At 41.9% G+C, this 143,589-nt stretch overlaps 5 protein-coding genes across 11 annotated transcripts; 4 read left to right on the top strand and 1 right to left on the bottom strand.

Annotated features, from left to right (window-relative positions):
• Positions 1-2,052: 2,052 nt before the first annotated feature.
• LOC306964720 (translocating chain-associated membrane protein 1-like 1) lies at positions 2,053-11,697 on the bottom strand. The gene is made up of 11 exons (XM_079558834.1): positions 11,229-11,697; positions 9,372-9,432; positions 9,168-9,286; positions 8,974-9,090; positions 8,839-8,897; positions 7,317-7,401; positions 7,164-7,234; positions 6,983-7,087; positions 6,759-6,902; positions 4,482-4,642; positions 2,053-4,399 (listed from the first exon to the last, which is right to left on the bottom strand). The coding sequence occupies exons 1-11, from the start codon at positions 11,346-11,348 to the stop codon at positions 4,326-4,328; spliced, it is 1,116 nt and encodes a 371-aa protein (XP_079414960.1). The 5' UTR covers positions 11,349-11,697; the 3' UTR covers positions 2,053-4,325.
• Positions 11,698-17,487: 5,790 nt separating this feature from the next.
• On the top strand, positions 17,488-50,239 carry LOC306964745 (MYND-type zinc finger-containing chromatin reader ZMYND8-like). Of its 2 annotated transcripts, XM_079558865.1 has the most exons (22): positions 17,488-17,607; positions 18,766-18,885; positions 18,982-19,218; positions 25,310-25,380; positions 29,308-29,456; positions 30,556-30,699; positions 32,430-32,543; positions 32,645-32,737; positions 32,812-32,899; positions 32,982-33,037; positions 33,113-33,190; positions 33,275-33,390; positions 33,536-34,005; positions 36,967-37,086; positions 37,168-37,320; positions 42,123-42,596; positions 43,191-43,607; positions 44,758-44,882; positions 44,968-45,048; positions 45,125-45,203; positions 47,294-47,533; positions 49,193-50,237. In XM_079558865.1, exons 3-22 carry the CDS (start codon positions 19,205-19,207, stop codon positions 49,378-49,380), a joined length of 3,270 nt encoding a protein of 1,089 aa, XP_079414991.1. In that variant the 5' UTR covers positions 17,488-17,607; positions 18,766-18,885; positions 18,982-19,204; the 3' UTR covers positions 49,381-50,237. The 2 variants fall into 2 exon arrangements, with proteins under 2 accessions (XP_079414991.1, XP_079414990.1); XM_079558864.1 differs by having other exon boundaries at positions 30,478-30,699; positions 36,967-37,320; positions 49,193-50,239.
• Positions 50,240-69,398: 19,159 nt separating this feature from the next.
• On the top strand, positions 69,399-84,171 carry LOC306964684 (uncharacterized protein). Of its 4 annotated transcripts, none has more exons than XM_079558780.1 (13): positions 69,399-69,740; positions 72,044-72,203; positions 72,285-72,392; positions 73,521-73,616; positions 73,712-73,834; positions 73,923-74,088; positions 75,620-76,202; positions 76,748-76,898; positions 76,980-77,069; positions 77,698-77,893; positions 77,983-81,285; positions 82,024-82,335; positions 82,432-84,171. In XM_079558780.1, the coding sequence occupies exons 1-13, from the start codon at positions 69,499-69,501 to the stop codon at positions 83,943-83,945; spliced, it is 7,044 nt and encodes a 2,347-aa protein (XP_079414906.1). In that variant the 5' UTR covers positions 69,399-69,498; the 3' UTR covers positions 83,946-84,171. The 4 variants fall into 4 exon arrangements, with proteins under 4 accessions (XP_079414906.1, XP_079414905.1, XP_079414904.1 ...); XM_079558779.1 differs by having other exon boundaries at positions 69,400-69,740; positions 77,983-81,279; positions 81,766-82,335; XM_079558778.1 differs by having other exon boundaries at positions 69,400-69,740; positions 77,983-82,335.
• A 7,560-nt stretch (positions 84,172-91,731) lies between these two features.
• LOC306965035 (oxysterol-binding protein-related protein 2-like) lies at positions 91,732-103,091 on the top strand. Of its 2 annotated transcripts, none has more exons than XM_079559251.1 (14): positions 91,732-91,817; positions 92,041-92,218; positions 94,851-94,941; positions 95,348-95,423; positions 95,589-95,723; positions 95,958-96,055; positions 96,219-96,401; positions 96,484-96,591; positions 97,695-97,784; positions 97,870-97,996; positions 99,255-99,374; positions 101,261-101,384; positions 101,485-101,575; positions 102,887-103,091. In XM_079559251.1, exons 2-14 carry the CDS (start codon positions 92,182-92,184, stop codon positions 102,987-102,989), a joined length of 1,383 nt encoding a protein of 460 aa, XP_079415377.1. In that variant the 5' UTR covers positions 91,732-91,817; positions 92,041-92,181; the 3' UTR covers positions 102,990-103,091. The 2 variants fall into 2 exon arrangements, with proteins under 2 accessions (XP_079415377.1, XP_079415376.1); XM_079559250.1 differs by having other exon boundaries at positions 91,733-91,817; positions 92,061-92,218.
• A 13,787-nt stretch (positions 103,092-116,878) lies between these two features.
• On the top strand, positions 116,879-134,545 carry LOC306964717 (proteasomal ubiquitin receptor ADRM1-like). 2 transcript variants are annotated; one of them, XM_079558831.1, is made up of 10 exons: positions 116,879-117,021; positions 118,738-118,951; positions 119,056-119,172; positions 120,793-120,916; positions 121,166-121,252; positions 122,601-122,685; positions 127,313-127,551; positions 129,339-129,493; positions 133,060-133,162; positions 134,290-134,545. In XM_079558831.1, exons 2-10 carry the CDS (start codon positions 118,742-118,744, stop codon positions 134,391-134,393), a joined length of 1,224 nt encoding a protein of 407 aa, XP_079414957.1. In that variant the 5' UTR covers positions 116,879-117,021; positions 118,738-118,741; the 3' UTR covers positions 134,394-134,545. The 2 variants fall into 2 exon arrangements, with proteins under 2 accessions (XP_079414957.1, XP_079414956.1); XM_079558830.1 differs by having other exon boundaries at positions 129,336-129,493.
• The last annotated feature ends 9,044 nt before the right edge of the window (positions 134,546-143,589 follow it).

The raw sequence follows: 143,589 nt of genomic DNA, 5'->3' as shown, positions 1-143,589 counted from the left end.
TTAAAAACATGAACGTTCTCTGCAGCCCTGAGCTCCTCCTCAGCCCTGAGCTCCTCCTCAGGTCTGAGCTCCTCCTCAGGTCTGAGCTCCTCCTCAGGTGGTTCCAGAGGCGAGGGCCGTAATATTGGAAAGACGCCTCACCATGGGTCTTTTTGTTGACTTTAGGAATAACTAGGAGACCCCTGAGGAGGAGCGAAGGGGCCGTGAAGGTTCGTAAGGTAAAAGCAGTTCTGAAAGATAAGAAGGACCAAGACCATTAAGACATTTGAAAACCATTAAAAGAACTTTAAAATCGATCCTGAAACACACGGGGGCCAATGCAGCGATTCTAACACCGGTGTGATGTGGTCCCGCCTCCTGGTCTTCGTCAGGACACGAGCTGCTGAGTTTTGTAAAAGTTTTAGACCTGAGATCCTCTTTTTGGGAAGACCAGAAAGCAGGACATTATAGTAGTGGATACAACTGGTGATAAAAGCATGCATGAGCGTCTCCGCGTTGGCCCGAGAGAGAATGGGGCGGACTCTGGCCATGTTCTTTAGATGGTAAAAACCTGAAACATGAGAGAAGTAACGATTGTGCAAGGGGTGAAGGCGCAGTAATCACTCTCATTTGTTTTTATTCGTCAGGCAATAAATGAAATAAATGCTCAGTTGCTTTTGAGTTTCAACGCATTTGTGGGACTTGGAGGAAGGAAAGTAAGAAGCGGCGTTAAGGTAACTAAGGTAACTAACTTAAAGGAACTATACCTGATTTAGTTAAGGGGTTAAATGAGCTGTCCTTGATTTTCTTGATTTTCTGTTATTGGAATAAAATTTGTTTGGTCCTTTAGTATATGGTAAAAGCAGACATTTATCCCAAAAATGTCAGGCTCGTAGGCATTTTCTACAGTGAAGTGACAGTTTTCCACCTGAAAGTTGTGAAACCTGGTTTAAACTCAGTCCCTGTGACGAATTTTGATGTTGTAAAAGCATTAGGAAAGTTTGAGATGAGTTTGGACCAGAAAATAGCAATTTGAAACTTGAGTGACCCTGTTTCTTTGTACAATCAGGTATAGCTCCTTTAACCCCTTAACTCCCACCTGAACCGAGCACATTTTCTCCAGTTTGGCTTTACCCCAATCCAAAAGCTTCTGGAAAAAAGGTGAGAAAATAGCAACAAAACTGAGACGAAAACAATGATGAAAATGGGACAAAAAAAGTGACGAAAAAGTGACAAAAATTACAAAAATGTACAAAAAATTGACCAAAAAATGATAAAAAGTGATGAAAAAGTGCCAAAAATGTCACAAAAAAAATTAAAAAAATGTGACAAAAAGTGAAAAGAAAAAAGAAAAAAAAAAATACCAAAAAAGTTACAAAAATGAGTTGAATATCCCAAAAAAATGATGGAAAAAAAATCTGATGACGTGAGGAAAAAGATCCATTTAGATGAGTTTTGTAGATCTTAGCTTTCAAATGAGGCGTTAAACTGGCCTACAGGATTTGGGTAAAGCTGAACTGGAGAAAAGGCTCTCAGTTCAGGCGGGAGTTCAGAGGTTAAAGGCCTTGTACCCAATATTTTTTACTATAGTGAACTGACATATGCTTGTCCTCCTGACAATTAAATATGCAGGTAATATGCAAGTAATTCTAAAACATTTTCTATCAGCCGCACTGTGGCAGTGACTCTGACGAGTGACTGAAAGAAGTAAAAGTAATACGTAATAGTAATGAGTTTGGGTCACAACTACAAATGTTCAAACTCTCCTTCATTGTCGGCATAAAGCCTTCAAGTTTACATAAAACAACACATTAAAGCGACAGTCCTATGATTAATTACTTTTCAACAATTGCACAAACGAACCTTTAAGTAGTAATTATTACCTACTTCATTGCACTGAAGTGAATTCTGTGTTGCAGGCAATGACAGGTGAATTTATCTCTTCCACTGATTTATTTTGGCCTCTCGCCTTCAGGCTGAAAGCTGCCGGCTGCCCTCTGGTGGCCAGTACCTGTAACTGTGTCTATCGTCTTGAGTCGGGAAATGCTGAATAATAAGTGTCAAGAAGCTGGGTAATGAATAAAGGCTTTATTTGAAACATAAAATTAAAAAAAGTGACAAGAACATAATGAACATAAATTGCATAAATAAACTGAACGTGGACAGATGAACAGAGAAGCAGCACAGTCACAAACTCACCCAGAGCAGACGACACAGGTGACGCTGAGACAGTCAATCTTTGCTGTGAACAGTAGCTTATTTTATCAGAAACTTAACATTTTTAAGTTATTTTAATCAGTGATCAATGTCGTCCAGAAGCTGAGTGCGACAGTGCTCTGATAGATGCAGAATGCTAAAAGTGCATGTTGTGTCGACATTAAAACTGATTTTCCTCTTAAGTGGTGGACACTGAACTTTAGTGAATACGCAGCAGCGTAACTATGCATTCAACAGAGCACTGTAATGGAGTCCCAATAATTTAATAAGGCAATGAAGGAAGTGAAGAAACTCACATTACAATGTTTACCCACACTAACAGTCCAGCAAGCTTCAATCTTTTATAAAAAGACAATTCATATCAACATGGATGCAAAACAACCATCACAGGTTTACAGAACAAGAGTGAAGTACATCTCCTCTTTATAAAAATAGCTTAAAAATCTGACAGAGTGTAGGATAAGTCTTTTTTTCTCTTACGTAGGAGACGGTTTAATGACAGGCTTGTACATTAGCCCTCCCACCTTGTCTCCTCTGACACTGCTACACAGAGCCCAATAAGGAGCGATAAAGGGCAAACCAGTGGCATCTCCATCCTCCCTGCTCTACAGCGCCCTCTGCTGCACCATCCAGACCACACACCCTCTGCACGGAGGGACGGAGGGTCAGGAACATAAGGACAATCGTGTCAGAATCATTGAGAAGGTGAAGCAAACAGGACGCATGCCAAATTCGGCAAAAGGAAACAAGAAAATGTCTGTCTCAGCCAAGGGCATTTGTAGGTCAGAGACAAGTAACACATAAGCATTTAGTAACCCAAAGAGCGCAGCTATCCACAAAACCTGTCTGCAGCCGAGGTCCCACCGGAGTGAACTGAATACAGCGAGTCATTGAACAAACGGGGCGTCAGAGATTGTCACATTTTATGCAATAGGTTCAAGTTCTAAAACTTAAACGCGTTGAACACTGTAGTCATCATCATATTTAGTTTCCCGCGCTGGTTAAAACACAAACACTGACAGCAGGCAGAACCAGACTCTACAGAACAAGCATACAACAGTCACACTTAAACACGACCCCAATGTTTTAAGCAACAGCTCGTCCTCTGATGCACCACAGGCTTCACAAAGAAGGCAAACACAATCAACAGATGTTACAAACGACTGACGATTTAAGGACACTTGAATAAAGATTGGATTAAACTGACCGCATTTGTACCACTGTGTTGCTGGTTATAGTTCTCAAAGCATACAAAACAATTTGTAAATGAACAAAACTAATTTAAAAAAAATCCTCTTGCAGCAAATTGAAAAAGGCCACTGAATGCTTGTGTGAGTATAGTTGTTTATCTGTGTCCCGAACGTGAGAGATGCAAACTCAACACCACAAATGTAGGATTCAGCCACGTTTTCAGCCTCAAACCATCATGCATCATTATCAGGAAAGGCTCTTGCTCGAGAACCAGTCATGCCGTTACAAAGGGTCGGCTGTATGCATTCAGTACAGCGCCGCGGAGACCGAGCTCATATAAAGCTTACCTGGGGCAGACCCCTGTGCTAGGTCTGAGCAAAACCAGGCCAGTAATGAAAACCAAAGTGAGCAGTAAAGTGCCTCCATCCTGCGCGGTGAGGATTTCAAAGGCTCTGTCAAACAATGGCAGTTCACCGTGAAGTTTCAGCTTTCCCACTGCAGCGTCACCAAACGTCACAACACGCTTAACTTTGGTTTAACGCCCGGTGTGTGATTTAAAACTAAGGCCTTTTACTCAGAATCAAGGCCTGTACAGTTAACCCTGTACATCGTCTCTATCTGTTACAATACTCCTCAGTCCAATCAAAGTCCAATCACTGAGTCACTTCAGCTGAAAGTACCTGACAAGTGATCTAAGTTTAACGTCAAGGACACTTCAAAAGCTAAATCTACTGGTTAAAGCATCAAAACCAATGCTGCCCTGCCATCTCTCATCGACACAGACCAACATTTAATCATCTTTATCTGCTGACAGTAACAACTGCTCAAGAGTCTCACCAGAGAGTAGCCCAAGGTCTTGTTAGGGAGGAATTTTAAAAAATAAACTTTTATAGCAAGACGTCATCACTCGACACTCAGTTTCTTTTTGATTCCTCCGACTATGAGGCTTTGGCTTTTCTGGCCCGCGGTGACATTTTATCGTCTGATTTCACAACTCCATTGGCTGAGCCTCCTGAAAAGAAACACGTACAGTCATTAATCTTCTGTATACACGCCGTCACGCTCGATTTCTGAATCACAGTTTGAAAGCAGACCTCGAGTCGGCTCTCTTTTCGGAGGCTTGGTCTTGGGGCTGACCGTCTTCTTCTTCGACGCCTGATTCTGACTGTGCTCCCGCCATTTCTTCAACTGAAAGTTAATGAATTTCCACATCATCCAAGCCTGAGTCAGACATATGGCTGCCAGACAAGTCATCCTACACAATGAGGGACGGAAAGAATTAGATCTTCCATGTAGCGCCAGGTCGAGATGAAGGTCAAATCAAGGCTACGTAGATCTTGATTAATTATGTGAAGGTGTACGCCATCTCTAAGCAAGAAAAAACACCCAACTTAAATGCATAACTAAAGAAAAACATTTAAATATATTCAATTAAAAGTACCTCATGAAGAAGTCCAAGTATCACCAGTTTAGTACATTTAAAGGGATATTTCAGGATTTTTCACATAGGGCCTCATTTCCCAGTTATCCAGACTGTTGCTGATTTCTGGAGATTTTTGTTGTTGTAATTCTTATATTTGAAGAGTTACGTGGCGCTAGGCTAGTGCAAGGCTAGCGCATTTCTACGGTATCAGCTAGCCTGCATTAAAAACAGTCTGACGATATAAATGTCTGTGTCGATAGAATAATCTTTGGAATATAACTGACAATGCATCACATCAGTGTTAATTTTGACAACATAAAATTAGTTTTAGTTTTAGTCTTTTGACTAAAATGTAATTTAATTTTAGTCGAGATTTAGTCAAAAATAGCTTTTCAATTTTAGTCTAGTTTTAGTCGCCTAAAATTTCATGTCAATAGGTAGCGTTCACGTGACATCACAACATTCTAAAGAGCCTATAGTTTAACATTGAGGTGGAGGTCAACTGACGGTAACTATGGTAACGGTGGTAACTGACAAAATGCATATTTTTATGTCTTTGTTTTTTGGCTCATATCTCAGTCATTACTGAGGAATCCACATAAAACAAAAACTGTCACAAAGTTCATCGTCTCCTCTGTCGGCACATATGAACTAATGTCCAATTATTATCTCTGAAAAATGTCAAAAAGTGGTGACGAAATGCGAAAACATGACCATGATGTTGTCCAATAGAAAAGACTTTCAGACATAAAAATAATATCACAGGTTTGTGAATCCAATCACGATCAAACACTGAAGAGGAAAAACATTTGTCAATTTTTGTTTTGGAGATTTCTTCCAAAAACTGCATTTCTCCCATAGAGTTGTATTGGCCCTGCCCTCCATCTGACATTATGACATCATCACATTGTAAATCGTGAACGCTACCTATTTAGTCGACTAAAATTAAGACTAATTTGGTCGACTTTGCATTTATAATATTCATTAGAATCATATTTAATCTTGTTCCTCTGCTTCATAGAGCTGCTCCACATGAACAAAGCTCAGAGCTGTTCCTTTGGCAGAGAATTTACATCAGGGGTGTTCAAAGTGGCCCTCAGACCAATTTTTGGTGGCCCTCGGGCTTCTTGCTGAATCGGTTGACATCATCAGAGATGGTCCTTTTTATTTAATATGTAATGATTCTACACAATTCTAACCTGACAACTGGCATTTTATTGTGAGACAGAGCTGGCATGAAGGTTTTAAGCATAAATAAAGACATGAGGCACAATTTAAACCTCTGCTACTCGAAGGTTTCGTGGAACTAACCACCGACACATGGCCCTTTACCCCGTGTACGCTCCAATATGTGGCCCCCCATGAAAAAAGTTTGGACACCCCTGATTTACATGATATGAAGCTTTTTCAGACGGTCAATAGAAGTTTGGATGATTTTAGTTTCATTTTTATTTAGTCTTATTTTAGTCGACTAAAACATCTGGACATTTTAGTCATAGTTTTAGTCTCACGAAAAACTTTTAATTTAGTTTTAGTCCAATTTTAGTCGTCAAAAATATCACTTTGACTAAAATTAAGACTAAATATTTTAGTCGACGAAATTAACATTGCATCACATGAATGATCACATTTTGAGGGACTATTTTCTAGCAGATCACTCCGCCGCTACGTAGCTTATACAACCACAAAGCTGATGCTGCTCAAATATAACTTCTTTTAAATGAAAAAGGTTAAAATTATTCTATCGATACAGACATTTATTGATACCATAGAAATGTGCTAGCCTTGCATTAGCCTAGCGCCACGAAACTCTTCAAATACAACAACTGCTTGAATTACAAAAAAAAATATCTCCAGAAATCAGCAACACTCTGGATAACTCGCAAATGAGGCCCTGTGTCCAAAATCCTGAAATATCCCTTTAAGCTATAACAGTGGTGGGACTTACCTAATGGTGAGCACATTAAAATTGCCATCTGCTAAGGAGAAGCCCTGATTTTCTGTACGAGGCAGCCCAAAGCCAAACGTCAGGACAGACAGTGTCAGAGTGAGCAGACGAGCGATGACAAAGAGCAGGGCCCACAGTGTAAAGCTGCAAAAACAAAACAATACTTAAAAACACTGACTGGAATAAACCTGTACGGCGCAAGAAGTTCATTAACCGTAAATTACCCTTTTTGTTTGTTTTCGTCGCTGAAGTAAAAGAGGCGCGAGGCGTGGAACAGCAGCTCCACCAGATAATGAGGGACGAGCAACACCAAGCCCAGTCTGTGGAGGCTGAACACAAAGAAGCAGTTTTAAGCATTTCTCTTGTCGTGTAAAGAGTGATCCTCAAACTCAGAGCTGGACTCACTTGAGAACATAGGCACCAGTGATGTGGACGACGTAAAGGCAAATGTAATAGAGCTGACGTGGTATGTCCTCCTGTTGACAGAGCGAACACAGGCACAGCTTTACAGGATATTCTTCTGCCCATACAGAGAAATTAAAAGCAAATAAACATTACCTTTCGAACCTTTTGAAAATACAGCTCTGGAAGTGCGTGGAGCCAGTATGCGATTTGGCAAATGTAGAAGAACTTGACCTGAAAACTAGACAGACAGAAGCTGATTTGAGCTGCAGTATTTTCAATGATGATATTCTGTGTAATTATTTATTATCTTTGAATGCGCTTGACTTGACAATAAAGTAGAAGAATCTCAAACGTGGCTTAAATGGGGTTGGGCAAAATAAGTTTAACTTCAGCCTAAACCCCTCAGTCCCAAATGATAAGGATGTTGATATTCTAGTCTATGGCAGGGGTAGGCAACGTCAGGCCCGGGGGCCAAATCCGGCCTTTCAGCACAGAACCTCTGGCCCCCAATATGATTTTGCGAAACGTTATTATGCAAATAAGGGATCAGACACCTGTTAAAGTACTCTAATATGTGAGAAATAGTGTCTTTTTATAGTGTGAGTTTTAAATGTCTTTGGAGAACATCCCACTTGGTCATATATAATGTAAAACAGTGATTCTCAACTGGTGGGTCGGGACCATAGACTGTAAAAATAATGGACGTCTTCTGCTCACTCCTCCCCGTTTACCATAATGACCACGGCCGTGGGGGAATTCATGGCGGATTTACAGACTCCCCCTCCCCATCTCTGACGAAGCATGTTCCTAAAAAGGGCATATGGGCGGGATCTTCACCGTAGACTCGGCCCTTGCGTGACGTGTAGCTCGCGCTGCTCCAATGCTAACAGTCCGAGCCTCATTAAGGACGAGATTTCAAAAATTCTTATTACGAAAACCAGCCTGGTTTCATAAATTGTGACTAACGTTATCTCAGGAGGAATGTCGAGCCTAGTCTAGTGTTGAAAAAATTCAAACCAGGCGTTAAAGTTGTTTTTAACGTGTCTAAACTCCAATGCTTTTCAATGGGGGCCTAGTGGCGATATGGAGGTACTACAGCAATGGCGGAGCAATGGCGGCCCCCACGTTTGTGGTCAAAAAGCAGGGCAGCCAGCGCCCATTGGTCGGGACTCCAAAGTGGGTCGCGAGCCTACAGGGAACTTTTTTTTCCAATATTTTCCATCTGAAATTACTCGGAAACACATTGGAGTCTGTTAAAATTAATGTTATTGGGTTGTTTTGATCATAAATTCAGTCTTCAAAGCAAATCTACGGCTTGTGCAATAAAGACATGCGTGGTAAATAAAATGTTTTATGCGATTTACGACAAATTTGTTTTATTTGGGTCACAGTGGGTCTTTGAACCGGACCACTTTAGAACCACTGATGTAAAACATTGGCATTTGCAGAAAATGGTTCTTAACTTTAGGCTACAATAGTGAGGTTCTGCCCTTGGTGTTTTGGCTGTGATGGAAATGGGCCCTCCATGATGCACACACGCCTACCCCTGGTGTTTACTATTTTGTATTTTGTATTTGTTTGGACCGAAAATAAATTACAACTACTACTACTAATGCATTGGTAATTATTGTGTAAATCAAGGTGCGTTATGCCATTACATTTAGGTCTGACTTACACCATGCGTGTGTGAGGATAACCTTCCCACAGAAAAGTGGGGTTTGTGGCAAAATCCTCCTGTGAAGCAACAACATAATAAAAATGAAAATAAAGAAATCAGCGCAACAGTTTTCAGAATAGATATAGCTCGTACCGCTGTGAGGATGCTGCAGCCCCAGATGAACGAGAAGAGATAAAATGCAGCAAGCTGTCCGGACTCATTGAACTTACTGTGTTTCGTTTTCGATAAGTGCAACCTCCTGTTTATTTTCTGGAAAACACCGAACAAAAAAAGTTCACAGAACAAAAACAAAAAACAACTGAAAGGTCAGCGTCTTCTCTACTCACGTCGAGGACATATTCCTGTATCAAGGCATGAAGAATGACTGCAATTAGAAGGTAAAAGAACACCGTCGCCACGTCTTTAGGTCCATACTGGTAAAGGTTCACTGCTTCTTGTTTTTCATCTGAAACAAAAACACGCGACACTTTAAAGCCACAAATCGCTGCGTTAGAAATTATCCCAAGTTTCAACCCAGGAGATAATCGTACCTAGAACTTGTGTAACATTGTACTGGACTGTGATGAACATTATGGCAAACTTTGCAGTCACCTGTATAAAATAGAATCAGACAAAAAAAGAAGATTAGAAATGACTTACTTACTTGGAATGGGGACGACTGAGACACAGATCTGGGACACGGAAGCGCTACAGGTGCTTTGACGGCAGAATGAGCCTAAAATGTAATTAGAATTACATCGTACATTGCCGTCACTCTTGTAGGTTCATTGTATAATTGGAGTCTAAGAAAAACTTTAGATTGCATCCCTTGAGTATAATAACATTAGGACAGCGATTCTCAAACTGTAGAACAATACTCCCGATGGCACTCAGGCTCCTCGGTTAGTTTAGACTTTTATTTCAACTCGACAGAAGGTTTTTGGGACAATTCAAAGGCACAAAACCTGATTCTCTTTTGTCTGTAAACGACAGACAGAAAACAACTTGTCCTTGAGGGTCAACAAGGCTTCAATAAAGGGTTTCCACATACAACTATCTGCCTTTACAACATATTTAAAAACAAATCCCACTACTGGAAAATAAAAAAGGTTGATGAGCCTTCGACTTTACCGGGTTTAGATCTGGTTCAGGTACTTTGGCACGGTCTGGACTATTGTATATGAACAGACTAGACTAGTGACAGGTCCTTTGATAAAAGACACGAGTCTCTCTTATCTACACAGAGCTGCTGTCATGTCAGCTGAAAGACTGTTTGGGATCGTTTTACCTATTTTACATGCTGTCATGTATGATTGATTATTGCTGAACTTCTGGAGAGCACTTGAGTCAACAGTACTTGTTTTAAAAGTGTTATTTGAATGATTTGAATGATATGAATCAGTGTTAATTTCGTCGACTGAAATATTAAGTCTTAATTTTAGTCAAAGTGATATTTTTGACGACTAAAATTGGAATAAAACTAAATTAAAAGTTTCTCATGAGACTAAAACTATGACTAAAATGTCCAGATATTTCAGTCGACTAAAATAAGACTAAATAAAAATGAAAGGGAGAGACTAAAATCATCCAAACTTCTATTGAGCGTCTGAAAGAGCCTCAGATCATTTAAATTCTCTGCCAAATGATCAACTCTGAGCTTTGTTCATGTGGAGAAGCTCCATGAAGCAGAGAACAAGATTGAATATGATTATAATGAATATTATCAATGCAAAGTCGACAAAATTAGTCTTAATTTTAGTCGACTAAATTGACATGCAATTTTAGTCGACTAAAACTAGACTATTGAAATTGACCATTGACATTTTTTTTTGACTAAATCTCGACTAAAATTAAATTACATTTTAGTCAAAAGAATAAAACTAAAATAAAATATGTTGTCAAAATTAACACTGATATGAATAAGCTTGAATTAAAAAATGTAATCGGTCAAGTAGCCTAGTACTGTCAGTGTCACCATAAAAACTTAAACGATAATAAAACTAGCAATAAAACCTTTTGCTTATCTTTACATTTTAATGTTGTTTCTGAAGGTAGAAGAGTGTCTTCAAACCCACTTGAGCTGTTTTGCTGCTATAACACATTCATAACCCCAAAACTTATGACAGCAATTTGGGGGTTATGATGAGTGTCTGCGATGCCTTTAAACCATCCCCTAACCTTCACCTTAACCAGTTTAACAACACAACCTTATTTAATGTCATGATTTGCATTTAAATATGAGAAAAAGCCCCACAGCACATCAGAAGAATCCATCTTTGCTAAAGCATCTCCAGTTGGACGTGAGCTAACGGCGGTTAGCATCACGCGGCTAACCCTGCACAGCTAGCCCTGCACAGCTAACCCTGCACAGCTAACCCTGCACAGCTAACAGCCGCTCTCACTCGTACCTCAAACATCAGGCCCAGGAGGATGATCATGGCCAAACACGACACCATATCCGCGTGGTTCTGGATGACAAATTCATGGCTCAGCACCGGCGGGCTCTTGTTCTTCTTACGGAAACCCATGGCCCTACACAGCCGCAGCAGCAGGACCACAGCGCGGCGGCTCTCCCTTCACAGACCACGGGCTTCCGTCACTGTCACTAGCGGGACTGGGGCTAGCTCTCCCCGGCTGCTGCCTGCTGCTGATGCCCCTCCTGCGCTGTGGAAGTCGGCCTTCGTGTCGTCCCAGCTGATGGTGGATGTTTCCCCGGTTCAGTTCAGCGGCAGCTCTACTCGTGTGTTTCAAAACAGTCATGAAGAGACCAAACAGAGGAGTTCAACAACACCCACTTTTTTCCTGTAGGCTAAAAGTCCGAGGAGAAGAGTAGAGTGAGTCTGCAGACCGGAGCAGCCGCAGATCTACGGCCCTCAGGGGTTCCCGAAGTAAGTGGGGGCCGGGACTAGGGCTAAACGACATGGGCAAAATTTCATATCTCGATACTCATGCCAGATATCCCAATGTCGATACGATACGATATAACTATGAGTTAGGTGAAAACTAAGCATTTTTCAGAAAAATAAAATCACAATACAAAAGAGTGCAGTTTTATTGATGAAAATCCTTCTCGTTTTATATCTTGCTTTTTCGATTTTAATATTTTGAATGTTCATATCTCGATATCGATACAATGACGATATATTTTTCTTTTGCGATATTGATATCTTGAATGTTCATATCTCGATATCGATACGATAATGATGTATCTTATTAGTCGGGGGGTTGCGAGACATTGAGGTGGAGGTCCAGAGATGTGTTCAAGACATTTTTTATAACAATGAATTTGATGTATTTTTTTTATTTAAAACAGAATATTTTAGTGAAATCAAGCCAAACATAGAATTATGCCATCAAAACAAACGAGATTTTGAATGTTGTGCACCTGACTAGGGCTGAAACAACTAATCGATTAATCGACAACTAATCGATTACTAAAATAGTTGTCAACTATTTCAGTAATCGATTAATCGTTTTCTAACAAACACAGACTAAAATAGAGCAAAAAAGACATGAAAATTATGTATTTTGAATGAAAACCTACTTTGTTTTTAAAGTTAGGGTCTGTAGTGTTTTGTACATTGTAAATTTCATAAATATCTGTCTTTGTCTCATCCAATCAGAGAGCAGAATTTGTACAAAGAGCCTCCTACAAACATTTACTTTAAGTTTACTCCATCAACATGTCCTCAAGCGGCGCCACTTTAGCTTTATGTGATAAAAAAATTGAGAAAAATACCATTTCCACGCACCTTTCACAGCCAAGCGATTAATCGATTAATCGTAAAAATAATCGGTAGATTAATCGATTACCAAAATAATCGTTAGTTGCAGCCCAACACCTGACTTTATTATAAATACTAATTATGTTTTACAGTGCGGTTGTCCTGAGTGGTCTTGTGATTTTGGGGGTCGGGAACACTTCTGTACATGTAAGTATGTTTATTTATAAAGCGCTTGGATAAATGGATAAATTAAAACAACAGAAGAAACAACATAAAATAGATAACAAAAGTAAAAAATCTATCAGCCTAAAGCTTTTCTAAATAATGAAGTCTTTAAATGCTTTTTAAAACAGGGGGACTGGGGCAAGCCTTTCCAGAGTCTGTGAGCTACAGCTTGAAACGCCAGATTTTTAAATTAGTTTATGGGACCTTCTGGAGACCCTGGCCTGAAGACCGAAGGGTGCGCCTCTGCGGGACACAAGACGTAAGTGCTACTGAGGGTACAATTTTATAATGCCAAATTTGACTGGAAGCCAATGAAGGCTCACTAGAAAGGGGGTGATGTGGGCTGTCCTGGGTGCACCTGTCAAAAGTCGAGCAGCAGCATTTTGTACAATCTGAAGTCTCTTGTTGAAACAAGTGAAAACATAATTACAATAATCAATACGAGACAAGATGAAAGCGTGGTGCATGGATGATCAATAAGAACATTTGTATTTGTAACTCCGAGTTGTTATTATGTGATTTGTCCATTAATTTGAGCTTCCATATAAAAAGGCACAGTTCCAAACAGATGATTGCAAACCAAATGTCACATGGCTTACTGTAGAACGGTGTCCTCAAGAGCCTATTTTGACAACATTTTCCTCACTATAGCGATCTTTCTCAAGTGATCAAAACAGTTTTTGATCAGCTGACGAGAGTGACCCTCCGAAGACAGACTGATCAAACACAAGCCCGAGGTTTCTGAGGCTGGTTTTAACGGAAAAGCCCAGAGCACCACGGACGTTCTTGATCAGGGGAATCGTTTTATCATGAGCAATGATCAGAGCTTCCCGTTTGTTCGAATTTATCTGAAAGTAATTCAAAGACAACCAGGTTTTTAGACACACATTCCAAGAACACAGATAGAAAGTGAAACTCTGGGTCATTGAAGGAGCATCAGGTACAACAAGAACAAAACAGGCCCCAAAACTGAGCCCTGGGCAACTCCACATAACAGGCTGGACACATTGGACATTACATTGTTGATAGTAACTTTAGAAGTTCTCCCACTGGGGAACAGCCTCAGAAAACCCCATCTCCGAGTCTCTGAGTCAGTCAATCAGTATTCTCTACTAATCTACAGTATCAAAAGCCGATGTCATGTCAGGTATGACCAAAACTGTGTAGCTCTCGACCATCATAGCGTCACTGGAATGTTTCTCAAGAGCAGTTTCAGTGCATTTCCCTAAAGCCAGATTGATATTTATTTCACTACGATCGGCTGGGAATGATTTCTGAGATCATTCAACCGCAAAAGCCTCTGCATATTAGACCATGAGACCAGGTCAATTAAATGAAAAATAAAAATGATCATTACCAAGCTATGACTATGTCTATGTGACTGACTCCCAAATATCATTAATTCATGAATAATATATGTTTTATTCAATTTATTCAATTATTTAACCAGGTTAGTCCCATTGAGAGACCTGGCCAAGATGGGCAGCAACACTTGGTTTCCATGCATTTAAAAACATACACAACATTAGGTAAAACATTCACACACCGATGATCTGGACTGGACTGACATCACAAGAGACTTGAAACTATTCAAAGAAATAAGTTCCGTGATTTTGAAGTCCTTCTGCAGGAGGTTCCATGTAAATGGAGCCAAATAACTGAAAGCATCTTTCCCAGTTCAGTCGCACAACAGGCACAACATACTGAAGGTGTCATTAGAACGAAGACTACGCTGACTCTGCTTCACTTTTAAAGGACAAGATAAATAAGAAGGCAGCCGTCCAAGAAGCGCCTTGTAAATAAAAACATACCAATGAGAAAGTCGACGAGCCTGAAGTCCAACCCAATTTACTTTAGAGTAAAACAAACAGTGGTGAGTTAGAGGTGGACAGTTGGTTATGAAGCGCAGAGCCCCATGATACACACTGTCCAACAACCCAAGACACTGTACAGGAGCTTCATATACAACACATCGCCATCGTCAAGAACAGGCAGAAATGTGGCTTCCACCAACCTCTTCTTCACAGTAAAAGCAAAGCAAGACTTATTTCTATAGTAAAACTCCAGTAACACTCTCAACTTTTTGGTTACATTTCGAATATACAATTTAAAAGACAATTTATCATCAATTATTAAATCCAAATACTTAAAACTCGATACCAATTCAATTTTCTGTCCAGATTTTGTGCAGATTGATTCAGACAAACAAATTTTCTTTTTTAGCAAGGAGAAAAACATCAGTTTTGTTTTTTCTGCATTCAGAACAAGTCCGAGATGGCACAACTGATCCTGCACTTGATTAAAAGCTGATTGAAGATACTCAAAGGCCTTTGCAGGACTGGGAGCTGAACAATAGATCACTGTATCATCTGCGTAAAAGTGAAATTTAGCATTTGGGATATTTCTTCCAATGCCATTAATATACAGTCTAATAATACTGTACTAGTTAGGCCTACCTGATTTATTATTACTAGTAGCGAAATGAAATGACCCGACTCCTCTTTGCTCCATGAAAGCTGTGAAACGTGCTTATAAATGAAAAACTGTAATGTTAGTAATGCATTAGGAAAGCTGAGAATGACTTCATAACTAACAGTTTAAACTTGATCTCCTTCAGGGTTCAGGACCTTTAAAGTAATAGTCTGTAAGATTGCAAAATGAGGAGATATAGAGAGACATTTCAAAAGTAAACAACCAAGTTCCCTCCCTTCCCTAAGTGGACTTGAAAGCCACTTCTAGTTTGCAATATGAGGAGAGAGGGAAAGACATTTCAAAAGTAAAGATCAAGCTCTCCCCCTTCCCTCCTGATTGGACCTGACATGTCGGCTCACAGGATTATCGCCTCATTGGTCAAAATTATGGCAGCGAGGATTCTAATTAGTTGCTGAGATCAGCAAAGGGAGGGACTTATGATTATTTAATATTACTTACATGTAATTGCGGGCCCCAGGTCATTTATATATTATCTATTCAATCTGACATCAAAACTAACAGACTTTAAAGGCGCATAATGTAACTTTTATGCAGAAAAAAAGTTGACATTAGAGCATATTTGATCTTTCAGTGACCCAGCAGCTGTATGGGTGGTTATCATGGCGCCTTTATTTTCCATCACAGTGGCCTTTGGAAAGCTACAGGATCAATTGTTTTTAGTGTTTGTGGTATGTTTTCTCTGCTGATTGAACCATCTCCATGGTTGCGCATAGGCCATCAGAGGTGGGTAGTACTCAGTTACAGTCACTCAAGTAGGGCTGAAACGACTAATCGATTAATCGACGACTAATCGATTATTGAAATAGTCGACAACTGTTTTAGTAATCGATGAATCGTTTTCTGGTTCACACAGACTCAAATACAGCAAAAATGACATGAAAATGTAGTATTTTTGATGAAAACCTACTTTGTTTTTCATAGTAAGGGTCTGTAATGTTTTGTACATTGTAAATTTCATAAATATCCGTCTGTGTCTCATCCAATCAGAAGTAGAATTAGCGCCAAGAGCCTCCAACAAACATTCACTTTAAGTTTCCTCCATCAACACGTCCTAAAGCGGCGCCACTTTAGCTTTATGTGATAATTTTTTGGGGAAAAAAATCAAATTTTCCTACACCATTCACAGCCAAGCGATTAATCGATTAATCTTAAAAATATTTGATAGATTTATCGATGACAAAATAATCGTTAGTTGCAGCTCTACACTCAAGTACATGAATCTTTAAAGGAATAGTTCACCGTTTTTCCATACTGAGATATGTTCTTGCCTGAGCTCTTGCTTTAGTAAATTCACTTAAGTAAAATTATTTTAAAGTAACGTTACTCTTACTTCAGTAAATATTGTGGCTGGCCTACCCACCTCTGCATTCCATACAGAAAACCTACCAGAAACCCTAAAAACATTTGATCCTGGAGCGTCTGAGGGAAAGTAAAGACACCATGCTGACCCATACAGCCGCAGGGTCACTGAAAGGTCAAATACACAAAAATATCAAGATTTTTATCCTCATAAAAAGTTACATAATGCGCCTTTAAGTTATAAAGAATTAAGAATATAATAAACAATGAGGCAATTACATGTAATAATAATAACAACAACAAAATATGCCTTTGAAATATCAACAAACTGTGGAAGTAAATATAGCCGTGGGATCTGCAGTCCAGTGTTAATTTTGTCGACTAAAATATTTAGTCGTAATTTTAGTGAAAGTGATATTTTTGTGACTAAAATTGGACTAAAACTAAATTAAAAGTTTCTCATGAGACTAAAACTATGACTAAAATGTCCAGATATTTTAGTCGACTAAAATAAGACTAAATAAAAATGAAAAGGAGAGACTAAAATCATCCAAACTTCTACTGACCGTCTGAAAGAGCCTCAGATCATTTACAATCACGGCTAAAGGATCAGCTCTGAGCTTTGTTCATGTGGAGCAGCTCCATGAAGCAGAGGAGCTGATTAAACATGACTATCATGAATATTATAAATGCAAAGTCGACTAAATTAGTCTTAAATTTAGTCGACTAAATTGATATGCAATTTTAGTCGACTAAAACTAGACTAAATTAAAATATGTTGTCAAAATGAACACTGCTGCAGTCCAAAATGTGAAGGTCCTGAATCCGCTGCTGCTCCAGTCTGCGGGCCTGCACGTCTGCACGTTCATAACGTTGGGCCCTCCCACTTATATATATAAAAAAAAAAGAAAGTCCATTCATGAACCGCCCAGTGGCTTTGACGTACAAGGAAAAGGAGCGAGACCCGCAAAGGAAGGTAAAACCCACCGCTGCCTTTATGCTCTCCCGCCCCACTCAAGTGCATTCGCCCCGGCGCTTTGTGCAGGTAAATCTCCCCTCATATTATTTCCGAGCAGTCAGCAATGTAGCGTGTTGAACCTCGTAGCTACACCGGCATGAAAAATATCTATACTAGCGTGTGTGTGTTTCCAATGATGCCCACCCCCGTGCACTGTGCTCCAATGTGCAGCTGCAAAAAAACAACATTTCAACAATTCAGCTTCTCTTTCCTTTCGTTCGATGATGTGGCTGAAAGCACCACTTGTTCGTTCCCACTGTCAAAGTTAACAATGCCTGGCGTTTTTGATCTCTGTGTGGACCACTGAGAGATTATATTGTACCCGTTTTCAGCCAGCAGAGGGCAGTACAAGTCTAAACTGTGCTCATTTTGTTTTGTTTCAGATAAGATAGCATAAAAATAGGGTAGAAGACGTGATGCAGGCAATACTACATTATCTTTAAAGGATGTACAGATAGTAATTTCAAGTCTTTTTTTTTAATATACTGTATCATAATGTATTTAAGCCCATTTGGACTCTCTGTAGTTGGAGAAGGCCTTCATTGGCACATGCAAAAGCAATATTGGATCTGATGGTTCACTGTGTTGGTTGGAAATAACTCTTAATCTGAAGTGTTAATCTGGGGGGAAACTCGCATATTACATATCAACAGCGGTGTCATTACAGTGTGATCGCGTCAACGAGATTAGTCTGACCTTTTGTGTGGGTGAAACTATCTTTTAGGCAAATTAACACCTTCGGTTCAGCTCGCAACTTCTCGCTTTGCTGGTTCAGATTTCTCTAGATGTCTGAAATTCAGTAGGTGGCATTATCAGATATCAGCCGTGGAATATCAGAGTGGAAATCCCAAATAACCTGCTTGGCCCCTTTTTTTTGTGGATCGCTCTAGGCTCCGTGTCACACATATCCCAACAAATCTCTCCTAAAACACAAAAAATGTCCCAGATTTTCCATTTCAACCGAAAACCCCAAGCTGAAAACCCACAGGAAATTGAAACCACGGCCGTGTAGAGTCTCATTACTGCGTTTTGCATTCACTATTATACATTAAATGACACGGTTTGTAAAGTGAATGCCAGTTTGGGGGTTTAGAAATCTCGCCACTTTGCATAAGAGTAAAAAAAAAACGTCTAGGCCTGAGTGGTGCAGGATTGTGAAGTATGAACTCTCTTGCCTCTGCACAGCTGAGCGGGAGGAGGAGCTTCACTAAGGCCCACAGTGAAAATGGAGGCTTGAGCAGAGCAGTCAAGCCATTTCCTCGTCCCCGTGACACGCTGCTCCTGCGCCGTGTTTCGGTGATCGTGGTATGTATACAGAAACTACCCAGTCTGGGCGAGTATTTTTCCATCTCGTGCTCTTTTTGGACTCATTTTCTTACTCCTGTGTCCTGACTCCTACAGTGCCTCTGCCCCAGTCTGCACTGAACAAAGATAATTACTCAGGAAATCTTTGCACCAATCGGGAGCCACCTTGTATCCTGCCTGTCACCGGACCGGCCAATCAGGGTCCGGCTTGCGTCTGCGGGCCCGATCGCCTTGCCTGAAGAGTCGAGCCTTCCTGCTGAGGGCTGAGAGTGCCCTCCATGTTTTATAAGTGTTGATATAACAAGTGTGTCAGGCAGCCATGCATCCTCAGAGGTAAGCCTTGACTTTTTAATCTCTCAGCATAACAACACGGCTCCTGTGTATTGTGACATTGCCTGTTTGCAAATGACTATGTTGCACACCTTAAAATGAGTTTATAGAGTGGAGTATGGAGGAGGAGGAGCTGGTTGGAGGAGGCCTCAGTCGCTAGGCCTCTTGTGCCCCAGTGTTGCAGTGGGGGGGATGGGCAACAACTCTCACCCTTGCCCCCTGCTCTCTCCCTCTCTCTCTCTTTGCCACAGGGTCGTATGGGTGCCCTTCAAAACAACCAGACTGCCACACAGGAAGCAAAGAGTGGACCATTGCAAATCCTTTTTTTGTATAGCAAAGGATATTGAGAATTAGGATTGGTACCCACTCTTCTTTCTGTTGTTGCGGCCGGCTGGCAGAGAATGAATGGGGGATGGGCAGTGGACACAGAGGAGGGGTATTGGGTGTCCATTGTAAGTAGTTTGGGAGGTTTTCAGAGCTGTGGAAGACAGCAGTGTTCACCATAGCTGATCAATATGGTGTCATTTTCCTTTTTACTAAATAAAAAACGATGATTTGCTTTTGAAAAGCAAACAGAAATCCACTGCTGAGAGAGAACTGTAGTCTTGTCCTGAGGCACAGGTCAAAAGCAGACAACAGTGTTGTGAAACTGCTTCCTCCACACTCAGTCAGTGGCCATTTTGTTTACAGTACATAACCACACACCAAACAGATGCACAAATGAGCTGAACTACGACAGTGTGCTCTGCTGTTACCATGTTTGGTGTTAATTAGACAATTCACTTGATATCACTGATCCAAATAACATTATTTGGAGGCAGACTTTAGTATCCCTTTTTTGCTTTTCATAAACATGTTCATTTCTAGCATGTCAGTTGTAACTATTGTACTCTAATTGTACACGGCTGACCTCTTTCTGTTACCAGCATGAGCCTAGAGGGAGGAATAATTTGCTGGGTAATATACATTGTCATTTCAAGGAAAGCCAAGGTTGAATGACACGATTACACCACAACTTTACAGTCTCCCACTAGAGGTCAACTCTGTTTATCAAAACCAAAACTAACATATGCCAAAGTGAAGTCGAATGCAGCTGTAATGCAGGGGAAATCTCTGCATTGCAGCAAAAATGTTTTTAAGAGGAAGAGGGGAGCTCTCGTACTGAGATCCATGTGGCACAGCGCGGCCGACCAATCCAGTTCCACCCTGATGGCCCTGTAACCAATGGCAGCTGCACTCGGCGAGGTTAAAGATTGACAATCAGAGGGAGAGCAGGCCTTCTGGAAAATTCCACAGCCATATTTGATTCAGCCTGTAGGACAGCGAAACCACAATCCTGCTCAAACCTGCACTCGGATTTAGACTAAGAAAGGCTTTTAGGATCCACAAAGGAAATGACTGTGTCGCAGTCGCTCGGTTGCACAACACCGCACGTGTAGTGTTTGTGAAAGAGCAGATAATGAGACGGCATTGTAATAAAGTAATGTGAAGACTGACTTGAACCTGGACAGTTTAGTAGATGTGCGGTATGAATGATGTAATCTATGCTGAGTGATAGTTCAGGGATGTGACTAAAAAAAGATGATTATTTTATTATGTTTGTCTTACCATCCATACTATTTATAACAAGTATGCTGCAACATCGACCTATCCAAGGTGGAAACTAGCATTCTTGCTTAAACCTGGCACATTACTTCTTTGTTTTTGTGTAGACTAATCCTGTTTGTTCACTGTCCCTGATAAAATAAAACTAATTCCAGTTCATTTCCAGAAACTGATAGGTGCCTATTAGCGGTGGCTCGTGCTTTTCTCTTTGTGCACTCAGTGTTTTAATAGACACAATGTCGCTGGTCAGTTTCTACATTGCTGAAAGATTAAATATGCTTTACAGTCAGTGCAAATGTCTGTCAAAGAAGGACTAGTGCATGAAAATTAGCTTCTGCGTGATGAAGTAATGATGTGATTGTGAGGTGTTTTTCAGACAAGGGCACAATCAACCAGTCGAGTGTTTGCCGACAGTGCGCAGTGTTGCCGGCCGCTCCTGAAGTGTGTCGTTTGGGTATTTTGAGGTATCGGATCTGGCCTTTCCCTGTGGTTTCATGTGTTGGAAACGGTAGTAGCCCACGATGGATTATTTATAATGGAAGGACGGGCGTTTTGCATTTTTCTCCCGAGTCAAATCTCTCGTTGCTTTTAGTTTAAAACGCAAAACTGCAATCTCATGACACTACGTTCTGTGCACCGTGCCTGAAAACACCGAGCAGTGAAGGAGACTTTTTTTTTTTTTTACCGTAGATGTGAGGATCGAAACGGGCTGCTTGATGACCTAAACGTTTAGCAATCGCTCCTTAATGTGCCTTTCTCATGATTTCTGCTTTTTTAATGCAGGGTTGTCATGTCCACAGATGTCTTTGGTCCCTCCGATGTGCCTGTGAGTGAGCTGCAGTGGGGGATGGGGGATGGGGGGAGGGGAGCGCGCTGTGGCCTCCATTTTCCTCGCGGAGAGAAGCCTTGCTCCTCTCTCTTCTCAGGAGGAGTGGTGTTGTTTCCTTTTTGCCCATCAGGTACTTGCTTCTGCCGCCAGAGAGGAACGCTGACTGTGTTTTCCTGAATCTGTGCCACTCTGGATACGTCTCACAATTTCCCGAGGATATATTTGCCTGTCCTTCCTTATGACATGGGACACAGCTTCAGATCTTGACATGGGAAGAAAATCACTGCTGGTCATCCTGGCTTCTTGTTAGCAGTTAGCAGTGTCTTAACTTTAGGTACGAGTGCATCCGTGCTTGCTCCACTGCAGTGTGCGTTCTTTGAGTGTCCTCTCGCACACGGCTAAGCAACTTGCCTGATATCTTTTTCATGTGGGCCATGTTTTTTTGCTCTGTGTCTGGGACAGGAAGGCCCTGAAGGGGCGGTGGTGTGTTTGAATTCGATAGCTGGCAGGCTGTAACAAAATAGCCTTTTGTCTTTTTTCTTCTTCTTTTTTTTTTGCATTGGAGCCATTTTGTAGATAATTATACTTTTAAGCCAAAGAGGTTTCATATTTTACAATCTCTGCAAAGGCAAAGTAGATTAGGTTTTGTCTGGTTTCCCAATGACCTTACAGCTTTCTATAGGCCTGTGTTTGAGATGGGAGCATGTAAAGTGACTTGTAAAGTTGTGGTATGGTTGGCAAAGTACGTCACTAATCTAAATGATCCTGTCGACCTTTGTGGATTTTTATTGGATTTCGATACATAATATGAAATGACGGGGCGATACTGGCTTCTGTCGCCGTTTGAAAGAAGGACATCACATTCTTCAATCTGAAACCTCCTGTTTCTGCTGGTACGCGGGTTCATCTCTGAGTCATCACCCGTGATATCAGTCTGGTAGCCTTGGTTTTTTGCTTATCAGCGAGCCAGCATTTGATCATGTTTGAGTGGAATGTCTGTGTGGAGGGGCCATGGCGCGGCTTTCACAAGAGAGGAGGGGGGAAAAGGCTTATCCCACAAATGCGGCTGACCTTTGATTAGGGGCCTGTAAAACCATCTTCCTGGGTGGATACGACGGCAGCAGCCAAAGCTTTGACCAGGCCAAGAGTGTGACCTGTCAGGGGTCCTTGGTGGGGTTTCGGCTCGGGTGTGGGGGAATAAAGGCTACAAGCTTGAAAATGAGGCCCAGTGCAGCTCTGACAAAGGAGGGAGTCACTGCTTCAAAAGGGCTTCTGTAATCGGCAAACTTGCTTCATTATTCATTCTCTTTCCGAAAGGGGAAAGCCTGTAGGGAGGTTGTGTTTTGTTTTTCTATTTATTTAGTTTGGAAGATGGTGTTCAGCTTTTACTTAAACAATGGCACAGGAAGTTGATTATTACATTTTATGTTGGCCCTTTATTGGAAAATTCTGTTAAAAGGAGATCAGCGAAAGACATTTGGCAACGTGTCGTAATCTGGAATTGAACCACCATCATAGGGCTGCACAGTTTAAATATAGATATTGCAATAGGTGATGCAGTGTCAACAGCAGGGGTAGGCAAGACTGTTCTGTCAAAATATGGAGGGCCGAGCCTCACAAAGGTGACCCAAACTCAACTTGCTGTATTCATGTGTTTTCCCTATAGATTAAAAGGGGGGTTGGGGTCCTCCACCAGGAATATTTTGAGGAATTGACTCAATTTTTGGAACTGAGGTGATATTCTGGAGGGCCTGATTTGGCCCACAGGCCTGACGTTGCCTGTACCACAAGAATAACATCTCTAATAGACATCTAAATATATATAGCCTTAATATTTAGCTAAATCGCAGAAACCTGACTGAGTTTTACATATTTTTGCTGTGTCTTCATTAATGCAATAATCACCTATCCAGGGACTGCGGATGGAAAATAGCTGCTGAGCTAAATCTGGTACAAACCATCTCCTCTTGTAAAGACTAATGGTTCTGTACATTGTCCCTGTTTCAATAAATAATGATAATAATAATAATAAGACAGTTTTTTTCCTCCTCTCATCGTGCTGCACTAGTAGCCAGTGTAGTGTTTGTGCATCACATCTCTATCGACTGACTTACTGTACGTGGCAGAGCTGGAGATAAAGAATCTAGTAATGTTTCAGTGTGATTTGTAGGTGACAGTTTGAAACAATATCTAACTGCAGACTACATTAGCTCACCGACAGATACTGCAGTTTTGATGAGATTTTTTTTTTAATCAACGTTTCGTCAAGGGACATTAACACTCGAGAGGAGACTGTGATTTTGATTAACATACAGCCCCAGCCTTTACAGCGCAAGTTAATAGATTGGTTTTATAGCTCGTGTTGGTGAGAACAACCAACTAACCATAACCACGGCTTTACCTTTGGGGTTTCCCTGTTGCCAGAGAAGGGGCGTTAGAGCTGCCAGAACTATATCTGCCAATTCCCACCGGCTTTCCATGTCACGGACGGACCTAATATCTTTTACTTAGAAACGACAACATGGTTCACAGCGCGGGCCGCTCGCGTGATCGCAATTTCAGTGGTTGCAATTAAATAAATCACAGAGATTGCAATAACACGTCGCCATGTGGTCTTAAAAACCCTGTCGACCCTGTAGCTCAGAGCTCTGTGATTCTTGTATTTTAGTTCAGCAGTTCATATTGCTGCCTTTCCTCCATTGTTAATGCCCCTGAACGTGTGAAGTCTTGTTTTGTAAGCTCGATGGCTCGCTGTACTGTTCGGCGTGTACTTTCCAGCGAGGCACGTTGCCATGGTGATTTGTAGTACCGTTGTCTTGTCTCCAGCCCAATCATATCATCTGTCTGTTTCAATGCTCTGAGAAAACATTTATATAACAACGCTTTGGTTTGGTTTAGCTTGGATTTTTTTATTCCTTTGACAAGAAACCCTTTGTAAACTTACACAAAAACAGACAGTACCTTTTATACTCTATTATCTGCTATTATCTGAGTTTCCATCTGCAGTCACTGGGCAGGTGGACGACTGTAGCCAAACACAGAATGCTCAGAGTTGGAAATGAGCTGTTTAAATGAAATTGTCTACTCGAAAAAATGTCTGACGCGCATTGCGATTAGACTGGCAGTGTGTGTTTCAGGAGCACAGTTTTAAACACATCTCGCTGCAGCAACACATGAGAGAACAATGAAACATGAGCCCAACAAACAAATAACATCACATCCACTTCAGAACACGTTTGTAGAGGTGTGAACAATGCAGATCGTGGTCTGTAGATGATTCCACCGGATACTGAAGACGACATATGACCTAAATAACTGCAGCCTTTGCGATTTTACTAATTGCGACCTTAGAATAGAGATGTGTATTCGATCGCACATCAAAAAGAATAGAATCACGTACTGCCTTTTAACCTCAGCAACTAAACCACAGCGCTTCATTTGACCGTTTTGAGACTGAAATGAAAACAACGTATAGACACACGGCCGGCTCGCTCCCTGTCGGCGTGTCCGGGGGGAGCTGAGCCGGGTGCCTGGGGTGATGTTTCCCAGTTGTTTATGCCTCGCCGTAGTTTTATGAGCACCTTTTCCCTGACTGTTGTGTTGCCTCTCTTTTTCTGCTGTTCGCCTGTTTCGCGTGTGCGGCTGTTCGGCGCTCTGCAGTCTGGCTGAGGAGGAGGTGAAGACAGAGGCTGATGTGGTAGAGGGGATGGATGCATCAGCGCGACCAAAAGGTAAGTCTGTAGCGCGGTGTAAAGGCCTGCAAGTCAAGGGGCTGATGTGCTTTTTATTGGTGCGGCTGGGGTTCAGGTGACTTCCTCGCGACACTCGAGGCCCGCAGTGTTTCAGACGGGGGGGCTGGCTGCTGGGTTTTTATTGTGTGGTTTGTTGATAGCTGTAATACATGCAATTCAGCTCAAATCTGCTGATCAAACGCTCAAATCGAGTGTCATCAGGGCGGCACAATCTCGCACTTTCTTGTTTTGAATGCAAATCATTATCTTTTGTTGGGTGGTTTCAGGTGAAATTTCTGCAACACTCGAGGCCTGCAGCGTTTAATTAGGATGGGGGTTGGTGGAAGCACTGCCGTCGATGTGCTTGTTCTGTGCTGTGGCAAATTCTCAGTCGTCCAGGCGATTAATTCTATCTTCTTGGTTTAGAAACAATTCAGCTGGACTTTCTTTTTTAGGCAGATGCCAGCGTTTCGCTCGTTGCCGTGTGGATGGGTAGACACAGCAGCATAATTGACCTAAATACTGACTAATCAGGTTCAACATTCGTTCAAAATAATCTTCCTACTTAGGTGGATTTGTGTCGCCTTTCTTGGTTGAAATACAAATCGTTTTCTATTGTGGGGTGAGATTTCAGCAACACTCGTAGGCCTTCAGTGTTTGAATGAGGTGGGGGTTGATGCCTGGGCGCTTATTATATGGTGTGGATCAGTAGTTCAGTTTTAGTCAAGATTTAGTCAAAAAAAACCTTTTCAATTTTAGTCTAGTTTTAGTCGACTAAAATTAAGACTAATTTAGTCGACTTATATTGATAATATTCATTATAATCATATTAAATCGTGGTCCTCGACTTCATGGAGCTGCTTCCACATGAATAAAGCTCAGACCTGTTCATTTGACAGTGAATTTACATGATATGAGGCTCTTTCAGACGGTCAATAGAAATTTGGATGATTTTAGTCTCTCCTTTTCATTTTTATTTAGTCTTATTTTAGTCAACTAAAATATCTGGACATTTTAGTCAGAGTTTTAGCCTCATGAGAAACTTTTAATTTAGTTTTAGTCCAATTTTAGTCGTCAAAAATATCACTTTGACTAAAATTAAGACTAAATATTTTAGTCGACGAAATTAATACTGGTGTGGATGTGTCCATGTAGCAGTATTAGGGGAAGGACACACTAATATAAGGTTGATATGGCCATGAAATGTGTTAGATATTGTAAATGTCGTACTTATAAAACATGCACCTTTTTTGCCATGAATATGTGAGGTGTTGGTTGTTGTTAAATCAGTATATATGTTTTTGATTGTATTGCTGTACATTTGTCTTATAATGTAAAACAATGTATCATTAGTTATGGGTTACAGGGTTTCCACAGGGCATATAAAAGCCTTAAAGGGGAGGTATTATGCAAAATGGACTTTCTCAAGCTTTGCATCATGTTATTATGTCACACCCTCATTAAAAACATGCCTGAAGTGTTGCCTTGGCACATTCACATATTTTTGAGTCATCTGTAAAAACTCTGATGGCGGCCATTTTAGGGATAGGTTTGCCTGAGTCCTCCTAGGAACGCCCCCACCTCCTGGAGACGCCTCCGAGCTTTCGTCACCAGCCGAGTAACCAACCACTGCTCCTCAGCAGAACCCCCTCCCCACTGATGCCACAGACAGCGTGTGGAGGGGGCGTGTCGGAAAGGCTCAGAGGTTCTTAAAGAGACAGAGGCCTATTTCAAGACATTCACTACAGCCATTTTGAGAGAGACATTTTATACAAGGCAGTTATTCTAATTTACTGCATTTACAGACCAACAGAAGGTTTCGTCATCATTGTAGTGTGATATAGACTGGTGCTATGTGATTGAAAAAAGCATTTAACTCCCTCTTTAAATCAGTATATATGTTTTTGATTGTATTGCTGTACATGTTCTTATAATGTAAAACAATGTATCATTAGTTATGGGTTACAGGGTTTCCACAGGGCATGAAAAAGCCTTAAAAGTCATTAAATTAATTATGCCAAAATCAAGGCCTTAGATCAAACTGGCGTATAATCTAAATGTATTGGAAAATTATGCTCAACAATTATTACGGTTTAAGTTCATCGAAAATTATGGTCTTAAACATATTCAGCTGCAGTTTGGGCTTAAAGAAGAACTAAGTAACGTGTTTACCTTTAATAAATCCTTCCCGTTGTCCCTCTGGGGGTAATACAAGTGTTAATGGGATGATTGGGGGGTCTTTCATCTCCCCCGGTGTCTCTAGCCAGAAAACCACCCTTGCAACTTTGCTGCCTCCGGGTCGGAGCCACCAATGCACACTAATAGAATCACGAAGAAGAAGCTAGCAGGCTAACGGGCAAAGCTAACTGCGGGCTACAACATGCTACGACACTTGCAGTGGCGCTTATGGCCTCCAGGGGAGTTACTTAGTTCTGCTTTTCAATTGACCACATTTCTTTGTTATAAAGTTGCCAGTTTTGTCCAATTCTCTTTCCTCTGTTTGATGAAGTGTTTGCAAATCTTAAAGAGGGGGTGTTCTGCTTTGTTCAATCACATAGCCCCAGTCTATATCACACTACAATGATGACCAAACCTTCTGTTGGTCTGTAAATCCAGTAAATTAGAATAACTGCCTTGTATAAAATGTCTCTCTCAAAATGGCTGTAGTGAATGTCTTGAAATAGGCCTCTGTCTCTTTAAGAACCTCTGACCCTTTCAGACACGCCCCCTCCACACGCTGTCTGTGGCATCAGTGGGGAGGGGGTTCGTGATTGGTTACTCGGCTGGTGACGAAAGCTCGGAGGCGTCTCCAGGAGGTGGGGGCGTTCCTAGGAGGACTCAGGCAAACCTATCCCTAAAATGGCCGCCATCAGAGTTTTTACAGATCACTCAAAAATACGTGAATGTGCCAAGGCAACACTTCAGGCATGTTTTTAATGAGGGAGTGACATAATAACATGATGTAAAGCTTGAAAAAGTCGATTTTGCATAATACCCCCCCTTTAACGAATTAAATTTGACTTGCTTCTGCTTGTATAAACCCTGGGGTTATGAATTGATGTGTATCCTGATTTACCCCCCTATTCACCGTGTTCTGCCCCGCCCACGTGTTCCTCCTTTTGCCACTCATCGGAACGTCCATTGTATTGACACTTCCGGTAGAGCACGAAGAACGAGGGAACATATTCACCGCTAAAATCTGATGTTTAGTAGATTGATTTGTGTGAAATGTCCAATATTCTTTTGCACCAACATGTCAACCCTGCACTGTTTCTCTGCACGGGCAATAAATGGCTTTGTGTAGAGCTGATTTTATCTTGACTTCACCAGCCCTATGTGAACTAATACGAGTGAAGCACTATTCATGGCGGCACCCATGCAAACATCCGCAATAAGGTGAATGATTGACCTAAATAATCACCGAAACAGGGATACTAGTTTTTTTTCCCACATCTGAGGGCGGGACATGAACACTGTCTGGAACCTGAACCCAATCCAATGAGCTGCTCTTGGATTATGCTGCACTGCGTTGCCTCACAGCGTCAAGTCACGTTTGGCCAAATTAAGATTTTGTCTCTGAACTCTGGTCAATTCGATGGCACGTGACAATAACACACAAACACACACCTCCTAGATAATCTTTCAGAAGATTCAGGCTGTTTTTCTATTCTCCGGGAAAATCCATTTTGACTTGGGCCATTATGCTTTGAGGCTAATGTTATGTAAAGGCCGTGCATCCGTCTGTTGATTGTTATATGGATTCACTATCTTAAAGTATCAGTGCATCCCCTAATCCATTGTATTCAACAAAAACAATACATACAAGGATAAAAGACAAAACAGAGAACCACTCAATTCTAGTCGCTTCTCTACATTACGCAACATTCCAAGCTTCGCGTTTACGGGAAACTGTTTTTGTTTTGCCAGTCCTCGATCCACCTGGGGCTGCCTCTCAGAAGAGAAAGATATCAAGTCCCACTCACTCCTCCAATGGACACTCTCCCTCCGACACATCGCCCAGCCCCCACAAAAAGAAGAAGAAACCGGGGGCTGTCAACAACAATAGCAAAGATCAGGTAAGGGCCTGCGGAACGGGTGAACGCTGGAAGCCTTTCGGGGCTTCCTTTTGATTTATTTAAAACAGAAATATGTATTATTATTGTAAAATCATGCTTATTCATTGACTGTGTGCAAAAGAAATAACACAATAATGATGTAATAACAGACTACACTATACTTATTATTATTAAATGTACTGTCAGCTAAGATGAGGGTTTTCAAACATGCAAAAGGAAGTGCTCACATAGTCACATTGTACGGGGTTTCCGCAGGGGCATTAAAAAACATGAAGTCATTATATTAATTTAGCCTAAATCAAGGCCCTAAATGTCATTAAAAAACATTGCACTGAATTCAAACTAGCATTAAATCTAATTATATTGGCATTTATCTCAGTAATGTTTACTGTAAATTTTGGTCTAAAACATTTTCAGCTGTAGTTTTGGCTGACCAAATGTTTTTGCTCAAAAGTTTCCAATTCTCTTTCCTCTGTTTGATGAAATGTTTGCTAATCTTAAGAACTGAAATGGGCGCAAATATTTATCTGCCGTTTGTGGCATTACACTGTAGTATTTGGGCATTAAAATGGCATTAAAAAGCATTAAATTTGACCTGCTTCTGCCTGTGTAAACCCTGTTGTGACAGATATTGCACCACAGTATGACAGTCATGGGGCAGAGTAGATGCACTCTCTCTCCTGTGCTGAGTGTGTTTGCCCTCTATTTAAACATTACTAGTAAAACATTGAGTCATTTACAACACATAGACGTTCTAAGTTTGTGTTAACAAGTCTAACCTGTGCTGCGTACTTAGCATGCACTTACACTTACAACACAAACCTGTTTGGTGAGTTCAGTCTGTTTGACCGTTTTGTCTGCAGGTGGTAAGTATAAATGTAAGGTGTGCTGGACAGTGGACCACCCCCTCTGCTGCTTCCCCACCTGTCCCACTCCACACTGCTTTGTTTTTGTTGCACTGCACCTTTTGTTTTCTGCGTGTTTTTGAAACCTCCCCCTTTTTCTCTTGCCTGCATTTCAGTCAGAGCTAAGACATGGTCCCTTTTACTATATGAAGCAGCCAGCACTCACCACAGACCCTGTTGATGTTGTACCGCAGGACGGCAGGAACGACTTCTACTGCTGGCTGTGCCACCGCGAGGGCCAGGTGCTCTGCTGTGAGCTCTGCCCTAGGGTGTACCACGCCAAGTGCCTAAAACTGCCCGCCGAGCCTGAGGGCGACTGGTTCTGCCCCGAGTGTGAGGTACCTCTCTGCGTGTGGCGTGCGCTTGTTCCGTCTAACGGGTGCTAGCTAACGATAACCAACTAAACCATGAATAGCCTTTTACCATGAAAGGAATAGGCCACCGTTTTTACATACTGAGATATGTTCTTACCCAACCTTAGCCGAGTTAATATATCCCCGTCTGGTCTTTGTCCGTGCGCTCTGTCAGGCAAACGGAGCACATACGCAGCCTCTCCCACATGTCATATAGCTCCAAAAAAGCTCACGATAGAAGCTACCAAGCTCTTCCACGTGTTCCCTATTTAAATAAAGTTACGTGAAATGTTTTCATGCGAAGCATATTTACACAGAAATGTAAACATGTCGATTTTATAAGCAGATAAAAAGGGGGACTATATTGTGAGGCGTAATGATACAAGGAGCACAACGTCCGCGCAGTAACTCCTAAAGACTTCCCCCGCTCACTTCCGTCAATAACCTTTAGGGCTCCTTCCGAAACCATCAAATTGCTAAGAGTTCTTACGCCAAACCGGATGTGCGTCAGCGTCCGCCATGACAAGATGCTTCCGAATTGGTCTGTCAGTTAGGAAGGAGTTAGGAAAAGGAGCCTTGATGCTAACTATCATAGCCACTTTAGCATAGGGACCTCTGGTGCTAACCAACTGGTGATAAGGAGCTATGTGCCATCCCACAAGCCACTGCGCCAAACCCCCCACCCCCCCTCGGCCCCACCGTCATGATTCATGCGCAACCACTGTTGATTGACAGGAGCACATTTAATAATAAAAATAATAATAATAATTATTAAAAATTAAGATTCTGCACAAGCCAAACTTTATAAAAGTGATAAATCCATGTTGTCGTCGCCACGGCTCAGTCACATGTCAGTGTTAAAGAGGAAACTCAGTAAACAGATTAAATGCTTTTGTTTTCATTTAGTAGAAACTTAAGCCACATGGATCATTTGCTGCTGTAGCTTTAACAAACAGCTGTTGAAATAAAATAACACTAAAGGGACATGTTTGGATCATTTGGATTCATTTTTCTCCTTAAATGTCTTTGTTTGGACACTATGTTGTTGTTGGACACTAGGGGGCGACATGCACTTTTGTTTGGCCTGCACTCCACCAATAACTTTAAAGAAGAAGAAAAACAGCTGTTGGTGATGTCACTTCCCTTTCCCCTGTTTAAGGACGGACGGATTGTTCAAAATGCTGCTGAAGCTCTAGTTCACTAACTGCACAGATCTAACAGTCGACCCATGAAAGGTTAAGGATTAGTTGCTAGTGTTTGAGCTTAGAGGCAACAATTTGATGGTTTCAGACGCAGCCTAGGAGTTACTGCGCGGACGTTGTGCTCCTCGTATCATTACGCCTAACAATATAGTCCCCCTTTTTATCTGCCTATAAAATCGACATGTTACATTTCTGTGTAAATATACTTCGCATGAAAACACTTCACGTAACTTTATTTAAATAGGGAACACGTGGAAGAGCTTGGTAGCTTCTTTGAGCTTTTTTGGAGCTATGTGACATGTGGGAGAGGCTCCATTTGCGTGACAGAGCGCACGGACAAAGACCAGACGGGGATATATTAACTCGTCTAAGGTTGGGTAAGAACATATCTCGGTATGTAAAAAACGGTGGCCTATTCCTTTAACCAGTGATTAACGCCCGAAACGCGAGTTGTTAACAAACGTCGTTTATTCATTTAACATACTTTTCTTTTTGCTAAAATATGCGTTGCAGAAAATAACGGTTGCTGAATGCATCGAAACGCAGAGCAAAGCAATGACAATGTTGAACATAGACCAACTCTCCTATTTGCTAAAATTTGCACTCCAGAAGATTAAACAACCCGGGGTATGTTTAAACAACATGCTTTCAAGGCTTGAAATTAAGCAATGAATTTTCTATCAAACCAATTAAAGTCAATATCTAAACATCTTTGTTGTTTTGTTCAGACCGAGCCGTTCCATAAACCTGTATCACTGGAACAACATCCAGATTATGCAGAGTATATTTTCCACCCGATGGACCTGTGCACCTTAGAAAAGGTACCCGCAGAGTTTGACCTAAAGCATTCATACTCATACAAACACATTTATAACTCCATTGTCTTTTTTATCAGAATATAAAAAAGAAAATGTTTGGCTGCACTGAAGCCTTTCTTGCCGATATGAAATGGATATTACACAACTGCATAATCTATAATGGAGGTACGTCACTGACAAGCTGAACATAAGCTGTGTGTTCTTCAGAAAGACTCTCAATTTATTCCTTTTTTGCAACTTGTTCTAGCTAATCACAAATTAACTGCAACTGCAAAGGTCATAGTGAAGATTTGTGAACACGAGGTAACGCAGAACAGTGAAATAGCTGTTTCTGTTGTGCAAATGAACAGTAATTTACACCGTCTCGTGTCTTTTCAGATGAATGAGATCGAAGTGTGTCCCGAGTGTTACCTGTCGTCGTGTCAGAAACGAGAAAACTGGTTCTGTGAGCCGTGTGTCAGTGTTCAATTTGAGACTTTACATTTTCTTTGCAATTTAAGCTTTTGTAATTGTCTAATGTTCAGTGTCTGTTTTGATCAGAGTCAACCACATCCTCTGGTGTGGGCAAAGTTAAAAGGGTTCCCGTTTTGGCCGGCAAAAGCACTTCGGGAAAAGGACGGTCAGGTGGATGCTCGCTTCTTTGGACAGCACGACCGGTAAAACCAGGGTTAATAGGACAAACTGTTGTTCTATCTTTGGGTGCAACATGCAAAAGCACTTGAAAATATGAGCTGCTGAACAAGAATCCGATGCATTTCAGAAGATATTTGTAAAGGTCTGACTCTGAACTTCTTTTTCCAGAGCTTGGGTTCCTATAAATAACTGCTACCTGATGTCTAAAGAGATCCCCTTTTCTGTGAAGAAGACAAAGAGCATTTTCAACAGTGCCATGCAGGAGATGGAGGTCTATGTGGAGAACATCCGCAAGAAATTTGGGGTTTTCAATTACGCACCTTTCAGAACTCCGTACACTCCCAACAATCAACTACAGATGCTGCTGGACCCCAACAACCCCAGCGCGGGGACGGTCAAGACAGAGAAAAACGAGAAACTCCGATTAAACTTTGACACTACGGCGTCTCCTAAAATGGTCCTGAGTAAGAGCACAGTGGGGTTGGGGCGGAGGGTGTCCATGACGGATATGCCCCGCTCCCCGATGAGCACGAACTCGTCGGTGCACACGGGGTCCGACGGGGAGCAGGACACGGAGAAGGCCAGCAGGAACCCAGGCTTTCACTACAGCACCGGGGAGGAGTCCATGGACTGCACAGGTGCGTATGAAAGCTGCCGTGCCCGGGTTTCCCCCCCCATCCTGAAACGGTCAGTGACAGGGGGAGGAATAGTAGTATGAAGTTGAAGAAAGAACGACAAGAGAGAAGGCTTCTATTACGAGCACAGTCATACATTTATTTTACATTTACATTCATTTATTCTGCTTTTTCAGAACATTTCACTCAATGTCAGACTGATTAACGTTTGGTTTAAAGCTCTTAGAAACTTGACCTGTGGTGAATCCAGGCAAATATAATGTCCAATAGGAGGTAGCGACGAGCAGCGTGGGCGTCCCCCGTCCTTAGACTCTCCAGCACGGCAAGGAAAAACTCAAAAACCCGGCAGGAGAAAAGAGAAACCTTGGGGAGAACCACAGAAGGAGAGATCCACTCCCATGGACGGACAGGCTATAGAGACCCAGGGCCGAAGGATCCCTCAGCAGACGGGCCACAGACCGTCCAGTCCTCAGATTCCAGAATGCAGGTTCCTCTGTTCAGCCGGGTTCCTCCGTTCAATCTAGACAGGCACTCCCAAGGGGGGGGGGCAGGAGACACCATGTGAATAGCGATGAACAGACTACAGATAAATTAAATATTGTATCATGATAAAACAAAGTCTGCAGTAAGAAGAAGAGGATAGCGCTCAGTGGAACGTACTTCCCACAGCAGTGTTTCTCCTAAGGCAGCTTTACTTCAGGCTGTGGGTTAGAGCTTTACCTAACTGACCTGGTTTTCAATTTCAATAAACTCAGATCTAAGTGTTGAAATTCCACATCAAAATGCAATAGGCAAGTTTATTTGTAAAGCACTCGCAAAAGTGGCGCAGTAAACTTGCTCATTTACTCATCTTTGAAATCTCTTCTTTTACATATCAGATTTGGGGCCCAAACACTGTTACACTGAACATTTCAAATGGTAAATTTGGTGCAACATGTTCACTAAAAGTTATATTGTTTTCCAGCTTGCAACCCCCTAACCCTAACCCTTTTTAACACCAGTTTTGGTGAATGATCTCACTATTGTATTGCAAAACAAATCATATGAGTCCCTGTGTATGGTTATACGTATTGTAGTGTAACAAAAGCATATCGGATCAGCTCTAACCGGTTCTTGACACACTAGAACTCATTTACAGCTTGTTGAGGAGTAGGGCTGAAACAACTAATCGAATAGTTGTCAACTATTTCAGTAATCGATTAATCGTTTTCTAGTGAACACAGACTAAAATAGAGCAAAAAAGACATGACAATTATGTATTTTGGATGAAAACCTACTTTGTTTTTAAAGTGAGGGTCTGCAGTGTTTTGTACATTGTAAATTTCATAAACATCTGTCTATGTCTCATCCAATCAGAAGCAGAATTAGCACAAAGAGCCTCCTACAAATGTTTACTTTAAGTTTACTCCATCAACATGTCCTCAAGTGGCGCCACTTTAGCTCTATGTGATAAAAAAATTGAAAAAAATACAATTTCCATGCACCTTTCACAGTCAAGCGATAATCGATTAATCGTAAAAATGATCGGTAGATTAATCGATTAGTAGATTATTACCAAAATAATCGTTAGTTGCAGCCCTATTGAGGAGTTTTCCTTCATCGCAAAAGCAAATGAGCATATACTCTTATACTTACGGATCAATTAAAATGTTTCATAACAAGATGGCAGATTACCGTATGGGGCATAGGATTTAGTTCTTCTACAAAGGGGAAAATATTTGCCGCAGATGCTTTGATGCTTCAATAGGCTGCATTCACCTGAGGTTGTAAAGAATTTATACTTTGAAGAATTCATTTCAGTTCAGTTTATTATCCATATGCAGTATGAAAACCACAATGGGAAAAAACGTGTGCAATGAGCTCAAAGTGCAGTGTCAACATATTAAAGGACATTAAAGGACATAAAAACAAACAAATACCACATAAGAGGCTAAGAAAATGTCATCACAGCTTATGGATGGATGGATATTTCTGTCAAAACGTACAGTAAAACTGTTAAATGCAGATGATTTTTAAAGGAGCTATGCCTGATTGTACAAAGAAACAGGGTCATTTCAAAGGGCTATTTTCTGATCCAAACTCATCTCAAACTTTCCTAATGCTTTTACAACATCAAAATTCATCACAGGGACTGAGTTTAAACCAGGTTTCACAACTTTCAGGGAGGAAAACTGTCACTTCTCTGTAAAAAATACCTACTAGCCTGACATTTTATGACCGTTTAAAAGGCTTTAAAACCAGTATTTTTTGGATACATGTCTGCTTTTACCATACACTAAAGGACAATAATAATAATAATTCATTTTATTTGTATAGCGCTTTTCAAGACACTCAAAGACGCTTTACAGAAAACAAGAATAAAATCACACATAAAATTAGCACATTAAAATAGAGGGCAGTTACTCGGTATTAAAAGCCTTTTTAAAGAGGTGGGTTTTGAGTTCTCTCTTGAAGGTGGGGAGGTCAGAACAGGCACGGAGTGGTTGGGGCAGTGTGTTCCAGAGTGTGGGGGCGGCGATGGAGAAGGCTCTGTCTCCCCAGGTTCGGCGCTTGGTCTTACAGGGGAGGGACAGGAGGTTGGCGTTGGAGGAGCGGAGCGAGCGAGATGGAGTGTGATAAAAACAGATTTTATTCCAATAACAGAAAATTTAAAAATCAAGGACAGCTCTTTTAACCTCATCTGTGATAAGTAAGTTTAACTACTGGGCCTGTCCTTTTTAAATTGCTTAAAAAATGTATTTATTCAGTCGTGCAGGAATGATTGTAGCTTTAGAGTATTGTTCTACAAGCGAAGTATAGATCGTTTTCTGGCCCCAATCACAAACAAGGAAGAGGTTTTACCCTTGAGTAGATTGAGTGGGCTCTACAGTAGATCCCGGCACCTTGAGGCCGTTATTCTTAAGAGTTTGTTGAGTGACTTCTTAAATCTGATCACGATTGGTTTGTGTTTCTGTTTTGTTGTAGCGTCACCTGTGTCGGGGAAGATGGGTCCCGGGGGCAGCACGACAGGCAGTCCAAAACCGAGCCTGGTACCAAAACAGGAGAGGACGGCGGGCACGGGGGGCATTCTCAATCTCAATCTCGGTCAGGAGTTAATCTCGAAAGGCGCAACATGGACAAATCTATATGTGACGTTTAGCTTTAACATCGCTTGTTTGCTTTTAGACCGAGTAAAGGCCGAGATGGATTTGAAGGAACTTAGTGAAACCGTTCAGCAACAGCAGCAGCAACAGCAGGGAACGGCCGTCGTCCCCGCAACCCCGAAACGACCCCTGAGAAGCCTGGATAAGACCATAGAGAGCTGCAAGGCACAGCTCGGTAAATACAACTCTACTTAAAGTCACTTTTATATCTTTGCTTGGGCGTCCCGACAGATGAGTGAGGGGAGATAATGAAAAGTTTCTTCAATCGATTAACTTTGATGCTCAGCTATCGAGGAAGAGTATGATTAGATTTGTTTAGGAAAATGTCTCTGATTTTGGTGAGGAGTTGCAGGGGCTGTTGGTTCTGCCGCATGTGAGTGAAGTAAAACTGACTTGAGATGCGATTGAATTAGGGCTGAAACAACTAATCGATTAATCAACGACTAATCGATTATTGAAATAGTCGACAACTATTTTAGTAATCGAAAATAGTTGTCGACTATTTTCGATTACTAAAATCGAGTCTGGTTCACACAGACTCAAATAGTGTCTGTGTGAACCAAAAAATTACATGAAAATGTAGTATTTTTGATGAAAACCTTTGTTTTTATAGCAAGTGTATGTAGTGCACTTTGTACATTGTAAATTTCATGAATATCTGTTTGTGTCTCATCCGATCAGAAGCAGAATTAGCGCCAAGAGCCTCCAACAACCATGTGATAAAAAAAAAAATGGAAAAAAAAAAATTTTCCTACACCGTTAAAGCAGTACTAAGTAACGTGTTTACCTTAATAAATCCGTTTCGTAGTCCCTGTGGTGGTAATACAAGTGTTTATGGGATGATTGGAGGGTTCTTCATCTCCCCCTGGTGTCTCTGACCAGAAAACCATGTTTGCAACTTGACTGCCACCGGTGCGGAGAGAGCAATACACACTGATGAAATCACGAAGAAGAAGCTAACATGCTAACGGGCAAAGCTAACTGCGGGCTAACGTCACTTTAAACAGTATTTACAGCCAGGTTTGAGTGAAAAAAAAAAATTTCCATTGTGTAATTGGATGCACAGTAACCCTCTGTCCCTTCGCCTTTCCTGTCAGTGTAGTATTTGCTCTCCAAGACAATTAATAAGTTAAAAAATCGTAACTTTCTACTACACCTGCAGTTGCGCTTATGGCCTCTAGGGGGAAGAGTTACTTAGTACTGCTTTAATAGCCAAGCGACTAATCGATTAATCGTAAAAATAGTCGATAGATTAATCGATTACAAAAATAATCGTTAGTTGCAGCCCTAGATTGAATGAGAGGTAAAGGTTGTGAGTGGCTGACAGTGACGCAAACAAGTAACAAAATGTTGAAATGAACTTCAGAATCACTTTAACGATGCCCAAAGGGAACCTCTTTTTATTAGAGAGCAAAATCTTGACTCAGAAAGAAGGAAAGAAAACATTTTTATGGAATTAGTTAAAAGAAGTAGACATTAATATGAGCAGCTTGAGATGTAGCTGACAATAGCAGAGGTAGATCACACATATAATCCCTAACAGTGAGTGATCTGTCGCCTCTCTCTTGGGGTGACCTGTCATCTACACTTGCCCTACACATTCCTCCTATTGGTCTTGTGGATGTCACCGATCAGAAGAAGCCAGAAGGTCCTGGTGGTCGACTTTAGACTGTTTCGCTTTTGGAAGTTCTCCCAGTATCTGCATAGAGTCAGCTCCGAGGTGCTCAAGTTTCCATTACCACGAACACTAGGGTCACCACTGGGGCAAGGACTCCCCTGAGAAAGATATTCTAAAATCTCAGTGGGAGTTTCCTGGTTAGAGAAAAGTAAAAAAGACATAAAATTACAAAACATCCAGTGTTGCAACAAGATCTTGTGTAGATGATGGGGGAGTAAGACCACAGCGAAAAGCCTTCTCCAGCACTTCCCAAATGCTCTCAATAGGGTTAAGAGCTGGACTCTGTGGTGGCTAATCCGTCTGATGCTCCCTGAACCACTCTTTCACAATGTGAGCCCGATGAATCATAGCATTGTCATCTTGGAATATGCCCGTGCCACCAGGGAAGAATAAATCCACTGACCTGATCATTCATCTTCTCTCATATTAGTTATTGCACCTGCTCATGGTCTCAGGCCACCGCCACTATAGTCAAGCCACTACAGTCAAGCCACTACAGTCAAGCCACTACAGTCAAGCCACGACAAATGATTTATAACAGAGCGGTTAAAATCCTAGATAGGAAGCCCATTAGGTCACATCATTGTATCAGTCTGAGGAATTTAAACATTTTATCTTTTGAAAATTGTATCACATTTTCTCAGCTGAAGCATAAATGTTCGAACCAGCCCCACAGGTCTTGAGTGAGTGTATAGTTTTGTATTTGTATTTATTTATTTAAAAGCGACAATGCATTTACACAAGTACAGTATACTTAAAATGCAGGATTATAGCTGAAGCTAATTTCCATCCTCTGTCCCCAACCGGACCAGGCCCGGCTACACCACACACCACTCACTCTGCAGAGCATCAATCAGTCCTTAACATTTGTCCTGCACTCACTCACACAGTCCTATACCTTCTAAAACACACTTTACACCTACACACACCCGCATTCCCATACCCACAGATTTTGCTCCCGCACCACCCACCATTCCCATACCCACTCACTTTACACCCGCCCTCCCATACCCACTCACTTTCCACCCGTATCCACCCTCATTCCCATACCCACATGCACCCCCACCCTGCAACCAGCCCAAAATTGTAATGCTTCTGATAATAAAAGGTTACTTCTACCTAGGGATGGGCACCGTTAAACGGTTCCTACTTGGAACCGACCGAAAAGCTCCGGTCGGGGGCGGTATCGAAAAATTTTAATTCTTTCGGTGCCAACTTTCGGTTCTTTTTCTCTCCAGACGTCAATATGTGACCCGCAATGAGTCTCAAAAAAGCTACATGAACGTGTGCGCAGATACTGACCCGCTTCAGCGCAAATGGAGCAAAGCAAAGCTATATTTTATAGATGTAACTTATAGCGAAGCAAAACTTGATAAACTTTTGTAATAGAGATGACAGAGCCACGGTCTGCGTCAGGACTGAGCCAGGACGTAGACTACACCGGTTGTAAAACCCAGAGCTAAACAAAACCAGTTATAAACCAGGACTAAACCAGGACTGAATAAGAAACTTGAGCTTTAGTCAAAGTGAAAAGCAAAAGAGAGCTGTGACAACAAGAAAGACGTCTTTACCTTTAGTGACAGACCCACGGAGGCTGAGCTTACGTGCTCTTGTTTACAACTGCAGCTGCAGCGACAGGAATATCGAAGATGGTTTGTTGAAAACGAGCGCTCACTCTGTATTAGACATTGTTGGTCCAGTTTTGGTAAATTGTTAGTGGCAGAGTGAGCGCTCACACCATGTAAGGATCTTTGAGTGTGAAGTTGCTTTCGCTTTGTCGGACACCGCAGTGTGTTTAGAAAAGTTTATCTGAAAGAAAACCATGTCCTGATGTGGATCTGTCGTGTCTCTGCAGCTTAAGAGGTAATAACGTCCTTTCTTTCTTTTTATCTCTGCTTAAGTGGAAATTGTGCTCAAAACACGAAGTCACAGGCGACGCTGCTGCTCCTGTGTAGCTTCTGCTGTGCCGTTTTAGGATTTTTTCCTGAACTATACTTTTAATACACGTTATTTTTATTGAAAATTAAATTAAATAACAGGTATCGAAAAAAGTACCGTTAAGGCACCGGAACCGAAAAGCAGGTATCGTTAAAGTACTTGGTATCGAAAAAAAACGAACGGTACCCATCCCTACTTCTACCTAACATAGACTCTCATACTACATATCCAATACTGTACAATGTCCAATGTTAAAACATATAAACAAAACATTTAAAACATATAAATATGAGTTCCACCCAGGGCTGTGGGTTCAAGGACTAGAGGAGCTCAGAACAGGAACTATCAGATCCCGAAACGAAACACTTCATTTAGACAATCAGCTTTCTCTGTACAAGGCACTAAAGCCTGGAACTGTTCACCCACTGACCTGCAGGGGGAGTCAAACTGGGTCATTTTCAAACACAAACTTAAAGGAATAGGCCACCGTTTTTACATACTAAGATATGTTCTTACCTAACCTTAGTCGTGTTAATATATCCCCGTCCGGAGCACATACGCAGCCTCTCCCACATGTCACATAGCTCCAATAAAGCTCATGATAGAAGCTACCAAGCTCTTCCACGTGTTCCCTATTTAAATAAAGTTACGTGAAGTGTTTTCATGCGAAGTATATTTACACAGAAATGTAACATGTCGATTTTATAAGCAGATAAAAAGGGGGACTATATTGTGAGGCGTAATGATACGAGGAGCAAAACGTCCGCGCAGTAACTCCTAAAGACTTCCCCCGCTCACTTCCGTCAATAACCTTTATCGTGAGCTTTTTTGGAGCTATATGACATGTGGGAGAGGTAAGAACATGTCTTAGTATATAAAAACGGTGGCCTATTCCTTTAAAGACTTTTTAATCAGAGGTCAGAAATGTGACCACTGACCATCTGCTCTGCTGTGTTTATATAGTGTGGTGCTGTATTATTATATGGGTTTTAACTATGTATTGTTTAATTTTTTTGTAAAGGCCCAACTGGGGACGGACATTGAGAATTAGCTTTGGCTTAAAATGTTGTAGTATGTAACATGAGTTTATGTGACATACTTGTCCCTATTCAAAAAAACTTAAAACAAACAACAAAACAAACAATCATTTATGATGTTCAAATAGTCATCTGATCTCATTCTTTGGGCACATAGCGTTGCTGAACCTAAACCGGACCAACTGCAGCCACCCCAGATCAGAACAGTTGCTCAGGCAGTGTACAGTATAGTGTTATAAAATGAAAATGACCTAAGCTAAGGAGAATCTTGGGACATATAACACTCTGATTAATAATTACATTTTCCTGTTTGTGCCTCCACAGGGATAGACGAAATCTCCGAAGACGTGTACAAAGACGTGGACCACAGTGACTCTGAAGACTCCGACAAATCCGACTCGAGTGACAGCGAGTTTCTCAGCGACGACGAGCACAAGCCAAAGAGCTCCACGCAACACAAGGACCGGGCCGACCGCAAGAGGCCCAAGGCGAGCAGCGCAGAGGGCGAGGGCAAAGGCGCTGACCCGGCGACCGGCGAGAAAGCCCCATCCGAGGACAAGCAGCCCGTCAGTGGCGCCGGTGCAGACGTACAGGACAAAGCTAAGACCCCACAGTCCCCCGTCGACAAGTCCAAGACGCCAGAGGAGGGGAGGGCGGCGTCGAAGCCAGCGGAACAGGATTCGGACTCCGAGAGGGAGCTGGTGATCGATCTCGGGGAGGAACACGGAGCTCGCGACTCGAAAAGGGCCAGACGAGATCCCGCGGCGGCGAAGAAGGACACCACTGCGAAATCAGAAGGTGAGAATGAGAAAGAAAAGGACAAACATTCCCACAGAAGTTAAAAAATGAATCATCAGGGCAGGGTTATTTTATCTTAGGAGCTTTATCAATTCCTCATTCTTGAATCTTTTCACTTTTATAATGGCAATAAAAACGATTCTGATTCTTGGATGCTCCAGATTTAAGCCGGTGTTTCTCAGACACTTCACAGCAGGCACCGTGTTATGAAATATTTGGCTTCACAAGTACCAACAGGCCTAGATCAAGATCAAATCAGGACTCGGCTCAAACTGCAAGGCTCCCTAAAGTGTGTCTAAACTTGGAGTACACCAGACTGAAAAGACACTTATTTTAAATGCATTAAACTTGATGAAATGAGATGACAGTATCACAGTGACTCAGCATTCACCCAAGAACCAGATGGTTATTGGTTCAAAGCTTACTTTAAGTACAATCAGCATGAACCCTGCCAAACAATCAGGCTCCTCAGATTTGCTGTGTTGTCTTTTTTTATGTAAAAGGATTCAGCACAAATGTTGATCCCAAAATGGCATTTATTATGTTGACATCTGCTATAATCATTAAAGTAAATAAACCGCTTTCTTTCTTCAGCTTCATCGGCCTCCGGTCAGAAAGACTCATCGCAGGCCGTCACCTCCACCGTCCCGACCCTGGCCGCAGCCGCTCCCCCCGGTCAGCCGTCGACAACAAACACTAATGCGAGCAGCAACCCCCCTCCCGCCTCGGCCTCCTCGTCCTCTCCCGCGCCGCTGAAGAAACAGCGCCCTCTGCTGCCCAAAGAGACGACTCAACAGGCGTCACAACAGCAGGCGGTCGTGTGGACTCCGACCAAACTCCAGAAATATCACCCTCAGAAGGTCCAAAAGCAGCAGCAGCAGCAGCAGCAGCAGCAGCAGCACGGAGAGCAGTCGACGGCGCAGCCTCAAGTTCAGACACGCAGTCCACAGCATCTACAAAACCAGCAGAACTCCTCCAGTACACGCTATCAGACCAGACAAGCAGTCAAAGGTGTGTGTGTGAGGGTGAACGTCGTCACAAGTTGAAAAAAATATGATTACGTCCCTATTGTGGTAATCAGGGGCGGACTGGCCATATGTCCGTTCTGGGAGAGCACAGAAGGGCCACTGGCTCGAGGGCCACCGGTCCCGCCTCAACCGAGCTTTGCCCAAATCTAAAAGCTAAAAGAAAAGCATCAAAATAGCGAGAAAAAGAGGATGAAAACATGAGAAAACAAAGACAAAAAAACACAACCAAAAATGATTGAAAAAATAATTAAAAATTCGACAAAGATGTGACAAAAATGTGACAAAAACTCAACCAAAGAGTGACAAAAATGTAACAAAAACTCAACAAAAATGTGACAAAAATGTGATAAAAACTCAACCAAAAAATTACAAAAATTCAACAAAAAGTGACAAAAATTCAACCAAAATGTGACAAAAAAGTGACAAAAATGTGACAAAAAGCTCAACCAAAAAGTGACAAAAATGTGACAAAAAGCTCAACAAAAATGTGACAAAAATTCAACAAAAAGTGACAAAAAGCTCAACCAAAAAAATTACAAAAATTCAACAAAAAGTTACAAAAAGCTCAACCAAAAAGTGACAAAAATTCAACAAAAATGTGACAAAAACTCAACCAAAATGTAACAAAAACTCAACAAAAAAATTACAAAAATTCAACAAAAAGTTACAAAAAGCTCAACCAAAAAGTAACAAAAATTCAACAAAAATGTGACAAAAACTCAACAAAAAAATTACAAAAATTCAACAAAAAGTGACAAAAAGCTCAACCAAAAAGTGACAAAAATTCAACAAAAATGTGACAAAAACTCAACCAAAATGTAACAAAAACTCAACAAAAATGTGACAAAAATGAAAAAGAAAAAGAAAACATACAAAAGGTGACACAACACAGCAACAGCACGAGGAAAAAGGTCAGTTTTCAAATGAGGTGTTACACAGACCTATATAATGGCCAAAAGAGGACAGAATGCATTTGGTTTAGGCGGGTGGTAAGAGGTTAAAATATGTATTTGTGGAAGTGTCACAATTACGCTAATTTGGGCCAGGCTGGTCAGAGTCCAGGGCTGTTTTTCAGTCCCAGTCCAGCCCCTGATGGTGATTATAATTCATCGTTTTAATGTTTTCTTGTCCAGGGCAACAGAAAGACACGCCTCAAAATGCGCTTTCCACCAGTGGCTCTTCGTACGTGGCCGGAGACGTGCAGATCCCCACAGTATCGGCTGATGTCGCGGCGGACATAGCCAAGTACACAAACAAGGTGCGACGAAATGCTTTAAAAAAAATCTGGCTACGAAATTAGAGCGAATTTTTTTTAACACATTTTTGCTTTGTTCATGTTGCAGATCATGGACACAATCAAAGGAACAATGACTGAAATCTACAACGATCTCTCCAAAAGCACATCGGGGAACACGATCGCAGAGGTGATACACGGCGTAGTACGTGGTTCTCGCTTGTGATGAATGCATTGTTTTATCGTGCCGTCGTTTTACGTTGCAGATTCGACGGTTACGGATAGAAATCGAGAAGCTTCAGTGGTTACATCAGCAGGAGTTGGCAGAGATGAAGCATAACTTGGGTAGGTTTTTATGGTTTCTTTATATACACATAAAAAACGTATACGAGGAAATGAGAGACAATAAAGAGTTTTGATCATATGAACATTAGGACTTCTGGAAAAAGAGACCCTAACCCATGTTGAGTTAGGAGCAGTGTTGGGGGTAATGTATTAGAAACGTAAGGAGTTACTAAAATATATTACTTTTGTCAGTAACTAAGGCAGGGGTAGGCAACGTCAGTCCCGGGAGCCAAAACCGGCCCCCTATCATCAAACTCTGGCCCTAGAGATGATTTTGAGAAATATTATGATCCAAATCAGAGCTCAAATGCCTGTTAAAGTACTCTAGAAATGTGAAAAATGCTGTCAAATCATTAAAATGTCTTAGCAGAGCAACCTTTTAGGCCATAATCCTAAAGAATACTCTAAAAAAACTGAGGAAATGATATATCTACTTAAAAAATTAAATCTAAAGACTGAGTAGATTTGTTCTGGTCATAAAGCAGATAAAACCCATTCTTGCCAATGGAACAAGGACAAGTTTTTTTCTTAATTCAGATTATTTTTGTATAATTTCAAGTGGAAAAATAAATATTTTTACAATAAAAGTTAATTTGTTTGATTTCCAGTGGGATTTCTATTTGTTCAATTGACATTGGTGTTTTTATCTCATCTTAGATTAGTTCAAACCGATTCAAATTTAACATAAGAAAAACTTTATTCAAGCGAATTCAAGTCATTTATCTAATTTAAGATGGACATTGTACAACACTGGCATATGTAGAAAGTGATGCTTTACTTCAATTGCTTCAATTGGAGGTTCCGGCCCTTGGTCTGTTGACGATGAAGAAAACCGGCCTCCACCGAGGAAACTTGCCGACCTCTGAACTAAGAAATATAACATACTACTTACACAAAACACAGGAACATAATAGTGATTACAATTCAAGTAATTCGAGTTACAAGTGCATTTAAATGTATGAACGAAAAAGTGCCAAACCCCCCCTAATAAAATGCAGCACCAAGCTGAGAGTTGGTGAGTAAGATCTGCATTGTGTGTTGCTAACATCGTCAAAACAAAAGAATGAGAATAGCAAAGGAAAAGGAAATCTTTGATGGCACATTTGCTCAGTGGCATTATTACTATTTTCAGTTTATATTTTGCCTAAATTAACTCAAAGTAGTGTAACTCAGCTACGTTTTTGAAATAGTAGTTTCTAATACAAAGATGTTACATTTTTAAAACTGTAAATACTAATGTAGAATCCATCCATCCATATTCTTCCACTTTTCCGTTTCCGGGTCGTGGGGGCAGCTGTTGGAGTTGCCCAAATCACATTGCACCAGCCCCTTACGGCGCCTCCTGCAGGTGGTGGGTCCACAGAAGGACGGCCTCACAATTCACAGGGCCTGTTGGTCTCTCATAAGGGGCTTCTGAACCGCTCTTTGTCTGACCCGTCACCTAGGACCTGTTTGCCATGGGAGACCCTACCAGGGGCACGAAGCCCCGACAACAGAGCTCCCAGAATCATTCGGGTGCTCAAACCTCTCCACCACGTTAAGGTGGCGGCTCCAGGAGGGGATATAGAATATGTTATAGTTTTAAAGTAACCTGCCCAACACTGGTTAGTAGTTAGCAATGTTATTTTATTGTGTTTTACAAAAAATTGACTCTGAGGAGGAGGAAACGGATTAAGAGGCTTATGGTTAACCGGGGTGATGGTCAAAGGAGAGCTGATTTGTGCAGCTGAAATGGCATTACAATGACGGGAAGAGAATGTTTTTAAATGAGTGGCTTGAGAGACAAATGATTGGTTTAGAGAGAAAACCAGCAGAGTGACAGCAACTCTATTTCTACAATCATGCACAAAACAAGAGGGCAATTATTGAGGCTGTACAATATTCTTTGCAGACAACTAAATGTCTTGTGTCCACTGGGCCTGATTATATTTAAATCTACCTTCTAACCCTGTGGCTCAGACCTCCACAAAGCAGTCCTGAAATGATTCCTGTATCATTAGCAGTTCTAATTTCAGTCTTTTCTCAAATGCTTCGGTTGTTAAAAATCTGCAGACTCGCCACGCATTATTTTTTTTGTCTTTTCCGTTCAGAACTGACGATGGCGGAGATGAGGCAGAGTCTTGAGCAGGAGCGTGAGCGTCTGGTGGCGGAGGTGAAGAAGCAGATGGAGCTGGAGAAGCAACAGGCCGTGGACGAGACCAAAAAGAAACAGTGGTGCGCCAACTGCCGGAAGGAGGCCATTTTCTACTGCTGCTGGAACACGAGCTACTGCGACTACCCCTGTCAGCAAGCGCACTGGCCGGAGCACATGAAGTCCTGCACGCAGTCAGGTAACTCTCAGGACTTCAGTCGTGGAGTGCAGCAGTATAGGCAAATGTAGGCATTTACTTGAGTAGAGTTTTTGAAGATTTGTATTTTACCGTAGTAGTATTTTTGTTGAGAACTTATTACTTTTACTCCACTACATTTCAAAGATGGATATAATACTGTCAACACTGCAGCCTAACAGTGCACACTCCAGAACTGTAGGTGGCGCACAGAAAGAACACAGACATGTGGATAGAAACTAACACAAGAATGACTAAAAAGAATTACTCTAAGCACTAACACTAGCATCTAACTCCTTAACCTTTAATGGGTCGACTGTTAGATCTGTGCAGTTAGTGAACTAGAGCTTCAGCAGCATTTGAACAATCCGTCTGTCCTTAAACAGGGGAAAGGGAAGTGACATCACCAACAGCTGCTTTTCTTCTTCTTTAAAGTTATTGGTGGAGTGCAGGCCAAACAAAAGTGCATGTCGCCCCCTAGTGTACAGTGTCCAACAACAACAACAACATAGTGTCCAAACAAAGACATCCATCCATCCATTTTCTTCCGCTTTATTCGGGGCCGGGTCGTGGGGGCAGCAGTCTCAGCAGAGATGCCCAAACTTCCCGATCCACACACACCTCCTCCAGCTGTTCTGACCCCGAGGCGACACCAGGCCAGCTCGGAGACATCGTCCCACCACCGTGTCCTGGGTCTTCCACGAGGCCTTGTCCCACTAGGACATGCCTGGAACACCTCCCGCGGGAGGCGACCACAAACAAAGACATTTAAGGAGAAAAAAAAATCCAAATGATCCAAACATTTCCCTTTAGTGCTATTTTATTTAGCCAGAACAGCTGGAGGAGGTGTGGGTGGATCGGGAAGTTTGGGCATCTCTGCTGAGACTGCTGCCCCCGCGACCCGGCCCCGGATAAAGCGGAAGAAAATGGATGGATGGATGCTATTTTATTTCAACAGCTGTTTCTTAAAGCGACAGCAGCAAATGATCCATCTGGCTTAAGTTTCTACTAAAACAAAAGCATTTAATCCGTTTGTTTCCTCTTTAACACTGACATGTGACTGAGCTGTGGGGACGACAACATGGATTTTGTCACTTTTATAAAGGTTGGCTTGTGCAGAATCGTACTTTTTTAATTATTATTATTTTTATTATTAAATGTGCTCCTGTCAATCAACAGTGGTCAAATCAATCAAATTTAAAAAAATAATAATAATAAAAAGCCGAACTGGGGAAAATGCACTCGTTAATGTTAAGGCGGGTGGTTAGAGGTTAAAATATGTATTTGTGGAAGTGCAATTACGCTAATTTGGGCCAGGCTGGTCAGAGTCCAGGGCTGTTTTTCAGTCCCATTCCGCCCCTGGTTAGTGCTCACTGCCGCTGTGGGCCATCCTTACTAGCATGTTTAGCATGTTTTTAGTGGTAGGGGAAACCGGAGTACCCGGAGAAAACCTACGCGCAGACACGGGAAGAATATGCCAACTCCACACAGAAAGACCCCATCCGGATTAAACCCAGGACCTTCACGCTGTGAGACAAGAGCGCAAACCACTCCCCCACAGTGCCTAATTGTGTTTCTTCAATCATTGTGTAGTGGAGCGCGACCGATTTCACAAAGAATCAAAAAGACGTGAACGTTTTCTGTGCGCTTTGTCTTCTGCAGCCACAGCATCGCAGCAGGAGCCCGAAGCAGAGTCCGGTTCAGATCCCACCCTCAAAGCGGCGGGACTGTCTCCCGCCGCTCAGACCCTGACTCCAGGAGCCGCCGCCGCCGCCGCCGCCACAGAGAAGAGCAGCCCGCCTCCGTGTGTGGACAAAAACAAAGACAGCGCCGGCGTGACCGTGACCTAGCGCTACGAACGGAACCGTGCTCATTTCAATAACCACAAATACAAAATATACACATGAGTTAAACGACTTGAAGTACAAACCGATTTGAGTAATGCGGACTAGGTTAGATGGATTTACTTATCAAGGCTACAATATCAGACGTTTCAAAGATTTTCTGACGGGTCTACATAATTTCTTGTTGAGATGGGAATCAGTTTCTAAACAATACTCGGTTTATAGGACTGGAACCTGCATGATACTTTTTTTCCGGGACCTACTGTTTGCTGCTTTAATAATAATCTACAACGCGTTTGTTGGGAGTAGGATTTCTGAATAAAGTTGGTTGGAGCCATTAACAAGGAAAACCCCTCCCGACTATAACGGTGTAAGCCCAGCCTCCTGCTAAGAGAGCTTTGATTTAAGCCTCATGACGGGAGGGGGGGAAAGGTCAACAATCAATCAACCCAGTACAGATGACGGCTTGATAATCTTTCTGTCTAGATAGAACCACAAAACACAACAAAACACATAAATTCATTAACTATCAGTTTTTATTTGTGCTGGAAGTAACTTTTATTGCACTGTTTCAAAAGTTGATATCCAAAGAAGGACATTTTTGTTACATTTTTTTTCTCAGTATCTGTGGTAATTTCACTTTTTTGGTAACTTTTAACTGTAAACAGCCCCGTTTATTTATAGAGTAACCCCATCTGCTGCTGTGGCAAGAAGCTTTGTTGTATTTTAAGCACATTTTCTCCACTGGGAGATGACTTGGCTTGAAATAAGAAAAACAACAGATCAACTAGTCTAGTCCAAACTCCTCAAATCAAGTTTTTTGAGGTCTTTTAACTTGTGTGGATATCTCTCTCTTTTTTTTTTCTTTTTTTTTTTGCAATGGCTTGTGTTGACAATGTAATCAACACTGGAACTGCACTTCTGTGACAAAAATCAGTTTTTTTCCTCCCCATTCCTTTCGATTTTGTGATTGGACATTCGATCTTAGGCAGTGTCTTCAAGTCAAGTGAAATCTGTGTGAAAGTAATCTGTCCGAAATGTGTTTAGTTCGTGGTGGCTCAAAAAATACTTTCTTTCAAACACAAGATTGTACGAACGCGTTTAAAACGGGAAATGCGGCGCTTCTCTCCGCAGTGCCGCGTTGATATTATTTCGTCGACACTTTGGGTTCGCGCGTCAATTATCATGGTGCCATTTCATTCTTAAGTTATGCAATTTCCCTGGATAGTTTTCAGCAGTGTTTGGGGGATACTGAGTTTAAACACTGTTTTTCACCATCATAAAGTCATAGCGTTTAGGTGATGCCAGTTTTGTATTGTAGTTCCAGATTACATAAGTATACAGTACATAAAAAAAAACTATGTGTGATTATAAAACTTAAAATGTAAACTGTACATTTTTGTAAGAAAATACAAACAATATTTATAGTGTATGTTTTATAGTATGTTCAATTATATCATATTTCTACGTGTCTAAATTTTATTTGAGAACAAGTTAAAAGTTCTTATGAATGTCCGCTGCATCTCTCCTCAGATAGCCGTTCGAAGTCTGCCTGTGCATAGAGATTGCGATTTGGTTGTACATTGATTTTTGTGAGCATGTCTGTTTTATATGTTTTATGTTCATGTTTACATATTGTACATAAAATAAATGGCTTTGTGTATAAAATGGTATCGTTTTTATGTCTCTATTGCATCTACGAAACATTGAATCAGCAAATATTAGTGACAAGGGAGGCCCATGTAAATGAAATTTTTTTTGTTTGTTTTTTTATTTAACAGTTATATTAATGTTATAAACATTTTTGCCAAGGGTTAAACAAAAAATAAAATAATAAAGAAATAATTAAAAGACAAAAATGACAGAGGCAGCCCTTAGCAGCAGCACCCAAAAAAGGTTAAAGCAGGGGTGTCCAAACTTTTTTTTATGGGGGGCCGCATGTTGAAGAGTACACCGGGTGAAGGGCCATAGAGGTTTTAATTGTGCCCTATACCTTTATTTATGCTCAAAATCTTCATCTTCAGCTCAGTCTCACAATTAGTTAGTTAGAATTGTGTAGAATTATTACATTTCAAGTAAAAAGGACTATCTCTTATGATGTGTACCGATTCAGCAAGAAGGCCGAGGGCCACCAAAAATTTGTCTGAGGGCCGCATTTGGCCCCCGGGCCGCACTTTGGACACCCCTGGGTTAAAGCATCAAGAGTCTTAATAGCTTTGGGGTTTGAAGAGGAATGTATTGATTATTTATATTGCATCATTTCGAGCAAGTAGAGTTTAAAAGGGGGATTTTTACTGGAAAATTTACATTTATGAATGTGAAATTTTGCAAAAATAATAAAAAGATTTATCACATAAAATTCTTTTCGTTTAGAGCCACAGGGATTGTAAAAAAAAAAAAAAAAAAGCACATCAGAGTATGTAAGTGAAAAGTTGTTAAGGATATAAGTGTGTACAACGAATAAAGTCTTTCCAAAAAGCTACAGTGAAGGGGCCCATGTAAATGAAGTGCTACAGTAACAGCATAACCTTGTGATGTCGTCTGAAACTCATCATACACAGAGTTCAATCTACACTAAGCATCAAGGTCTCATCATGACCAAGCTTTTTATTTTAACAGACAGTGTGTCCTTGTAAAACTGCACAAAGGTTTGGCTACTGTATATGTGAAGACGAAAATGAAGTTTATATTATATGGTACATTAAAGTTTACAGTCTATAGGCCAGAGTAACGCCTTATTTGAAAGATCTATGATTGTTTAGTTGTTTTTATTGCCATCAAATTTTTGTCAGGTTTTTTGCTTTTTTGTTGCATTTTTGCCCAATTTTTTATTTTATTTTTCTTATTTGTTATTATTTATTTTTCTTATTTTTTCTTGTTTATTTATTATTTTATTTTTCTTATTTTTTTGCAGCATTTTTGCCAAATATGTGTCACTTTTAAACACATTTTTGTCGCGTTTTTGTTCTATTTTTGCCACGCTTTAATTGTGACCAAAACATGTCAAAAAAGCAACCAAAAACGTGGTGAAAACGCAACCAAAAAGACGAAAACGTAATCATGAGTAATACGTTTCGATGAGTTCAGCAGGTCTTAGCTTTCAAATTAGGGGTTACTCTGGTATGGACGTTGGTCTTTCACAGTAGACGATGCGCTGTTGTGAAACTGCTGAAGTTGTTCCGAAAGACCTACACAGATCTCGTGAGTCAGTATCGCGAGATTTCCCTGCCCCTCAGTGAAAATGGCGCCCGTTAGCCCCACTAGCCATCGTTGCAAAAATATCCACAGCGGTAAATTGTAACAAAAACAAGGTATGTTTTCTTTTATTTCGACTTGTTTGTTTAACACAATTCAGTATTACACGGCTTTCTTACCGTGTGATAGTTATTACGTGTGAGATGGGTCCCAGAAGCATTTATAAACATGTTACGCCACAGAGAGTTAGCTATTTAGCCTGACCTGAATGATTAGTGGAAAACCCCTGCAAACTCACGCTGTTTTCTTAAATTTTAACCCATTTTGTTTTGATTTTGTTTCCATAACTCTACATGGTGCATGGATAAAGTAAATGTTGGGCTTCAGCGCATTTTAACTGTACATGTTTGTAGAAAGCATGTTAAAAACCCAGTTGTTGCCTATGTGTAACATGTCGAAATGCATCCATTTTCCACCTCATTGTTGTTCTGTCGTTCATTAGTTATATTTCCCAGCGCTCTTGCACTTTTGCTTATAAATGCACGAATTTACATACATTTTTGATCAATGGCACTGTCACTTTTCTCCTCATCTAACATGCTGTTTGTTTTTTTAGATTTGTATAATGGACAGCGCTACGGACTGTAACAGTCCAGGTAACACTGTGCTTCATTTATATCAAATTCCTTTTTTCGTCCATTTTTCTGTTTGTGCATGGTGTTTTGTTTGTTGAGCTTTTGTATATTTGAGCAGTAGCAGTAAAGATAAAAGGGCTTTATGTGGCTAACATGCTTGTTTTTCTTTTTCTAGGGGAACAACAACCAGAGGTGCCCGAGTCCGATCAAAGCACCAAACCCAGTCTAGCTCAGGTTAAAAAGTCCTGGGGTTTTCGGCGATCGACGATTGCCAGGAGGGAGTTCATGGAGGAAGTGACCGATTTAGTCACTAGTCCCCCCCTTGTACGAAAAGGTAGAGGCCGCAGAAGCAAAACACCGTCACAACAAACCACACCTGTTGCCACTGACAACCAAAAGGCGACATGTTCAGCCAGAAGCGTGCTGGACGATTTGGAGTGGTCTGCTCCCTCTTCGCCTGTGAAAGAGGAGAGCAAAGCGACCACTGAAGCGTCTGCAGAAGGGAGCATGGACCCCAGTATGTGGCAAAATTTCGGCTCCGCCTTCCATAAGGCTTTTGCGTTGCTTGGGGGCCCAGATGGTTCACTAATGGACATTGGGGACTTGGTTGCAACTCCTAATCCTAATCCTATCGAAGATAGTGATGGTTCAGAAGCACCCCTTCCAGAGTTGCTTGATGATAATGAACTTCCCTTGCAATTGGTTGATGATTCTGATGATTTAAAGCTTCCCCTTGAGGCAAAAATTGAGGATGATATTGTTTCAATTTCTAGCGGGGAGGACAATGTTGATGAAATGGCTCTGTTAGATGTTAAGCAAAAACAAGAGGAAGATTTGGAAATACAGAGTTACACTAGAGGTGCAAAGGGTGGGAAGGGGAAAGCTAGAGGGAAGGGGAGAGGACGAGGGAGGGGTCGAGGCCGGGGGAGAGGCCGGGGAAGGGGCAAAGCAGCGGAGATTCAGGTCAACTTTATTCAGGACAATGAGTCACCCATTGGCGATTTACCTGAGCAGCCATTGCTGCAGATGGAGGAGGAACTAACTATAAATCCACAAGTCCCAAAAGAAATGGAGCAAATGTGTTTAGATTTGACCCTCAGTCCCCCTCAGCTCTCAGACTCCATAGGTATAGAGAGCGGCCAAGACGAGGCTGCTGCTGACACGATAGGACAGTTTGATAATGCAGCAGAAGATGAGAAAGAGGAGGCAGTAGAAGACACTTTGACCATGTATAATCCCGATGCCTTATGCCTCATCTGTCAGCAAAGACTTCATGACCGGTATGATTTCTCTTCATTTAGGATTTTATATCATCAACAGTAATTGACCATAATCTACTGCGTTTAGATACATGGTTTGCTGCAACAGTTGCCAGGGCTGTTTCCATGGCGATTGTGTTGGTGACATGAAGAAGGATGGCCCAGAGTTTATTTGCACGTTTTGCACGACAAAAGAACAGAACCAGCTTCAGACAGATCTCACGATTCAACCTGAGCTGGGGATGAGCCCATTGAAAAGTCTAATGGAGAGTCCACCGACGGAACTAAGTGAAGATGCTGAGAACCAACAAACACAGGTAAAAATTCTTTTGAATTACAAAGTGTAGATACTATGTTTAAGTCGTTCAGGTTGTATTGCTCATTGTGTCATAATTTTGACTCGAGCATCTGGTTTTAGAGCACTTTGGAAATGATGGAGGTCGAAGATAACCCTTTATTAACAGTGGAAACTGAACCTGCCCCAGCGTCCCAGACCAGTTCTCCGGTCTGTATTGGACCTGATTGTGGTAAAGCTGCTTTGTCAGGATCTGTGTACTGTGGCAGTGACTGCATCATGCAGCACGCAGCTGCCACTATCAAAAACCTGTCGGTGCCTAAAGCACCCAAGACAAGAGGACGAGCTCAGAGGAAAGCTGCCCCTGCCCGGACCCCTCCTAAGGTTAGTGTTAACGATGCAACATTGTAAAGCCTAATTTGACTAAATATGTGGACTGCTCAAACAGGATCCTAGAGTTCAATATTCTGCCTGTGTTATTCTAGATGCAGAGGGGGAGTAGGGCGTCGAAGAGACTGGCGGACAAAACTGAAGCAGAGGAGCAGAAGGAAGAGGAGGATGGACAGGAGTCAGAGTCCAGTCAAACCTGCGACCCCAGTCTCACTGAGGCTCAGGCGACACAGTGTAACGCCTGTATGTACCAACAACTACTCACTCACATACAATACCCCATAAGTGCGGTGCTTTACCATACATACACTTCCCCATACAACGCTACTGCTCTAGAGGTGTCCTAATGGGGTCAGCAGTGGGTAAGTATTGCTTTTCAACTTATTCGCTTTAACTGTTTCAAATGTGCCCAAGCAGATCACACCCAAAAGGGCCCTTTGTACAGCAGGCGTCAGGCTCAATACCATTCAAAAAAGTGGTAAAAGGTTTTGACCATTTTGTTTTAATCAAATCTATCCAACAATCCTGGTAAGGGTGTGTTCGGATCATGCACACGTGCACAAATCTGTTGTAATGCTGAGTTCACAAAAACGTTTGCATCGCTTTAACGCTCTTTACCAAACACTCCAGTTTATTTATTTTTATAATATGAACATCAGAAAAAAGTCTCATCTTCTGCTCAGAGGTGTTCTGAGTTGAACATTAGCAAATTAACAACACTTGATATAATTTTTTTCATAACAGTTTATTTTAAAAATGGTACCCCTTAAAGTTTTTTAAACTACTTTTAAGGATAATGTAAAAGAAAATGCACATTTCAGGGTGTTTTCACTAGGGCTGGGACGATCCACTTTTGTCACGATCCGACACGTTTCACGATAGTCAGGGGCCGATCTGATACTGAGTTACAGTTAGTAATTATGATAGTAGAAGTAAAATGTTAACCTTAAAACGTGTAAAAAGAAAAAAAGTATTGTGTCCAAAATTCATAAACCGAATGGCATTTGACATTTATTGAAATGTTAAGATTGAAAAGTAAAAAAAACAAATGAGTGCAGGATAAAAATGCCTCAAAACACAAATATTGAATGTATTGCTATTCTTGATATTTTGTCCCAGCCCTAGTTTTCACACATGTTGGAGCGCTTTGACCGCTCTAGCTTCAAATGTATTTACTTCATAGTTAGTGTACATTCACATGCTCACCACGCAACGACAATCAGCTGTTAGCCGAACTTATTCCCATGACAACGGGCATCAAGCAATGAGAGTCCTGTCAATGCGGCCAAACGCACACACTTCCCTGAGGTTATGCTATGGTTTGTTTCTCCCTCGCTCACAAAGAGGAATGGAAGCAAATCTAGTTCGGCTCGAGGTCGGTTTCCTTCACACCACACACGCGACACCCATTTCAGCCTGTCTTGGAGCGGCTGTTCAGTTCACCCCAAAGTGCTGCAGTTGGATTCACACTGACCCTAAACTGCTGCTCCCGGGCCGAGAGTTCCCCCTTATGTCGACTAACCAGAGCCAGTGTGAAAACCCCTCAGTTGTTATTACAAACAATGCAGGCATATGAGATTCCTACATTATTTTACTTCCTGAAAACGGTTTTAAAGATATGGAAGCCACATGAAGTCGTCTCTGAAATGGACTAAAGTGGAAACTTCAACTCAACCCATAAAACCTTTTCTTCATCTTTGATCGAATTCAGACCATGATCATAAAGGATCATAGTGTTCAGTTCCTCTTGACACTCAATTACATACAAATATTTGTTCAGTTTGCACATTGACATATTCTGGAGTCAGTGTTTGTGTGAGGAGGACAAAGAAGACCACACCATCTCTTGCACAAGTGCAATGGATCCAAGAAGACTGTAAAACCCCTGACTCTGAAGACCAGTCAACATGTCAGTTGGAGATGTAGGTCTCAGGAGCATGTTGCGATTACCTTCAGAAACACATGGTGCTTTTTGAATGCCCAGAGCTCTGTTCCAGTTACGCGCATTATTCATTCACACTCCTGAGTTGCACTGGGTGAGGGTAACCAGCTGCCCGTGTGGCCTCGACTGTCCTAAGGCAAACTGCCCGAGATGTGGCATGTGCCATGCCGATCACTATCAAACACACAGATCGTGGTTATCTTCCCAAGAACACCATTAGGAGTGTACAGTGGATTGATCTGCGAGCTTCCTTTAGTCGTCAAACAGCTCTAACCATCGAGGCTCTGGCCCAGTATCTATACTTTTGACCGAAGTTAACTCATTTCTGCATACAGGTACAACCATACTTTGACTGGTTTGTCTTTTCCAACAGACAATAAACAACACTGAAAAGTTTGAACACACCGTTCACATAAACTATCCACTGACGCTGCTGCGCTCCCATAAGTACTCGGTTTGTACTCCATCAAACATCAATCTTTGTTTATATAGCGCTTATCATACATTTCATGTAACACAAAGTGCTTTACAGATTTAAAAACATTCTCTCACACCCACCTCCTCCCACACATACAAATACATTGTCGTATTCACACTCTCCCAAACTCTACCCAAACTACCTAAACACCGCAGTGATTATTGTGACTTGGAAGACCGAGTTCAGTTGGGGCTTGACCTGGACCGAGTTTGAACACTGAGGCTGCAGATATTTGCCTGGGCTGTTGTCCAGAAACATGTTCCTTGATATCATTAACAGACACTGATGAGGCTTAACATTGTGATTGTAGCATCTGATGGTGTGAGGAATACACTGCAGTTTTACTAGTCACTTGTTATGTCACATCATTGTGTTTTAAACACCGGTCCATTTTTACAGAAACATTTTACTCCTTTACCTTTACCATAGACTTGTACAGTGTTTGCTTTGTCCTCTGTACTAAAAGTAAGAGTCTGTGATCAACGCACACACAGTTAATGTTAAAGGAACAGGCCACCGTTTTTGCAAACTGAAATATGTTCTTACCTGAGCTTAGACGAATTGAACTGTCTGGTCTTTAAGGTGTACTTTTATTGTAAGGCGTAATAATACCTTAGAAGCACTTCAACATCCGCGCCATGAAGTGGAAGTGCTCCTAAGGTATTATTTCGAGAGGCTAAATGCTAAAAACATCTTCAGTGTTTTTGTGTAACTGAGTGCATGCGTAAAGACCAGACAGAACATATCTCGGTATCCTATTCCTTTAAGACATGTTTTCTTCAAAAGCCACAGGAACCATCATTCAGGCCCTTCTACATCTACTTTGAGGTCAAGTCGTAGCTGCAGAGTTCCCGCCCAGACACAGGGACAATATGAAAACTCATAAACAGTTCAACATGGTGCAGGTGTTGGTTGGTGTGATGCCAGAGTTCTGACCCCTGTGCCCCCACAGAGGCTGAAGTTTGGGCGTTGATGGGTTGTAAAAAAGGCAGACAGACTCTGCTTGGTGTTGATACTGTGACATTTGCTGCTTTGGAGGGAGTGTTCGTAGCTGGATATCCATATTTTACCTGTTTTTACCACAAACATACTGGGCCACCTGCTTGCTTTTCAATAGGGGTGTACCTTTCTCTGCTATGGATAACCACATCACAGTCCATTGTCCTTAACAAAATGTCAGCATACTTTAAGAAATAAAGGTGTCCGTTTAGTAAGGAACCATACATCTTATTTTCATTTGCCTGACTTTCAGCTCCAAACACACACACAGAACTGTGCCCGACTGTCTGACCATCAGTCTGTGCCGGTGTCTCACGTCACTCTTTACACCACAACAAAAAACTACAGACTCAATTTGAGAACATTTAACATAACTTGCTCTTTTTTCTTGTTTCTGCACACTTGTTTAGTACAGTCATAGTGACAGTTTTAGATGATAATGTGCATTTCATGCAATAACCTTTTAAGCTTGTACATAATTGCTGATCATAGTAGCAGTTACTTTTAACTTTTTCACTGGTTGCATTGAGAGAAGTCGCATTTTATTTCAAGTTGTGGCCGGGAAATTAACACTTTTTTTTTTTTATCCTTTATGCAGGTTTGAACAAACACTCATTTACAAGAGAGACCTGTTTCATCCACGCACCAGTGCCCTCTAGTGGCAACTTATTGTAGTTCCTCCAGAGTCATGTTTTTAATAGCTCAGGGAGTCTCCGAATTGTTTCCTCATCGGTCCTTCACTATAGAAAACCTTTTCAAAGAAGTATTAACTTTGGGAAACCCCCCCTCCCCCCACGCTCTATTGTTTGCACATTAGTGTTAGTTAGACCAACTTCTGCTGTGAAAGAGTCTAATCTTTTTCAGGTTTAGACACAGGAACATAATGATGCACTTGTCAGGACAAGACACACAGAAACGTGGACAAACTCCTGTGAACTGTTGCTGAATCAGTGGTGAATATGGATAAACCAAAACTAGCAACATGCCCACTGGAAAGGGAAATCGAAAGATTCAGTTAATACTAAACACAAAATGATCCTTTTGAGTTATTGTTGCAGTGTTTGAGAAAATGAGTTGAAGATATCAGAAAATGTTTTCAAGCTTGAACAAAACACAAGTGGCCTTGGCTGGTCAGTTAATGCACGACTGATACAAAACAAAATTGCTAACAAAAACCTTTTAAACCCAACAAACCTTTATTACGATTTGAGACTCAAGTGGGACTCTCACTTCTGGTTGACAGACTGTTTTTGTTCAAAGAGACTGTCTTTTTATATTAAAAAAAAGTATAGGGATTAATGTAAATAAGAGCTAAGATAAGTACTTAAGTCTGTTTTTGCAAAGTGGTGACAAGTACTTTAGATGTGAAGAAAATCAGTGCCCAAATTCACTTGCGTAGTTTTTGACAAGACTATATAAGCGGCTATTTATAAATGATAAAATCTTCCTACACAACACACCGCTTTTCACAAAGGAAAGGTATAAAAGATGATGAAAAAAGATGAGGCAGACATAGGAAGTACCGCGATTTTTACATCTGACAATAGCTAACAGATTTTCCCTGTTCAGCTATTTGTTATACTGTTACTATATATATATATATAATTATAACTACTTCTTTGATGCATCTCTGGATTTGGTTTGGGGCTAAACTCAACATTGATCTCCATGGTCTCTGACCACTACATTCACTTAGTTTTAAATAATTTGGGGGTGGAGTAACATGTCGAATTGTTAACAAAAGATGCACATGAACTTGATAAAACACAGATACATTTTTTCAGTTTGAATATTGATTATAGTTAATAGTTGGTATTTTTGTTGAAAAACAGACCATTATCTGGGTGTTAATAATTCTGTTTTACTTTTCTTTCTTTTTTGCATTTATCATGCGCCTTCCACATTGAGCAACCATTTTAGATCCTTACCAGTGTGAAACTACATATAAACAAAAGGGGAAAGTCCATTTAGATACGAATCTGTTCCTTTATTGAACCCACTGGGATTCTGGGTAGGCCTGGCCCAATAGGGGACCCTACTGTACATGTTGTAGTGGTGAGGAAACTGGAGCAGACTGTTAAAACCTACGGAGACACATAAGGACATGCAAACTCCACACAGGAAGGTCCCAGACGGAAATCAAACCTGGGTTTACCACAGAGTATGGAAGAGAGGAGCAAGAGCTCCTATGATTAATCCGTTTCAAAATGACAGGTGCAAATAGAGATTTAAAAAAACTGTTTAAACTAGACAAAGAAATAAGGAACTCTCCTTAGTTTGACCTGAAGCTCTTTCCAGGACCACAGCTTAAAGTCTCATCTGTCCTGACTCCAGAAGGACACTAGACCTCAGTGTTCCCGGCGGAGACTCTGTTCTGCATCTGAGAACATGGGCAGATGTAAAAGGCAGTAGTACATATATACATATGACCTCACCAGTGTTGCCAGAGCTGTGCTGTACATCTGCTGTAGTCCAAGGGAAATGAGACTCAGATTTCACGCAGTCTTGAGAATCAATGCAAAGCACTTGTTTTGGGTTTGTGTTGGTGACCATCACTCAAAGGTGACCCACAGCTGACACACCTGTCCAACAGAATGAGATGCAGCATTCATAAAAACAAGCTTTCTCTTTGTCCAGTGTTCATACCATACAGAGCCTGTCTCAACACAAACACAATAGAATAGAAAAGCTTTGTTGTCTACCATGCGTGAGAATGGCAGAAATTGGCCTTTGGCTTCATCACACATTCACGAGTACATTTGCCCAGCAAATATAATGAACACACAATAGATTTAAAGTACACTTCAAAATCAGTTCATTGCAGACACAACAGCAGCCGATTCACCTCGTCCATGGAACAGACGCATCAGGGACATATTCAGCTCCTGATGCACAAGGCGCAAAAGTATTCCTGTACACAAAGAAGTCAGTATCTGCCCTGCAGGCAGGAGCCCAAAGCGGTGGGACAGTGGATGGTTATCGTCATCTATGGTCTTACAACTGAGACGATGCACTGCTTCACTGTGATGCAGAGAATTTGGTTTGTTGTTGGCCTGTGATTTGTGTTATGTGTTTTTGCGCTAAAACTAAATTAAACCTGGACCTGCCGACTGTTGGGACCTTTTCATAGTTGACACATGGAAGAAAACTCTTCTGTGTTCAGTGATTCTGAACGGACTTGTCTGGTTGTTTACTTAAATACTGCAATACTTTTATGAAACTACACACATTTTATCGTTGCTTTATTAATTATGATGATTTTTTTAATAGCTTGACTCTAAATATTGGAACATCTAACTTTTCAAAACTGAGTTGGTTCAATTTCAAACTGAAGATCTATATTTCTAGATGTCTTTTTCTCCATGCTGTATTGCATATTACAGTCGTAACTGTCACATTACCTGTAAAAGTCATAACTGATATGAGTCATGACCATCCGAATGGGAGATGCATTTCTGATAATCAGTGATTTATCAGTGATGACTTCTTCATTAGTTTCCTGCAGACCTTTTCAAAGTTAACACAAATCAGTTTGTTTCATACAAGTTCATACCTTTGCGGTCGGTCTTGCAAACTGAGACACGTATACGATAGGTTAAAGGAACAGGCCACCGTTTTACACATGGAGATATGTTCTTACCTGAGCTTAGACGAGTTGATGCGTAACTGTCTGGTGGTTGTGCGTGTGCTCAGTCACGCAAATAGACCAAAGATGTTTTCCCTATTTACTGTACAGTTACGTGAAAAGTTACAAGTTGGACCGTGTAACGTTTCATGTAACTGTATTTAAATAGGGAAAGCGTGGAAGAGCTTGGTAGCCCCAGTTTGGAGCTGTAGGAAGATGCTGGGAGAGGCTAAATGCTAACAACGTCTTTGGTCTATTTGTGAGACCAGACAGTTGTGCATCAGCTCGTCTAAGCTGAGGTGAGAACATGTCTCCGTATGTTAAAACGGTGGCCTATTGCTTTAAGCTTTTTTCATAATTGATAATTAAAATAACTTTTTGAGGTAACAGATCTTTTCCGCTCCTGTTTTTAATGTACTCAGCACTTCAGGGTCCAGACGGCTGCTCTGCTAGGATGAGGCCGATACCAATAGAAGTAAAATTGGTGTAAGCAGTAAAAAAACTCGAGGTACTCGAGGTGTCAATACCGGAGACAGTAATGATGAAACTGTGTTGACTCACATGACCAATAACACGGCTTCCCTTTTTACTATTTATTTGCTCAGAACATGTTATAATGAACATAAACGAGACTCTTGTATGTAACACTACGCCGGGGTGTCATACAGTGCACACAGACACTGAGGCTCGGCTGTTGACGTGTCTTGCCCGAGGGCACAACAACAGTATTCACTGGCCTGAACTGGAATTGAATCACCAACCTGTGAGTTTCTGGGTAAATGCTTTGCCACTGAGCCATTGCTGCCCCAAAGCCAATATTAAGTAAGTTACTGTGTAACTTTTGTAGATATTCTCACATTATGTTTTTCATTCTTGTATGTTTTGGCTTGAGTTAAAACTGCCACATACAGTACATTGTGTCTTGATGAGCTCAGGGTTTATTGTCAAGGTACTTTTTGAGGTTAAGGGATGCACATTTACCTTAAAGGAATAGGCCTCCGTTTTTACATACTGAGATATGTTCTTACCTTAGCTTTGACAAGTTCTTTAGGACCTGTCTGATCTTCCTCCGTGCCTTCAGTCACGTAAACACAGCGCAGACGGCGTTAGCATTTAGCCTCTCCCTCTCTCCTCTATAGCTCCAAAACAGGTCAAGATAGAAGCTACCAAGCTCTTCCACGTTTCCCCTATTTAAATATGGTTACGTGAAGTGTTCCACTACAAAGTATAATTACACAAAATTAAACAATGTGGATTTTCTAAGCGGATAAAAGGGGGGAACTATATTGTAAGGCGTAATAATACCAGGAGTAGTTTGGCATCCGCACAGTAAAGTGAAGATTACTGCGCGGATTTTGAACTACTCCTGGTATTATTACGCCTTACAATATAGTTCCCCCTTTTATCCGCTTAGAAAATCCACATTGTTTAATTTTGTGTAATTATACTTTGTAGTGGAACACTTCACGTAACCATATTTAAATAGGGAAAACGTGGAAGAGCTTGGTAGCTTCTATCTTGACCTGTTTTGGAGCTATAGAGGAGAGAGGGAGAGGCTAAATGCTAACGCCGTCTGCGCTGTGTTTACGTGACTGAAGGCACGGGTGAAGATCAGACAGGTCCTAAAGAACTCGTCAAAGCTAAGGTAAGAACATATCTCAGTATGTAAAAACGGTGGCCTGTTCCTTTAAGAGTTTGTGTATTGCCACAGTACACCAAACACACGACTTGGAACATTTATTTGCAAGGTGTTATTCTGCCAGTTACCATTCCTGTCCTAACATCTCATGTAATGCGACCATTATATGATGTAGCTGTTCTGTTGTACTGCCTTTGTCACTTGTTAAGACGGCTCTATTGTTAGTTGTCCCACACAGAGAGCACTGATTGTTCCTTGAAGAACATGGAACACACCATAGCAACCGCATATTTACTATAATACAAACAACATCGTGACTGATAGTGTTATTCTCGAGCTGTAGCAATGGTGTGCAGTGCCATTATGGGCAGGTCTTACCCGCATTTTTTTTAATTGTAGCATCCAAAGGAAATCTACTCATACAGAAGCACATTGACTCTGCGCACAGATACCAATGGGACCATCTTGCTGTGAGGCAAAGGGTGACCTTAAAAGAGAGATGGGTATGAGCTTGAGAACCCGCTGCAAAGCCAAATATTCAACACATCATTAATTGATTTGAATTTCTTACATTTTTGCTTCTATCTGATCAAAATGTCCACAGTCACCAGGCACGGTAGCGCAGCGGTTAGCGCCGATGCGTGGAATTGCAGGGGGGGTGGTCATACCTGATATTATTTGAGCAAATTAATTGGTTAAAAAAAATTTAATTTCCGTTTATTTGTTTGAAATAATGTCGTGTGCAGGGAGGGCTTCAACCATAAAGGTTGGGATACACTGTTTTTTTGTACCTGAAGACTGCCCCAAAGTCCCACTGAGATTAGGAATCACATTTCCTTGTCTTGGTCCCAGAGGGGAACCTATTGTACATATTTTTTTAGTGATCGGGGAAACCAGAGTACCCAGAGGAAACCTATGAAGACACGGGGAGAACATGCAAACTCTGCAGAGAAGGTCCAGGTGGGAATCGAACTGGGACCCTCTTGCTGTGAGGCATGAGTGCTAAGAGCTGCACCACCGCCCAGTTCACTGTTTATTCCCAAAAATTGTCATATATTTTTGTTTTTCCCATAAAATCTCATGAAAAATGTCTGACATTAAAAATTCCCAGAATTTCACAGCCTTCATCAGATAAGTTTCCAGCTTGGCTGGTGGATCCCCATGTACTGCACTGCCGTTGCCTAATGGAATTAGATTTAATGGAAGCTTATTTGCAATGGAAGCTTATATGCAAAGCACTTTACAGTGGTGGGGATTATTCTTCGTTCACTCCACACGGTGGTGATGAGCTACGCATGTAGCCACACTGCCACATCCCTCTGACCACCACTTCATTCACACATTCATCCTGACCTGGACATGTTTTTAGTGGCTGGGGAAACCGGAGAACCCGGAGGAAACCTACACATACACAACATGCAAACTCACGTCCTTCTCAGCTGTGGCCGCCTGTCAGCAGCAGTCTGTGAGGGCGGGGGGAGATTAGTCTGTACATGGTGTTGCTGGGGGAAAACCGGAGCGCTAAGAAGAAAGCTACCCAGAAAAAAAGGAATCAAACCTAGGACCCCTGAAACACTATCTTAGCTTTGTACCACCTCTACATCATGATATTGTCCTTCGAGTAGTAGCTCATATATTTCATCAAAATAGTTTTTGTTGCCCTGGTTGGTGAACAGGTTCACAAACTAGGATGTTTTTCCACATAATTACACACATCTACGTAACTTTGACGTTTAACTTCTAATTATACTTTAATAACTACGCATCCATATATTTTGAAGTATATGACCGGTTCAGTTCACTGTTGTTATTATGCAACTTTTTATCATATATACATATACTACAATTTACCAATTTTACAAGGGCCCAAATAATAAAAATACCGGTAATAAAGTATCACAGAACAAAATGTATCTTTTTCATCTACTTTCATCATTCTGTCCACTTACTTATTTAAAAGATGAAATATGTGTGGAAGAGAAGGGATGCTCATTGCATTTCTTACTTGACAAAGTGCTTCACGTAAGAGGCAAGTATGTTTGTCGAGCACAATTCATACACAAAACAATTGCTTCACATCTGCATAAAATTACAAGAAAACAGATAAAATCAGTCCGTAAAACATCAGTATAGAAATGAATTAATTACAGTAAAAAGAAAGAGTGCAGATACAATACTTTGAGTTGTCATACGTGTAAAAATAACTGTTTTCAGCCTGGGTTTGAACATTGGGCGGCACGGTGGCGCAGCGGTTAGCGCTCACGCCTCACAGCAAGAAGGTCTCGGGTTCGATTCCCACCTGGACGGGGCCTTTCTGTGTGGAGTTTGCACGTTCTCCCCGTGTCTGCGTAGGTTTCCTCCGGGTGCTCCGGTTTCCCCTACCACTAAAAACATGTCCAATAGATTCCCCTGAAAAAGAGATTCTTAATCTCAGTGGGACTATCCTGGTAAAATAAAGGTAAATTGTCAGAACAGAGGCCTGGCTCACATCCTCATGAAGACTTTTCCAGATTTTAGCTCCAAGAAGCTGAAACGCAGCCTCACCGTGTTTAGCCCTGACTCTGGGAACCACCAGGAGGTGGTTCCCAGGGCCCGAGACGGTTTATACGGCTGTAACATGTCAGAGATGGACTTTGGTGCTAAACCAGAAAAAGACTTAACAAGCAGAGCTGTTTTAGATTCTCTTCTTTGAGTGACAGGAAGCCAGTGAGGACTGGACTAATATGGTCGTTTCCTGGTTCTTGTCAGGATTTGGGCCTAAATAATTAACCTCTTAACTCCCACCTGAACCGAGAGGATCTTTTTCCTCACGTCATCAGATTTTTTTTCCATCATTTTTTTGTTGGGTATTCAGCTCATTTTTGTAACTTTTTTATCATTTTTTCGTCAATTTTTTATAAATTTTTTGTCGTTTTTTTGTCACATTTTTGTCATTTTTTTATCACATTTTTGTCACATTTTTGTCATTTTTTCATACATTTTTTGTCAATTTCTTGCAACATTTTTGTGACATTTTTGCCACTTTTTCATAAATTTTTCGTCACTTTTTTGTCAATGTTTTCTCACTTTTTTGTCACATTTCCATCATTGTTTTCGTCTCAGTTTTGTTGCTATTTTCACAGCTTTTTTCCAGAAGCTTTTGGACTGGGGTAAAGTCAAACTGGAGAAAATGTGCTTGGTTCAGGTGGGAGTTAAGGGGTTAATCAACAATCACTTAATAATAATAAAGTATCATCATTCTGTCCACACTTATTTATTTAAAGGGTGAAATATGTAAGGCTATCCATATAATATATCTTGATCATTCTCAAACATGAATGTGATATGAAGAGGAAAAGAAGGGATGCTTATTTTCATAGCACCTTTCACAAGTCACCCAAAGCGCTCCACATAAGAGAGCTTGTCTCATGTAGCTTTCTCCATACTTGGTGGTGGCTAGCAGTGTATGTAGTCACACCTGCCCTTGGGGTAAACCGGCAAAAGCGCAACTGCACAATCTCAACCACCACTCACCCAATCTACAGGGTATTATCAGGTACCTGGTACTAACTAGGATCAAGAAGCTGTAGTTTCCGAGATCTGACGAGATTGGGTATGGCTTCTCAACCCTTGATGAGTCAAGGAGCCAACATAGTGTCAGTTGTAAAATAGACTACATATTTTTATGGGACATATCCTAAAGAAAAGTCTGCATATTAGGCGGCTGCATATATGGAAAAAAAAAACACCTAACCCCCAAAAAATTGCTACAAAAGGTTTTTCAATGGTTTTCTGTAGTATCAGGTGTTCTTATTAACAAGTCTACCAAAATCTGACCACTGGAAAGGTCTAATTTTCGAGATGGCGTCCAAGAGGGTGGCGAGATCCTTAAATCTCATTACTCCTTTATTATTCATCCTAGACAAGTCATTTTTGGTGTCTAACCCCATGTTTTGGGTATCTAGGAATCCAATGGACTTGTTCAAATTGTAGTCACATGATCACATAATTGTATAATAGAAATAGGGCATGGATGGGCTCGTTTTAAAGCCCCAACCCTCTTCTTCCCAACGCAATAAAAGGCAAGTCTCTACGACATTTACTCGCGGAGATATTCACTTAAGTCTGCGAGGTGAGCGACCTCGTCGGCCCTGACATAGTGGACCTGGAAGGGTTTTAGCCTCTCTGTTATCTTAGCTTTTTATCAATTAGCATTTGCGTTTGCCGTGACAAACTCGCTAATGTTAAAGGAATAGGCCACCGTTTTTACATAGTGAGATATGTTCTTACCTGAGCTTTGACGAGTTCTTTAGGACCTGTCTGATCTTCCCCCGTGCCTTCAGTCACGTAAACACAGCGCAGACGGCGTTAGCATTTAGCCTCTCCCTCTCTCCTCTATAGCTCCAAAACAGGTCAATATAGAAGCTACCAAGCTCTTCCACGTTTTCCCTATTTAAATATGGTTACGTGAAGTGTTCCACTACAAAGTATAATTTCACAAAATTAAACAATGTGGATTTTCTAAGCGGATAAAAGGGGGAACTATATTGTAAGGCGTAATAATACCAGGAGTGGTTCGAAATCCGCGCAGTAATCTTCACTTTACTGTGCGGATGCCAAACTACTCCTGGTATAATATAGAGGAGAGGGGGAGAGGCTAAATGCTAACGCCGTCTGCGCTGTGTTTACGTGACTGAAGGCACGGGTGAAGACCAGACAGGTCCTAAAGAACTCGTCAAAGCTAAGGTTAGAACATATCTCAGTATGTAAAAACGGTGGCCTATTCCTTTAATATATAGAGTATTTGTCCACCATTTCTACACCAAAAATGACTTGTCTAGGATGAATAATAAAGGAGTGATGGGCATTTTAAGGATCTCGCCACCCTCTTGGACGGCATCTTCAAAATGAGACCTTTCCAGTTGTCAGATTTTGGTAGACTTTTAGTATGTTAATAAGCACACCTGATACTACAGAAAACCATTGGAAAACCTTTTGTAGCAATATTTTTGGGGGTCAAACCATATTTTCAGCCGGCTATATTTAGAGCATTATGACGTAACTCCACAAATTTATTTCGTGCTTATCTACCTTCACTGGGCCAAAGTGTTTTACGAATCCACCCAAGGACACTACACATACTAGCAATTGCCCTTGTGGTTTACAGGGACTAGACAACAGACCGTCAGATAAATGGGGACATTCTTTACAAACTCTGCCTCCACCTCACGGACATAGGATGTGGTCATGTTATTTTAAACCTACGAATGTGTCAAACGTTTAAAATATAGCATGCTCCCTCTCTGTTTGTCACTTCTAGCAACCGATGAGGACCCTGGAGTCGCCACAGACGTCAATGAGGCTTTTACTCCCTCACATCGGCCTTCAGAAGAGCCTAATCCTCCAACACCAGTCATTCCCATCATTCCCGCCCCTTCCTCACCGCCTAAGGTCAAAACCTCCTCTCCAAAACCTGCACCTGAACCAACGTTGCTACAGAAACCTCCCGAGAAGCCAAAACAGCCGCTCGCTAGTAATGTTCCCAAACAGAGTCCAAAAAGATCATTTCAATCAGATTCTGTCACCTCGTCCAAACCAGTGCTCAGAACGACAACGAAACCAACTAAATCTGCAGAAGCTCAACCTCATGCTGCACTCATCAACAGACTGCACGAAACAGGCGCTATTATGGCCAAAAAGACTTCGTTCGTCATACCGAAGAAGACCTCTGCGGCGCCCCCACCCCAACCGAACCAGGCCTCACCCCCTGCACCGCCGCCGAAGCCGTCCCCTGTGCCGGCGGCGCAAGGCGAGACCCGGAACCTGCCCGTGCCCCCCGCGCCCAGTGCCCCTTCCTCTAGACCGTCCCAGCCCAACAACCAAGTCAGGCAAAGCATCCAACGCTCTCTAGTCGGCATCTTGTATAAGAGGTAGGTTGTGTTTTAGTTTTCAACGTAAACAGTACATATGTGTATTTGTATGTGCAATTTTTGTCATATTGTCACAATTGTATTTAGGGTTAGGCATCATGTATTTAAACTTCAACCTAAAAGCTTTCGTTCAGGCTTAATTAAAGGCCCTATACCTGATCTATTGATTACAAACAATGAAAAAGGAAGCCACTAAATTAAAATGTTAGTGGTCAGTGTTGGGAATAATACTTTGATTGTATTTACAGAATTATAAATACTTGTCTTAAAATGTATTTTGTGACAGATTCCGTTACTTTGTCCAATCACAGTATTGTATTTTGAATACTTGGAATACTTTCACATTGACTTACATTATATGTGAGTATAAATACGGCATATAATTACAAAAATGTAGGTTATGCTTGTTGGAACGCCGATTATAAACGTATTTACCATTAGGAATTTAGAAACTCTTGGCAAATGATCACACGTGTGCATTGTTCGTATGAACTGTGGTATAAGATGTTTAAATCATTATTTCATTTTAGGAAGATGAACAAGTCATCATTAAAAGTTATTGATATTAATGCAATATTAAGCCTAAATTTAAAGATTGAGTTCTGTGATGTATTCCTTTGAAAGTAACTGTATTCTAATGAGTATTCTAAATACATGTATTCTAAATACATGTATTTAGTTACTCTGGTTGCAGTCCATATTCATTCCTAACTTTGCTATTTCCAACATATTTGTAGTATCCCAATTCTTCACAGGAACGACATGCACACGTCTGACAACTTGCAGGATCACTTTTTAGGGTGACTTTCACAGAAATGCTAAAAAAAAAAAAAAAAATACTAGCCCACAGATTCATGAAATTGATATAAATGCTTTATAATTAGAATCACAGTGAGTGAGTTTACAATATACTGAAGGGCAAAACACTTTTTGTTCCATTACTAGAAAAAAAAATCTGGTATAGTGTCTTCTAAGTACTAAAAGACAAACAGAAGATGTGTTTTGTAAATAAATCCTGACTGACAACAGCACAAACCTAAAACTTCAAAAACTAAATGTGAGAATATATTAACATATATGTACAATATGTCTGTTTTTTCTCCATTGCAAACAATAATCAATTACCGGGAGACTGACAATTTAATGAGAACAAAGTCCGCTTTGTTGTCAATCTCTTCATACAGGGGAAACCTGGAAAATTAGAATATCGTTCAAAAGTTCATTTCTTTCTGTAATTCAACTTCAAATGTGAAACTAATATATGATATAGACTCATTTCATGTAAAGTGACATATGTCAAGCCTTTCTTTGTTATATTTTTTGATGATTATGGCTTACAGTCAATTTTCAAAATATTCTAGTTTTATGAGATTTTTAATTGAGCCATAATAATCAAAATTATAGCAAATAAAAGCTATACATATCTCACTGTGCATGTATTGAGTCTATCATATATTAGTTTCACAGTTTAAGTTAAATTACAGGAGTGAATGCACTTTTTGGATGGACGGTTTCACCTGTGTGTAGAATACATGCACAGATTTGAAATAACATCTGTCAAACCCTCAGGGTAAACCGTAAATAGAGCAAAATCTACAAATTTGCACGTAATCCACATTCAGGGAGGACCCTGAAGGCAGCACACTCGTGATGTTGTGGAGTTTGCGGGTGAGATGTTTGGAACACATTTCCTCATCAGAGTCGAGAGTCACTGATGATTTTCTCAGTTCCCACAATGAGCCGGAGGCTCTTTCGACAGGATGTAGTGCAGGCATCATGACACACAGTGACGCAGCCGGTCAGGATTGTCTCTACTGTCGTCTCTCAGTAGAAAGTGATAAATAATTCACAAAAACGATGACGCTTGGATTGCAGCGGGTAGAGATATCAGCAATGCAAGAGAGAAGCATAGATTATCTTGGTGGTGAAGACAGCATGTGTTGGCTGAGGAGGCCAATGGTTTTGCTGGCTGTGGATGCAGGGATGTGATGATCAGTGAACAGCAAGAGACCGAGCGGGTTAGGAATCCTGGTGGAATTACTGCTTTTGAGTATCAATAAAGATAAACTTTCCCCCAAAAGGGCCTGGTGAGAAGATGAGCTCTTGAAGGGAGAGGTTGCACTTGCACGAGCTGAATTCCTGACTGAATCCAGGGGGCGCTATCAGACAAGAGTTATGTTAATTGAATATGGATACAGTTTCAACAAGTTACAGATTTGAGGAGCTGTACATTTTCCTGAAACAAGCAACATTGGAGTAGTGAAATGTTACTGACACTAAAATGTGTTTGTCTGTCTGTGCAGAGTGTGCGACACTGAGGGCCTGGACATGTCTGAAAGTGACGTCGGAAAACTTGTCACAAACATTGAGACTGAGATGTTCAATATATTTCGTAACACCGACAGCAAATACATGAACAAGTATCGCACTATAATGTTCAACTTGAAAGATCCAAAAAATAAGGTAAGTACTTTTAACTGTTTAATGTTTAAGTGGCTTGTCTATGTTTTAAGATATTGATACTAGTTTGTTGTTCTGGTCTAGGGCCTGTTATATCGGCTGGTACAAGGAGAGATCAGTCCCTTCAGGTTGGTCAGAATGAGCCAAAAAGATATGCAGGCAATACAGCCGCCAGAACCAAGTCCTAAAGAGGTAACAACCTATATTGCCTCTACAATTTATTCTAGAGAGGTGGGAGTAAGTCACTAAATGCAAGTCCAAGTCAATCGGTCATGCGCTCAAGTCAAGTCAAGTCATAGCTTTTGTCAAGTCAAGTCAAGTCTTGCTTTAGCCGGCAAGTCACCTCAAGTCACAAACGCCAGTGTGTCTACTTTTCAAAATGTGTTTAATCTTGAAAATAACAAGTGCTTTCTCAAGATATAGCGATTTTGAACATTTAGGCTAAAATCAAACTTTTTAAGTATTTGGATTTAAAGTTTAATTAAGATTTAATCATCAAAAAACTATGTATATTTTAAATGCTCCAGTCTATGTACAAAATTACTGGGACAGCATTTTAAGGAAGTTAGTTTCTGGCAGTTTTTCTGTCAGTGGTTCCCCTGTAATGCCCCAGCCCCTGTATACTCGGATTCGCCCCTGCTCAAAGTAGATTCTGCGTAGCCTTCAGTCCCGCTGTCACTGGGCTGTGTGCGGAGTCACTAAATGCTGTAAACTTTGTGTAAACGCCTTAAAACATCGGAAAGCCCCAAGATTCCTGTTGATTAATCAGCTCTTACGCATCGTCGTTCTGGAGGCTCCGTCTGCGCTGTAGGTCCAGTCCATTGTTTCAAATGTTTTCCTTCCGTAAATCTCCACCTCTTCACTGTCTTTAGAAAACTTTTAATGCATCCAAAGAAACACGTGGTATTTCCTCCGGCCTTTAAACGCTGTATTGATTAGACGCTCTGTCTGGAAACCGAACGCGCATGTGGCTAATTACCATAATGTAAACAAAGATGCGCTACTTTTACAAAATTAATCCTAATCTTTTGACAGTCTCACTCAAATAAATAATAACTATAAAGTCACAGCGAGTCACTGAGAGTCATTGGCCTCAAGTCCAAGTTAAGTCTCGAGTCACAAACAGCAAGTTCCAAGTCAAGTCAAGTCTTTTTGCAGCTTTGGTCAAGTCAGTCTCAAGTCCCGAAAATTGCGACTCGAGTCTGACTCGAGTCAAGTCATGTGACTCAAGTCTCCCACCTCTGTATTCTATTGTGTTTAATATGGGCCACAAATGCACAGTTTGTATTAGTTGAAATGACGCCATCACTCTGCCTTCAGATTAAAGTCGCGCCATCTGTGGGAGGGAATTTACTGCAAAAGCCTGAACCAGTGAAGCTCGATTTGCCCAGTTTGATTCAAAAGAGAACTGATAAGGTATGTCTCTTAGTCAGTTAATTTCAAGATATACAAGATGTGTTTTGTGGTGGTTTATGATTATTTACAGTATGCATTATTATTGTTTTCTGTAGAATGTGCCTTTACAGGAACAAAGGAAAACTGTTCCTGCCCCTGGAGGGAGTTCACTCCGAAAGACTGAACCAGTGAAGCTGGATTTGCCTGTGTCAGTTCAGACCAGAACTGATAAGACTAAGGTGGGTCGAGCTACCTAATGTATTTACCAGTTCTTTTAAGTTCTAAATATTTGCAAGCTATACATGGTGAATTTTCATTTTCTTGTAGAATATGCCTTCACTGGAGCAAAAGAAAACCGTTCCTGACCCTATTTTGAAGATGAGGTCCAGCCAAAGAGGCAGCACTGTGCCTGACATCCTCACCTGCATGCTCAAAGACACAACTGCAGAACACAATAAGCACCTTTTTGACGTCAAATGCAAAATCTGCACAGGTGAGTCTGACGTCTCATGGATTTTATTTTGAAGACATACCTTAAATGCTCTAATATAGGCCGGGGCCTTTATTTACTCAAGGGCATCTAGGACCAGGCCTTTATTGGAACCAGGCCACAATTAGAGACAGGCCTTTATTTGTATTTGAGCAAAACGGACGACCAGGAAAATGAAGAAAAACGAGAGTTGTGTCCATTTGCACCTAAAATATTAGGGTCCTTTATTAATTAAAGGACCCTAATATAGGCTTTTATTTTGTCGGGACAACAGGAAGTGTTTCGTTGCTGTTAGCGGAGCTTTGACATCAGTGTCACTGCAGGTTTCTGTTTCGTTTTTACCAAAGGACCGGATTATTTGTTGTTATCTTGTGTAAAAGGCGAGTTTAGACGGAGCGTTTGTGTTTGTGATCGATCATGAGACTGACCCGAGAGAAGACGAGACGCTCGCGCTGATGGGAGGAGTTATTTTGAGGCGTGGGACTGACCTGCACACGGAGCAGCTGGACGTGCTTTGAAGACGCGATGGAGACTTTATTAAAACCCTGGAGGGTCACATAACTCTCCCCCTGTTTCCAAATATCGTCACAGGAGGTTTGAAAAGTGGCTAAATCTGTGTCAAAGTTAAGCTCGGATCAGCTCCTCCGCAGCGTCCCCCTCGGCCCGGGGGCCCGTTTGTTTACTTCCTTCTAGAGTGCGGATCGGGCTGATTTTTTCTGTCCGAGCCCGGCCCTCGTCCGACAGAGCAGTGATCAAATCCGAACCGAGCCCGACAGGCATTAAGATATTTGTGTCCGAGTCCGACCGAGCCCGACACATTTAAAATCACAATATTTCCATAAGCCTAATGACACAGTAGGATACGATATTGTTTGTGTGGAAAAAGTCAGATTTTATCCATCAAAAGGCATTCGGAACGTCAACACAGATGAGCGGAGCACGCACGCACGTACGCGGAGCAACAGTTTTACCTGTGCGGTCACTCCACGTGTTTCGTTGTCACAGCAGTTCACAACTTCATAAACGCATTACTGCGTGCGCACTGCGCAGTGCATAAGCGGGTTTAAATGCCGCATCTTCTATTTATTTATTTATTTAGTTTTTTGACAAATGAACGCTTGCAATGCATGAAATGAAACAGACACATTTAATTTTAGTTTTTTATTATCGTGCTGATGTGTCCGAGTCCGACCCGAGCCCGAAAATAAGTTCTAAATATTTGTCCGACGTCCGACGGGACCCGTCGGGTTCCGACGGGTCCCGTCGGACGTCGGACGGGTTGCAGCACTCTACTTCCTGCACATGAGTTTTCATTTACACGAGTATGGGACAAATTCCTAACATGGGGAATGTTTCTACCGCTATAGTTTCTAATAAAAGCCCCGGCCTGTTTTAGAGACCGGCTTTAATTTGCCTCCGCCAGCCGCAAACCCGGCCTCTGTCAGAGACCCGGCCGCTAATGGAACACAGGCCAGTATTAGAGAATTTACGGTAGTTCATAATGTCTCACCAGTGTACTTCGCTTTGTCTTTAGGTCAAATGCTGCATGATGAAACGGAAGAACCTGCTCAGAAGAAGAAGCGTGTTTCTGAGGACAAGCGCGAGTCTTCATGGAGATCGTCCAAAGGAGATGACTCTCCTCTCCGGGCCCCTCCCGACTCCCCAGAGCTAGATTCGCCTGTGCCACACTTCACAATGGGCTCCCCTGTCCTGACCATTGTAGAGCCTCCTGCGTCACCCACAACCCAGGACTCTCCATCGTCTCCCCCCATGGACACACCAGCCTCTCCTGTTATGGAGTCCCCTGCGTCCCCAACCTCTGACGACACACAGTCTGCACAAACAAAAGCATACACGCCGGTGGTTATTCCAGCTGTCTCCGCTGTAACCATAACAAGACGTGATCCCCGCACCGCTGCAAGTAGATACGCTGCTTTGACCAACAGTTCAGCAGCTCTGACAGAACAAGAGCCACAAAAATCGGACTCGTACTTTCCTAGCTCTGCTTTGCCCACTGCACCACCTGTGTCTCTCCTCCTTGCACCAATGTTACCGAAATCTATCCTGACGAAACCATCGCATTCAGTAGATCCTAGACTTTACGGCTCATCCCCGAGGTAACGTGAGAGATTTATTAAAGGGGGGGGTATTATGCAAAATTGACTTTTTCAAGCTTTACATCATGTTATTATGTCATTCCCTCATTAAAAACATGCCTGAAGTGTTGCCTTGGCACATTCACGTGTTTTTGAGTAATCTGTAAAGACTCTGATGGCGGCCATTTTAGGGATAGGTTTGCCTGAGTCCTCCTAGGAACGCCCCCACCTCCTGGAGACGCCTCCGAGCTTTCGTCACCAGCCGAGTAACCAACCACTGCTCCTCAGCAGAACCCCCTCCCCACTGATGCCACAGACAGTGTGTGGAGGGGGCGTGTCGGAAAGGGTCAGAGGTTCTTAAAGAGACAGAGGCCGATTTCAAGACATTCACTACAGCCATTTTGAGAGAGCAATTTTATACAAGGCAGTTATTCTAATTTACTGCATTTACAGACCAACAGAAGGTTTGGTCATCATTGTAGTGTGTTATAGACTGGTGCTATGTGATTGAAAAAAGCATAATACCCCCTCTGGTGTTTATGTGTATTTTTTTTTTTCTTTTTCAGAAATACCTCTAAAAGTCCTTCTGAGGGTGGAACAGCACAGTTTCTATCAAAGCAGGACATTCTCTGGAAAGGTTTTCTGAACATGCTGACAATAGCAAAGTTTGTCACAAAAGGATATCTGGTTTCTGGTTCTGCTGAACCTCTCAAAGCGGTGTGGTATTATTCTGTCTTTGTAATTCATTGATATTTTTTCCAGTTTGTTGGTAAAATTTCCTTTTTTTCACTATGACAGGATCTTCCTGATACAATACAGATTGGAGGCCGGATTTTGCCAAAAACAGTTTGGGACTATGTTACAAAATTGAAAACTTCAGTTACAAAGGTTAGTTCGATATAAATGCCTGTTCTTTTCTTGCCTTTAAATTATGGAGATTTTGTGAATCAAACATTCTATCCAATGCTTTCAATCAGTGTTAATTTCGTCGACTAAAATATTTAGTCTTAATTTTAGTCAAAGTGATATTTTTGACGACTAAAATTGGACTAAAACTAAATTAAAAGTTTCTCATGAGACGAAAACTATGACTAAAATGTCCAGATATTTTAGTCGACTAAAATAAGACTAAATAAAAATGAAAAAAGGAGAGACTAAAATCATCCAAACTTCTATTGAGCGTCTGAAAGAGCCTCAGATCATTTACAATCACTGCCAAAGGATCAACTCTGAGCTTTGTTCATGTGGAGCAGCTCCATGAAGCAGAGGAACAAGATTAAATATGATTATAATGAATATTATCAATGCAAAGACTAAATTCGTCTTAAATTTAGTCGACTAAATTTACTTGCAATTTTAGTCGACTAAAACTAGACTAAAATTGAAGATATTTTTTTGACTAAAACTAGACCAAAATCGAATTACATTTTCGTCAAAAGACTTAGACTAAAACTAAATTAAAATATGTTGTCAAAATTAACACTGCTTTCAATTACGTTTATTTTTTTCCCATCAGGAGCTGTGTGTCATCCGATTTCAACCTGCAACTGATGAAGAGGAGGTTGCCTATGTTTCGCTGTTCTCTTACTTCAGCAGCAGAGGACGCTTTGGTGTTGTGGCAAATAGCAACCGTTCCATTAAGGACATGTACCTGTTTCCATTGAGCGCCAAAGAAGCAGTACCAGCCGTTCTCCAACCTCTAGAAGGACCAGGTATAATAATAACAAGTATATATATGCAATCTAGAAAACTATAAACTAGTCTAGCTATAACAAGTTTTTTCCCCCCGTTTTTTTTCCAGGCTTTGAAAAGAACCGCCCGAATCTACTTCTGGGTCTTGCAATCATCCAAAAGACCAAACGCCCTGGAAGCTCATTGGCAGAAGTAGAAGAAAAGCGCCCCAAAGTATCTATGTCTACCGACCCATCGTGGATACCAAAACCTCCAAGTCTTTACGGTTCCAATAAATTAGACGACTTGCCCTACGACCCAGAGACTCCCATCACCATTACACCTCCAGGTTCACCTCCGAGATCAAATGTCTCCTCTGCACCTTCTGCTCGACCCACATCCGTCACAACTGCCCCTCAGGCCAAAACCAACAAGGAAAGCCTGCCTGCGAAGAACGAAACAACAAAGTCCAAAAGTAACACACCCCTACAGACAATATTAAAGCAGCTGTTTCCCAGTAAGCCAGAGGAGTCTTGTGTCTCCCCTGATGCAAGTAGCACAACAAAAGCAGCAAGTTCGAAAAAATGTCCTGTGTCAATGATAGATCCCATAGTTCAGCAGTACGGAGGGAAGACCGCAATGGAAGAAATAGAGGAAGACGATAATGATTTGGATCGGCCTTATGATCCGGAGGAGGAGTATGATCCCGCTGGAGGATATGGAGTGGTCGTTCCCAAAAGCAACACAAATATTGAGGATGTCCCTGAATTTTCAGAAAACATTGCTGATGATATTGCTTACGATCCTGAGGACGAAACTATCTTTGAAGATATGCAAAGTGACAATATTTCTAAAAATGTTTCGGATGCAGCTCAAATTTCTAAGTCAGTCCCACCTCCAGTACAAAATCCCTCCCTTGAAACACCTGCTCCAGCTTCTACACCTAACCAAACCGCCGCTCCAGCTTCTGCAACATCAACCATTCCTACTGGGACTGTGGTCGTCTCTGCAGAAACTCTGACTGAACAACAGCGTATGCTTGAGGAACTAAACCGGCAAATTGAAGAGCAAAAACGGCAATTAAAAGAACAAGAAGAGGCTCTACGTCAACAGAGAGAGGCTGTGGGGATGTTCATGGCTCAGTTTTCTGCTTCTGATTCTCTGGTGTCTCCGGCATCAGCAGTTCTGCCTCTGAATAAACTTGTAACTGTGCAAAGTGGTGTAGCAGAAACAGTCAAGGCCAGCACTCCGGAGTGTCTAGTTGCGGAGACTACATTAGAAAAAGATACCCCTGCATTTTCTTTATTAGATGATCAAAGCGAAACGCAAGAAGCTCCCAATGAAAATGAGCAAAATTCCTCTGCTGGGGAGGTAGGGGATTCTGATGTTGCCTATGATCCTGAGGATGAATCTCTTTTTGATGAAATTCAGGCTGGTATGTTGGAAAAAAAAGGGCCCAATTCTCGAGACTCATCTGTGTCTAAAAAAGAGCAAAGTTCTAGCCATAGCAGAAGGCACAAACATTCACCAAAAAGACGAAGTAATCGAGAAAGAGGGCGACATCGAAGTCCACAAAACAGATCTCAGCGACGATCTCCTTCACGCTCCCGGAGGCGAAGAGACCGGGACAGACACCACAGAAGTGAAATAAACAGTTCAAGACACAGATCCAGAGATCGATCTGAGCGACATAGTCGAACACAGCGGGACAATACTTCACTTAGTCGCTCACATCGGCACAGAAGATCTTCTTCATCTCATCGAAATAAACATTCTGTGTCACTTTCACCACACCGAAAACGAGAGCCCTCTCTTGACAGTCAGGCTGATGCCAAGAATAAAACTAGTGATGACGCCCTACAGCCCAAAATCCCTGATGAGAAGTTCATCTCCTCTTCTGATAATATAAAGGATGTCGATACAGATGAGAAGGAATTTCCCACATCCATGGAAGTTCAAGAGCAACTTGGCTGCAACAATTACTTACCGGGTGACCTCAAACGGTTGAAATGGGCCACAGAGCTTTTGATGGATGGCAAACTTGACAGTTTAATACCTTTGAGAGAGCTTGATCCACCTACAAGAGATTCTCCCCAAAGCCCTGACCAAGAGCCACAGATGGACTTAATGGACTTTATCAAGACACAGATTAAAACAGAACCAGAAACAAATAAATGTGAAGAAAATGTTAAAATTCATAATGATTCCAAATCTTTAGTAATTCCTGACATATCTGCCTTAAATGAAAAAAAGCTATTGGGCTTGATGGAAGGATCTGCTGCGGCATATGTTAAGGTAGAACAATCTGAAGAAATATTGCTTTCAGAAAACATTGTGGCTAAAGAACTGAATGATGCAAAGTCTCTTGTGATCGAAGGCCCTCCAACTCAGAACGAATGGATGGGTAAAGATTCAAGTTCAGCTTTTGGGGAGCTTGTAAAAGACCATCAGACAATGATGCGTGGTAGTCCAGGGTTTGACAAACCAGATCATAACAAAACTACACTTGACATTTTTAGAGCAGGACCAAGCATTGGTCACACAGATACAGACAGAAAAGAAAGGACATCATCCCTTGCTAGACACACTTGCAAAACTGAAGCCATTAGCACAATATCTATTGAAGGTAGTACCTCCTTAGGAAAACTCATGCATGGTCAACAGTTTAGAAGACATCAATTCACTGAAGAAACTCACAATGCTGACAGTGAAAATATAAATAGCAGAGAGTTGGAAAATATGGGCTCAAAGTTTGGGGATGGCGGGAGACCTGATCTAGAGAGAAGAAATCCAAATATTGGGCCTGCAACATTTTCTGAAGGTCAAAAATTCAGTGGACCACGATTTGACATGAGAGGTGGTGGAGATTTTAATTCTAGAGGTGGTCTTCAAAGGAGAGATTTTGGATCATTCTCTGGGCCTGATATAAGTGGTTTTGAAGGCCCCAATCAAAGCGGTCAAACATCTGATGGAAGGGAAATTGTTACAGATCAACCACCACCTGAAATGAGACGAGGCGATTCTGAGGACCCTTGGAACAACAGTGGTCCTGGTTTCAGAGGGAGAGGAAGTAGAGGTGTGCCATTTGGAGGTCCTGGGTCACACAGGGAGAAGCATGGGGGCCCACCATTTGGTAGAGAAGAACATAGAGAAATCCTACTGGATGGCCCAGGAGAACACAGGGGAGGGTTTGGAGAGGCAGGTCTTCATAGAGGTAGCCCTATGGATGGCCTGGGACCAAATAGAGGTGGTTTTGGAGGGACAGGTTATGGTAGAGGTGGATCAGTTGATGGCCCAGGATCCCATAGAGAAGGCTTTAGAGGACCTGATTTTGACAGAAGAAACTCCTCCCTCTATCACGGTGGGGAACACGGAGACGGCTCAGTGGATGGCCCTGGACCATGTAGGGGAGGGTTTGGTGGGCCAGGTTTAGGTAGAGGCAGACAGCAGGAAGAACCGGGTTTTGATAGAGAAGGCCCAATGGATGGTCCAGGGCCCCACAGAGGTGGTTTTGGAGGGCCTGGTTTCGGTAGAGGTGGTGCCCGTAGAGATCCAATGGATGGCCCAGGTCCCCATAGAGGTGGATTTGGAGGACAGAGGGATGGCCCTATGGAAGCTCCAGGGCCCCAAAGAGGGGGGTTTGGAGGGGCAGGTTTTGGTAGAGGTGGTGAACATAGAGGTCCAATGGAAGGTCCAGGACCCCATGGAGATGGTTTTGGAGGCGCAGGTTTTGATATAGGTACAGAACATCAAATGGGGGGACACGAAGAGCCAGGTTTTGACAGAGAAGGTCATATGCATGGAGCAGGACCCAGAAGAGGCGGATTTGGAGGGCCAGGATTTGGAAGAGGTGGGGAACATCAGGGCCCTATGGATGGTCTAGGAACTCACAGAGGTGGTTTTAGAGGACCAGGTTTTGGTAGAGGTGGGGAACATGGGGTTCCTATGGATGGCTTGGGACATCATAGCGGGGGACATGAAGATCCAGGTTTTGATGATGTTGACCCAATAAATTGTCCAGGACCTCACAGGGGTGGTTTTGGAGGGCCTGGTTTTGGTAGAAGTGAGGAACATAGAGGTGGTCCAATGAAGAACCCTAGGCATCACGGGGGGCATGAAGAGCCAGACTTTGATACAGGAGGCCCAATGGATGATTCAAGACCACATAGAGGTCGGCGTGGGGAACACAGAGGTGGCCCTATGGCTGGCCCTGGAACCCACAGAGGTGGATTTGAAGGAACAGGCTTTAGTAGAGGTGGAGAACATAGAGGTCCTATCGACTGCCCTGAACATGAAATGGGTGGACATGAAGAGTCAGATTTTGATAGAGGTGGCTCTATGGATGGCCCAGCACCCCTCAGAGGTGGATTTGGCGGGGCAGATTTTGGTAGAGGTGCAGAACATCGAGGTCAAATGGATGGCCGAGGGCCGCGAAGACGGGGGTTTGGAGGGCCAGGTTTCGGTAGAGGTGGGGAGCGTAGAGGTGGATTTAGAAGGCCCAGTTTTGGTAGAGGGGAAGAAGATGATGAACCGAATTTTGATACGCAAGGCCCTATGCATGGTCAAGAACCCCAAAGAGGTGGCTTTAGAGGACCTAGATTTGGGAGAGGTCGGGGCCATAGATCTGGTTCTATGGAAGGTTCAGGACCACATGGAGGAGAGTTTGGAGAGCCAGAGTTCGAAAGAAGTGGTGAAAGCAGAGGTGCTCTTACAGAGGAACATCCACATAGAGGATTTGGAGGTCCAGATTTTGATAGAGCTGGTCCTATGGATGGCCCAGGACCTCACAGAGGTGGGTTTGGAGGGTCAGGTTTTGGTAGAGGTGGTGAACATAGAGGTGGACCAATCGATGGTCCAGGGCCACATAGAGAAAGCGTTAGGGGACCAGATTTTGATAGAGGTTGGGAACAACATGGAGATGGTCCTCACCGGGATGGACCTGGGAGGGATGGTTTTGGGAGAGGACATAGAGGTGCTCCTATGGATGGCCCGGGGCCCCGCAGAGGAGGATTTAGAGGGCGAGGTTTCAGTAGAGGTGGGCATATGGATGGCTCAAGACCAAATAGAGGGCCTGCTTTTGATCGAGATGGTGAAAACTGGGGTGGCCCTATGGAGTGTTCAGGACCTCTTAGAGGGAAGCACGAAGGGCCAGGTTTTGATGGAGAGGACAGTGGGAGACGATGGGGTCCAGATTTCAGAGGAAGAAATGAATCTTGGACACCAGGGTTTAGGGGAGAAGGTGAACAGAGTGATTTTCCAATGGAAGATCCTGGTGGGGGGCCAAACTTTAGAGGTCCAGGACCTAATCCCAGAGACGCATTTAGAGATAGTCCAAGGGTTGATGATAATGTTCAAGAGAATAATAGACAAGGCACAGGAAGAAATGATCCAGGAGCGTGGGACACAGGACCCCAGCCACATCTCAGAGGTCCATCAAGAGACAGCCAAAGACATGGGAGACCATGTCCAGAAGGTCCAGACTTTAGACCCAAAGGTGGTGAATTTTGTGGTCCAGGTCCCAGACATCGGGGACCTGGTGAGTGTGGAGACCCCGATAGAGAGTTAGGTCAAACCGACAGACCGTCAAGAGGTCCCAGGAGTGACTCTAGGGGTCCAAAGCCTGATCATCAAAGACTTGGAGGATTGAGACCTGATGATGGGCCTGATAGACGACACCATACACGGGACAGGAGGTCACATGAAAGAGAGAGAAGCCGTGGTCGAGACATGAGAGATGATCAAGGCAGACCCCCTCGTAGAAGGGGAAGTTTGAGCAGGGAACGTCCCACCCAAACAAGGGATCATGAGTCAGGGCCAACGTTTGATTTACCAAAAATGGCCACTAGGGATCATAAAACGGACGTTCACAGTCCCCACAGAACAGAGCCACAAATAAAGAGCCCGGCATCAGGCGAAAGTACGTCTGGACAGTCTACCCCTTCCTCTACAGGACCTAAACAAGAAGCAGAAGAACAGAAACAGCAAGCGGTGCCCCGGAGCCTCAAACCTGCTTTACTTCCCACTCCCCCTGAAGGCCCCATGCGTTCTCCATTTCCTTCACGAGGCCGGGGCAGAGGAGGACCGAGGAGATAGAAAAATCAATCTTGTAAATGGAGAAACTCTAAAACAATGTTTCTGGTCATTAAAACTAAAAAGACATTCATTTCTAACAAGCAAATATCACAGACATTTGGCATAGTTGACTTTGATTATGTTGTAAAGTTTGTTTTTGTCTCTTTATTCATTCATATTGAACTAGTTTTGTACAGTATAGTTTGTTTGCCATGTCAGTACAGAAAGGCTGCTGTAAAATGATAGCTTGTTATGTCCTTTTTTGTTTGTTTTTTTTAAATAAAGTGAATAAAATGAGAAGAGGTTTATTTTCTTTCTTTTTTTAAGTTGCTTCTGTATTGTAAACTTATGGTCATAGCTGCTCTTTAGTGTGACTAAATGTAAAACCAGACAAACAACTAATGTAAAACAGTCCAGTTAGGGCTGAAAGGTATGGGCGAGCTTGAAAAATACTACAGCGTCTGCATGACACTATGTTGTCATTTCTTGAATGCCCTGCAGGGGTCCAACCAAGATTTAGGATAGAACATACTTTTTTTCTGTGCGCATCAATAACCTGCACAATGATATTTTCACACATAGCTCACTGTATTACATCCTGGTCACTCACTGGAGAAATAAATACAGTAGAAAACCAATGAAAAGTTTGGTATCACTTTATATTAAGGTGTGCTCGTTAAGTATTAAAGCTGGGGTACCTGATTTTTTTGGTGTTGTGGAATATATTTATTTTTGCCACCTCAGAGTATGTTGTAAACTCAGCAAAACACAGACAGTTTTATTGAGCAATGGATGATAGAAGTTTAATCCAAAATAGTGGAATTTATCCTGGGGGTGGCCGCCCCTGCTTCACTTGGTCACAACTCCATAGTGTATATGGGTGTGAAATGTGCATATAATTACATTCTTTGAACAATTTGAATATACAGGAGGGATTGTTAGAGCTAGAAACAAGTTTGGGCCAAAACAAAAATTGTCCCTGTTTGAACAGGACAAATCAGGTACCCCAGCTTTAATAAGGTATTAATAAGCATTAGCAATCTGCTTAAGGTTAGGGTTAGAATTAGGGCAGGCCATGACCCTAATTAACAGATAGTATATATAGCACGCGCACACACACACACACACACACACACACACACACACACACACACACACACACACACACACACACACACGTATACTGGCAAAAAAATGAATCCAGTGTAATAAACATGCCGAGCTTAAGGCACAAGTCTTGGCGCTTTGAACATCGTGAAAAAAGGCCCTATAGGGCTTCACAATTAAAACCAAAATTCTATTGTTGTAGTAGGTTTTTCAATTACATTGCAATATATTTAATTCGATACCCCCCTGTCTCAATCAATCACACACATTTTTAATATGTTTGTAGATGCTATGACCCCAGGGACAGGATGTTTCATTGTTTGCAGAAACTTTTTTATTGCCTTTGCAAAAAGAAATAATAAATACATACATTTCAGTTGAATTAAAATGAACGTTGCAGCCTTCCTCCACATCACGGTCCTTTAGTATATTGTAAACTAGCATCTAAAAATAAAGCATTTTTATAAATTGTATGAACTCACGGACGGTTTCTCTGTGACAGTGACCCTGGAAAGTGACCCTGCAAGTTGTGAAATGTGCAATTTAAATGTGTGTGAAATAGACTCGTCCCTGTGAAGAATTGGGATGATACTAATGTGTGTGGGAAAGTTGAGAATGAGTTTGGACGACAACTAACCCGTTTCATTTAGTGGCTTCATTTGTCATTGTTTGTATTAAAATGTAAGTTAACATTTAAGATGTTTAAGATAATTAATTTATATTTATGCTTATTTATGCTTATAAATGCATTAGATGGAGTCTATTGTGTTGACTAAACCTGGACTGAAATACAATAAATAGCATTAATTTCTATATGTCTATTCTTTATATTTGTGAAAAACTTAAACCTGACTCGTAACTTTGCTGGACGTCAGCTGCTGCTTTGCTCTGACTAAAGGTGCAAAAGACATTTCTCTCTTCCAAATGATTTACTTTTTAAAGCTTGTGATTGTGTTGTCAGAGCTGCTAAGCATTCTGGGAAAAGGGTACAGTCCACAATAATAGACCAATGGGAGTAAATGTAAAATAGTGGAATTATTGTTTGCATAAAAGCATTTGAACACTGCAGTGTGTTAGATGACGACTCATGGAGATGTATAATATTCAGTGTTGGGGGGAAAACTTTGAAATTGTATTTAGTTTCTGAATACTTAGCATCATGTGACACGTGCATTTGGAAAGTAACTAAATTCTCTCGGAACACATCACCATTGTTGGTCCTTTTTTATTTCAAATGTAATAATTCTGCACAATTCTAACCTAACAACTAACATTTTATTGTGAGACAGAGCTGGTTTTAAGCATAAATAAAGGTGTGGGGTGCAATTTAATCCTCTGCTAAATACACATAGAAGGTTTCACAGCACTGACCACCTCCGATCTGTGGTTCTTCACCCTGTGTATGCTTCAATATGCGGCCCCCTATGAAAAAAGTTAGCTCTATTGCAATTATCATTCGGAGCATGTTTATTTATGTTTTATTACAGTTTAGTTGCTCTTTTGGTGAAGCTACATGGAATGTTCCGCAGTGTGGGTTTAAACGCCGATCGCCATGGCGCTCGCTCCATCAGAAACCGTGGTGATGAAATCTGTTCTGGAACGCGACATCACAGAGTATAGAATGAATGCAATTACACTACACTTCTCACTTCTCCACTGAGCCCGAACAGATAGAGACACGCATTCACTTTCTCGTCAAAGAAATATCTCCGTACTCGATCGCTCATGGATCATCGGTCAAACCCTCGCCTTTTCCAGCCTTTCAGCGGCAGGAAACATCTTCTGAACAACTGTGATGTTTATGTAAGTCGGTGTTACTTATATTTAGGGGGGACAGAGTCACAACTGCTGGTTCTAGTTGCGATCCCTTACCTTAACAAGTACAAATCTGAGTTTATGTAGATACTGACCACGACTGTAAGGAATAATAAGTACTAAGACGGTCAAATATCAGTGCATTTTAACAATATACAATGTTTAGTAGATGTACGAAGTGTCCCCTTTGAAACTCAGTCAGTTTGTCACTGTTGGAAAGTGTTTCTATTTCAAGATGTTGTCTCAGTATTATAAAACACGTCTGTCTCTCTTTCAACAGCGCAGAGAGCAGGAGCAGAGGAACTCGCAGGTGCAGGAGCAGCAGAGGTGTCACCAAGAGGCTGTGAGCCAAAGAGCAGACCGGTTCCTGTCAGCCCAAAGAGCTCGCTCTGATGCTGTCAGAACCAGGCTGGGACTTCCCCTCAGTCCCCCTGACCGCCGTGCTGTGCCCCATCCTCCGGTTCTCTGCACCAGCCCGCGGTACTCGGAAAGATATAGCCGGACGGACAAGAGGGTCGACTGGAGCGATGGGTCCAGCCTCAGCTCCGGCATTTCTGTCACTCCTCTGTCCAGTCTGAGTTCGGTAAACTCTAGCGTCCAGCCTGCTCTTCCGGCACTGCACGAAAGCCCGTGGAGCTCAGACAAATTCAAACAGAGGTGCAAGAAGACCGACTGCAGTGACACGTCCAGCTTTAGCTCCAGCTCCTCCGTCACTCCTCTGTCCAGCCTGAGTTCGGTCAACTGGAGCGGCTTGCCGGCTCTTCCGGGCCTGCGTGGAAGCCCAAGGTGCCCGGACAAATTCAAACAGAGGAATAAGATGGATGACTGCAGTGACACGTCCATCTTTAGCTCCAGCTCCTCCGTCACTCCTCTGTCCAGCCTGAGTTCGGTCAACTCCAGTGTCTTGCCTCCTCTTCCGGGCCTGCGTGGAAGCCCCGGGTGCTCAGACAAATTCAAACAGAAGAGCAAGAAGACCGACTGCAGTGACACGTCCAGCTTTAGCTCCAGCTCCTCCGTCACTCCTCGCTCCAGCCTGAGTTCGGTCAACTGGAGCGGCTTGCCAGCTCTTCCGGGCCTGCGTGGAAGCCCCGGGTGCTCGGATGAATTCAAACAGAGGAACAAAAAGGCCGACTGCAGTTGTGTGTCCAACTTTAGCTCCAGCGCCTCCGTCACTCCTCGCTCCAGCCTGAGTTCAGTGGACACACACACTCCAGACGAGCTGAGGTCTGTATATCCCATCACACCAGAGCCTCCTTTCCCTCTGTGTAAGAGTCCCCGATTCTCTGCCAAATCCGCCCAAAAGAACCAGAGCGGATTCAGTATTTGCTCCAGCATCTCCATCACTCCTCTGTCCAGCCTGACCTCGGTGGACACACACACTCCCGACGAGCTCAGGTCCGTTTATCCGGTCACTCCTTCTCCGGTGCCGACCCCTCCTCCGGTGCCTCCGACGCCAAAAAAGTCTCGCCTGCCTGTGCTCCGGAAAAGACTGCAATCACAATCAAGCCGGATTAGTGCTTCAAAAGATGATCCACGGTGCCCTCGCTCCCAGGAGCCATGGGTTAAACTCGAGATCGTAGGGAGAGCTCTGCAGCCTGGTCAAGGAGGTATGTTTTGTGATATCACGTTATAAAAACAGTAATAATGTCTTACACTTCTCACTTTTCAAGATACTCAAAGTGCTTCACATTGTATTTTTCATTCACTCTGAAGCGATTGAGTAAAAGGCACTAATGTTTTTGTCAGGATTGCAGTTAAAGACCTGTTTTATACCTGGGCCATCAGGGCAGCAATTTAGATCTACTGACACATCAATAATAAGTGTGTTTGATTGTATTTTCAGATTTGCTGGAGGAATGCAAGGCGGAAAGAGTGTCCAAAATCACAGTCCGAGCTCCAGCTGTGGTTCCGGCACCTCCAGCAGTGACGCCAAGAAAAAAATACTCCAGCAAAACTGCCCACAAAGCAAAGGAGAGGAGACTTTGCCCAGGACTGTGCAGTGGTCTATAGTCACTGTCGTTTGGCGGAGGAAGATCCTGGGGGGAAGGCACTTCAAGGATCTCAGCCGCGGAGCAGGGACAGACGGCCTGCAGGAGGAGATTAGGCGAGGGGCAGGGACAGGAACAGTAGAAGCCCACTCCGTATAGAGGTCTCGGTTCGATCATGGTCCCAGGACAGGAGGGGCCCACCCTGGACGGACAATGGTGTCCAGTGGTGGCTCCCGGACAGAAAGGGCCCACCTCAAATGGAGGTAAATTTCTGGCAGTTGCTCAGGGACAGAAGCAGCCTGCCCTGGACGGAGACGCTGTCCGGCGGTGACTCGGGGACTGGTCCAGGAGAACACCCTGGATGGATGGGGGTGTTTGGCGGTGGCCATGGGGTAGGAGCAGGTTCAGAGTCCTCTGGCATTTGAGATTCGGGATGAAAGGCAGGGGTAGAAAACTTGGCTCTTATCTGATGTTTACTGCTGTCTATGAGCCCCACGTTTTCTCCCCCACTGCTGGCAGCTAATTGCTCATGGGCAAAGTTTTGTGCCTGTTGCAGCGCAGCCACAGGGGACAAACCACAGATCCAGAATAACGAAGAGTGGGCTGACCGCTGGGGCCGATCTTGCTGGGTTCATTCTGTCAGGTTTAAATGAAATGACCCAAAATGTAGAAATTCAGAAAATCTGAAACTCAACCGGCTGGATGAACAGGAGCAGAACGAACATGAACATACAGACAATGAACTAACAAAGACAATGGACTATGACAATCGCTTCCCTGGGGGAGCACTTGCTTATTTTCTATTAATAAAAATTGTGCTTCCATTGAATTACTGATGTGGTTATTTATTTGAAACAATAGCATTCATGTATTATTCATTAGAATTTTTATCATCAATTTTAATTTAGTGCCTGGCAGGGGCGGATCTAGTGGGGTGGCACGGGGTGGCAGCTGCCCTAGTAAAGGTCTTGCCCCCACAGCTGCCCCCCCATTGTCATGTGAAGTCTCACATCTGGTCTAGAAGCTACTTGTTTGACAGGACAAAGAATTAGAACAACTTTAGACCTAAATAAGGTGCCAGGCGCAACTCCTGTGGCTCCAAAGATGCTGATTGTTTTTATTTTATTTTTTTATATACAAAAGTTTCAATTTTACCTGAGTTAGACCCCCTACTTATATTATGTACAGTGTATGTATGGGGGGCTCAGCCTGCATCTAAACTGAAAAAGTGCTTTGCGATCAAGCTAAACATTTGCTATAAACATGCAACATTGTAAAATGTGTTGCCACCCCAGAAATTATCCCTGACCCTGCTTGCCACCCCGTGATTTTTTTTTCTAGATCCGCCCCTGGTGCCTGGTTATCTTTTTTGATACACCCAGGTTAGGAAATAAGTGTTACAAGTGCGGAGGCTGCAGTTAAATAATTTATGACGGGTCTTAACTAACCTCTTAGCCCCTGCTTTAACCAAGTGCATTTTCTCCAGTTCTGCTTTAAATCTAAAATGTTACAGTCTATAGACCAGAGTAACGCCTCATTTGAAAGCCAAGTCCTATAAAACTATTCCAAAAGGATAGCTTTCCCCTTTTTTCACATTTTTTTTGTGCGTTTTTATCACACATTTTTTCACTTATTTGCCACATTTTGCATTTAGATTTCCCTAAACTGGAGAACACGTGCTCGCTTCAGGTGGGGGTTCACATATGGGTTCCTACTCACCTTTGAGCATCGCACAACCCTGAAAATTGTTACTCTCTTGTAATCCTTTCGATGCTTTTTGAAGTTGCTCAAACCAACTAACCTAAATGATAAACAATATTGAAAACGCACATAAAAATAAATAAATAAGTAATGACCGAAAGGACAAGATCGCGAATACAAGCGGCCGAAATGAGTTTCCTTCGCAGGGTGTCTGGGCGCACCCTCCGAGATCGGGTGAGGAGCTCAGTTACCCGGGAGGAGCTCGGAGTAGAGTCGCTGCTCCTTCACGTCGAAAGGAGCAGCTGAGGTGGCTCGGGCATCTGTTCCGGATACCTCCTGGTCGCCTCCCGCGGGAGGTGTTCCAGGCATGTCCTAGTGGGACAAGGCCTCGTGGAAGACCCAGGACACGCTGGTGGGACTATGTCTCCGAGCTGGCCTGGTGTCGCCTCGGGGTCAGAACAGCTGGAGGAGGTGTGTGTGGATCGGGAAGTTTGGGCATCTCTGCTCAGACTGCTGCCCCGGAAAAAGCGGAAGAAAATGGATGGATGGAAATAAGTAATTTTTTTATTATTTTTTTATTGAAAAGCATATGAATATACAGAGTACAGAGTATGCCAGGGGGTAACAGAATTGTACAATACAGTTATTCAGTTACAAATATATTGTATTTTGAGCAAATACTTCCAAAATCTTAATATATGAGAGAGTATCACTAACAAAATGTGTAAAGTTGGGTTTCTGCTTAGAATATTTACACTTGTGAAAATAAAATTTGGACAAAAGTATCAGTAAATTAACAACAAAATAGACGTCTTCATTCTTTTGTTTTCTGAAGAAACAAAAAATAACGTTTTCCCAGTTCAATGTAAAGTCCTTGTGTAGACGTCCAATTATAAAACTACATAAGTCCTTCCAGAACTTCTTGGGGTAAGAACATGTCCAAAAAAAAATGTTGTATTGTCTCTGGATGATCTCCACAAAAAGAGCAGTTCCTTTTGAATTTAGTCATAAAAAGAATTAACTGGATAATATTTATGGATGATTTTGTACGAAACCTCTTTCACTTTATTTGTCATCAGAAATTTGTGGGGAATAAATAAGTAAACATCGGCCCAAAATAAATAAGAAACTGTAAAAGAGACGTCAAAATCACGCCGCGTTCTGATTGGCTCGCGGGCCCGTCACTCACGGTGTCCTTGCCGTTCACTTCCGGTTAGTCTGTGAAGTGGTAAACTCTTGTTTGTTTATGCTCCTGCAGGCCTGATTCAGCCTTGAAACCCAGGTATCCACAATTGCGTGATATTTAGACGTGCATTCTTCGCAATAGATGGACGCTGCTCAAAACCCGTCCAATACGACGAGTTTGTGTAGCGTGTCGACAGAATGCTAATGCTAGCTTGTCAGGCTAGCTAACAAACAAGGAGTAGCTTAACAACTGTAAGCCATTATTCCCACATATTCGCGTGGTGTTCTGTGGTGATTTTATTTATTTATAGATTCCTTAGCTGTCCGTGGTTGGGTGCAGGTGCTGTGTTGGTTGGTCCCTGTGATGATGATGCTGCTCTGGGGACAGGCCGATGGGGCAAACGTGACTTCTTCAGAGTGACACTTTCCTTGTGTGCTCAAAAAAAAAAAATCAACAAAAAATGAACAGCGAGGAGGAGTTTTACGACGCAGAGACAGGTGAGCTGCGGATGATTACTGTGTCTTATGTGGTTGTACTTTTCTTATACCACTTCTTTTGCACTTTTGTATAGGTTCAGTACTTTGCTTTTTGCATGTATGTTTTTCCTCAGTGTAACAATACAAAGAGGAGGTGCATATAAGGGCTCAGTCTATGGAACAGTTTAGATCAGGGACTTTTTTTTTGCCTGCTGATCTACTTTTATGTAACCAAAACATCAGGGAGCGACTTATGTCAATGTCAATGTCAATTTTATTTATAAAGCACATTTAAAAACAGCCCTAGTCGACCAAAGTGCTGCACAAGAACAGTAACAATATGTACAATAGACACAATAAAAGTTAAACACAGGTAATATATAAAGGCACAAACTGAGTCTGGTCTAGAACCGAAGGCCAAAGCAAAAAGATGAGTTTTTAATTTGGTTTTAAACTCCTCTACAGACTGAGCTGAGCGCACATGTAGAGGAAGGATGTTCCAAAGTTTAGGGGCCACTGAGAAGGCTCGGTCACCTCTGGACACACGCTGGGATTTAGGAGCAGACAAAAGGACTTATGTTTCTAGGATGATCATGAAAATGCTATGATTATGATGTAATTATGGCACCCAAGAGTTCACACAAGAACAGTAATAACTAAGATGATATTTTAACATAAAGAGAGAAAAAACGTATTTAAAGCCGCACCGCGTAGACTTTTACCCAATAAATAAAATAGAAATACAAGTATTTATTTCATGACAGATATTTTCATCATTGAAAAATACCTCATAAATGTACAAACAAGCATGAGTTTTCGCTGTGAGCGACTCAGACATGACTGTAACTTTACTGGGAGTGGGTCTCCAGCTCGTCTCCATGGCGATGTCGACTAAAGTCAGCAGAATATAAGATTTGAACAGGTTAGGTCCTCATCCAAATCCATCCTTTCATTACACACCGCAGTAATAGACTTTTCTGTGTAGAGCTGGTCATTAGGAGCATGTTTTGTTAGGGCTGCTCGATTATTGAAAAAATAATAATCACGATTATTTTTGTCATAATTGAAATCACGATTATTCAAACGATTATTAAAAATCCAGCAAAAAAATGACAAAAATCCAGCAAAAAAGTGACAAAAATCCAGCAAAAAAAAGACAAAAATCCAGCAAAAAATGACAAAAATCCAGCAAAAAAATGACAAAAATCCAGCAAAAAATGACAAAAATCCAGCAAAAAATGACAAAAATCCAGCAAAAAATGACAAAAATCCAGCAAAAAATGACAAAAATCCAGCAAAAAATGACAAAAATCCATCAAAAAAGTGACAAAAATCCAGCAAAAAAGTGACAAAAATCCAGCAAAAAAATGACAAAAATCCAGCAAAAAAGTGACAAAAATCCAGCAAAAAAATGACAAAAATCCAGCAAAAAAGTGACAAAAATCCAGCAAAAAAGTGACAAAAATCCAGCAAAAAGTGACAAAAATCCAGCAAAAAAAAGACAAAAATCCATAAAAGAAATTACAAAAATCCAGCAAAAAAAGACAAAAATCCAGCAAAAAAATGACAAAAATCCATCAAAAAAGTGACAAAAATCCATCAAAGAAATTACAAAAATCCAGCAAAAAAATGACAAAAATCCATCAAAGAAATTACAAAAATCCAGCAAAAATATTACAAAAATCCCAAAATTAAAAAAAAAAAACATTTGAAAAAAAAAATAATAATAATAAAAAAAAAAAATTATAATCGATTTTTTGCGATTATGCTAATTTTGTAATCGTTTACTGTTGTAATCAAAATCGTAATCGAATTTCGATTAATTGCACAGCCCTATGTTTTGTATTGATGTCAACACCATAGTCCAAATGTTACGCAGTGTCCCTTTAATGTTATGTGTTATTTAATGTTTTGTGTTATTTAATGTCAAAATGTTTAAAAACATACAGAAAATACCTCTAAAATTTGACTTCTGAAGCGTGTGTGGAAATGTAGAAAACCATTGGCTTCCAAGGAAGGGATGGAGAGCTACTGGCTGGAGATCCCTGGTTTTGATAAACAACTTAAGAGCTCCAAAACTAAATACACAAAATATCTACAAATTTAATATTGTAGGAAAGTATAGATCACTTGGATGAAAAGAAAAAGAATTACATTACCTTTTCTTGTGTCATTTCCAATTCTTGAAGTTTATGTTTTGTGTGCTGTGTTACTATCATTGGTATCACAGTAACTGTATTATGTGCCATCTTTGGTCACAGTGTTATTACTGTTTATGGGATTAGGCATAAAAAGGTTAGGTGTCATTAAGCACTTAAAATACGTTTATTCTTATTGTTTCATATACCAGATCACTGAAAATATGTATTCTAATCTTCATAATGACTGAAGAAATAAACTACTACTACTACTACTACTACTACTACTACTACTACTAATTGTTCACTTAAAGAAATGCCACTATGATAAGAATTAGAAATGAGTCTAAGCTGCACGGCCTTTTCTGGTTTGTGCTTCCTTTCAGCTTTCCTTTTAACCCTTTTTTTTGCATGTCTTCAAATAATAAAACAATAAAACATATTATTTTGAAGTCGGTGTATAGTAAACAGCTGCCCATGTTTTTCCTCTCTAACCCCGGCTCTCTGCCCCTCAGGGCTGGAGTCGGATGATTCTTGTGAGCAAAGTTACAAAGATGCCCTGGTGTCGAAAAGTGCCTCTCAGGAGAACGGAGTGTGGCAGCGCAGGTAAGAGGCGCATCCTCTCCGGGGCTTTGTTTCTTGGCACAAATAATCCAGAGAGACTTAAAGGGACTGAACTGAGTGAGGTGAAATAAATTGTTTATTGGGTGAACCTTTTTAGAGAGACAGAAACATCAGCGATGTAAGAATTGGTTTATTTTGGGAAAATGTCTCCACATGGGGCCAAGACTCTGGTGGTCGTAAAGAGGAGGAGAGGCTGAAGAGGCTTTGTTTTGCTGCTCAGGTGAAGGGCGTAGTGGCACGCACAGGAGAGAGTGTGTTTGAGTGACATAAGAGAGGCAGCAGGCTGTGAATAGTTGAAAGTAGATAAACGCAGTATTTCCTGTTTAATTTATGCTTTACCTTCATGCTTAACTGCATGATTCTTTATTTGCTTTTTGTTTTCTTTCAGGAAAACGTTACCTGCAGAAATGATTTCTAGAAATGACTTCAGTGTGTGGAGTATCCTGAAGAAATGCATTGGCATGGTTAGTCCTATGATACTACTCAAAGGACAGCAAATATTTCCCAGAGAAGCTCTTTGAGTGTTCATCGTTTTCTTGTTTTCTTCTATTTTAAACTCATTTCGTTCGTGATTTGTCTTTCAGTCAGTTTCTTTCTAAACCTGTCATGTATTGTTCACGCTTTTGCAGGAGCTGACCAAGATTGCGATGCCAGTGGTATTTAATGAACCGCTGAGCTTCCTCCAGAGAATCTCGGAGTATATGGAACACACTCATCTCATCCATGAAGCCTGCTGCTTGTCTGACTCCATCGAGCGCATGCAGGTACGTCGTCATAACTCAGAAACTAAGATTAGGAAACGTGTTCAGTGGAATCAACTATTGAAAGCACATTTTCCTCGTGTTATTCCGGCACCACATTTGTGTGTTTTAAGTCCATGCATCCTGCTGACTGTGTTTGTTTCACTTTTTCAGTGCTAGAACTGCAATGGCAATAAACATGTCTCCTTTAACGGCTTCTGGTTTAGATTTTTGAACCAGTTTTCTCTTTGCTGGCAGGTTGTAGCTGCGTTTGCAGTGTCAGCTGTAGCATCTCAGTGGGAACGAACTGGAAAGCCATTTAACCCTTTACTCGGAGAAACATTTGAACTCATAAGGTACGGATAACAGAGCTTGTTTTTTAATGTAGTACAGTATAACATCAATCCCTTTGCTCCTACATTTCATTTGATTATTTAATTGTTCTATAATCACATTTAGTTAAACATGCCTTGTCCCACATGTTTTTTACAATATGTTTGTATGTTATTGAATTGTTAGGGAAGACGAAGGCTACCGGTTGATCTCGGAGCAGGTGAGCCACCACCCGCCCGTCAGTGCCTTTCACGCCGAGTCTCTGAAGCACGACTTTGTGTTTCACGGCTCCATTTGCCCAAAACTCAAGTTCTGGGGCAAAAGCATCGAAGCAGAGCCCAAAGGCACCATGACTCTAGAGCTGCTGAAGTAAGATTTCTGTTAATAGTTGTGGCAACAGTCATGGCTTCTCAGTTCAGACTTTACTAATGTATATTTTTTCTTATTTTAGACATAAAGAGGCTTACACATGGACAAACCCACTGTGCTGTGTACATAACGTCATAATAGGGAAGCTGTGGATCGAGCAATATGGGACTGTGGAGATTCTCAACCATAGGTATCATTCTACTATTATTTTTAAAGTGTATTTGTGAACTTGATTTAGCATTACTTACATATAATTGAATGATTTATCACATTAAAATCACAGTTTAAGGCGAGACACTGCAGGTGAATAGGGGAAAACAAATAAATGTAGAGATGTCAATTTGAAACTTTTGCTGAACATCACAGATATAAATATGAGAAAAAAATCTATTGCACTTTTTCTGTCATTTTATGTTTATGTGAGCATTAAAATGGCCAAAATTGCCTATATTTTGGGCAATGAAATCAAAATAATGAATTGAGCCAGATTAAATGGTTTTATTTTATTGACATATTAGAAACTAAGATTTTTTCAGAGGGGATTTTGGATATTTTGTTTAGTTTTTCAATAAACTAATCATCAGTGAAAAAATCTGTAAAAACTCAAATTCCGCCCGTGTTTTTGTTGTTTCAAAGTTGAATAAATCAGGCTAGGAATTAGATATTAAAAAATCCATCTGAAAAAAACTTCAAAATATTGTGAGGTCTCAGCCTGTAAAGTTTGGAGTCTGTGGGAGCTTCTATAAGGGCTCAGGCTCTGCCCGAGTGCGGCTTCTCTCATTCAGAGAAAACCAGCCCTGAAGTTTTGTAGCGAGTGCGCATGCTCGGCCCGTTCTCCGACTCTTCTGCTCCAGCGTCTCGTAGGAGGAAAAACACCATATTTGGGTGAAAGCGTCATCACGGGGCCCCTTAGCAGGACACGTGGATGTAAAATCTGTCAATATTTATGAATGAAAACCCGCGGGAAAGACGGCCTTTCTACGCGGAGCAGCAGCTACTTCCGGGTCGCCCCCACCTCGCAGACAAAACATCATAAAATAAACATCATACGGGTGAGTTTTATTATTTTTATACTGACATGAAAACTAAGATGTAAAGGGAGGAAAATAGATAAAAATCTCCACTTCGACCACTGCGTGAAAAATCAATTCTTTCACCTGCCGTGTCTCGCCTTAAATTAAAATATATATGACCGGTTGAGTTTTCTCTCCAGATTGCAAGTTTAACCTTTTTGTGAATGTTTAGACTCGTGGTTCATAATCTAAGCCTTATCTTCTGTTTCACTGTTGTCAGCACTGGCGATAAGTGTATTTTAAACTTCAAACCCTGCGGCATGTTTGGAAAAGAACTGCACAAAGTAGAGGGCTACATTCAAGACAAAAGGTTCCGATTCGTACATTGTTTTCTCGTGTTTGCGTCTGTATTGTTTGTACTAATTCGCCATGTTTTTGTTTGTTTGTTAAATTAGCAAAAAGAAGCTACGAGTGATTTATGGGAAGTGGACGGAGTGCATGTACAGTGTCGACCCAAAAGTTTATGAAACGCACAAAAAGTCAGAGAAGAAGACGGGAGGTGAATCCAAAAAGACAAAACAGGTTAGTTTTCGATTCATCTGATAAACCTCGACTTGTCAGCTGTTTAAATAATCCGTGACAAATTTTATTGATCAATGTTTTCTTATTTAGATATGGCACTGTAATTTGTTATTGATTGTTAATATACAACTTGCTATTGACTTAAAGGTTTCTTATTATTTATTCTCTCTACCCAGAGTCCCTCTTTCTGCAAAATGTTTAACCTGAATCTGAAAAAAATATCAACCCCTATTTTCAACACTTTATCATGTCATTTTTAGTCTAAGATGGAAATGTGTTGCGACTTAAAGGGACTATACAGAGTTTAAATATGTTAAAACTATGTATTTTCCTCCCCCTACATGTTCCAGCCATGTCCTTATTGGTAGAATGTCACTCAAAAAGTTGTAGAAGTTACTTTGGGTCTGAATTGCCGTCATGCACGAACTTAAAGAGGGGGTATTATGCTTTTTCCAATCACATAGCACCAGTCTATATCACACTACAATGATGACCAAACCTTCTGTTGGTCTGTAAATGCAGTAAATTAGAATAACTGCCTTGTATAAAACTGCTCTCTCAAAATGGCTGTAGTGAATGTCTTGAAATAGGCCTCTGTCTCTTTAAGAACCTCTGAGCCTTTCCGACACGCCCCCTCCACACGCTGTCTGTGGCATCAGTGGGGAGGGGGTTCTGCTGAGGAGCAGTGGTTGGTTACTCGGCTGGTGACGAAAGCTCGGAGGCGTCTCCAGGAGGTGGGGGCGTTCCTAGGAGGACTCAGGCAAACCTATCCCTAAAATGGCCGCCATCAGAGTTTTTACAGATGACTCAAAAATACGTGAATGTGCCAAGGCAACACTTCAGGCATGTTTTTAATGAGGGAATGACATAATAACATGATGGAAAGCTTGAAAAAGTCCATTTTGCATAATACCCCCCCTTTAAGTCTATCTGCTTTACTTGTCTTTAAACGTTTGTGTCTTAAATGATATCTTTTCCTTTCACAATAACATGCAGTGGCTTTGCAGAAGGTAAGGTGACACTGTGTGTGGTCCTATCTATAGTGTGCTGCTGCTGCTGCTGTCGTCTGAGTTATGTTAAAGTGTATGTTACTCAGTCATTGCCAGTATCTTTCCCTATGGCCTTGCAATGAAGTGTGGCTTTACAAACGTGTTGAAGTCGTGGCAGGTGTAAAGCTGTTGTAGTGTATTGTTTATCTGTATTGGCCTGTGCTCATAGGGGGAAACTGTTCAAATCTTTTTTCTTCCTTCGTGTTTAGGAAAATAGCTGTGAAGAGGACGAGTCCGACGATGTTCCAGAAATCCAGGAGACGGTCACTATGGTACCAGGAAGTGCCTTATTGTGGAGGATAACGCCCCGACCGCCGCACTCTGCACAGGTCACTGTCAGATCTGCTACAGAAATAACAACTTTTTATCACTGACTGTGCTGCTGGTATTTAATATGTACAGCAGGACCTCTGTTATAGGGATGGGCGGATCGATACCAAAGTATTGATATATCGATACCAAACGGCTACTTTTTAAGTATAGATATTGGGCAAAAAGTATTGATACTAATTTGCATATTGTGAAAAAAGAAGGCTGGGGAGCAATTGTCAACCCAAAAAGATGATTTGTTTCTTTGTTCTGAGCCAAAACAGTCACAACAGCAAAGGATTGAACTGAGCCAGGCATATCATTCTGGCTTAGGTTCTGTTTGTCATTTAAGTATTAATTTAAAAATGTTGTTTATGTATTTAATTTCACATTAGTATTGTTTAATTAACCAGTTAAAATAATATAATTTTAATTGACCAGTTAATTATATAAAATAACCAGTTTTAGAAATGTATATTGATTGAAATACATTCACCCATATGAAATGACCAGTATCGGTATCCACAAAAATGACTCCAAAAGTATCGGTATCGTATCGATTCCAACATATGTGGTATTGTTCATCCCTACTCTGTTACACTGCCTGACTAAAAATAACTCGCCACAACAAAAAGGTCACATGCTCTAATATTTAGTCGGACCATATTTAGCTTTGATTACGCCACACATTCACTGTGGCATTGTTTCAATAAGCTTCAAGCTGCAATGTCAAAGGATCCAGTGTGTGAAAGTTACTTCTGATGCTCCTTTAACCACTCTTTCTCAATGTGAACAACATGAATCAGGGAAGAAGAAATCCACTGTAGGAAAAACCTGGTGAATCAGGATGTTCAGCTCATTCTTTGGGCTCATAGTGTTGCTGAACCTAGACCTGACCAACTGCAGCGACTCCAGATCAGAACAGTTAAACCCAGGTTTTTTTTGTCAGGCAGTGTGGAAAAATACACACTTTTAAACATTAACCCCTTAACTCCCACCTGAACCGAGCACATTTTCTCCAGTTTGGCTTTACCCGAGTCCAAAAGCTTCTGGGAAAAAGGTGTGAAAATAGCGACAGAACTGAGACGAAAACAATGATGAAGATGTGACAAAAAAGTGAGAAAACATTGACAATAAAGTGACGAAAAATGTATGAAAAAGTGGCAAAAATGTCACAAGAAATTGACAAAAAAATGATGAATAAATGACCAAAATTTGACAAAAAAAAAAGATAAAAAATGACCCAAAAAATGACAAAAATATGACAAAAAAATTACAAAAAATTAATAAAAAATGGACAAAAAAATTGACGAAAAAATGTGACAAAAAAGTTACAAAAATGAGTTGAATACTGAACAAAAAAATCTGAAAAAAAATCTGATGACGTGAGGAAAAAGATCCTCTCGGTTCAGGCGGGAGTTAAGAGGTTTAAGGGACTATACGAAGTTTAAAAATGTTAAAATGATGTATTTTCCTCCCCCTACATGTTCCAGTAATGTCCTAATGTGTAGAATGAGCTCAGACCTGTTCACCACAACTGCCTCTAAAATCCTGCACTGTCACTAAAAAAGTTGTTACTTCAGGTCCGAAATGTCATGCACGAGCTTAATATAGAAGCTGCAGTTACGTGTAAGACCTGGGGTGGCAGTAGTGAGTATAAAAATGAACAACTTGCATCCAGTCCCTTTAAGCGTTTACTTTATTCCACATTGTTCTGTGTCAAAGCAGAAACAGTTCAAAGGGCTGTCCTGTGTTATAGTAGATGAAGCACAGGCTTATCTTAATCCATGTATCTCATCGTTAGCCTGACTAAACACATACTAAAAGTGTTTTTCTCTTCCAGCATTCAGTGTGAAGCAGGCACATTAATATCCCTCAGTTTCTAAAATATTTCCCCCTTGTGTAGATGTATAGTTTCACCAACTTTGCCATGACACTGAACGAGCTGGAGCCGGGCGCCGAGCGACTGCTGGCACCGACAGACTGCAGATTCAGGCCGGACATACGGGCCATGGAGAGCGGAGACATAGGTGACACAATGCTCACTGTTACATCTGTCTTTTTCCTCTTTATCTCTGCTTTGGTTGTTCAATCTCATGAAATTACAATACCTCACGATGTGATTAACAGACACGGCGAGCTCTGAGAAAGAGAGACTGGAGGAGAAACAGAGAGTGTCTCGTAAAGAGCGCTCCAGAGGAGACGAGGAGTGGTCCACCAGGTGAGTCTGCATATGCCTCATATTGAAATAAAGTCCACATGTTACACGCCACTAATATTGGAACTCTGAGCAAAGTAGAACAAATAAAAAATAAATGTATTGTTTTACAATTCAGGATTTACTGCTCAGGTTATTCCACCTGTTTTAATGTCACTTAACCCCTTAACTCCACCTGAACCGAGCACATTTTCTCCAGTTTGGCTTTACCCCAATCCAAAAGCTTCTGGAAAAAAGCTGTGAAAATAGCGACAGAACTGAGATGAAAACAACGATGAAGATGTGACAAAAAAGTGAGAAAACTTTGACAAAAAAATGACAAAAAAATGTGACAAAACATGTGACAAAAAATTGATTAAAAAAAGACAAAAAATGTGACAAAAAATGACAAAAAATGCGACAAAAAAAATAAATGTGAAAAAAATGACAAAAAATGTGACAAAAAAATGACAAAAATTGATTAAAAAAAGACAAAAAATGTGACAAAAAATTGATTAAAAAATGTGACAAAAAATGTGACAAACAATGACAAAAAATGTGACAAAAAATGATTAAAAAAAAGACAAAAAATGTGACAAAAAAAATAAATTTGACAAAAAATGTGACAAAAAATGACAAAAAATGTGACACAAAAATGACAAAAAAATGATAAAAAAAAAAAAAAAAAAAAGTTACAATAATGAGTTGAATACCCCCCCCCCAAAAAAAAAGATGGAAAAAAATCTGATGACGTGAGGAAAAAGATCCATTTAGATGAGTTTTGTAGGTCTTAGCTTTCAAATGAGGCCTTACATTACTGGCCTACATGATTTGGGTAAAGCTAAACTGGAGAAAATGCCCTCGGTTCAGGCGGGAGTTAAAGAGCTTAAACAAAAGTGCATATATGTCAAGCAAGACTTTACTTTACGAACATCACATCACATCATCTTAACTGTTGAATGAATTTTAAAAAGCTGCATTTTTTCAACCTTTTGTTTAGCCTTTCTTTGTTGCCCAGTAAAATATATTCCCAAAACGAGCTCTTTTGGTCACTTTTCTAGTTCAAAAGTGGTTGAACACTGGTTGAAAACATTGATCCATCAATGTTATTTTATGGCAAGACAAGTTCATCTGTAGAACCAACAAAAACTATTGTTTCTGTACTGTAGGCCTTTTGTGAAGCACTTTGGTCAACAGCAGTTGTTTTAAATGTGCTATATAAATAAATTTGATTTGATTTGATTTGAAAAACAAGGCCACGTAAAATGACACAAAGACGACAAATAGTCCCAACATTAGCGAAGGGAACTGAGCAGCTTTGTTGCGTCTTTGTAGGTGGTTCCAGTTCGGCACAAACCCTCACACTGAAGCGGAGGACTGGCTGTACACCGGCGGGTACTTCGACAGGGGCTACAGTGACTGCCCCAACATTTACTGACCTGGGATCTCTGTCACCAGTACTGTGTTTGTGTTGAATCATGCTCTTAAAGGTCCGATATTATGCTTTACTCAGGCTGTGAACACTCTCTCACAGACACCTTCACCTCTAAAACACTGTGCACTCATTGACGATGGGTAAAAGCTCGTGTAAAAACTACCTGCACTCTTCATTTGACGAACAGGGAAGTGAAACTGTTCAGTAAAGCTAAAAAATTATAGCTATCTCCTACTATTTCATGCAATTTGAGCGTTTAAATTCTTAAAACGAGGCCACTGATGCCGTGTGGACTTAAACAACCATGTTCTGCCTGTGTTTGGGCCAAAACATGTATCCTGGGGTCTCCCTCTGGGGCCAGGACTTCCTTGAAAAAGAGATTAATCTACTTCCCTGGTTAAAAAAGGTTGAGTCAGGCAATTGTGGAAGCAATTTGAGAGCTGAAATAGTTGAAAATCCTCATATCAGACTTTATTCAGGCTTTTACAACTGTTCTGTGGGCCTTAAACATAGATATTTCATAGTATGACTTAAATTAACACATGTTTCAAGAAAATATGCCTGTTTGATGATGTTATACAATGCAGTTATACTTAAAGCCAGCGGAGGGCGCACTTCCTCTGTTTGTACATCAGCGTTTTGAGTACAGAGAGATGCAAGAAGGAAACAGAACGCCACTCCAGGTATGATGAGCAGTGTTAATTTCGTCGACTAAAATATTTAGTCTTAATTTTAGTCAAAGTGATATTTTTGACGACTAAAATTGGACTAAAACTAAATTAAAACTTTCTCATGAGACTAAAACTATGATTAAAATGTCCAGATATTTTAGTCGACTAAAATAAGACTGACTAAAAATGAAAAGGAGAGACTAAAATCATCCAAACTTCTATTGACCGTCTGAAAGAGCCTCAGATCATTTAAAGCAGCACTAAGTAACGTGTTTACCTTAGTAAATCCTTCCCGTAGTCCCTGTGGGGGTAATACAAGTGTTTATGGGATGATTGGAGGGTCTTTCATCTCCCCCTGGTGTCTCTGACCAGAAAACCGTGCTTGCAACTTGACTGCCACCGGACCGGAGAAAGCAATACACACTAATGAAAGGTTAGTGCTAGATCGTCTGCTCCGGAGGGACAGTCTGCTGTGAAAACGTGAGATGATATGACACAAATTAAGGTTAGGGCCAGGGAAATGGTTAACCTCTTAACTCCCGCCTGAACCGAGAGGATCTTTTTCCTCACGTCATCAGATTTTTTTTCCAACATTTTTTGTTGGGTATTCAACTCATTTTTGTCATTTTTTTGTCACATTTTGTCACATTTTTGTCATTTATTCGTCCATTTTTTCGTCACATTTTTGTCACATTTTTGTCATTTTTTCGTCAATTTTGAATCCATTTTTTGTCACATTTTTGTCATTTTTTTGTCGTTTTTTTTAATCCATTTTTGTCCTTTTTTTGTGACATTTTTGACATTTTTTCATCAATTTTGTAGTCATTTTTTTGTCATTTATTTATCAATTTTTTGTGACATTTTTGTGACATTTTTGCCACTTTTTCATCAATTTTTCGTCACTTTTTTGTCACATTTCCATCATTGTTTTCGTCTGTTTTGTTGCTATTTTCACAGCTTTTTTCCAGAAGCTTTTGGATTGGGGTAAAGCCAAACTGGAGAAACTGTGCTCGGTTCAGGTGGGAGTTAAGGGGTTAACTTTAAGGATTAGGATTAGGATTATTTGTATTTTTAGACAAACAAACTCATAGATCTATACAAAATCACAGTAGACCGTCCCTCCGGAGCATACGATCTAGCACTAACCCTAATGAAATCACGAAGAAGAAGCTAACAGGCTAACGGGCAAAGCTAACGTCACTTTAAACAGTATTTACAGCAAAGTTTGAGTGAAAAAAAATATTTCCGTTGTATAATTGGATGCACAGTAACCCTCTCTCCCTTCGCCTTTCCTGTCGGCGTAGTATTTACTCTCCAAGACAATTAATAAGTAAAAAAATCGTAACTTTCTACTACACCTGCAGTTGCGCTTATGGCCTCTAGGGGGAAGAGTTACTTAGTACTGCTTTAAATTCACTGCCAACTGAACAGGTCTGTGCTTTATTCATGTGGAAGCAGCTCCATGAAGTCGAGGAACAAGATTAAATATGATTATAATGAATATTATGAATGCAAAGTCGACTAAGTTGGTCTTAAATTTAGTCGACTAAATTGACATGCAATTTTAGTCGACTAAAACTAGACTAAAATTGAAAAATATGTTGTCGAAATTAACACTGATGATGAGGGTGTTACACTGTTCAGTAAATTTTGCATGATATAGGACCTTTAAAACGATTCCGAAACTATGGAGCCATTAACGTGTGTGGCGTTTGGTCACGTACGGAAGATGAACATTGTTTTAGTTTAACTTAAAAATAATTGAACCATCTTACTGTGCTGTACTTACTATGTTAAATATAGTATACGCAACTACAACGGGGTTATAAAGCCTTAAAATGTGACTTACAATAACTACTAAAGACTAAACTTCTTAAGAATAGATGTACTGTACCTCACTCGTAATATCAGGGCTTATTTAAACACACAGTTTTTATAACCAGTTTAAATGTATAGTTAAATGACCGTAGTTGTGGATTTTTCATGAAAGCTGCTTAAACGTGTGTGCGTTTGCTGGCGTCGTGAGCAGGTCTTTGGTGCATCGTCTGCTGAGGCGTCTATGGAGCTCGATGGTCCTGCTCACCTAAAAAAAAAACACTCCGGAAGAACGTTTTCCCTTCATCTTTCCCACTGACTTCATGAAAAAATTCTATTAACAGTTTTAAGAGTTTTGGAGAATGTTAAAGTCTAAAAGCGACTGTATGTGGTAACGGCGGATCAGAACACATTTAATTTATATGAAAGAATCATTAGAAAACACAGTGTTATACTTTACTTCTTTACTATTGCTAAATCTTTGTATTGTAAAGTTTAAAGGGATATTTTTGACACGGGGCCTCATTTCCTAGTTATCCAGAGTGTTGCTGATTTCTGGAGATATTTGTTTTCGTAATTCATGTAGTTCTTATATTTGAAGAGTTGCGTGGCGCTAGGCTAGTGCGAGGCTAGTGCATGTCTATGGTATCAGCTAGCCTGCATTAAAAACAGTCTGACCTCACAGTGCACCTGAGGCAAATCACTTATAACACCAGACTAACCATATAAATGTCTGTGTCGACTTGGTGTAGGTACGATGTTGTTGTCGAAACCGCACAGGTCACGGTGGCAGAGTGGTTAGCCTCCCTGCCCTTCAGTAAAGTTAAAGTGAGGAGAAGAAGAAGAGTCAAAAGCACTTCTTAGTTTGCAAAATGAGGAGAGCAGGAACAGAATTTTCAGTAGTCAACAGTCAAGCTCCTCCCCCTTCTTTCCTGATTGGACCAGACACAGGAAGGCTCGTCTCATTGGTCAAAATGGTATCCCGTGGATTCTGGTTAGTACCCGCCAGTGTTAATTTCGTCGACTAAAATATTTAGTCTTAATTTTAGTCAAAGTGATATTTTTGACGACTGAAATTGGACTAAAACTAAATTAAAAGTTTCTCATGAGGCTAAAACTATGACTAAAATGTCCAGATATTTTAGTCGACTAAAATAAGACTAAATAAAAATGAAAAGGAGAGACTAAAATCATCCAAACTTCTATTGACCGTCTGAAAGAGCCTCAGATCATTTAAATTCTCTGCCAAAGGATCAGCTCTGAGCTTTGTTCATGTGGAGCAGCTCCATGAAGCAGAGGAGCTGATTAAATATGATTATAATGAATATTATCAATGCGAAGTCGACTAGATTAGTCTTAATTTTAGTCGACTAAATTGACATGCAATTTTAGTCGACTAAAACTAGACTAAAATTGAAAAGTTTTTTTTTGACTAAATCTCGACTAAAATTAAATTACATTTTAGTCAAAAGACTAAAACTAAAATAAAATATGTTATCAAAATTAACACTGTTACCTGCAAGGATAGTTAGATTATGGTCCATAGAATAATTTTTGGATTAAAGCTGACCTTGCATCACATGAATGATCGCATTTTGAGGGACTATTTTCTAGCAGATCACTCCGCCGCTGCGTAGCTGATAGTAGTTCTCGACCCCCATTATAACAGTTTATTAGGATCATGACCCCGCCTGGTTCAGACCATAGGAAAAACAGGGGCATTAACCTACAGTAAGTCTTAAAAAACAAAGAAAAAACCATGGCTAAAGTAAAATGTATCTAATTTAGAACAAATAATAGCACCCTGGTAAAATAGCATGTGTGCTACAATACCTTAATAATAATAATAGTAAAATATATGCGGAGAAAGCAATACACACTAATGGAATCACAAAGAAGAAGCTAACATGCTAACGGGCAAAGCTAACTGCGGGCTAACGTCACTTTAAACAGTATTTACAGCCAAGTTTGAGTGAAAAAAAATATTTCCATTGTATAATTAGATGCACAGTAACCCTCTCTCCCTTCGCCTTTCCTGTCAGCGTAGTATTTACTCTCCAAGACAATTAATAAGTTAAAAAATCGTAACTTGCTACTACACCTGCAGTTGCGCTTGTGGCCCTCTAGGGGGAAGAGTTACTTAGTACTGCTTTAAATGCAAAATGGTTAAAATTATTCTATCGACAGACATTTATATGGTTAGTCTGGCGTTATAAGTGATTTGCCTCAGGTGCACTGTGGGGTCAGACTGTTTTTAATGCTAGCTGATACCATAGACATGCACTAGCCTCGCACTAGCCTAGCGCCACGAAACTCTTCAAATATAAGAACTGCATGAATTATAAAAAAAAATATCTCCAGAAATCAGCAACACTCTGGATAAGTAGGAAATGAGGCCCTATGTCAAAAATCCTGAAATATCCCTTTAATTTAAATATTCCAATTAAAGCAACATATTTTCTTGAGTTGCCACATCTTCCATTTTGATATTATTTTGTTGGTGACGGTCTATGGAAAAAATGAATGGAAAGTTGGCTGTCAGAAGGGTGTTTTGGGGTCTGTGCGGTCACTGCTGTGGTCCATATAACAGGTTCATGGTTACGACAGGTAAAGTTAAGCCATAAATGTCACTGCACTGTGAACAAAACTGTAGCAGATTTTCAGGCAAAGGGACAAAGTGTGACTGAACGGATGTGAGCCGACAGTCGGGCTGCGTGATTGATTCAATAATCACAATAACTGCTGTATTTGGGTTATAACGGCGGCCTGTTCCTTTAAAAAATAGTCTTGAAGAGGATCAGGCCACCGTTTTTACACACTGAGATATGTTCTTACCTGAGCTTCGACGAGTTGATGTGTACCTGTCTGGTCTTTACGTGTGCTCACAGTCGCGCAAAAAGATCAGAGATGATGTTAGCATTTAGCCTCTCCCACATCCCAATGGACCAAAACGGGGGTGAAGTATGTATTTTCCTCCCCCTACATCAGGGGTAGGCAAGTTTTGTTAACAGAGGCCAATTTTATTCATTGTAAAAAGACCGAGGGCCGAAGCCGCTAATTTTAGGCTAAACTAAAGCACTACACTGGAAAAATGACCGTCTTAAATGAGATAAATGGCTTAAAATTGCTCGAATAAAGGTTCTTTATGTTGAATTTGAGTCTGTTTGGACTAATCTAAGATAAAGATACAAATGCTAATGCTAATGCCAATGGAACAAGCATAAAACCCACTTTGAAATCAGACAAATGAACTTTTAATATAATCTGAGTTAAGAGAATCATGACTTGTTCCATTGGCGATGAGATGTTTTATCTGATCTAAGACCAGACCAAATCTACTCAAACTTTAGATTGAATCTCTTAATTCAAGTTGGTTTCTGTCATTTCTTCCTTTAAAATTATTATTATTTTTCCAGTGCTCTTTCTACAAATGCCAGAGTTGTGCGTAAGGCAAGGCAAGTTTATTTGTATGGCACATTTCATGTACATGACAACTCAATGTGCCTCACAGTAAAGCCAAACATAGTAAAAAAAAATAGAATAAAAAGCATTAAAAACAAAATAAAAGCACTAAAAACACAGTGAAAATCAAGAAAACAAATCATTAGTTACAATTTCATTAAAAAAACAAAACAAAAAATATGACCTAATTGGGTGCATTGACAGTATTTCTCCCATTTAACCTTAAAAATGTACCTTCTGAATTGGCTTGTTGCACAATGTGGCTACGCTAGTTCCTCTGAGCTGAAGCTGTGGGCGCTAGTACTTCCTGTTCGTATTAATTTCCATTAAGATTAGCTTAGACTCGTTCGAATCATCGTATTTCCTACAGATTCTGTGGTGGTCAGTGAGTTTCTGGTAGATGATCACTTACTGCAGGTGAACGAGTTGCTGTACAGTGTAAATATTTCCGTAGAGGAGACGTCTGTGTTTATAAGGATCAGTGAGTTTGTCTTGAAGCTAAAGGCTAACATTCCTTTCATGCATTATTCAATTTGAAATAGTGCCGTTTATTCAATTCTTTTATAGCATGTTAGCCTTTAGCTTCAAGACAAACTATCAATCCTTTATGATCACAGGCGTCTCCTCTGAACTCGCTACATCAAGGTTTGAACATACAGTAAATGATCATCGACCAGGAACTCACTGCCCACCACGTAATCTTTAGAAAATATGATTATTATTCCAGGAAAAGAATAAAGACAGGAAGTACTGGCGCTCACAACTTCAGGTCAGAGGAGCTAGCATAGCCATGCCGTGCAACAAGCCAATTGTGTCATAATGTTTCTCAAAATCATCTTAAGGGCCAGAGGTTCTGTGCTCGAGGGCCGGATTTGGCCCCCGGGCCTGACGTTGCCCTACATGTTCCAGCCATGTCCTGAGGTGTAGAATGAGTCCAGACCTGTTCACCACAACCACCTCTAAAATCCTGCACTGTCGCTCAAAAAGGTGTTACTTCGGTCCGAAATGTGCCGTCACGCACGAGCTTATACAGAAGCTGCAGTTACACGTATGACCTGAGGTGGCAGTAGTGAGTATATCATGGCCAACTTGTATCCAGCCCCTTTGAAGAGACTAGATACAAGTTGGTCATTTTATACTCGCTACTGCCACCTCAGGTCTTATGTAGGGGAAGAAAAATACTTAGTTTTAACATTTTTAAACTCCGTATAGTCCCTTTAATAGCACCTTGGGAGGACTTCAACGTCAGTAATATCTTCACTCCTAAAGAATTCTGAAGATATTACTGCGCGGACCAAGGTGTTATTAGGCCTTCCAATATACCCCTTTTTATCCGATAAGAAAATCGACATATCAAATTTTGTGTAACTATACTTGGATCGTGTAACTAGTCACGTAACCGCATTTAAAGGGACTATACGGAGTTTAGAAATGTTAAAATTATGTATTTTCCTCCCCCTACATGTTCCAGCCATGTCCAAATGTGTAGAACTCAGACCTGTTCACCACAACTGCCTCTAAAATCCTAGGGTCCGAATTGATGCACAAGCTTAATATAGAAGCTGCAGTTACACGCATGACCTGAGGTGGCAGCAGTGAGCATAAAATGGCGAACTTGCATCTCGCCCCTTTTAAACAGGGAAACCTTGAAAGAGCTTGGCCGCTTCCAACGTCACCCCCATTTGGATCCAGGGGCGGACTGGCCATATGTCCTGTATTCTGGAAGAGCACAGAAGGGCCACTGGCTCTAGGGCCACCGGTCTGGCCTCTCAGTTTACCTTACCCTTACCCCCGGGCGTGACCGAGCTTTACCCAAATCTAAAAGCTCTTAACTCCCGCCTGAACCAAGAGGATCTTTATCCTCACTTCATCAGATTTTTTTTCCATCATTTTTTTGTTGGGTATTCGACTCATTTTTTTGTGACATTTTTTTTTTTTTTTTTTGTCATTTTTTTGTCATTTTTGTGACATTTTTGCCACTTTTTCATAAATTTTTCGTCACTTTTTTGTCAAACTTTTCTCACTTTTCATTTCCATCATTGTTTTCGTCTCAGTTTTGTCGCTATTTTCACACCTTTTTTCCAGAAGCTTTTGGACTGGGGTAAAGCCAAACTGGAGAAAATGTGCTCGGTTCAGGCGGGGGTTAAGGGGTTAAAAGAAAAGCATCCAAAAGCAAAAATGCGCTGGAAAAGCAACAAAAAAGTGACAAACAAGTGACAAAAATGTGACGAAAACAATAAGAAAGTGACTAAAACAGGCCAAAAAGCCACAAAAAAAGTAATGAAAAAGCAACAAAAACATGACAAAAATGCAGCGACAACGTGACAAAAAGTTACCATCACTTTTCTAGATTTCAGCTTTCAAATGAGGCGTTACAGTGTTGCTCTCCAGTCGAGAAGCCTTTAGATTTGGGTAAAGCCGAACTGGAGAAAATGCTCGGGGTTAAGGCGGGGGGTCAGAGGTTAACATGTATTTGTGGAAGTGTCACATTTACGCTAATTTGGGCCAGGCTGAACCAGAGTCCAGGGCTGGTTTTCAGTCCCAGTCCGCCCCTGATTGGATCCATAGGAATATGCTGGGAGAGGCTAAATGCTAACAACATTTTTGGTCTTTTTGCGTGACCGTGAGCACACGTAAAGACCAGACAGGCACACATCAACTCGTCTAAGAGCACATCTCAGTGTGTAAAAACGGTGCCCTGTTCCTTTAAGACGCATCATGTGTAAAACGTGCTCACTCTGTAGTTTAGAAACAGGATTGTATCAGTTTAGCAGCTCATAATTCCAGTCTTCTCTTTCGTTAATGCTTCTCATCCGTCATCTTGATTTAAAAACAGAAATCGCGGCGCCTCGTAAGATCTTTAGACTGAAAGTTACTTCAATACTTCATAATTTAGCTCGAGGCAAAACAAACACAAGCAGTTTTTTTTTTAAAGATTTTGCTGATATACACTTGATGGCGACCGCTCGGTTTGCCCTTTCCAGCTCACTCCATTTTTTATCAATAATTTGGATTCGTGGACAGATCATGTGTGCCTGAAATGTTGCCTTCCTTTTAATTGTTGTGAACAAAATATCGGATGAACAGAAACAAGGACATTTTCTACACTAGACGAACCAACACTAAGGTCTTCCCGTGAGGAGGATGGTGTCAGTGGCCCAAAAAAATGCTTCTGGAGAACTGCACACGCTCGTTGGGTCTTTGCTTTCTGTTGATGAAACTGCACCGCAGAATAACCCGTATCACTGTAGATTTTATCCACAGGTGCCGATATTAGGGGTGCCAAGGCTATGCACAAACCGTTTATGCTTCTGTTCAGAGCACTTTGTGACAAGCGTGGAGCCACTCAATGCTGCTGGTTATAAAAGGTTATCTGTACAGCATCCGTTAAAAATGTTTACATCTATATTGTTACCGACACACACCTCTGTAGACAAGCAGACATATTTAATAAATAAATTATGAACTATTACAACTTTATGCGCGTGTGTGGTTTTTCCTTTAACGGATGTTCAGTCATTTTGCATAATGAGGATGAATTTGTTGAGAAGCGTATTCTGACCGACTTTATTTATAAAGCACTTTAAGAACGAAGAAAGAAACACACAGAAGCAGATACAAATATTTACAGTAAAAATGTAAGGAAGAAAGTACAACAACAGCAACATCAATTTGTGTTAAACGCCAGAGAAAAAAGGTGCGTTTTTAGGAGAGATTTGAATGCAGGGAGAGACTGGGCCTGTCTGATATCTGATGGTTCCACAGCCGCGGGACGACAACAGAGGAGGCCCCATCTCCCCGAAGTTTGAGCTTGGTTTTTGGGACAACCAGTTGCAGCTGATCCGCTTGTTGGAGAATTTGGGATGAATCAATTCTGTCTGTATCCATCCTATCCATCCTCTCCTTCCCCTCTTCCTCTCTTCCTCTCCTTCCCCTCTTCCGCTCCTTCCCCTCTTCCTCTCCTCCCCCTCTCCCTCTCTTCCTCTCCTTCCCCTCTCCCTCTCCTTCCTCTCCTTCCCCTCTTCCTCTCTTCCCCTCTTCCTCTCCTTCCCCTCTTCCTCTTCTTCCTCTCCTTCCCCTCTTCCTCTCCTTCCCCTCTTCCTCTCCTTCCCCTCTTCCTCTCCTTCCCCTCTTCCTCTTCTTCCTCTCCTTCCCCTCTTCCTCTCCTTCCCCTCTTCCTCTCCTTCCCCTCTTCCTCTTCTTCCTCTCCTTCCCCTCTTCCTCTCCTTCCTCTCCTTCCCCTCTTCCTCTCCTTCCCCTCTTCCTCTCCTTCCCCTCTTCCTCTTCTTCCTCTCCTTCCCCTCTTCCTCTCCTTCCTCTCCTTCCCCTCTTCCTCTCTTCCCCTCTTCCTCTCCTTCCCCTGTCCCCCTCTTCCCCTCTTCCTCTCCTTCCCCTCTCCTCCTTCCCTCTCTTCCCCTCTTCCTCTCCTTCCCCTCTTCCACTCTTCCCCTCTCCCTCTCTTCCCCTCTTCCTCTCCTTCCCCTCTTCCTCTCTCTTCCCCTCTTCCTCTCCTTCCCCTCTCCCTCTCTTCCCCTCTTCCTCTCTCTTCCTCTCTTCCCCTCTCCCTCTCCTTCCCCTCTTCCTCTCCCTCTCCTTCCCCTCTCCCTCTCTACCTCTCCTTCCCCTCTTCCTCTCCTTCCTCTCCTTCCCCTGTCCCCCTCTTCCTCTCCTTCCTCTCCTCCCCCTCTCCCTCTCTTCCCCTCTTCCTCTCCTTCCCCTCCGCCTCTCTTCCCCTCTTCCTCTCCTTCCCCTCTTCCCCTCCTTCCTCTCCTTCCCTTCTCCCTCTCTTCCCCTCTTCCTCTCCTTCCTCTCCTTCCCCTCTCCCTCTCTTCCCCTCTCCCTCTCCTTCCTCTCCTTCCCCTCTCCCTCTCTTCCTCTCCTTCCTCTCTTTCCTCTCCTTCCCCTCTCCCTCTCCTTCCCCTCTCCCTCTCTTCCTCTCCTTCCTCTCTTTCCTCTCCTTCCCTTCTCCCTCTCTTCCACTCTTCCTCTCCTTCCTCTCCTTCCCCTCTTCCCCTCTTCCTCTCCTTACTCTCCTTCCCCTCTCCCTCTCTTCCACTCTTCCTCTCCTTCCTCTCCTTCCCCTCTCCCTCTCTTCCCCTTTTCCTCTCCTTCCCCTCTCCCTCTCTTCCCCTCTTCCTCTCCTTCCTCTCCTTCCCCTCTTCCTCTCCTTCCCCTCTTCCTCTCTTCCCCTCTTCCTCTCCTTCCTCTCCTTCCCCTCTTCCCCTCTTCCTCTCCTTACTCTCCTTCCCCTCTCCCTCTCCTTCCCCTCTCCCTCTCTTCCTCTCCTTCCTCTCTTTCCTCTCCTTCCCTTCTCCCTCTCTTCCACTCTTCCTCTCCTTCCTCTCCTTCCCCTCTTCCCCTCTTCCTCTCCTTACTCTCCTTCCCCTCTCCCTCTCTTCCCCTCTTCCTCTCCTTCCTCTCCTTCCCCTCTTCCTCTCCTTCCTCTCCTCCCCTCTTCCTCTCCTTCCTCTCCTTTCTCTCCTTCCTCTCTTCCCCTCTTCCTCTCCTTCCTCTCCTTTCTCTCCTTCCTCTCCTTCCTCTCTTCCTCTCCTTCCCCTCTCCCTCTCTTCCCCTCTTCCTCTCCTTCCCCTCTTCCTCTTCTTCCCCTCTTCCTCTTCTTCCCCTCTTCCTCTTCTTCCCCTCTTCCTCTCCTTCCCCTCTCCCTCTCTTCCCCTCTTCCTCTCCTTCCTCTCCTCCCCCTCTGCCTCTCTGCCTCTCTTCCTCTCCTTCCCCTCTCCCTCTCTTCCTCTCCTTCCCCTCTCCCTCTCCTTCCCCTCTTCCTCTCCTTCCTCTCCTCCCCCTCTGCCTCTCTGCCTCTCTTCCTCTCCTTCCCCTCTCCCTCTCTTCCTCTCCTTCCTCTCTTCCTCTCCTTCCTCTCTTTCCTCTCCTTCCCCTCTCCCTCTCTTCCCCTCTTCCTCTCCTTCCCCTCTCCCTCTCTTCCTCTCCTTCCTCTCTCCCCTCTTCCTCTCCTTCCTCTCTTTCCTCTCCTTCCTCTCTTCCCCTCTCCCTCTCTTCCCCTCTTCCTCTCCTTCCTCTCTTCCCCTCTTCCTCTCCTTCCCCTCTCCCTCTCTTACCCCTCTCCCTCTCTTACCCCTCTTCCCCTCTTCCTCTCCTTCCTCTTTTCTCCTCTCCCTCTCTTCCCCTCTCCCTCTCTTAACCCTCTTCCTCTCCTTCCTCTCTTCCTCTCCTTCCCCTCTCCTTCCTCTCTTTCCTCTCCTTCCCCTCTCCCTCTCTTCCCCTCTTCCTCTCCTTCCCCTCTCCCTCTCTTACCCCTCTCCCTCTCTTACCCCTCTTCCCCTCTTCCTCTCCTTCCTCTCCTTCCTCTCCTTCCTCTCCTTCCTCTCTTCCCCTCTCCCTCTCTTCCCCTCTCCCTCTCTTACCCCTCTTCCTCTCCTTCCTCTCCTCCCTCTCTTCCCCTCTCCCTCTCTTACCCCTCTCCCTCTCTTACCCCTCTTCCCCTCTTCCTCTCCTTCCTCTCCTTCCTCTCCTTCCTCTCCTTCCTCTCTTCCCCTCTCCCTCTCTTCCCCTCTCCCTCTCTTACCCCTCTTCCTCTCCTTCCTCTCCTTCCTCTCTTTCCTCTCCTTCCCCTCTCCCTCTCTTCCCCTCTTCCTCTCCTTCCCCTCTCCCTCTCTTTCCCCTCTTCCTCTCCTTCCTCTCTTTCCTCTCCTTCCCCTCTCCCTCTCTTCCCCTCTTCCTCTCCTTCCTCTCTCCCCTCTTCCTCTCCTTCCTCTCTTTCCTCTCCTTCCTCTCTTCCCCTCTCCCTCTCTTCCTCTCCTTCCTCTCCTCCCTCTCTTCCCCTCTTCCTCTCCTTCCTCTCTCCCTCTCTTCCCCTCTTCCTCTCCTTCCTCTTTCCTCTCCTTCCCCTCTCCCTCTCTTCCCCTCTTCCTCTCCTTCCCCTCTCCCTCTCTTACCCCTCTCCCTCTCTTACCCCTCTTCCCCTCTTCCTCTCCTTCCTCTCCTTCCTCTCTTCCCCTCTCCCTCTCTTCCCCTCTCCCTCTCTTACCCCTCTTCCTCTCCTTCCTCTCCTCCCTCTCTTCCCCTCTCCCTCTCTTACCCCTCTCCCTCTCTTACCCCTCTTCCCCTCTTCCTCTCCTTCCTCTCCTTCCTCTCTTCCCCTCTCCCTCTCTTACCCCTCTTCCCCTCTTCCTCTCCTTCCTCTCCTTCCTCTCTTTCCTCTCCTTCCCCTCTCCTTCTCTTCCCCTCTCCCTCTCTTACCCCTCTTCCCCTCTTCCTCTCCTTCCTCTCCTTCCTCTCTTTCCTCTCCTTCCCCTCTCCCTCTCTTCCCCTCTTCCTCTCCTTCCCCTCTCCCTCTCTTACCCCTCTTCCCCTCTTCCTCTCCTTCCTCTCTTTCCTCTCTTTCCTCTCCTTCCCCTCTCCCTCTCTTCCTCTCTTTCCTCTCCTTCCCCTCTCCCTCTCTTCCTCTCCTTCCTCTCTCCCCTCTTCCTCTCCTTCCTCTCTTTCCTCTCCTTCCTCTCTTCCTCTCTCCCTCTCTTCCTCTCCTTCCTCTCCTCCCTCTCTTCCCCTCTTCCTCTCCTTCCCCTCTCCCTCTCTTCCCCTCTTCCTCTCCTTCCTCTTTCCTCTCCTTCCCCTCTCCCTCTCTTCCCCTCTTCCTCTCCTTCCTCTCTTCCCCTCTCCCTCTCTTCCCCTCTCCCTCTCTTCCCCTCTCCCTCTCTTACCCCTCTTCCTCTCCTTCCTCTCCTTCCCCTTTCCCTCTCTTCCCCTCTTCCTCTCCTTCCCCTCTCCCTCTCTTCCTCTCCTTCCTCTCTCCCCTCTTCCTCTCCTTCCTCTCTTTCCTCTCCTTCCTCTCCTAACCCTCTCCCTCTCTTCCCCTCTTCCTCTCCTTCCTCTCTTCCTCCCTTCCTCTCTTCCTCTCGCTCGGTTCAGGCGGGGGTTAAGAGGTAAAAGGCTGCAAGCTGATGGTGGCCTCTCAACCGAACTTGTACGAAATACGCGACTCTTGATTGACAGGTGACTTGACCAATCACAGCCTGGCACGGTATCCAATTAGCCAATCAGAGCGCTTCATCGCCAAACTGAGCGTCGAGCGGCTCCGTCCTGTAGAAAACAGTCCGACATCGGAGAAACATGTAAGTATTGTCCACCGTTTTCACATTAATTTCTGCGTTATCGAGGGCACGCTTTTCAGAAATTACATTTAGGCATCGAAACAAATGTCTATGTAGCATCTTTGGCTGAGAATTGGCCGATGATGCCGCTTCAGGGATGCAGTGTCATCCTTGCTACGTCTGTGATGGAGAGAGCTCAGTCTTAGTCCAATGAGAAGCTTATTTATTATTCTTTTATTCAATATTTCAGTGTTTGTCATTGTGCTGCTGTTCAGTCAGTCAGCACATAGATGTAAAATATGAATCTATTGCAGAAATATGTCGTTATAGCTACGTTAGCTCACATGTAGCAGGCAAACCACAGAGATGCTACCATCAGCATCACCTGGTTTTGGTTTAAAGTGTTTTGATTGTGGGTTTTGTTTGTTCAAAATGTGATGTTTGTCTTGTTTTAAATTGGAGAATATGAATATTTCCATCACACTGTAGGTTTTTCCTCATAATGAACAGGCTCTCCAGAAGGGAAATGTTTTTGGCATAATACTCATCCAATGATAATGCAATTCTTTCCCATATTCTACCAGCAGATAAAATATACTATTACATATTGTTGCCATTTTACCACCTTCCTGCTTCAGTGAAAAGGCCTTAAATCCCTTTGCAATGTCATCTAAAACTCATTGCTGGTTGCCTCTGTATCTAAACATCTCCTTTATTCTCTTCAGCATCCGTGCAGATTTTCTCCAGTTTGGCGTTACCCAAATCTAAGCTTCTAAAAAAATTGTGACAAAAATGAGGATGAAAACGCAACAAAAAACAAAAATTAGATGATAATGTGACGAAAAAGTGACAAAAAAAATATGAAAAAGTGACAACAATTAGACACAAATGTGATGAAAAAGCAACATAAATGTGATGAAAAATTAGACAAAAAAGTAGCCTGGCTAACACCAGACTAAAATCACAAGTGATATTTAGTCTGGGGACCAATTCATTTTCTCGTAGGAGAGGTGTGGTTTACGATCGTCCATAGTCGTTTATTGGGCGATACGAAAAAAAAAAAGTCTATCATGCGTCTGCACGTAGCCATGGCCAATCGTATCATCGTATGAGATGACGTATGACGCACCCGCTGTAAACTTTTGAGCTAAATTATTTAGAACAAGGTCTAAAGCTTGATCGAAAAACAGCGTCGTGTCTGCTGCTGTCATGTTGGATCCGTAAATAACTTTTTTAAAAATCCGTAAATAAACTACAAGCTTCCGTATATGAATAGCGCGTCATTATCTTGCCGTCCCTCCTCGCTCTGTGATTGGTTCCCAAATCCATGCAAAAATTTGGGCCATGGTCCCCAGGCTGTTGTGCAGTTCGAAATGATTCGAGCGCACACAGCAGCCTGGTGTTAGCCAGGTTAGAAAAATGTGACAAAAATGTGATGAAAAATTTATGAAAAATGTGACAAAAATTAGACAAAAAAATGTGATGAAAAAGTGACAAAAATATGACAAAAATTTGACACAAAACTGACAACAAAAGCTACAGAAGAATAACAGAAAAGTGGCGACAAACTCTGCCATTTTCTTTCTGAATCGACCTCCTCCTCCTGTCAACATGCAGAGACTTTCAGTTTCATCTTTGGCTTAATACAGGAATAGATTCATTGCAAACGTCAGAGAGATAAAACAAAGCTGTTGCTGTTTGCCTCTGTATCTAAACATCTCCTTTATTCCCCTGCAGCGTCATGGCGTCCGGAGCGCTGTTTCCCAGCCTGGTCTCGGGGTCCCGGGGCTCCTCCAGTAAGTACCTGGTGGAGTTCAGGGCGGGGAAGATGACGATGAAGGGCAGCACCGTGACGCCCGACAAACGCAAGGGCCAGGTGTACATCCAGCAGACGGACGACTCGCTCATCCACTTCTGCTGGAAAGACCGCACCACCGGGAACGTGGACGATGTGAGTGACCTCAGTGAGCCGCACGAACGTCCCACGCCCTGTCCGAACATCTTTACTGAACGCCCCACGCCCTGTCCGAATATGTTTCCTGTGTTTGGTTTCAGGACCTGATCATCTTCCCCGACGACTGTGAGTTCAAGAGAGTGAACCAGTGCACCACCGGACGGGTTTATGTGCTCAAGTTTAAAGCCGGGTCCAAGAGACTCTTCTTCTGGATGCAGGTGAGCAGTTTTACTCCTCGTGTTTGTTGGGTCTGAACCGAGCGCGTTTTCTCCAGTTTGGCTTTACCCAAATCTTGAAGCTTCTCAACTGGAGATTAACAGTGCGACGCCTCATTTGAAAACCAAGACCTGTCGGACTTTTGAAGCGTTTTTTCATTGTGTTTTTCGTCACGTTTTTTTGTTGCGTTTTCATCCTCGTTGTCGTGGATATTTTAATGCTTTTTTTGCATTTTTTACGTCATAGTGTCAAACAGGAAGCTCGACGTCTGTAATGTAATGCCTGATTAAGCCTGATATTAATTTAATAATAAAACAGCTTTTTTTTTTCATTATTTCTGATGTAAGAAAAAAAAAGAAAAAAAAGAAAAGTGCCCCACGCGCCAGAAGTTGGAATTTCTTCCCGGGATTCGGCGACTATCAGTGACTGTACCTGATGGATGTTTGGTGAACCTTCGCCAGAATCAAAGTGGATTCACTTTTCGAGCCGACACGAGTCCCACAATATAAACACATGATGGAGCGGCCAGGACAGAGCGTGTGTGTGTTAAAAAATATGAAAAAGTGACAAAAATGTGACGAAAATGTGACAAAAATGTGACGAAAAAGTGACAAAAATGTGATGAAAAAGTGACAAAAATTAGACAAAAATGTGATGAAAAAGTGACAAAAATTAGACAAAAAAGTGACAAAAATGTGATGAAAAAGTGACAAAAATGTGACAAAAAATGTATGAAAAATTTGACAAAAATGAGACTAAAAAGGGACAAAAATGTGATGAAAAAGTGACAAAAATGTGATGAAAAAGTGACAAAAATGATACAAAAATGTGACAAAAAATGTATGAAAAATTTGACAAAAATGAGACTAAAAAGGGACAAAAATGTGATGAAAAAGTGACAAAAATGTGATGAAAAAGTGACAAAAATGTGACAAAAAATGTATGAAAAATTTGACAAAAATGAGACTAAAAAGGGACAAAAATGTGATGAAAAAGTGACAAAAATTAGACAAAAATGTGATGCAAAAGTGACAAAAATGATACAAAAAAGGGACAAAAATGTGATGAAAAAGTGACAAAAATCTGATGAAAAAGTGACAGAAATGTGACAAAAATCGGACACAAAACTGATTTTAATTTGTAAAAAACGCCTTTTTTTTTCATTATTTCCGATAAAGAAAAGCGCCCCACGCGCTTCTTCCCAGGATTCGGCAACTATCAGCCAAAACAGTGTTTTTCTGTGGCTGTCACTGATGGATGTTTGGTGAACCTTCGCCAGAATCAAAGTGGATTAACTTTTAGAGCCGAGTCGAGTCCCACAAAGTAAACACATGATGGAGCAGCCGGGACAGAGCGTGTGTGTGTTATAGCCATTTATGAAGCTGTGTTGCAGATGTCAACTCCTTATAGCTGCATTGCGGAGTTAACTGAATCGAAGCGTCGTGCTAAATACATATATATATAAAAAGGCTTATATTTCTCACAAAAAACAGAATTCCATAGTGGTAGAGGTACAATACATCACATAAATGCCTTCAGTTTACTTTGGGATGGCTAAAATAGCAGATACAGATCCTTTAAGCAGAGGTTTTGAAACACTGTCATATTGATGTGTTTTCCAGGAGCCTAAGACGGACAAGGACGAGGAGTTCTGCCGTAAAGTGAACGAGTATCTGAATAACCCTCCGATGCCTGGAACCCTGGGATCTACCGGAGGTGGAGGCCACGACCTCTCTGCTCTTGGAGGTTTTACTTTATGTCTACTTAACTTTTTAATAGTCCTGCTCAATATATCGCCAGAGAATGTATTGGAACTTCACACTGCTCACACTGCCTGGCCCTAAAACAGAAACTTAATGTGGTAGTATTGAGTATTATTATTATTATTATCATTAGTAATTCTCCGAAACCCTAGAACATGACTTGATGAGATGATGCCGTGTGGCTATGTGGTCGTTTAACATGAAAATAAACAGTTGTATCATCTGTGTGAAGGTGAAGGAGGACTGCAAAGCCTTCTGGGAAACATGAGTCATAACCAGCTCATGCAGCTCATCGGACCCACTGGACTCGGAGGCATCGGTGAGAGACACAAAAACCTCATTCACAAAGATTATTCCTGTTCACTCTGGTCATTTCTTCTTCTTCTGCTGAAGCGCTACAATCTGTGTTTTCTGGATTTGATTCATCATAAAGGAACACAAAACTATGCACTGCATTTTTAAAGGCGACTCATAGCGTGTTGATCCTGGCACCTTCATTCTGCGAGCATGCGCTGAGCAGAGAGTAAAAGCTTCTGTAATGTGTCATTCCCTGGACTTCCAGCAGAGGGCGCATCAGGTTAACTGGAAACCCTGACCAGACCAGTCTCTCTCTCCGTCTGTTCTTTACATTGACATCATTTAACGTTTTAAAATGTAAAATATCAATGCTCAGGTGGGCAAAAGACGCTGCAGGTGGAAACATAGATTTTGCATGCGGTGGTGAATGTTTTGATTTTGAGCGAGATTTCTCCCTTAAAGGGGGGGGGGTATTATGCAAAATTGACTTTTTCAAGCTTTACATCATGTTATTATGTCATTCCCTCATTAAAAACATGCCTGAAGTGTTGCCTTGGCACATTCACGTATTTTTGAGTAATCTGTAAAAACTCTGATGGCGGCCATTTTAGGGATAGGTTTGCCTGAGTCCTCCTAGGAACGCCCCCACCTCCTGGAGACACCTCCGAGCTTTCGTCACCAGCCGAGTAACCAACCACTGCTCCTCAGCAGAACCCCCTCCCCACTGATGCCACAGACAGCGTGTGGAGGGGGCGTGTCTAAAGGCTCAGAGGTTCTTAAAGAGACAGAGGCCTATTTCAAGACATTCACTACAGCCATTTTGAGAGAGACATTTTATACAAGGCAGTTATTCTAATTTACTGCATTTACAGACCAACAGAAGGTTTGGTCATCATTGTAGTGTGGTATAGACTGGTGCTATGTGACTGAAAAAAGCAGAATACCCCCTCTTTAAGAATATTTTGAAGGTTTTTCAGAGGGACTTTTCAATATTCAATTCCTAGCCTGATTTGTTGAATTTTGAACCCCCAAGAAACAAGGCAAATTGATTTCTTCCTCTTGTGAAGAGATTATTCAAAATATCCTAGATCCCCCCTTAAAATAATCTTTGTAGCTAATATTTAACAAGATAAAACCATCAATTTAAACCTGGCTCGATCCATCATTTAGATTTCATCGTTGGCAATTTTTATGCATGGTGCCTTATTTTTATATATAAACAGAAAATGACAGAGTGTATTTTTATCTCATATTCATGTCAAAGGTAAAGGTTTCAACTTGATTTCTCCAACACTTGAACTCATGCCACTTGTGCCAGCTTCACATACCTCTTGTAAAATCCATGTTTTATTGTTGTTTTTTGTCCACAGGAGGCCTCGGGGCATTGGCTGGTCCAGGTCTGGCTAACCTCCTCAGCGGCAGCAGCGTTTCAGCGGCGAGCAACTCCTCCACAAGGTTTTACATTTGATTTATTTTGAGCGCAACGACCCTCACCCTAATGCAGTGGTTCTCAACCTTTTGGAGCCGCGACCCCCATTATAACAGTTAAAGGGGTTCGTGACCCCCGTCCGGGTCACACCCTGAGAAATAGGAACATTAGCCGACATCGGGGGGAGGCAAGTTTTCCTGGCGTGGGGTCGATTTTCTTCATTGTAAAAAGACCAAGGGCCGGACCCCAAAGTAAAGCACCATTTTCTACAAATGCCAGCTTCTCTGTGCATGATTATGGCCAGACTGTTAAACAACACCAGTCTGGTATCGGGGAAAAAGTTTAGGTTCTACTGATCTCTAAAGCAGGTACCGAGAAAAAACAACAACAAAAACAGGCTTCGATGCTGTTGCCAAGGGACAACATTAAAGGAACGGACTTTGTTGTTTCAGCTCAAATCAAATGATTTTCCCATTTTTTTCCCTATTTTTTCCAATTTCTTTTTCCCCATTTCATCCAATCTTTTTTTCTTTCTTATTTTTTTAATTGTTTTAATTTTCCCAAATTGATTGCCTATTTTTTCCCCCCCTTTTTTCCCCCCAAAACAATTGTAACACGATTTTTCCTTATTTTTAGCCACATTTTCCTTCCACACATTATGGTTCTGTTTCCTGGTTCTAGACGCCACCCATCCATCCATCCATCCATCCATTTTCTTCCGCTTTATCCGGGGCCGGGTCGCGGGGGCAGCAGTCTCAGCAGAGATGCCCAAACTTCCCGATCCACACACACCTCCTCCAGCTGTTCTGGGGGGACCCCGAGGCGACACCAGGCCAGCTCGGAGACATAGTCCCACCACCGTGTCCTGGGTCTTCCACGAGGCCTTGTCCCACTAGGACATGCCTGGAACACCTCCCGCGGGAGGCGACCAGGAGGCATCCGAAACAGATGCCCGAGCCACCTCAGCTGGCTCCTTTCGACGTGAAGGAGCAGCGACTCTACTCCGAGCTCCTCCCGGGTAACTGAGCTCCTCACCCGATCTCGGAGGGTGCGCCCAGCCACCCTGCGAAGGAAACTCATTTCGGCCGCTTGTATTCGCGATCTTGTCCTTTCGGTCATGACCCAAATCTCATGACCATAGGTGAGGGTGGGAACGTAGATCGATCGGTAAATCGAGAGCTTTGCCCTCCGACTCAGCTCCCTCTTCACCACGACAGACCGATACAGCGACCGCATCACTGCTGACGCCGCACCGATCCGTCTATCGATCTCACGCTCCATCCGTCCCCCACTCGTGAACAAGACCCCGAGAAACTTGAACTCCTCCACTTGAGGCAAGGACTCCCCACCGACCTGAAGAGGGGAAGCCACCTTTTTCCGGTGGAGAACCATGGCCTCGGATTTGGAGGTGCTGATCCTCATCCCGGCCGCTACACACTCGGCTGCAAACCGCCCCAGTGCGCGCTGAAGGTCCTGGTTCGTTGAAGCCATCAGAACAACATCGTCCGCAAACAGCAGAGATGAGACTCTGAGGCTCCCAAACCGGACACCCTCCGGCCCCTGGCTGCGCCTAGAAATTCTGTCCATAAAAGTAATGAACAGAACCGGTGACAAAGGGCAGCCCTGGCGGAGACCAACACGCACCGGGAACAGGTCTGACTTACTGCCGGCAATGCGAACCAAGCTCCTGCTGCGGTCATACAGGGAACGGACAGCCCTTAGCAGAGGGCCCCGGACCCCATACTCCCGGAGCACCCCCCACAGGGCACCACGAGGGACGCGGTCGAACGCTTTCTCCAGATCCACAAAACACATGTGGACTGGTTGGGCGAACTCCCACGAACCCTCGAGTACCCGATGAAGGGTATAGAGTTGGTCCAGTGTGCCACGACCAGGACGAAAACCGCATTGTTCCTCCTGGATCCGAGGTTCAACTATCGGCCGGATCCTCCTCTCCAGCACCCCGGAATAGACCTTACCGGGGAGGCTAAGGAGGGTGATTCCTCTGTAATTGGAACACACCCTCCGATCCCCCTTCTTAAAGAGAGGGACCACCACCCCGGTCTGCCAATCCAGGGGCACTGTCCCCGACCGCCACGCGATGTTGCAGAGACGTGTCAGCCAAGACAGTCCTACAACATCCAGAGACTTAAGGTACTCAGGGCGAATCTCATCCACCCCCGGAGCCACCGAGGAGCTTTCTCACCACCTTGGTGACTTCAGCCCCGGTGATGGGCGAGCCCACCTCCGAGTCCTCAGCCTCTGCTTCCTCATTGGAAGACGTGACGACGGGATTGAGGAGGTCCTCGAAGTACTCCTTCCACCGCCCGACGACATCCCCAGTCGAGGTCAGCAGCCCCCCACCCGCACTGTAAACAGTGTTGGTGAAGCACTGCTTCCCCCTCCTGAGGCGCCGGATGGTTTGCCAGAATCTCTTCGAGGCCGACCGATAGTCTTCCTCCATGGCCTCCCCGAACTCCTCCCAGACCCGAGTTTTAGCCTCCGCGACCGCCCGAGCCGCAGCACGCTTGGCCTGCCGGTACCTCTCAGCTGCCTCAGGAGTCCCACAAGCCAACAAGGCCAGGTAGGACTCCTTCTTCAGCTTGACGGCATCCCTTACTTCCGGGCGCCACCACCGGGTTCGGGGATTGCCGCCGCGACAGGCACCAGAGACCTTACGGCCACAACTACGAGCAGCCGCATCGACAATGGAGGAGGAGAACAGAGTCCACTCTGACTCCATGTCCCCCGCCTCCCCCGGAATCTGGGTGAAGCTCTTCCGGAGGTGGGAGTTGAAGACCCCACTGACAGAGGGATCCGCCAGACGTTCCCAGCAGACCCTCACAACACGCTTGGGCCTGCCAGGTCTGACCGGCTTCCTCCCCTGCCAGCGGATCCAGCTCACCACCAGGTGGTGATCGGTTGACAGCTCAGCCCCTCTCTTCACCCGAGTGTCCGAGACACGCGGCCGGAGGTCAGATGACACAACTACAAAGTCGATCATCGACCTCCTGCCTAGGGTGTCCTGGTGCCACGTGCACTTATGGACACCCTTGTGCTCGAACATGGTGTTCGTTATGGACAAACTGTGACTAGCACAGAAGTCCAATAACAGAACACCACTCGGGTTCAGATCGGGGAGGCCGTTCTTCCCAATCACTCCCTCCCAGGTCTCACTGTCGTTACCCACGTGGGCGTTGAAGTCCCCCAGCAGAACAATGGAGTCCCCAGTCGGAGCACTATCTAGTACCCCTCCCAGGGACTCCAAGAAGGCCGGGTACTCTGCACCGATGTTGGGCCCGTAGGCCGAAACAACGGTGAGAGACCTGTCCCCAACCCGAAGGCGTAGGGACGCGACCCTCTCGTCCACCGGGGTGAACTCCAACACGTGGCGGCTGAGCTGGGGGGATATGAGCAAACCCACCCCAGCCCGCCGCCTCTCCCCGCGGGCAACTCCAGAAAAATGGAGAGTCCAGCCTCTCTCCAGGAGTTGGGATCCGGAACCCAAGCTGTGCGTGGAGGTGAGCCCGACTATATCTAGTCGGTATCTCTCAACCTCCCGCACAAGCTCAGGCTCCTTCCCCCCCAGCGAGGTGACGTTCCATGTCCCGAACGCCAGAAGCTGTGCATGCGGACCAGGTCGTCGAGGCACCTGCCTCTGACTGCCACCCAGTCCTCTCCGCACCCGACCCCTACGGATCCCTCTGCGGGTGGTGGGTCCACAGGAGGGCGGGCCCACGTCGTCCCTTCGGGCTGGGCCCGGCCGGGCCCCGTGGGCAGAGACCCGGCCACCAGACGCTCGCGTTCGGGCCCCAACCCCAGGTCTGGCTCCAGGGTGGGGCCCCGGCTGCGCCATGCCGGGCGACGTCACGGTCCTTGAATATTGTACGTCCATAGAGGTCTTCTGAACTGCTCTTCGTCTGACCCGTCACCTCGGACCTGTTTGCCATGGGAGACCCTACCAGGGGCATAAAGCCCCAGACAACATAGCTCCTCGGATCATTCGGGCACTCAAACAACCCCACCACGTTAAGGTAGCAGTTCATGGGGTTGAAGACGCCACAATATTTTAATATAGATATTGAATAAAGCCTCGTACCCGCCCTATACACGACCTAATGGGTGTTTTGCTTAGAAGTTTTGAAAGATTTGACTGTATTTTGCACATTTTCAGAGTTTTCAAACAGGAATTTGACCTCTGATTTGTGTAATACCTTCAAAATCATAAAAAAAAATCCTGAGGGCCTGAGCTTCTATGCTGGAGGGCCGGATTTGGCCTTCGGGCCTGATGTTGCCGACCCCTGGCTTACGTAATTCTTAAAAAACAAATGGAGAAAATGAAAATTAATCATATTTCGAACAAATAATGGCACTGCTACAACAAAATATTATATTATTTGCCAACAAAAATATGTATATTTAATCTACATGATCTGGCGACCCCCCAAATTTGTCCCCCTTGAGGGTCCCGACCCCCAGGTTGAGAACCACTGCTCTAATATATGTGTGTGTGTGAAGTTTTAATTAATAATTGTCCACAAATTTAGTAACTTAAAGAAGTATGTGTTCACATTTTAGCATCACATCGTTATTTGATTGACTATAAAAGCACTGATGAGCAAAGGTTCAGTTTAATCTCCCATCTGTCCCCAGCCCGTCCACAGCAGTGACCCCGACCTCCACCTCCACGGTCAGCCGGCTGGGCTCCTCTCAGGTGCCCACGACCCCCATCACCCCGTCAGCCACCACCGCCTCCTCTCCCCCGGCCTCCTCCCCCTCCACCCCCGCCGCCCCTCCCCTCTCGGCCGCAGCCAGCAGCACGCAGCCCATCCAGCTCCGGGACCTCCAGAGCATCCTGGCCACCATGAACGTCCCAGCCAGCTCTCAGGGAGGTGAGCGGCGACAAACCCACACAAAGCAAACAGGGGCTGAGTTTGGAGAATGAGCTAAACCAGGGCTAGACTGTGAAAGAACAAAACCAGGACTAAAATCAACTGAACCGAGACCTGACCAACTGCAGCGACCCCAGATCAGAACAGTTAGTTTCATCCAGGTAAAGGACACTTGACAAGGATCCTTTGCTCCAGTAAAGAGTAGCTCATATGTAGTATTTACTTTTGTGCACCTCCCGCTTGAACCTGCCTATGAAAAATATGAAAAAGTGACAAAAATGTGACGAAAAAGTGACAAAAATTAGACGAAAAAGTGACAAAAATTAGACAAAAAAGTTACAAAAAGTGAGAAAAATGTGACGAAAAAGTGAAAAAAAAAGTATGAAAAATGTGACAAATTTAAACAAAAAAGTGACAAAAATCTGATGAAAAAGTGACAAAAAAATAGACAAAAATGTGACATTTTCTCCAGTTTGGCTTTACCCCAGTCCAAAAGTTTCTGGAAAAAAGCTGTGAAAATAGCAACAAAACTGAGACGAAAACGATGATGGAAATGTGACAAAAAAGCAAGAAAACCTTGACAAAAAAGTGACGAAAAATTGATGAAAAAGTGGCAAAAATGTCACAAAAATTTGACAAAAAATGACCAAAAAATGACCAAAAAAATGACAAAAATGTGATAAAAATGTGACAAAAAAATGACAAAATGCAACAAAAAAATGTCAAAAATTTGATTTAAAAAATGACAAAAATGTGACAAAAAATACAAAAAATTGACAAAAAAATTACTAAAATTTGACAAAAATGTGACAAAAAATTTATGAAAAATTTGACAAAAATTTGACAAAAAAGTGACAAAAATCTGATGAAAAAGTGACAAAAATGTGATGAAAAAGTGACAAAAATGTGACGAAAAAGTGACAAAAATGTGATGAAAAAGTGACAAAAATGTGATGAAAAAGTGACAAAAATGTGATGAAAAGTGACAAAAATGTGATGAAAAGTGACAAAAATGTGATGAAAAGTGACAAAAATGTGATGAAAAAGTGACAAAAATGTGATGAAAAAGTGACAAAAATGTGATGAAAAAGTGACAAAAATGTGATGAAAAAGTGACAAAAATGTGATGAAAAAGTGACAAAAATTTGACACAAAACTGACAGAAATTTGAGAAAAATTGACAACAAAAGCTACAGAAGAATAACAGAAAAGTGGCAACAAAATTACATGAAAGCAATGAAAAGAGATGTAAAAAAAAAAGTGACTACATCATGACAAAAACGCAAGTTTAAATTAATTTTGCAGGTCTTCGCTTTCAAATCTTCATTTTAGATTTTGATGAAGCTGAACTGGAGAAAATGCACTTGGTTAAGAGGTTAATAACCATTTTACCACATTCCTGCTTCAGTAAAAAGGCAATGCCATCTAAAACTCTGCCATTTTCTTTCTGAATCGACCTCCTCCTCCAGTCAACATGCAGAGACTTTCAGTTTCATCTTTGGCTTAATACAGGAATAGATTCATTGCAAACGTCAGAGAGATAAAACAAAGCTGTTGCTGTTTGCCTCTGTAACTAAACATCGCTTTTATTCCTGACTAGACCTGACCAACTGCAGCGACCCCAGATCAGAACAGTTAGTTTTATCCAGGTAAAGGACACTGGACATGGATCCTTTGCTCCAGTACAGAGTAGCTCATATGTAGTATTTACTTTTGTGCTTGAACCTGCCTGTGTACATGTTACTACCCTTCATAATGACCCCCTCCCGCCGTCTCTCGTGCAGTAGACCTGGCCGCTGTGTTGACCCCGGAGGTGATGGCCCCCATGTTGTCCGACCCGGAAGTGCAGCAGCGCCTCCTGCCATTCCTGCCCCAGGGCGAGTCGCTGCCACAGAGCCCAGAGGAGCTGCACAACACGCTCACCTCCCCACAGTTCCAGCAGGTCAACGACTGATCTCATCTGTTATTCATGTATTGAAGCTGTGACTCTTTACTGTACTGCACGATAATAGCACGGTTATGCTATTACGGGGCTCGTGGTGATGATATTTGCATGTCAAACAATGAAGGCTGCTAAAAGAGACAGACATAGAGCAACAATAATTCATTACACTCACTGCTGTCTTGCTCTCCTTCCTCTTTCTCCTTATTTTTAAGTTTTTGCTTCTGATTAAAGCAGTACTAAGTAACGTGTTTACCTTAATAAATCCTTTCCTAGTCCCTGTGGGGGTAATACAAGTGTTTATGGGATGACTGGAGGGTCTTTCATCTCCCCCTGGTGTCTCTGACCAGAAAACCATGTTTGAAACTTCACTGCCACCGGACCGGAGCCACCAATACACACTAATAGAATCACGAAGAAGAAGCTAACATGCTAACGGGCAAAGCTAACTGCGGGCTAGCGTCACTTTAAACAGTATTTACAGCCAAGTTTGAGTGAAAAAAATATTTCCATTGTATAATTGGATGCACAGTAACCCTCTCTCCCTTCGCCTTTCCTGTCAGCGTCGTATTTACTCTCCAAGACAATTAATAAGTTAAAAAAACTTGCTACTACACCTGCAGTTGCGCTTATGGCCTCTAGGGGGAAGAGTTACTTAGTACTGCTTTAATTTAATGTTCAAAATCAGTGCTTTTCTTTCAAAAATGTTTAAGTGACCCCGAACTTTTGAGCAGTAGTATCTTTATGAAGAATAAATATAATAAGAACTACATCTTTGTACATGTCAAAATTAAGATTTTATTGGTCTAGTTTAGTTTATTTATTTAAAACGGACCATGTACAATTATAACATACTGTAAATATGTTGCATTTGATGCATTGTGCCAGAGTTAACCTGAGGCTAATTTAGATCTGGAACGGAGAAGACAAGACGGGAGCTATAACTGATTTTACTTCTAGAAATGGATTGACATTTATTTGACCCTCTATATCAGTGGTTCTCAACCTTTTGGAGCCGCGACCCCCATTATAACAGTTAAAGGGGTTCGTGACCCCCGTCCGGGTCACACTCTGAGAAATAGGAACATTAGCCGACATCAGGGGGAGGCAAGTTTTCCTGGCGTGGGGTCGATTTTTTTCATTGTAAAAAGACCAAGGGCCGGACCCAAAAGTAAAGCACCATTTTCTACAAATGCCAGCTTCTCTGTGCATGATTATGGCCAGACTGTTAAACAACACCAGTCTGGTATCGGGGAAAACGTTTAGGTTCTACTGATCTCTAAAGCAGGAACCGAGAAAGAAAAAAAAAACAGGCTTCGATGCTGTTGCCAAGGGACAACATTAAAGGAACGGACTTTGTTGTTTCAGCTCAAATCAAATGTTTTTCCCCATTTCACCCAATCTTTTTTTCTTTCTTATTTTTTAAAATTGTTTTTTCCGTCTTACTATTTTTCCCAAATTGATTCCCTACTTTTCCCCCCAAAACAATTGTAACACGATTTTTCCTTATTTTTAGCCACATTTTCCTTCCACACATTATGGTTCTGTTTTCTGGTTCTAGACGCCACAATATTTTAATATAGATATGGAATAAAGCCTCGTCCCAGCCCTATACATGACCTAATGGGTGTTTTGCTTAGAAGTTTTGAAAGATTTGACTGTATTTTGCACATTTTCAGAGTATTCAAACAGGAATTTGACCTCTGATTTGTGTAATATCTTCAAAATCATTTTTAAAAATCCTGAGGGCCTGATGTTGCCTATACCCCTGGCCTACATAATGATGTTGAGAACCACTGCTCTATATATTCTGATTTCATTGCTTGCAGTCAAAATATCAGGTACAGGGCATTTAAAGATTTACTCAGAAGCACGAGTTACATTTTTTTTTTTACTCAAGTAAGAGTACAGACACTTCATTTTGATATTACTCAAGTAGAAGTAAAAAGTACTGTAAGAAGAAACTACTTGCAGAAGTACAATTACTTAAAATGTAAATGTAACTGAGCATCACCCTCTTCTGCTGACGGGACTTTGACGGGAAAGCCTCACAAAGCTTCACTCGGCCATGACTAAAGAAAAGCAAAGTTAGTTTCACATTTGTTGACATTTTGTGGAAAATCTCTCGGATACTTGTCTTTCACTTTTCCACGATTCACTGATAAGAAAAGTGTATATTTGTGCCTTATTTAACTCTGTAGACAGGCAGGGGTGGACTGGGACTGAAAAACAGCCCCGGACTCTGGTTCAGCCCGGCCCAGATTAGTGTAAATGTGACACTTCCACAAATACACATGTTAACCTCTGACCCCCCGCCTTAACCGAGAGCATTTTCTCCAGTTCGGCTTTACCCAAATCTAAAAGCTTCTTGACTGGAGAGCGACACTGTAACGCCTCATTTGAAAGCTGAAATCTAGAAAAGTGATGGTAACTTTTTGTCACGTTGTCGCTGCATTTTTGTCATGTTTTTGTTGCTTTTTCATTAATTTTTTGTGTCTTTTTTGGCCTGTTTTCGTCACTTTTTCGTTGTGTTTCCGTCTCTTGTTTTTCAGGGTTTTTTTCATGTTATTGTTGTTTTTTCATCGCTTTTTTCATCGCTTTGTTGCCACGTTTTCATCACATTTTTGTCACTTGTTTGTCACTTTTTTGTTGCTTTTCCAGCGCATTTTTGTTTTTGGATGCTTTTCTTTTCACCCCTTAACTCCCGCCTGAACCGAGCACATTTTCTCCAGTTTGGCTTTACCCCAGTCCAAAAGCTTCTGGAAAAAAGGTGTGAAAATAGTGACAAAACTGAGACGAAAACAATGATGGAAATGTGACAAAAAAGTGAGAAAAGTTTGACAAAAAAGTGACGAAAAATGGATGAAAAAGTGGCAAAAATGACCAAAAAATGACAAAAAAAATGACAAAAAACTGACAAAAATTTGATAAAAAATTGACAAAAATTAGACAAAAAAGTGACAAAAAAGTGACAAAAAAGGACAAAAAAATGACAAAAAAATGATAAAAAATTGACCAAAAAATTACAAAAATTAGACCAAAAAATGACAAAAATTAGACAAAAAAGTGACAAAAAAGTGACAAAAAAGGACAAAAAAAATGACACAAATTTGATAAAAAATTGACAAAAAATTAGACAAAAAAGTGACAAAAAAGGACAAAAAAATGACACAAATTTGATAAAAAATTGACCAAAAAATGACAAAAATTAGACAAAGAAAATGAGTTACAAAAATGAGTTGAATACCCAACAAAAAAATGATGAAAAAAAAAAAATCTGATGACGTGAGGAAAAAGATCCTCTCGGTTCAGGCGGGATTTAAGAGCTTTTAGATTTGGGTAAAGCTCGGTTTCGCCCGGGGGTGAGGCTAAGGTAAAGTGAGAGGCCAGACCGGTGGCCCTAGAGCCAGTGGCCCTTCTGTGCTCTTCCAGAATACAGGACATATGGCCGGTCCGCCCCTGTAGACAGGCGGTCAGATGATATGTAAAAATGTAAATCGAATTAACTCAAAGCTGAACATTTTCTTTCACTGCTCCTGTTTTCAAACCTGTTTCCTGCTCTTCAGGCTCTGAGCATGTTCAGCAGCGCTTTGGGGTCCGGGCAGTTGGGGCCGTTAATGAATCAGTTCGGTTTGCCTCCTGAAGCCGTGGACGCAGCCAACAAAGGAGGTCAGTGTCAGAGACGAGACCGGATAAAACTATTATAATGTTTAAGCTCATCAGGAACGTCACAATAAAAATGTCCATATTGCAAGAAAGTAAACGCATGTATAAATCTGTATGAATCGCACAAAACTCAATGGCCCTCGTTTATCAAACTTGCGTACGGTGAAATCAGAGAGTATGTGGGGTGTACGAAAAATTACCGCCTGTTTTGGCATTTATCAATCTGAGCGCACCGTACACCTGGCGTACGGTGCGCTCAGATCCTACACCAAGTCAGGAGGTGGTGCACATGATACACCAATATTAACTTAACACTTAACTTAACAGCGCTGGAAAACAGTCTTTAGCAGCATGAATTGCACTGCCACACCGCATATAATCCACACTGATGATTTAAACATGAAACAAGGCTACAGCATTAATGTTTATGGGCAGACTTGATTCAGTGTTGCGCTGCATCAACATGCTCCTCCACGCCACGGGACGAGCTCAGAGGCTCAGCCCGGACCAGAGACACTAGAACCTGGACTGCGGGGATATTTTCTTTTTTAACAAAAAAGACCGCTGCTGCGCTGTGCAAACTTTTGTGTGGAAGGCTGCCCCTTTTTTTTTATAATTAACCTATTTCTTTTTAGTGAATGTGATCTTGGATTGGCTATAAGGTTATTGTGGGTTTCTAATAGATTCTTTAATATTTCTCATGCACTAAAATATCATATTTGTTGTGTTAAAAACAATTCTTTATCATTTCCTGGTTGGAGAAATGTTCCTTTTTTGCCATGTTTCGTGCGTGCGTGCCGTAAAACCCGTGCGTGAGGCCTCCTGATTATGAATATTTTTGGGCGTTTCATTCAAATGACGCTGGGATTTCTCCGTGGCATTTACCATCAGATGCTTCTGCGTACGGAGAGATCTGAGCGGAAAGCACGGGTTCATAAATGCCACGCGCACTCTGGCGTATATCGCAAATACACCTACACGTACACCGTTTTTGTACGCAATGTTGATAAATGAGGGCCACTGAATGCCGTATATTTTCTTATATTGTTTATAATCTAACAATTTGTTGTGAACTTTTTATTCAGCAAAAATAAAGTCATGTAACTTCCGAATGTCTTTGTTTCTTCCAGACCTGGAGGCGTTCGCCAAAGCCATGGAAACAGAGTCTAAGTCGGACCAGGACGAACTCAGCAAAGACAAGAAAGACGACGACGAGGACATGAGTTTGGACTAGAATTTAAGCATTTAGATGAAAGTATAGCTAAAGTAGGGATGTAACAATCATCATTATCAAAGTGTGCAATAAATCATGCGATAAAGTTTTAGCTCTAAATTGCCTAGTTTTGTTACAGCGTCATAATGAAACTGCAAAGGGACAGAGATCCTTTCAGCGAAGACAACATGAAGCATTTACAGGATGTAGATGTACAGGCTTTTCAGTCATGTGACTTTTGGTGTTGTGGCGGCCATTTTGAAAACCGAAGTAGAACTGTGCAGTACTACAACATGTAACGATATCTCTACTATAAGACGACTGACTGACAGTGGCATTTGTATGTTCCCGTAATCATTGCTCAAGAAAATAACAGTCAAGACGCACGTTTATGTGAGTCAGTGTTTAAGCTGTTCAAGATGTTAGCATGCTACTGGTTAGCATTTAGCTTCAACACGATAAGTCTCTCCAAGAGAAAGCCCTGAACCACACTCCAAACATCTGGCCTTAGATACAACATGTGACAGAGCTGAGCTGTTACTGTAGTACAGTGTTAATTTCATCGACTAAAATATTTAGTCTTGATTTTAGTCAAAGTGATATTTTTGACGACTAAAATTGGACTAAAACTAAATTAAAAGTTTCTCATGAGACTAAAACTATGACTAAAATGTCCAGATATTTTAGTCGACTAAAATAAGACTAAATAAACATGAAAGGGAGAGACTAAAATCATCCAAACTTCTATTGAGCGTCTGAAAGAGCCTCAGATCATGTAAATTCTCTGCCAAAGGATCAGCTCTGAGCTTTGTTCATGTGGAGCAGCTCCATGAAGCAGAGGAACAAGATTAAATATGATTATGATGAATATTCTAAATGCAAAGTCGAATAAATTAGTCTTAAATTTAGTCGACTAAAATTGAAAAGTCTTTTTTGACTAAATCTCAACTAAAATCAAATTACATTTTAGTCAAAAGACTAAAACTAAAATAAAATATGTTGTCAAAATTAACACTGGTGTTGTATTTCCTCAGTGTTCATAGATGTGAGACACACATGTGTTTATCGTGTTGAAGCCATTGACAGTTGGTTGATGACAGTTGCTAACCGGTAGCATGCTAACGTCTTGAGCAGCTTAAACACTGACTGAGACTCTGTTGACATGACAAACTGTAAAAATCACAGAGAAAGGTTTTCTGTTTCCTCTTTGATGTTAATTTAGTCCTCAGAGTGAAGCAGATCTTTAGTAAATCCTGCTGTAGCTCCACAGACCGAGCTGCTACGTCTGAGCCACATTTGCGGCTTATTTCACATAAACGTGCTTCTCGGGGACCGGGTTTTAATTGTTACCTTCTTGAGCCATGATTACGGGAACATAAAAATGCCACTGTCAATCAGTTGTCTTATAGTAGAGATATTGTTACATGTTGTAGTACTGCATAATGCTACTTCGGTATTCAAAATGGCCGCTGGAACTATGCGTGATGTCATTGGAAACACATGTATTGTTCCATCCCTACTGTGAGGATATTTATTTGCTGCTACTGTCACTGTAGATTATTTATTTGATTCACACTTTACAGCCGACTGCTCTGCTCATCCTCCACAGTGTTAGATGCATGTCAGCGCCACTTAAACTTAAAACAGGAAACTTAAATAAACAAACTACACTATTTGGTGGTCTTTTATTTCAGGAGACTTCATCTGTCAGGTTTGATGAGTGACTTGATGAAAGAACATTATCAAGTCACATTTATAGATGCATTTTCTCTGTGACCCAAATGTTTGAGGCACTTTTCCTGCAATGTGATAGTGGGTTTGAATCCCACACTATCGTTGTGTCCCTGGGCAAGACACTTCCCCCCCCCTTGCCTCCAGCGTCTGCGTACACTGGTGTGTGAATGAGAGTGAATGGGTGACTGGTTCCTCACTGTAACGCGCTTTGGGCCTGATAAAGGTAGAAAACGCTGTATAAGTCGAGTTCATTTACCATTTTACAGATGCTATAACGTTTCAGCTGTTTGTTTCTTCAAAGAAAACATAGATACTGTTACTGTTTGTGTCCATCATGTCTAATGTTGCTTTGAGGATATTCTTCAAACAGCCAATGGATCCTTTTTTTAGTCGTGACCCCGGTATAACAAGTGCTGGTGTTTTCCACCCCCTCAGGGCACGTTTTCCATTGACACTGCATAAATGTATGTCGCCCATCTGTGATCTATAATCTTACGCATTAGGTTTAGTTTATTTGGATATTGAGCAGTATTACATTCCAGTGTTAATTTTGACAACATATTTTATTTTAGTTTTAGTCTTTTGACTAAAATGTAATTTAATTTTAGTCAAGATTTAGTCAAAAAAAACTTATCAATTTTTCTAGTTTTAGTCGACTAAAATCTCATGTCAATTTAGTCGACTTATATTTATAATATTCATTATAATCATATTTAATCTTGTTCCTCTGCTTCATGGAGCTGCTCCACATGAATAAAGCTCAGCTGATCCTTTAACAGAGGATTTACATGATCTGAGGCTCTTTCAGACGGTCAATAGAAGTTTGGATGATTTTTCTCCTTTTCATTTTTATTTAGTCTTATTTTAGTCGACTAAAATATCTGGACATTTTAGTCATAGTTTTAGTCTCATGAGAAACTTATAATTTAGTTTTAGTCCAATTTTAGTCGTCAAAAATATCACTTTGACTAAAATTAAGACTAAATATTTTAGTCGACGAAATGAACACTGCTACATTCCGCTCAACAGGAGTGAGCTGAAGCAAGAAGCACAACTACAACAGGTTACACTGTATAGGATCACAAATGTCATTGTCACCAAAAACTATAAACAGTATTTAAATAAAAGAAGCTTTAAAAGCTGATCAACATTGAGAGCACTTGAAAGGCATGATTGACTGGGATTGGGGATGTTTTTAATACTGCGGGGTGGTTGTGTACTATGTGTGTCCATGTTTGTTTAAATAATTGTCATAAATATACGAGGACTACAGATGGAAAGTCGCCCATGGACAAAGTACACAAAGTAACTGTACTAAGAGTCATTAAAGTGCACTGTTCTCTCCATATAAATGGTAAATGGACTCAACTTATACCTTTATCAGGCCCAAAGTGCTTTACAGTAAGAAACCAGTCGCCCATTCACTCTCTCATTCATACACCAGTGTACGCAGACCCTGGAGGCAACTAGGGGGAAGTGTCTTGCCCAAGGACATAACGAGTGCGCATTTGCGGGAGCTGGGATTCGACCCCATGACCTTCCGATCACGAGACGACTCGCTCTACCAACTATAAGTCCCAGCTACACGAAAGAAACCACACGCTCTAATATTGCGTTTCGCTTTTAGCTTTGATTACAGCACACGTTTGCTGTGGCATCGTTTCAACAAGCTTCTGCAATGTCAAAAGGTCCAGAGTTTTGTTTATTTTTTACCAAGGTCTTGTATTGATGATGGAAGAGTGTGACCAGTGCGCGAAGCCTTCTCCAGCACATCCCAAAGACTCTCAATGGGGTTTAGATCTGGACTCTGTGGCCGATCCATGTGTGAAAATGTCTCCTCCTGAACCACTGAACCTCCATCCAATTACATCCAGGTGGAGACTTTTTTGTTCAGGCAGTGTGTAAAAGGAATAAAAGCTAAGTATTGTGGGAAATTGATGATTTTTAGCTAATGTTATATTTGATAATGCTATTGAATGTTTTTGATGAGTTTAATCTATGTGCTTTAAGTTTCAAACCAATCTTTTCACACACACATTGCTGAAACAATACATTTCTTGCTCTTGCTTTCTTTTGCTCAAACCTGTGGAGACGTCCGGCGCCCTCACCGGAGCTGTGAAAAACAACTCCAAATAAGGCAACAGGAAGACACTTGTAGAGGAAAACTACTGAGAGAAAGGCCTGATGACCTCGGCCCGAGCTCCACACTGCAAAAAGTAATTAACTAGATCAGTAAAAACATCTCACTTTGAGTATAATCCAATTATAATCCAATTTTGTTGTTGTTTTGACTGGTTAAGAAGTTCTTGGGCATTTGTCCCAGATTATTTCACTTGTTCTGAGATGTTTCTGACTCGTTTCGATACGTTTCGTCCTTATTTCAGGTCATTTTCTTCGCCAATGGGGTAAGAAAATTGTTCTCATCTCATTGGCAATTTTACTTTCTTATTTCAAGCGAGATTTACCCTAGAACTGGTCTGAAATGTCCTCAAACAAGCAAAGTAAACTCGGTCCGATCAGGAAAAGTGTCTAAATGAGTGAAAACCGCTCAAAACAAGAAACATTTCCTCAATTCAAGTCATTTAAGCCGATGCTTGATATTTACTTTTTGTAGTGCACTCATCTCCTATCTCTTCGTGAACGCCCCTTTTTTTCTGATATATATTTGTAAGAGCGCAGTTAGACCAAGCCCCGGGTTTCCAATATGGCCGCCTGTTGATTTCAATGGCCTGTGCTCATTGGCGCAACGAGCCAGAAAAAATTCTTACTTCCGCGTTAGTTCCGTGTTCATTGGGCCCAGCGAACATTTTAACGGCTATTATATGCTTGTATAATTTATACTATTAATTGTTATGGCCATATTAGTGGTCTTTTATCATTTCAAATAAAAAACACAAAGAAACCTGGATGTTTATTGCCCATGCCCATGATTCTCAGCGCGACGAGAGCGAGCGCCGCAGCTCGGCAGCAGAGCGCAGCTCCACCGTATGCTGAGCAGGTCAACGTCGCTCAGCCTAGTTTTTGATGTAATATAATATCTGCTTTTCACTTTTGGAACTGTTTTCCAACGTTTAATTAAAGGTTAATTATACTTCTACAATTGACCACATGTCAAGTAAATTGTATATTCTCAGCACGACTAGAGCGAGCGGAGAATCAGCCTTGAGTTGAACAGCAGACCCAGCTCGCAAAGTGGCCTACAGCCCAACGCGTATTTAAAGATCTGCACCTTTTTCCCCATGTTTAAAAGACACATTCAACTTTTATTTTTCACCATTATGACAAAGTCAATGTCAGTTTATACCTTTGTAAGTTTTAAATAACCGCAATTTTGTACAACGCAGCATTTGATCCATTTAACTTGTGACATGAACATAAACATGAAATGAACGAGACCCACTTTCAGACGTAGAATGCAAATGTTTAATATAATAGATCCATGGTAAATGTCCTGTACAACACAATTACAGTTTTACCTTATTTAAAGTAATATTTTCAGTACATTTGACCTTTTCTGTGTCTTGTTTGGCATATTGACTTTTCTTTTACACACCATCATTAAAAATATCAAGTATTTGTTGCTATAATGCTTCCTTATAGGAGCTGAATTTGCATGGACACACTGAAATGTTATCTTGTATTTTATGTCATGTAACATGTAATCAAAGTGTGTATATGTAGAAATGTGCATTTTTATGGATGGAACATGAGAACAAGAATCATTGCAATTTGTATATTCATAATTATCAACAATGGCAAAGTGATTAAGACCATCCTCTAATTATTAGGCTGGCAAGATCTATTATAATACATTACATTGCATTTCACAACATTTGCAGTTTAGCAATATATCACAAGTAAATCAGCAGTAGAAAAGAGTAGAACATTGTACAGTTGTGAGTAGTGTTATTTTAAATAATTTTACTGTAGCAGAATTGCAAAATTAGTTTAAAAAAAAACATTCTAGTAAAATAAATCACCATCAACATTTATGTCAATTGTCTATGGCATTGTCACAGAAACTAATAGATGTAATTGAAATAAAATGAAGCTTTTTATGTACAACATACACTAAATTAATGATCTTGCAAAAAAGAAAACTGCCGCAATATATTTGCAGAATAGGCCTAGAACACTATACACAAAAAACAATCACTGGGTTTTGCCCAAATTGTACATTTTATTGATTTACACCCGATGGCAGCAGTTAAAAAAATAAACGGTAATCCTCTGCACTCTGAAGAACACGTGGTATTAGCTTCATTTCCAGAAGTGCCCGTAATATCTTCCATGACAAAGTGAAAAAGAATAATGCCCAAAGCTGTTATCTACTGAGCTAAAAACTCAGCCCAGACCACCTTAAGTTCTTTTCTCCGCTGTCAGAGCACAGAGTAGATTCAACGACAATCCCAGACTGGAACAGGTCTCCTTCTGGACAATACAAACATCTCAGGTATAACACATGCCTTCTCACATAAAGCTTTAACGGTCTGAGCATGACTCTTCCAACAAGAAACCAAGGAGTAACTGCCCCGTGAGGAGGAGATGGGTGACCGGACTCAGCCATCAGCAGCATCTGCTCAATATAGGAAGAATTACTGAGCAGCAACTTTATTACAGTTTTATTTGTGGCTATGAAACACATAACAAACTAACTGAAGTAGTAAGAGCTAATCACCAGTTAGTAAAGAAGTTCATACAAAGCCGCACCTTCCATATCCGTAGTGGACACAGATCCTGCAGCAGACTCCTCTCTGCAGCAGACAGCCTCAGTGAAGAAAGAAAAACATATTGTCATCCTTATTATACTAGAGTTCACATTTCTGGATCACAAGACCAGAATGAGAATTATACATATCTCTACTGTGCAATTATATGTCTATTACGTGTAATATAATCACCAGTCTTGTTACATTAGTGAACATGTATGATAGCATGTTTGTTTTGTAATTTTAACATTACTGTTGTCTCTGTTTTCTGACCTTCATTTTTGTCTTGCTTTGCTAAAACAATGCATAGAAAGACATGCAGTGACCAAGGGTTAACACCACTTTTTATTTTCGTCTTGAACAGCTCAACATGTTGCTTTTTGTTCATTTTAATGCACTTAGCATTGGTTTGAGAGACGAAGTCAATTATTAGTTATTAGACAAACTTGATTAAAAATGTCACGTCATTATATATTATTCAATGAACCAAAAACTAACAATTTCCAACTCCTGGAACTAATATTAGCCAGTCAGATATTGTTCAGATCGAAATGTGACGGCAAAATAGCAGGGAAGCGTCCGACGTCATAGACACTATGAAAACTAACCTTATTTTGCTCTCGAGACGTTTGTCCAAATAACAAACTTCTCACTATGTATTAGGCCTTGTCACTATTGTAATTCGATGCACATACAGTTTATTTAATGAGCAAATGGGATCGGGGTACTGTCATCTTTTAGAATAGCTTCTGTTTGTTTAAAAATGGTAGTCGTAGTAGTTTCTGTTTGCTATTTTCATAAAGCTACATTCTATAAATAACTGTGGTGTATGCTAACATTTACAATTACAGAATACATTCTGTGTGATACAAACTTACTTGCAAAGTGAGTTTTGCGTCCTCTTTTCTCTCGGTTCCCCATGCTGGTCTTCATGCTGCTGTTGTTGTTTTTCCTCCGAGCCCACATGTGCTCGTACACGGACAGCGAGGGCGCGCTCTGCACGTGCCCGGCTGCGCTGCCGGCACCACGTGCACGTTCTGACCAATCAACGCGGCGGAAAGCTAGAGCGTGGCTAGAGCGGAGCTCGGCTAAGTCCTTACAAATGTATTTTTTAGACGATACGTAAATTTCGAAGGGGAAAAAAGTACATGATGTTAATGTAGATGATAATCGACACTAAATCCGACCTTTGTGAAAGTTGTAGGCGTCCTGTCAGCCGAATACGGACAGTTTTTTTTCGCATGGCTGCTCTATGGCAAAAATCCTTTCTGGGCCCAATGTGAATTTGCTGCTGCAGTACCATCGAGTGGCCGTCCGCCGACCGGCGCGCGGGCAAGGGGGGAGTGTCTTATCCAGTTATTATTATAGATCCATGAGTTAGACGGTGCCGTTTCCTGGGACGGCCCCGTTCGAGCACCGTGTATATTGTTCGGGACTTTAGCATTCAGATAACCGGAGTTTAGAAATTGTAGTTGTTATAGGGAACAAATCTTTGACTTAAGCTACTGAATTCTGGTGGTTTCTCCTCCGAATACGCTTGGCGAGACCTTTTTGATACTTTGTTACTTTAAACTTAACCGTTTAACTGTATTTAAATTGATCTTATGGAGTCAGATCTTATGTAAATTTAGAGTTTTAATCTTTCCTGTGAAATCGCCCACAGTATAGATATTAATTGTAGCGGAGTATGGTTTATTTTGAAGTACTTCCTGTACAAATTACGTAGTTTCCGGTATTGTAGGAAGTGCTTAAATGTTTTTATCATCATGGCGGGAGAATGTGTAAAATGCCTTGCGGTTCACTGATTTACTTCTGGCTCCTGGCTAAAGGGAGAAAAAAGGTGATTGTCTATTTTATGTTTATGCTCATGCTTAAGAGTGTTTCATGAGTGTAATTTGCTTGTGTTTAACCTTTTAGCTCTTACGGTGGTCATAAGGAATGGAAATAAACATTGACATGGAAATGTACCACTTGTACGCTTCAATCATTCAGCTGGGATGCTACAGTAAGAGCTTTCCTCAAGACTACGCTGAACCTGTGTGTGTATCTGCTACGGATTAAACACGCACGCGGCGAAAGGCAAAGAGAACCGCATGGGATACAACGCAACAAACTACGGTGATTACATCAAAGGACTGCTGCAACTAGCTCGACAGGTATATTAAAAATACCAACAAAAACGCTGTCTACGGATATTTCCTCCCTTCTCTCTTTTTTGTGTTTTGATGGACATTGGACCGGCTCCCTTCTTAAAAGTAAAAAAAAAAAAAGAGAAAGAAAAATGGAGCAAGGGACACAAACGAGTCATCCTCAACTCGATCTGCAACAAACAGAAAATATGCAGTCTTTTCAAATGGAAGAAGTTCAAAAGAAGGAGAAGTATTTGCTTTCCTTGTATGATATTTGGAAGTGTGATATTCGTGATGCAAGAAAGAAACTTGTTTCATACATGTCTGAAGAGGAGCTTTGGTTGTTAATTGATTATTTGAATGAAAGCAGAAGGAAAGTTTTGAACATTTTTGAAGAAATTCGACCCATAGCTCCACCACTTGTTGAACTGCGGAGACGTATAGACACTTGTCAGGCTGTCACTTCAGAACTCATTAGTATTGCTCATAACCGAGCCACTGAGGACTTAGAAAATTTTGATGAAATAAAAGAAAGGAACAGACTGCATGAATTGCTCTCACATGAGTATGCACAATCTGTTTATGGCTCACATGCTTCATTTTGTTCTGATAAAGGTTCTATAGCAGCCAAAAGAGTTGAAGCTG

Source organism: Gobius niger (genome assembly GCF_951799975.1).
Source record: "Gobius niger genome assembly, chromosome: 6".
NCBI lineage: Eukaryota > Metazoa > Chordata > Actinopteri > Gobiiformes > Gobiidae > Gobius > Gobius niger.
The sequence above is the reverse complement of the archived record's forward strand: the minus strand, read 5'-3'. Positions and strand labels throughout refer to the sequence as shown.

Bases quoted from the DNA above. Each gene is read 5' to 3' on its own strand.
- LOC306964720 (XM_079558834.1), bottom strand. From the start codon at position 11,348: ATGGGTTTCCGTAAGAAGAACAAGAGCCCGCCGGTGCTGAGCCATGAA. The intron at 7,235-7,316 runs GTAATGTTTATT...CTCTGTCAACAG, and splicing joins ATTTTCAAAAGGTTCGAAAG to GAGGACATACCACGTCAGCT. The intron at 6,903-6,982 runs GTAATTTACGGT...TTGTTTTTGCAG, and splicing joins GACGAAAACAAACAAAAAGG to CTTTACACTGTGGGCCCTGC.
- LOC306964745 (XM_079558864.1), top strand. The intron at 33,391-33,535 runs GTAAAACCAGGG...TTCTTTTTCCAG, and splicing joins TTCTTTGGACAGCACGACCG to AGCTTGGGTTCCTATAAATA. The intron at 47,534-49,192 runs GTAACTCTCAGG...TGTCTTCTGCAG, and splicing joins GAAGTCCTGCACGCAGTCAG to CCACAGCATCGCAGCAGGAG.
- LOC306964684 (XM_079558778.1), top strand. From the start codon at position 69,499: ATGGCCAAAAAGACTTCGTTCGTCATACCGAAGAAGACCTCTGCGGCG. The intron at 69,741-72,043 runs GTAGGTTGTGTT...CTGTCTGTGCAG, and splicing joins GTCGGCATCTTGTATAAGAG to AGTGTGCGACACTGAGGGCC. The intron at 73,835-73,922 runs GTGGGTCGAGCT...ATTTTCTTGTAG, and splicing joins CCAGAACTGATAAGACTAAG to AATATGCCTTCACTGGAGCA.
- LOC306965035 (XM_079559251.1), top strand. From the start codon at position 92,182: ATGAACAGCGAGGAGGAGTTTTACGACGCAGAGACAG. The intron at 95,424-95,588 runs GTTAGTCCTATG...ACGCTTTTGCAG, and splicing joins TGAAGAAATGCATTGGCATG to GAGCTGACCAAGATTGCGAT. The intron at 101,576-102,886 runs GTGAGTCTGCAT...GCGTCTTTGTAG, and splicing joins GACGAGGAGTGGTCCACCAG to GTGGTTCCAGTTCGGCACAA.
- LOC306964717 (XM_079558830.1), top strand. From the start codon at position 118,742: ATGGCGTCCGGAGCGCTGTTTCCCAGCCTGGTCTCGGGGTCCCGGGGC. The intron at 118,952-119,055 runs GTGAGTGACCTC...GTTTGGTTTCAG, and splicing joins CCACCGGGAACGTGGACGAT to GACCTGATCATCTTCCCCGA. The intron at 129,494-133,059 runs GTCAACGACTGA...CCTGCTCTTCAG, and splicing joins CCTCCCCACAGTTCCAGCAG to GCTCTGAGCATGTTCAGCAG.